At 41.9% G+C, this 113,005-nt stretch overlaps 6 protein-coding genes and 2 non-coding genes across 10 annotated transcripts; 7 read left to right on the top strand and 1 right to left on the bottom strand.

Annotated features, from left to right (window-relative positions):
• Positions 1-25,002: 25,002 nt before the first annotated feature.
• LOC109898376 (tripartite motif-containing protein 66) lies at positions 25,003-37,708 on the bottom strand. Its single transcript, XM_020493335.2, has 10 exons — positions 37,557-37,708; positions 36,939-37,151; positions 36,513-36,678; positions 36,351-36,426; positions 35,676-35,901; positions 34,241-34,821; positions 30,271-30,403; positions 29,959-30,033; positions 25,643-25,795; positions 25,003-25,396 (listed from the first exon to the last, which is right to left on the bottom strand). Exons 2-10 carry the CDS (start codon positions 37,131-37,133, stop codon positions 25,202-25,204), a joined length of 1,800 nt encoding a protein of 599 aa, XP_020348924.2. The 5' UTR covers positions 37,134-37,151; positions 37,557-37,708; the 3' UTR covers positions 25,003-25,201.
• Positions 37,709-43,648: 5,940 nt separating this feature from the next.
• On the top strand, positions 43,649-50,658 carry LOC109897741 (60S ribosomal protein L27a-like). Its single transcript, XM_020492283.2, has 4 exons — positions 43,649-44,304; positions 44,394-44,469; positions 46,929-47,103; positions 50,491-50,658. Exons 1-4 carry the CDS (start codon positions 44,193-44,195, stop codon positions 50,617-50,619), a joined length of 492 nt encoding a protein of 163 aa, XP_020347872.1. The 5' UTR covers positions 43,649-44,192; the 3' UTR covers positions 50,620-50,658.
• On the top strand, positions 44,609-44,739 carry LOC116376045 (small nucleolar RNA SNORA3/SNORA45 family). Its single transcript, XR_004211441.1, has one exon. It is a non-coding gene; the product is annotated as a small nucleolar RNA SNORA3/SNORA45 family (small nucleolar RNA).
• Positions 47,314-47,445, top strand: LOC116376044 (small nucleolar RNA SNORA3/SNORA45 family). Its single transcript, XR_004211440.1, has one exon. It is a non-coding gene; the product is annotated as a small nucleolar RNA SNORA3/SNORA45 family (small nucleolar RNA).
• On the top strand, positions 50,491-54,206 carry LOC109897742 (A-kinase-interacting protein 1-like). Of its 2 annotated transcripts, XM_020492284.2 has the most exons (5): positions 50,774-51,462; positions 51,749-51,886; positions 53,357-53,443; positions 53,524-53,634; positions 53,758-54,206. In XM_020492284.2, the coding sequence occupies exons 2-5, from the start codon at positions 51,749-51,751 to the stop codon at positions 53,899-53,901; spliced, it is 480 nt and encodes a 159-aa protein (XP_020347873.1). In that variant the 5' UTR covers positions 50,774-51,462; the 3' UTR covers positions 53,902-54,206. The 2 variants fall into 2 exon arrangements, with proteins under 2 accessions (XP_031688934.1, XP_020347873.1); XM_031833074.1 differs by having other exon boundaries at positions 50,491-51,886.
• Positions 54,207-61,106: 6,900 nt separating this feature from the next.
• Positions 61,107-76,114, top strand: znf143b (zinc finger protein 143b). Of its 2 annotated transcripts, none has more exons than XM_020492253.2 (16): positions 61,107-61,590; positions 66,275-66,388; positions 66,768-66,851; positions 67,086-67,181; positions 67,422-67,502; positions 67,748-67,941; positions 69,769-69,831; positions 70,101-70,217; positions 70,391-70,466; positions 70,589-70,714; positions 71,064-71,243; positions 71,431-71,658; positions 71,967-72,112; positions 72,381-72,530; positions 72,998-73,144; positions 75,718-76,114. In XM_020492253.2, the coding sequence occupies exons 2-16, from the start codon at positions 66,283-66,285 to the stop codon at positions 75,799-75,801; spliced, it is 1,878 nt and encodes a 625-aa protein (XP_020347842.1). In that variant the 5' UTR covers positions 61,107-61,590; positions 66,275-66,282; the 3' UTR covers positions 75,802-76,114. The 2 variants fall into 2 exon arrangements, with proteins under 2 accessions (XP_020347842.1, XP_020347843.1); XM_020492254.2 differs by lacking the exon at positions 61,107-61,590 and adding an exon at positions 65,756-65,856 and having other exon boundaries at positions 75,718-76,094.
• A 694-nt stretch (positions 76,115-76,808) lies between these two features.
• Positions 76,809-82,752, top strand: wee1 (WEE1 G2 checkpoint kinase). Its single transcript, XM_031833051.1, has 10 exons — positions 76,809-76,912; positions 77,025-78,037; positions 78,583-78,794; positions 79,155-79,218; positions 79,399-79,571; positions 79,935-80,203; positions 80,464-80,651; positions 80,770-80,940; positions 81,341-81,486; positions 81,784-82,752. The coding sequence occupies exons 2-10, from the start codon at positions 77,543-77,545 to the stop codon at positions 81,938-81,940; spliced, it is 1,875 nt and encodes a 624-aa protein (XP_031688911.1). The 5' UTR covers positions 76,809-76,912; positions 77,025-77,542; the 3' UTR covers positions 81,941-82,752.
• A 296-nt stretch (positions 82,753-83,048) lies between these two features.
• LOC109897726 (switch-associated protein 70-like) lies at positions 83,049-109,838 on the top strand. Its single transcript, XM_020492267.2, has 12 exons — positions 83,049-83,240; positions 84,425-84,565; positions 92,764-92,937; positions 94,471-94,698; positions 95,080-95,226; positions 95,844-95,952; positions 96,259-96,440; positions 103,973-104,080; positions 107,130-107,296; positions 107,999-108,197; positions 108,510-108,606; positions 108,816-109,838. The coding sequence occupies exons 1-12, from the start codon at positions 83,145-83,147 to the stop codon at positions 108,932-108,934; spliced, it is 1,767 nt and encodes a 588-aa protein (XP_020347856.1). The 5' UTR covers positions 83,049-83,144; the 3' UTR covers positions 108,935-109,838.
• The last annotated feature ends 3,167 nt before the right edge of the window (positions 109,839-113,005 follow it).

The following is a 113,005-nucleotide window of genomic DNA, read 5'->3' as shown; positions in this document are numbered from 1 at the left end:
TGTATGACATCAAAACTCTGTATCAAAACATCGATCATACTCTGACATCGAACTGAGCTGTTTTGGATGAGATGTCAAACAATCCGTCTCCCCTCAGCTTCCCACCACATAGAATGTGTAGCCATTCCATCATCCTTAAACCTCAATTCCATAGACAGTAGACTAACACCAACCAAGAAATGCAATATTATAGAAATTTCAGACATTTTTTCCCCTGACCTTTTTTCGCTTGTGCAGGGCCTTCGTGCCCCATTCCAATCCGATTTAATTTGATCTAATTGTATCTGTTGACTATAAAGCCACGGACCCTGTGTCTGTGTTCACCTAGGATAACACTGTTTGGGAAAACTGAAACAGCACCGTTGAACTGGCTTAAAGTTAGGTTAAATGCGAGCAATTCTAGAATCTAAAATAATAACATAGCCACGACATGTTGATCCTCAGCAGCCATATTGTGTGGTACTCCATTCACTCCAGACACAAAGGGCTTTTGAAATGTTTACTAAAATATGGATTTGCTCTTCAAATTCAATATCACTTCAAATTGTATCCAGAGGGGCTGACCTCACATGAGGAGACATAAGTGCTACCACATTGCAATGAGTTAGGGATGAAAAGAGGACGGAACTTGTTTCCATTAATATCTGCTTCATTATCTTTAAAGGTGCAATCTGGAATTCAAACGACAACAAAGGAGTCACTGCATTAATTTATTTGGGGCAAAAAGCTGAGGGATAGAGGTAGATAAATGTAACCACACAATAATTCATAGATTGATTTATGGGATGCAAAGGCTGATCATCCATGAGATCAAAATTATTGTTTTAAGCTATACAATGTCTGTTTACAATGACATTGTTTTCGAACAATGGAGTAAAATAAGCTTATAGTTTGGTTTCTGTTGGGGCAAGACAGGATAATCATGAGACAAATACAGTTGAAGTCAGAAGTTTACATACGCCTTAACCAAATACATTTAAACTCAGCTATTCACAATTCCTGACATTTAATCCTAGTAAAAATTAAGATCACCACTTTATTTTAAGAATGTGAAATCTCAGAAAAATAGAGAGAATTATTTATTACAGCTTTTATTTCTTTCATCACATTCCCTGTGGGTCAGAAGTTTACATACACTCAATTAGTATTTGGTAGCAGTGCCTTTAAATTGTTTAACTTGGGTCAAACGTTTGGGGTGGCGTTCCACAAGCTTCTCACAATAAGATGGGTGAATTTTGGCCCATTCCTCCTGACAGAGCTGGTGTAACTGAGTCAGGTTTGTAGGCCTCCTTGCTCACACACACTTTTTCAGTTCTGCCCACACACTTTCTATTGGATTGAGGTCAGGGCTTTGTGATGGCCACTCCAATACCTTGACTTTGTTGTCTTTAAGCTATTTTGCCACAACTTTGGAAGTATGCTTGGGGTCATTGTCCATTTGGAAGACCCATTTGCGGCCAGGCTAATGTCTTGAGATGTCGCTTCAATATATCCACATAATGTTCCTTCCCATGATGCCAACAATTTCTTAAAGTGTACCAGTCCCTCCTGGAGCAAAGCACCCCCACAACATGATGCTGCCACCCCCGTGGTTCGCAGTTGGGATAGTGTTCTTCGGCTTGCAAGTCTTCCCCTTCTTCCTCCAAACATTATGATGGTCATTATGGCCAAACAGTTCTAATTGTTTCATCAGACCAGAGGACATTTCTCTAAAAAGTACAATCTTTGTCTCCATCTGGCCCTTCTTCGAACACTGTGTTAACTAACCTCCAGACGAGCTTCCATGCCATACAACTCTCCTTCGTGGCCTCCAACTGCTCTTAAATGCAAGTAAACTAAATGCATGCTCTTCAACCAATCTCTGCCCACACCTGCCCGCCCGTCCAGCATCACTACTCTGGACGGTTCTGACTTACAATATATGGACAACTACAAATACCTAGGTGTCTGGTTAGATTGTAAAGGCTCCTTCCAGGCTCACATAAAGCATCTCCAATCCAAAATTAAATCTATAATCGGCTTCCAATTTTGCAACAAAGCATCCTTCACTCATGCTGCCAAACATACCCTTGTAAGACTATCCAACCGATCCTTAACTTCAGCGATGTCATTTACAAAATAGTCTCCAGCGCTCTACTCAGCAAATTGGATGCAGTCTATCACAGTGCCATCCGTTTTGTCACCAAAGCCCCATATACTACCCACCACTGCGACCTGTATGCTCTCGTTGACTGGCCCTCGCTTCATATTCGTCGCCAAACCCACTGGCTCCAGGTCATCTATAAGCCTTTGCTAGGTAAAGCCCCACCTTTTCTCAGCTCAATGGTCACCATAGCAGCACCCACCCGCAGCACGCGCTCCAGCAGGTATATCTCTCTGGTCACCCCCAAAGCCAATTCCTCCTTTGGTCACCTTCCTTCCAGTTTTCTGCTGCCAATGACTGGAACGAACTGCAAAATTCACTGAAGCTGGAGACTCATATCTCCCTCACTAACTTTAAGCACCAGCTGTCAGAGAAGACAACTACCTCATCCCCCATACTGTTATTTATTTTGCTCCTTTGCACCCCAGTATTTCTACTTGCACACTCTTCTTTTGCACATCTATCACTCCAGTGTTTGATTGCTACATTGTAATTATTTTGCCACTCTGGCCTATTTATTGTCTTACCTCCCTTATCCTACCTGATTTGCACACACTGAATATAGACTTTTTCTATTGTATTAATAACTGCATGTTTGTTTATTCCATGTGTAACTCTGTGTTGTTGTTTGTGTTGCACTGCTTAGCTTTATCTTGGCCAGGTCGCAGTTGTAAATGAGAACTTGTTCTCAACTAGCCTACCTGGTTAAATTAAAAAATGTAAAAAAATAATTTGCAGTTGCAAACCGTAGTCTGGCTTTTTTAATGGTGGTTTTGGAGCAGTGGCTTCTCCCTTGCTGAGCCGCCTTTCAGGTTATGACGATATAGGACTCATTTTACTGTGGATATAGATACTTTTGTACCTTTTTCCTCCAGCGTCTTCACAGGGTCTTTTGCTGTTGTTCTGGGATTGATTTGCACTTTTCGCACTAAAGTACATTCATCGCTAGGAGACAGAACGCATCTCCTTCCTGAGCGGTATGGCGGCTGCGTGGTCCCATGGTGTATATACTTGCGAACAATTGTTTGTACAGATGAACATGGTACCTTCAGGCATTTGGAAATTGCTCCCAAAGATGAACCAGACTTGTGGAGGTATACCATTTTTTTTCTGAGGTCTTGGCGGATTTATTTTGATTGTCCCATGTGGTAAAGCAAAGAGGCACTAAGTTTCAAGGTAAGCCTTGAAATTCATCCAGAGATACCTCCCATTGACTCAAATTATGTCAATTAGCCTATCAGAAGCTTCTAAAGCCATGACATCATTTTCTGGAATTTCCAAGCTGTTTAAAGGCACAGTCAACTTAGTGTATGTAAACTTCTGACCCATTGGAATTGTGATACAGTGAATTATAAGATAAAGAATATGTCTGTAAACAATTGTTGGAAAAATGACTTGTGTCATGCACGAAGTAGATGTCCTAACCGACTTGCCAAAACTATAGTTTTTTAACAAGAAATTTGTGGAGTGGTTGAAAAACAAGTCTTAATGACTCCAACCTAAGTGTGTGTAAACTTCCGACTTTAACTGTATATTATTAATTTAAAAGTAAAAAGTTGTACAGTTGAAGTTGGAAGTTTACATACAATTAGTTTGTCATTAAAAAGTCATAAAAAAAAATTCAACCACTCCACAAATGTATTTTTGACAAACTAGAGTTTTGGCAAGTCGGTTAGGACATCTACCTGGTGCATGACAATTGTTTACAGACAGACTATTTCAATTATAATTCACTGTATCACAATTCCAGTGCTTCAGAAGTTTACATACACTAAGTTGACTGTGCCTTTAAACAGCTTGGAAAATTCCAGAAAATTAGATTATGGCTTTAGAAGCTTCTGATAGGCTAATTGACAAACATTATGTCGATTGGAGGTGTACCTGTGTAAAAAAAAGAAGGGCAAATTGATCCCAGAACAACAGAAAAGGACTGTGTGAAGATGCTGGAGGAAACAGGTACAAAAGTATCTATATCCACAGTAAAACGAGTCCTATATCGACATAACCTGAAAGGCCGCTCAGCAAGGAAGAAGCCACTCTTCCAAAACTGTCATAAAAAAGACAGACTACGGTTTGCAACTGCACACGGGGACAAAGATTCAACTTTTTGGAGAAATGTCATCTAGTCTGGTGAAAAAAATATATAACTATTTGGCCATAATGACCATCGTTATGTTTGGAGGAAAAAGGGGGAGGCTTGCAAGCCGAAGTACACCATGCCAGCCGTGAAGCACGGGGGTGGCAGCATCATGTTGTGGGGGTGCTTTGCTGCAGGAGGGACTGGTGCACTTCACAAAATAGATGGCTTCATGAGGCAGGGCAATTATGTGGATATATTGAAGAAACATCTCAAGACATCAGTCAGGAAGTTAAAGCTTGGTCGTAAATGGGTCTTCCAAATGGACAATGACCACAAGTATACTTCCAAAGTTGTGGCAAAATGGCTTAAGGACAACAAAGTCAAGGAATTGGAGTGGCCATCACAAATCCCTGACCTCAATCCCATAGAAAATTTGTGGACAGAACTGGAAAGCGTATATGAGCAAGAAGGCCTACAAACCTGACTCAGTTACACCAGCTCTGTCAGGAGGAATGGGCCAAAATTCACCCAACTTATTGTGGTAAGCTTGTGGAAGGCTTACCTAAACGTTTGACCCAAGTTAAACAATTTAAAGGCAATGCTACCAAATACTAATTGAGTATATGTCAACTTCTGGCCCACTGGGAATGTGATGAAAGAAATAAAAGCTGAAATATATAATTCTCTCTGCTATTATTCTGACATTTCATATTCTTAAAAAAAGTGGTGATCCTAACTGACCTAGGACAGAGAATTTTTACTAGGATTAAATGTCAGGAATTGTGAATAACTGAGTTTAAATATATTTGGCCGAGGTGTATGTAAACTTCCAACTTCAACTGTATGTACAAATCCCAGAATGTCCTTTTAATAATTGTCCTTCATGGACAACTGTCTGACCTAATATTCTACAGTCATCCAGAGTAGGACGGAGTTTCTACATTCATCCAGAGGAAGACAGAGTTTCTGTCCACTGTCTGGCCTGATCTTCTACGGTCATCCAGAGGAGGACAGAGTTGCTGTCCACTGTCTGGCCTGATCTTCTACGGTCATCCAGAGGAGGACAGAGTTACCATTCACTGTCTGGCCTGATGATCTACGGTCATCCAGAGGAGGACAGAGTTACCGTCCACTGTCTGGCCTGATATTCTACGGTCATCCAGAGGAGGACAGAGTTTCTGTCCACTGTCTGGCCTGATCTTCTACGGTCATCCAGAGGAGGACAGAGTTTCTGTCCACTGTCTGGCCTGATCTTCGACGGTCATCCAGAAGAGGACAGAGTTTCTGTCCACTGTCTGGCCTGATCGTCTACGGTCATCCAGAGGAGGACAGAGTTTCTGTCCACTGTCTGGCCTGATCTTTTACGGTCATCCAGAGGAGGACAGAGTTTCTGTCCACTGTCTGGCCTGATCTTCTACGGTCATCCAGAGGAGGACAGAGTTTCTGTCCACAGTCTGGCCTGATCGTCTATGGTCATCCAGAGGAGGACAGAGTTACCATTCACTGTCTGGCCTGATGATCTACGGTCATCCAGAGGAGGACAGAGTTACCGTCCACTGTCTGGCCTGATATTCTACGGTCATCCAGAGGAGGACAGAGTTTCTGTCCACTGTCTGGCCTGATCTTCTACGGTCATCCAGAGGAGGACAGAGTTTCTGTCCACTGTCTGGCCTGATCTTCGACGGTCATCCAGAAGAGGACAGAGTTTCTGTCCACTGTCTGGCCTGATCGTCTATGGTCATCCAGAGGAGGACAGAGTTTCTGTCCACTGTCTGGCCTGATCTTTTACGGTCATCCAGAGGAGGACAGAGTTACCGTTCACTGTCTGGCCTGATCGTCTACGGTCATCCAGAGGAGGACAGAGTTTCTGTCTACTGTCTGGCCTGATGATCTACCGTCATCCTGAGGAGGACAGAGTTACCGTCCACTGTCTGGCCTGATCTTCTACGGTCATCCAGAAGAGGACAGAGTTACCATCCACTGTCTGGCCTGATGATGTACGGTCATCCAGAGGAGGACAGAGTTACCATCCACTGTCTGGCCTGATCTTCTACGGTCATCCAGAAGAGGACAGAGTTACCGTCCACTGTCTGGCCTGATCGTCTACGGTCATCCAGAGGAGGACAGAGTTTCTGTCCACTGTCTGGCCTGATCTTTTACGGTCATCCAGAGGAGGACAGAGTTACCGTCCACTGTCTGGCCTGATATTCTATGGTCATCCAGAGGAGGACAGAGTTTCTGTCTACTGTCTGGCCTGATCTTCTACGGTCATCCAGAGGAGGACAGAGTTACCGTCCACTGTCTGGCCTGATCTTCTACAGTCATCCAGAGGAGGACAGAGTTTCTGTCCACTGTCTGGCCTGATCTTCTACAGTCATCCAGAGGAGGACAGGGATCCTGTCAAGAAGTTTAGCCTTTTCAGACTGTTACATCAGGTTCCTCTTTGGCCCAGTTTGCTGTTGAGCACTTTGTGATAAATAGATTTGATAATACACTGTGTTATACATACCGTGTATAATTTCATTGATTTATGGAATGTAATCTAATTGCAATTCTGTGATGAGTCCTCTCCAACATATAACACTGATAAATAGTGTAAGAACACTTCTTCTGAAAGTTACATAATCCCATACACTTAAAATGGCACAGATCTGACCTGTACTTAAAGGCTCCTGATGTGGCCTGCGGTGGTCTAGCGGTCTAAGCCGCTGTCTCTGGAGCACATAAACACCACTTCAGCATGGATTTAAATCCACCCTATTGCCATCTCAGTATATTCTCTTATCTTTCCACTATGTCTCTATCCTATAAACAAAAAAGAGAAGGGCTGCCTCACATCTTCCTTGATTAAAAACAGCCAGTTAGATTGAGGATGGAGAGGTTAAATGTGCAGTTGATAAAAGCAAGTAAACCAGAGAATAAGACTGCATTCTTCTGTCGCCTCTCATCCTCAAATCTCAAAATCTTCTTAATGAAGAGAAATATTCCGCCACTGGTGAAAAATAAAAGACACGCTGCCAGACTCAGCCATTCATAACAGTATAAAACTTTTCATCTGACCAAATCTGGCTGTATATCACTACTGCGCAAGAGTCACTGTCACATACTCAAAAAAAACATCAAACTCACTTAGCTACAGTGTACAGTGTACAGGTCATCATCTCATGCACTCCTTCCCTCCAACTAACTCCCTCTAAGTCGCAGTATAATCCCACTCAATACACATAGAAAGGGCTCTTTCCAGCTCTCAGTATGGTTTAAGGGGTAACGCAGCCCTTCATGGTATTACATAACGTCTGTGTCATAAGAATGTCTCATGGGGCTGAGACAGAACGGTAAAGTGCCACTGTAGGTGGGGGAGAGGTTCATTACTAACATATAGTACTGGTGAGCATTCTGACCCCAAATGGCAAGAGCATGGTGCGTCATTGGGGTGAGTGCTATCAGTTCATTGTGTGTAGATAATGTTTGGAAAGCACTTTACAGATCAACTAAATGCTCATTAGTGTTTTATATCCTCAGAAGAGACAATTTAGCAAATGTAACAATGATACATTTGAATTTTTATTTATTTATTTATTTTACCTTTATTTAACCAGGTAGGCAAGTTGAGAACAAGTTCTCATTTACAATTGCGACCTGGCCAAGATAAAGCAAAGCAGTTCGACAGATAAAACGACACAGAGTTACACGGATTGCACTGTTACACGGATTGCACTGTGATAGACTGCATCCAATTTGTTGAGTAGGGTATTGGAGGCTATTTTGTAAATGACATCGCCAAAGTCGAGGATTGGTAGGATGGTCAGTTTTACAAGGGTATGTTTGGCAGCATGAGTGAAGGATGCTTTGTTGCGAAATAGGAAGCCAATTCTAGATTTAACTTTGGATTGGAGATGTTTGATATGGGTCTGGAAGGAGAGTTTACAATCTAACCAGACACCTAAGTATTTGTAGTTGTCCACGTATTCTAAGTCAGAGCCGTCCAGAGTAGTGATGTTGGACAGGCGGGTAGGTGCAGGTAGCGATCGGTTGAAGAGCATGCATTTAGTTTTACTTGTATTTAAGAGCAATTGGAGGCCACGGAAGGAGAGTTGTATGGCATTGAAGCTTGCCTGGAGGGTTGTTAACACAGTGAATTTTTATTTATTTATTTATTTTACCTTTATTTAACCAGGTAGGCAAGTTGAGAACAAGTTCTCATTTACAATTGCGACCTGGCCAAGATAAAGCAAAGCAGTTCGACAGATAAAACGACACAGAGTTACACGGATTGCACTGTTACACGGATTGCACTGTGATAGACTGCATCCAATTTGTTGAGTAGGGTATTGGAGGCTATTTTGTAAATGACATCGCCAAAGTCGAGGATTGGTAGGATGGTCAGTTTTACAAGGGTATGTTTGGCAGCATGAGTGAAGGATGCTTTGTTGCGAAATAGGAAGCCAATTCTAGATTTAACTTTGGATTGGAGATGTTTGATATGGGTCTGGAAGGAGAGTTTACAATCTAACCAGACACCTAAGTATTTGTAGTTGTCCACGTATTCTAAGTCAGAGCCGTCCAGAGTAGTGATGTTGGACAGGCGGGTAGGTGCAGGTAGCGATCGGTTGAAGAGCATGCATTTAGTTTTACTTGTATTTAAGAGCAATTGGAGGCCACGGAAGGAGAGTTGTATGGCATTGAAGCTTGCCTGGAGGGTTGTTAACACAGTGTCCAAAGAAGGGCCGGAAGTATACAGAATGGTGTCGTCTGCGTAGAGGTGGATCAGGGACTCACCAGCAGCAAGAGCGACCTCATTGATGTATACAGAGAAGAGAGTCGGTCCAAGAATTGAACCCTGTGGCACCCCCATAGAGACTGCCAGAGGTCCGGACAGCAGACCCTCCGATTTGACACACTGAATTCTATCAGAGAAGTAGTTGGTGAACCAGGCGAGGCAATCATTTGAGAAACCAAGGCTGTCGAGTCTGCCGATGAGGATATGGTGATTGACAGAGTCGAAAGCCTTGGCCAGATCAATGAATACGGCTGCACAGTAATGTTTCTTATCGATGGCGGTTAAGATATCGTTTAGGACCTTGAGCGTGGCTGAGGTGCACCCATGACCAGCTCTGAAACCAGATTGCATAGCAGAGAAGGTATGGTGAGATTCGAAATGGTCGGTAATCTGTTTGTTGACTTGGCTTTCGAAGACCTTAGAAAGGCACGGTAGGATAGATATAGGTCTGTAGCAATTGGGTCAAGAGTGTCCCCCCCTTTGAAGAGGGGGATGACCGCAGCTGCTTTCCAATCTTTGGGAATCTCAGACGACACGAAAGAGAGGTTGAACAGGCTAGTAATAGGGGTGGCAACAATTTCGGCAGATAATTTTAGAAAGAAAGGGTCCAGATTGTCTAGCCCGGCTGATTTGTAGGGGTCCAGATTTTGCAGCTCTTTCAGAACATCAGCTGAATGGATTTGGGAGAAGGAGAAATGGGGAAGGCTTGGGCGAGTTGCTGTTGGGGGTGCAGTGCTGTTGTCCGGGGTAGGAGTAGCCAGGTGGAAAGCATGGCCAGCCGTAGAAAAATGCTTATTGAAATTCTCAATTATGGTGGATTTATCAGTGGTGACAGTGTTTCCTATCTTCAGTGCAGTGGGCAGCTGGGAGAAGGTGTTCTTATTCTCCATGGACTTTACAGTGTCCCAGAACTTTTTTGAGTTAGTGTTGCAGGAAGCAAATTTCTGCTTGAAAAAGCTAGCCTTGGCTTTTCTAACTGCCTGTGTATAATGATTTCTAGCTTCCCTGAACAGCTGCATATCACGGGGGCTGTTCGATGCTAATGCAGAACGCCATAGGATGTTTTTGTGTTGGTTAAGGGCAGTCAGGTCTGGGGAGAACCAAGGGCTATATCTGTTCCTGGTTCTAAATTTCTTAAATGGGGCATGTTTATTTAAGATGGTTAGGAAGGCATTTTTAAAAAATATCCAGGCATCCTCTACTGACGGGATGAGATCAATATCCTTCCAGGATACCCCGGCCAGGTCGATTAGAAAGGCCTGCTCGCAGAAGTGTTTCAGGGAGCGTTTTACAGTGATGAGTGGAGGTCGTTTGACCGCTGACCCATTACGGATGCAGGCAATGAGGCAGTGATCGCTGAGATCTTGGTTGAAGACAGCAGAGGTGTATTTAGAGGGGAAGTTGGTTAGGATGATATCTATGAGGGTGCCCGTGTTTAAGGTTTTGGGGAGGTACCTGGTAGGTTCATTGATTATTTGTGTGAGATTGAGGGCATCTAGTTTAGATTGTAGGATGGCTGGGGTGTTAAGCATGTTCCAGTTTAGGTCGCCTAGCAGCACGAACTCTGAAGATAGATGGGGGGCAATCAGTTCACATATGGTGTCCAGAGCACAGCTGGGGGCAGAGGGTGGTCTATAGCAGGCGGCAACGGTGAGAGACTTGTTTTTAGAGAGGTGGATTTTTAAAAGTAGAAGTTCAAATTGTTTGGGTACAGACCTGGATAGTAGGACAGAACTCTGCAGGCTATCTTTGCAGTAGATTGCAACACCGCCCCCTTTGGCAGTTCTATCTTGTCTGAAAATGTTGTAGTTTGGAATTAAAATGTCTGAGTTTTTGGTGGTCTTCCTAAGCCAGGATTCAGACACAGCTAGAACATCCGGGTTGGCAGAGTGTGCTAAAGCAGTGAATAGAACAAACTTAGGGAGGAGGCTTCTAATGTTAACATGCATGAAACCAAGGCTATTACGGTTACAGAAGTCGTCAAAAGAGAGCGCCTGGGGAATAGGAGTGGAGCTAGGCACTGCAGGGCCTGGATTCACCTCTACATCGCCAGAGGAACATAGGAGGAGTAGAATAAGGGTACGGCTAAAAGCTATGAGAATTGGTCGTCTAGAACGTCTGGAACATAGAGTAAAAGGAGGTTTCTGGGGGCGATAAAATAGCATCAAGGTATAATGTACAGACAAATGTATGGTAGGATGTGAATACAGTGGAGGTAAACCTAGGTATTGAGTGATGAAGAGAGAGATATTGTCTCTAGAAACATCGTTGAAACCAGGAGATGTCATTGCATGTGTGGGTGGTGGAACTAATAGGTTGGATAAGGTATAGTGAGCAGGACTAGAGGCTCTACAGTGAAATAAGCCAATAAACACTAACCAGAACAGAAATGGACAAGACATATTGACATTAAGGAGAGGCATGCTTAGTCGAGTGATCAAAAGGGTCCGGTGAGTGGAGAGGTTGGTTGGTGATTTAGACAGCTAGCCAGGGCATCGGTAGCAAGCTAGCATAGGATGGAGGTCTGTTGTTAGCCACCTCCTGCGCTCCGTCAGTAGATTAGTGGGGTTCCGTGTGGTAGAGGGGATCAATCCAAATCACACAACAACAACAAAAATAAAAATAGATATAGTTATAGAGGCCCAAGAAGAAAACATAATAATAATAATAAAAAATTATAAAAAAATAAAATAAAAATAAAAAATAAAAAATAGTCCGATTGTCTATTCAGATAGCAGCCGGTAAGACAGCTAACGGTTAGCAGGCCGCAGATGGGCGTTCAGGTAACGTCGCGACGGAGGAGCCAGCCGAATAACTCCTTCGGGTAGATAACGTCGGCAGTCCAGTTGTGAAGGCCCGGTGGGGCTCCGCGAAGGCAGCAAAACGGGTCCGGATAGGCGACTGCAGCCCAGGTGCGATTGATGGAACTCAGGAGTGATTGACGGAGCCCGCTAGCTCCGGAACAATTGATGTTTGCTCCGGAATCGACGAAGGCCGACAGTCACACGGATAGCAGCTAGCTAGCTGTGAGATCCGGGCATGAATGTCCAGAGAGCAGTCGAAATCCAGGGACATGGAGAGAAAAATTGGTCCGGTATGCTCCGCTCCGAGCCGCGCTGCGCCGCACAGAACCGGCGATAGACTTTCGAGCCAAAGGATAGCCGATGACCACAAACCGTGGCTAGCTGAACACCAACGACTTGCCAGCAAAGGAGCCAACTAGCTTCTGAACTAGCTTCTGCATTAGTTATAATCCTAAATCCACCAAATCTGGATAATCAAAGGTTTATTTTGTAATGTCTTCTTAACCAGCAATATGTTCCACTTACATCCAGCTCAGTTACCTTCTAAAGTTGTAATATGAATAACAAAGGAACAAAAGGTATGAACAGCACAAGGCGAACTAAGTGAAACTGAATACAATAATATATTTCAGACAGGGCATATAGCCTAGATAGCTGAAGCACACTACATGAATGAAGACTGCAGGTCAAATGACATCATGTGACACGCTTCGCTCTTTTTTCTCATGGTGCGATGGATAATGTTCTTTCCTCTTGCCGAGTTAGATTCCCAAATATGGGCATTAGGCAGGCTTTGACATACTTATTCTCTCGAAGTGCAAATACTGGGCATGGAGTGAAATAACAAATGAATGAAATACTAATTGAATTGATATTCCTTTGGCTCCGCCTCATTTGAACTTGAATTGGTCTTTGTTGTGCTGTAATGTTGATCCAAGTCCATGTCTTGGTCAGGGTGTTCTGTAGGATATTATGAGGATAACGATATTTAGTTAAAGATTTCTGTAGCCCAGATATTAGGGAGATGACAGTCCAAGCAGCCCTTGATTAGAAATGACCTCCTTCACAGTATTTTCCCTTGCATATTCATTAATCTGCCGGTTAAATGTTGACCATTTTGTAATGAATGAGACACAAATTCTAAAAAAGCGTTTCTGGCCATTATTATGAGCTGTTCTCCCCTCAACAGCCTCCATTGTTCTCAACATAGTCCAAAACAAACAACGCACCCTGCTATTCCTGTTTATAGACTCAATATTTTACTAATGAATGTTGGATCATTTTATGAGTTGTTTTATTCCAGGCTTCTGAGAGGAAAGCGAGTAAATTCGTTTATTTTTGTCTTAATTAGAAAATGTACTTTATTTTATAAATACATGTACATTGCTTTTTCTTGCTTAGACATTCGTAACAGAGAGAGAGAGAGAGAGAGAGAGAGAGGTACAGAGAGAGACAGGTACAGAGAGAGAGACAGGTACAGAGAGAGAGAGAGAGAGACAGGTACAGAGAGAGACAGGTACAGAGAGAGAGACAGGTACAGAGAGAGAGAGAGAGAGAGAGAGAGAGAGAGAGAGAGAGAGACAGGTACAGAGAGAGAGCGAGAGAGACAGGTACAGAGACAGACAGAGAGAGAGACAGGTACAGAGAGAGAGAGAGAGAGACAGGTACAGAGAGAGAGAGAGAGAGAGAGAGAGAGAGAGAGACAGGTACAGAGACAGACAGAGAGAGAGACAGGTACAGAGAGAGAGAGAGAGAGAGAGAGAGAGAGAGAGACAGGTACAGAGAGAGACAGGTACAGAGAGAGACGGGTACAGAGAGAGAGAGAGGTACAGAGAGAGACAGAGAGAGACAGAGAGAGACAGAGAGAGAGAGAGAGAGAGAGAGACAGGTACAGAGAGAGACAGAGAGAGAGAGACAGGTACAGAGAGAGACAGAGAGAGAGAGACAGGTACAGAGAGAGACAGGTACAGAGAGGGAGAGAGTAGGAGCCAAGACATGATAGGTAACCCAGTCGCAGGCGTGTGTGTGTACTCCGGAGTCAGCCGCGCTACCACTAGGCCAGACGCTAGCAGCCGGAAAACTGTCATGGACATATCTGTAAGCGTTTTTAAACATATTGCATTGCTTCCAAAATGATTAAATCCCTTACAGTGAATGGTAAGCAAGTGTATGGTTCACAATGCACACTTCCAGCTGGCTCTAGTCTATGCGATTGAGTGTAGAGTAAACAATACATGTAGGTCTAGTAGAATATGTCTCCATTACATGAGGCTTGCTGGTTGTACTCCCTTGAGGTGTGTTGGCTCTTCACCCAACAACGGTCAAAAACACATGTGGCTCGGCTTCTTTAGAATTAGAAAAAAGTAAAGAACGTGCATGTGTAGAGAATTATCCTTCCCCTTGATACAATCTCAAAATCTATTTCCCCATTTTACTTAATATCACCTAAAAGGCTGTAGGCTTTTAAAAGGGGATCTTATCTCCTTCCATGTGTCTTCTTTCATTTGTTGTTAATGCCCATGGATACACAAATACATAAAAGACATTCAGATGGTGGGTGCATGGCAACAAGGATTCAGATGGTGGGTGCATGGCAACAAGGATGCAGAATTTAATGCTCACCTGTGGGTTGATATTGATGGGTTGTCGGCACTGTTGGTTTGTTTACAAGCAGGTCCGGAGAATTAACGTGTCAGGTTAGGAGAACTAACTTGGCAGGTTAGGACAACTAATGTGGCAGGTTAGGAGACTGAGGTTAAGGTTAGGAAACGGGATAGGGTTAGCTAAAATGCTACAGTTGTCAACAACTGTTATCCTCAATGCGACAACTAGACGGAGCTGTAATGATAGCCACAAACCATCAGTCTCGAAAACCATCAGCATCATAACACCTACAGGTTAGCACTGGATTTTTTTAAACGCTACTAACGGGAGATTACACGGAGCTCCAGGCTAAAATAATCGTGGTTGCACGAAAATAACTGAGGATCTATACAGACCAGCTGATCTGACGTTGTTACGGTGTCAAGTCGGCTTGATACTAGACAGAGGAAACAGTCATTGGCTTCATTCAATACTCCTGCCTCCAATGAAGTAACATCCTATCAGGAACAATGAGATCAGAATAGTAAAAATATAAATGGAAGAATATGACATATTACAACTAGTGATGGGAAGTTCGGCTTTTTTATTGACTCTCATTTTTTCGACTCAGTCAGTCAAAAGAACAAATCTTTTGACTCATTTTGTTCATTTGAGGCAGCAATGCCCAGAGCACGCAGGACGCCTATTCATAAAGAATATTCAAGAGTCTCGACATAGAACCCATCGGGTATTGGCTTGAGCCTTTTGAGTGCGCGACGTCACTCTGCTTACCGAAACACAAAAAATGGCGGACAATTTCTCTAGGGTCTGAAACCAGTATTAACCACCAAATTCAATGACAGTTAACATAAAATTGAAATACGAATCTGACATTCCTGCTCCCCAATAAAATTGTTGTCAATGAGGGCTTGCTAGCTACAGTATTTGATTCAGAAATGCTAGCTAGATAACATTAGCTAGACTCGGGAGCTCATGGGGACATAGATAGGCTTCAGGAGCCAACTGGTTAGACATGATAACCAACAATAGCTGGCGACTAATTCTTTTTAGACAAATATTTTCAACTCTTCGACTTATTTTATCCACTGACCACTGCATTTAAGAGGATAGCTAATTTCTGAAATGTAGCTAGCTAGATCACTGGCCAGGCAGTAGCCATTAACTTATCGTGGATGAATACATTTGTGTTAACTTGCTCATATCAAGCAATACGTACCAGACCATTTGTGGAAAGGTCAAAATAACAATTAGTGGGCTCGTTTTTTGAATGATCAGACAGTGAAACTAAAATAAACTGCTAGCTAACTGGTGAGGCTTTCATTTATTTCCCAATTAATTTGGTGATCAAGCTGAAGCTGTGTTTCCCAAGTAGTTTGGTCGGTGCTAACTGCCCATGCCGATGGAATCAGCTAGCTAAACAGACGGCTCTGTAGAGCATCTGTGTGACGTCATTAAAATGACTTAAATGTCAATGTAAAATGTTATGCACTCAAGAAGGCTCAACCAATCACCTGACAGCTCATGAATATTCATGAATAGCCCCCTTAGCCTGCCCGGCGAACGATGAACTGACAACTCGAAAGGGTCATGATTCTACAAAAGTTCACCGTAAGGGGGTTTTAAAGGCTCTGCATGGTCAAGCCGACAACTGGCCCGACAATGTCAAGTTAGGATGTGTTAGTTATTCCGTGAGAGATTTTAGGTGCCAAGCTTATGGTCATGTTGCAGCAGTATGTAGGTGGGAGATTCCTTGATGTGAGAAGTGTGCAGGAGGGCATGAGATGAAGGAATGTGTAGTATCAGGTGGAGAAAGTTGTGTGTATGCTGTGGAGGTGCCCATTGGGCTGGAGATCAGAGGTGTCCAGTGAGAGAAAGGCAGATTGAGGTTGCCAGGGTCAGAGTAGTACAGAAAGTGTTGTATGATGAAGAGAGTGGTAGAGGAATATGGATACAAGGTGAGGGATCATGAGAGGACTGACTGGCCTCACACTCCGGTGCCATAGGTGGCGGTGTATGCATCGAAAAGTTGGATGTGATCCACCAACCCAATCTCAAACAAAGAAGAAGAATCATCCAACGTCTGCAGTGACCTTACAGGGTTTACTGCAATGCAGCCTCAGCAGAAGTTAGAGCATTCACACTTCTTGCTCTTTGGGGGATCTGTGATACTCATCCAATAAATTGGTCTGCACCACATCACTCGTAGTGATTCAGGGCTAATCTCTATAGCCATCCAGCTAATTACAAGCAACTGGCTAAACTAAAATACCTGTCGGTTTTTCTGGCGCTTGACATAGGAGCTCACCCAAGATAGCATGAAGTAAAAAGGTTACACAGTTTTCTCACCTGCATCTCCATTCCGAATCTCCCTAATGCCCCCCCCCCCCCCCCAGCAAAATGAGCCTAAATTAGCCTATTGTTTAAATGTGTATTTCACAGTATGTTGAGGAAAAAATCCGATGTTAATGCTTTATGTTCACGTCATCGTCAAATCAAGTGCATTATAGTTAAAAACAACTTTGACTACCACAACCGATTTCAAATATATACAAATCGGATGTTAGTAACCACATTATGGGCCTGTTACAATATATCAGTCATGACGGATTTGACAAATATCCACTTTGTTAGATTTGTTGAATGTGCGCCAATCTAGTGTCCTTCAGTTTGCATTCCATTGACCTCTGTACCACATCTACCCCCATTACCTCCCAGATCTCTTTCCAAGGAGTTCAAACTCCTTTCTGTGTCTTTGAAATCCCTACATGAGGTTTCATAAAGATGTTTTTGATTTCTGAACTTGTTCTGATAGCCTTTCATCAAAGTTCTCCATGTTTGTTGAATATCAGATGCATTTGCATTTTGATTTGCCAGATGTCTAGACTGTATTTTCCGTACTTGACGCACATGTGCTTTGCTTTTCAACTAGCTAAAATCTAGCTAGTCGGAGTCTGTGTGTACGGTAAAGCAATGCAGAAGTTGAAAATATTAAACACCTGCTGCACCGCCTAGATGTAGGCGTAATTTGACTAAGTAATGGTCTGCTATTAAATGTGTTAACAAAGCAGACTATATCAATTAGGCCTATGATTTAGTTAACTACATCGAGGCTACTCTTCTACGAAAATAAAGTCATGAACAACTTAATTAAAATACCACATTGTAAATTTAACTGACATGGATTGCAGCAATATTTTAAATTTAAATATCATTATAACGAAGGCTTCAAATCAAATCAAATGTATTTGTCACAAACACATGGTTAGCAGATGTTAATGCGAGTGTAGCGAAATGCTTGTGCTTCTAGTTCCGACAATGCAGTAATAACCAACGAGTAATCTAACCTAACAATTCCACAACTACTACCTTATACACACAAGTGTAAAGGGATAAAGAATATGTACACAAAGATATATGAATGAGTGATGGTACAGAACGGCATAGGCAAGATGCAGTAGATGGTATCGAGTACAGTATATAAATATGAGATGAGTAATGTAGGGTATGTAAACATAAAAGTGGCATAGTTTAAAGTGGCTAGTGATACATATATTACATAAAGATGGCAAGATGCAGTAGAGGATATAGAGTACAGTATATACATATGAGATGAGTAATGTAGGGTATGTAAACATTATATTAAGTGGCATTGTTTAAAGTGGCTAGTGATATAATTTTTACATCAATTTCCATCAATTTCAATTATTAAAGTGAGCTGGAGTTGAGTCAGTATGTTGGCAGCAGCCACTCAATGTTAGTGGTGGCTGTTTAACAGTCTGATGGCCTTGAGATAGAAGCTGTTTTTCAGTCTCTCGGTCCCTGCTTTGATGCACCTGTACTGACCTCGCCTTCTGGATGATAGCGGGGTGAACAGGCAGTGGCTCGGGTGGTTGTTGTCCTTGATGATCTTTATGGCCCTCCTGTGACATCGGGTGGTGTAGGTGTCCTGGAGGGCAGGTAGTTTGCCCCCGGTGATGCGTTGTGCAGACCTCACTACCCTCTGGAGAGCCTTACGGTTGTGGGGGGAGCAGATGCCGTACCAGGCGGTGATACAGCCCGACAGGATGCTCTCGATTGTGCATCTGTAGAAGTTTGTGAGTGCTTTTGGTGACAAGCCTAGATGGGTTAGGGCAGTGTGCCGTGTGGTTGCGATTGCGTCGTCTGTGGACCTATTGGGGCGGTAAGCAAATTGGAGTGGGTCAAGGGTGTCAGGTAGAGTTGAGGTGATCTGGTCCTTGACTAGTCTCTCAAAGCACTTCGTGATGATGGCTTGTATCTGTTTCTTTGGTTAAGATAACTTCCTAATAATAATAATAATAAACTCTCCCTAACACATTCCAATTCAGACATTGTTTCTTCAATAAAGTATAATATTCCACAACAGGGCTACTGTCTTAATTACTCTAGCCCTGTAAGAAAATATGAACGTGTTATCATGTTGTTCTCTAAATAAATTATCTCTGATATCCACACAACATTGGAAATGTTAGACACACTTTCCACTACCAGCCTAACCATGGAAAGCTCATCACGCACAGACAATCACTCTGTATGCTGTTAGTGGGCTTGTTCGACGGCACAGCCGACAGTGCAGTGCAGTCAGTCACAATTTACCCATAATACATTGCGGTTTTGATCCTATCGAACATGGTCTATGTTTTGTTTTTGAAAGTGATCCAATGAAAACATAATTATATAATTTGTGCAACTTTAAATAACTTTATTAGTATACAATATCATTTGATAAAAAATACAACACAAACACAAATGTCAAATGTCAAATGTGTAGCCTAGAGTTCAGGAATATTTACTTTTCCACTTTTAATAAGACAGGTAAAATCATGAATCGATTTACATAAATTGGAACAAAAAAAAGATTTATCCGATACCATGATTTTTCCATTCATTAAATGTGTAGGGTAGGCTACATTGTCATAGTATATTAAGACAATAGGATTATAATTAAGCAATAAGGCCCGAGCGGGTGTTCTAGGCACGATGCAACGCGGAGTGCCTGGACACAGCCCTTAGCTGTGGTATATTGGCCATATATCACAAATGTCAAATGTCAAATGTGTAGCCTAGAGTTCAGGAATATTTACTTTTCCACTTTTAATAAGACAGGTAAAATCATGAATCGATTTACATAAATTGGAACAAAAAAAAGATTTATCCGATACCATGATTTTTCCATTCATTAAATGTGTAGGGTAGGCTACATTGTCATAGTATATTAAGACAATAGGATTATAATTAAGCAATAAGGCCCGAGCGGGTGTTCTAGGCACGATGCAACGCGGAGTGCCTGGACACAGCCCTTAGCTGTGGTATATTGGCCATATATCACAAACCCCCGAAGTGCCTTATTGCTATTATAAACGCAATTAGAGCAGTAAAAATAAAATGTTTTGTCATTTCCGTGGTATATACCACGGCTGTCAGACAATCAGGATTGAGGGCTTAAACCCAGTTTACAAATATTCTACTCAGTTAATACATAACATAACTGCTTTACTGTCATTCTATTCATTTAGACGTGTTTTAAATCATCCACAGCCACTTTATTACTAGATTTCCCAACCGTGGTCACGTTTTCAATGCTAATCCTGTAGAATCCAGCAACAGCGCTGGTCCCATGAATTTGTTAATTTTCAAAAGCTTCTGCACGGAATTATGTTGTCTTAACCTTTCCATCTTCAACCTGACCAGCTATCTACAGTGAGGGACAAAGTATTTGATTCCCTGCTGATTTTGTACGTTTGTGTTATGGGATTTTTTATGAATAATGACTAAATGATGTACACATTTAACGTAAAATTATATCTAACATAATTCTACCCTGCCTTTGTAGTAGTGTTAAATAATGTTTGTTCATTAGGAAGGGGTTATGTAGCATAGATCTAGGAAGAAAGGAATGTATGTGGGTGTAGAAAGAGAACGAAGAAGAGCATTAACCTATGTTTGAAACGACCTGGTTGTAAATCTGGGGAGATAAGATAGGACAGGGAGAGCCCCTCCAGAGCTCCAGTATCTGGGGGAGAATGGAACTGTCAGCTGAGTGGTTATGGTGAGACTCATGTGGTGAGACTCATGAGAAAATCCCTATGTTGGTGTGTATGTATGTGCATAGGTTAGATAGAATGTTATAAAAGGAACGTATTTGTGTATGCACTTTAGAGCTCTTGCAAATAATCTTGGATCTGATCAATTGTGAGCTGGGAATTCTGTCTGTTTTATTTAAGACCAGAACTTTACAACCTCTGGGTATCAGACAGATGAAGATAATTGGAATTTATGAACATTGATTACAAAATGACTGAACAGTTTGCCCACAGACAAAGAAATTATCAGTCTATAATTTTAATGGTAGGTTTATTTCAACAGAATAACGACGGAATTTGATTTGCATTTTAATGAGGGAAATACGTTTTTGACCCCTCTGCAAAACATGACTTAGTACTTGGTGGCAAAACCCTTGTTGGTAATCACAGAGGTCAGACGTTTCTTGTAGTTGGCCACAAGGTTTGCACACATCTCAGGAGGGATTTTGTCCCACTCCTCTTTGCAGATCTTCTCCAAGTCATTAAGGTTTCGAGGCTGACGTTTGGCAACTCGAACCTTCAGCTCCCTCCACAGATTTTCTATGGGATTAAGGTCTGGAGACTGGCTAGGCCACTCCAGGACCTTAATGTGCTTCTTCTTGAGCCACTCCTTTGTTGCCTTGGCCGTGTGTTTTGGGTCATTGTCATGCTGGAATACCCATCCACGACCTATTTTCAATGCCCTGGCTGAGGGAAGGAGGTTCTCATCCAAGATTTGACGGTACATGGCCCCATCCATCGTCCCTTTGATGCGGTGAACTTGTCCTGTCCCCTTAGCAGAAAAACACCCCCAAAGCATAATGTTTCCACCTCCATGTTTGACGGTGGGGATGGTTCTTGGGGTCATAGGCAGCATTCCTTCTCCTCCAAACACGTCGAGTTGAGTTGATGCCAAAGAGCTCAATTTTCGTCTCATCTGACCACAACACTTTCACCCAGTTGTCCTTTGAATCATTCAGATGTTCATTGGCAAACTTCAGACGGGCATGTATATGTGCTTTCTTGAGCAGGGGGACCTTGCAGGCGCTGCAGGATGTCAGTCCTTCACGGCGTAGTGTGTTACCAATTCTTTTCTTGGTGACTATGGTCCCAGCTGCCTTGAGATCATTGACAAGATCTTCCCGTGTAGTTCTGGGATGATTCCTCACCGTTCTCATGATCATTGCAACTCCACAAGGTGAGATCTTGCATGGAGCCCCAGGCCGAGGGAGATTGACAGTTATTTTGTGTTTTCTTCCATTTGTGAATGATCGCACCAACTGTTGTCACCTTCTCACCAAGCTGCTTGGCGATGGTCTTGTAGCCCATTCCAGCCTTGTGTAGGTCTACAATCTTGTCCCTGACAGAGCTCTTTGGTCTTGGCCATGGTGGAGAGTTTGGAATCTTATTGATTGATTGCTTGCTTCTGTGGGCAGGTGTCTTTTATACAGGTAACAAACTGAGATTAGGAGCACTCCCTTTAAGAGTGTACTCCTAATCTCAGCTCATTACCTGTATAAAAGACACCTGGGAGCCAGAAATCTTTCTGATTGAGAGGGGGTCAAATACTTATTTCCCTCATTAAAATGCAAATACATTTATAAAAAAATGTACATGCATTTTTGTTGATTATTTTTTTTGTTATTCTGTCTCTCACTGTTCAAATAAACCTTTCACTAAAATTATAGACTGATCATTTCTTTGTCAGTGGGCAAATGTACAAAATCAGCAGGGGATCAAATACTTTTTCCCCCTCACTGTATGTCAGCTATGTATGAATAAAAACAAGCCATATTACAACCTCTGTGTTGTGATAATTGTGTTGATTGCCCTATAACCTGTTAAGTGCATATGGCTTGCCACCGTGATATAGCCTAAGGCAAAACAATTCAACCACACCTTTGTTTCAACACAAAAACAGAGAGCAACATCTGTCTAGTGGGGTCCACAAAGCATATTGCATGCAGCCAGTGGAAAAAAAGGTATCCAATTGTCATACATAAGTAAAGATACCTTAATAGAAAATGACTCAAGTTAAAGTTAAAGTCACCCAGTGAAATAATACTAATGTAAAAGTATAAAAGTATTTGGTTTTAAATATACTTAAGTATCAAAAGTAAATGTAATTGCTCAAATAAACTTCAGTATCTAAAGTAAAAGTCATTTAAAATTCTTTATATTAAGCAAACAGTATCATTTTCTTGTTTTTTAAATGTACGGATACAACATTTACAAACAAAGCATTTGTATTTAGTGAGTCCGCCAGAGTCAGTAGGGATGACCAGGAATGTTCTCTTGATAAGTGCGTGTCCTGGACCATTTTCGTTTCCTGCTAAGCATTCAAAATGTAACGAGTTGTCACGTTCGTTTGTAGAAACGGACCAAGGCGCAGCAGATGTTGAGTTCCACATTATTTATTAGAAAGTGAAACTTAGCAAAGACAAAAACAAATAAACAATAAACTAACAACGAACCGTGACTACAGCGATGCTACGTGCAATAACTCAAAACAAGATCTCATAAAACACAGGTGGAAAAAATGCCACTTAAATATGATCCCCAATTAAAGACAACGATAGCCAGCTGCATCTAATGGGGAATCATACCAAACACCAACATAAAAAACAAAACTAGAACCCCACATAGAAAATATAAACTAGACTAACCCCCCAGTCACGCCCTGACCTACTCCACCGTAGAAAATAAAGGCTCTCTATGGTCAGGACGTGACACGAGTACTTTTGGTTGTCAGGGAAAATGTATGGAGTAAAAAGTATATTATTTTCTTTAGGAATGTAGTGAAGTAAAAGTTGTCAAAAATATTAATCGTAAAGTACAGATACCACAAAAATCTACTTAAGTAGTACTTTAAAGTAGTTTTACTTACTGTAAGTTCTTTACACCACTGCATGTAACAGACAGTTACATGACCTACAGCATGGTCAAGCAAGTTAATGTTTCCAACATTTTTGGACTACTAAACAACTTGATTTAGAACACCCGAGAGTTACTGCAAGTTGCAAAGAAAACCGGAACTGCCTCCACTATTCCAACACCATTTCAACATCATCAATTCACCTATACTTAGTCTACTAATACAGTAACAACTAAAAGATTCCAAAAACAATTTAGTCCAAACAACGTTAGCTAACTACAATGTGGCTGTCCATGGTACTGATTCCTGTGTGTGTGTGCATAAGTGGAAAAAACATGTTAACTCACCCTATGGCCAATGCCATCCTCCACTCTTTCATGTTAACAAAATGTTTTATGACTCTGGCATACAGTACACACTTTTAGTTTTTGTTGTCCTAGGCTACCTGGCCAAAATGCTTGCTGGCTAGCCTAACTTCCTTTCATGGACAACAGTTATCCAGCTAGTTAACATTAGCCTACTACTGTTACATCTAGCTACATATTGAACTTCCATTCTCTCAGGCCAGAGGCACAATGTATGAATTTATGGTTGGATCAGAATCGCTATTATAATCATTGGTCAGTACAGATAATTAAGTAAAACCACAAGTCCAAATCCCTCTCTCTGTCCATGGCTAATTTAGGAAAGGAACAATTTTAGCTAGCTAGCTAGCCACCAGAGGTCATCAACTCAATGAGATGCAACAATTCAATTTATTTTCTGATAAATTATGTTTGGCTTGATGTGATTGGTGTGAAGCCAAATTCAAACTGGCTTCCCTTGACACTTAAAAATGTGGTGTGCCAGGACCATTCACAGTTGAGCTTACTCAGTTTAGCTCAACGCTGATTAGATATTATTGTATAAAAAAAATATCAAGGGAGGCTAAATGCGTGCTGGCTTCCCATGCATTCAATGCTACGGGCAGCAAAAATATCATACTATTTTTGACCAGACAGCATCAGATAGATGGGCTACACATACAGAGAGGTGCTGTTTCACTCGATCGGATGCTTCTCTGGTGAGATACATTCAGTCTCTTGCGAATTGAAGGAAAATGATGAAACACAGAGACGAAAGGTCAATTAATTAATGTTTTTTTGTTGTTGTTTTTTGGTCAATTTTTGGGGGGAACCTGGCTTCCCTTGGCAGCCATGAATAGATGCAACTGATCTTATATGCTAACGTTAGCTAGCTGGCTAGATGGTTGTGGTCTTTTTGCTGCCTAGGCAGCGTAGCTACAACTCTTGAGCTGGTCCCATGGTTGATTCAGAGTGGTAGAACCTCCACATTATTGTGACGCCGTTGTCGTAACCTTCCCATCTTCAACCAAGTGGTAAACTAGGAAAATGAAGTTTATTTCAGTTGTACGGAATGATTGTCAAATAGATAAATTGCTATAATAGCAGGATTCCATTTTTCTGATGATAAAACCAGCGGAAGGTGAAATAGTCTTGAAAAATGATGGCAGCAATCAGGACTAAGAGTAAACTCCGACATCCGCGGCCAAAATCGGTGGCCAATAATGGTTGCTATTAAGATCACTGTGTGCATGATGTTATCAGTATTGATGGTTTAACAAAAGATCCATCGATGGATTCAATTGGCATTTAATCACTTCAAATTTGACAAGACTGTAAAACACAAATTATGAATCAAAAGTTCCCATATGTCTACATTCCTTGATTATAAAATAATGTATTTAGATATAGCCAGACTAAGGTTTAATTAATATTAAAAATATACAACTATGTGAGATGTTTTGTCACCATACAACATTACACCCGACCACTTCAGAAGTCAAGGAAGTGACCTCGTTTCTTCTTCCTGTGGTAGTCCCTCCTTTTCCTGCTCAGCCAAGCGAGACTGTTCCTTTTCGCTCTGTCCTGGGTCAGCGTGGGGAAGGCTTGGCTGGGAAACACCTCCCTCAGCTTGGACAGGAAGAACACCTCCAGGTTACGACCTGCGTTGGCGACCTCAGAATCCGGCTACAGGTCAAGAGGTCAGATGTCATGAAGGGAGCTGAGTTCAACTTTCAACACAATGAAGGACAATTTATGTACAAAACAAAAAAAATAAAAAGCTGTGTTCCTGGCTCCTATATGTCTATGGGCAAATCCCTATGGCTTTTTGGCAAGAAAAAAAGATAGGTATAGTTTTAGTCTCTGGAAATTGAATATTATCTTAACATTAAATAACAAAATAATGATTAAATTCATATGGATTTGACCTACATAATTGAAAGTTGCACAGTTCCTGAACATGAGTAGGACGTCGTCCACAAACTGCTGGGCTGTGAAGTAGTGAAGAGTGTTCCTCTGGTCCAGCTTCCTCCTGATCACTGATAGGTCTATCGGCCTCTTAATGATCTGGTAGTAATGACGAGCCTGGAGCCAATTCACAGAGTCAATTTAATTTTATCACAACATAACGATAAGATGGTGCGCGCCGAAGAGGATGGCTGATGTTTTACATGCTCCTGATCAGTTGTGCTCTTTTGTTATTGTTTTTGCATTGTTTGTAACTTATTTGTTTACTTATTTTGTACATAACGTTTCTGCTACCATCTCTTATGACCGAAAATAACTTCTGGACATCAGAACAGTGATTACTCACAATGACCTAAAATAAGCTTTTTCCTTTAACGAGTCTGACGAGAAGGATATACTGCTCTCCCGGGAACAGGCCCAAATCCCCGTAATTTGCGTGAAGAGACGACGGAGAAAGAGGACAGAGGATGGGCTGTCTTCTGAGAATCTGTAGGCGAGCGAGTAAACTCCCACGGCCTTCCGTTCTACTTGCTAACATGTAATCATTGGAAAATAAAATGTAGGACCCACCATTACGATTATCCAACCAACGGGACCTTAAGAACTGTAATATCTTATGTTTCACAGCGTCGTGGCTGAACGACGACACGGACAATACAGAGCTGGCGGGATTTTCCATGCACCGCCAGAACAGAGATGCTACGTCTGGTAAGACGAGGGGTGGGCTTGTGTGTCTTTTTGTCAATAACAGCTGGTGCGCAATGTCTAATATTAAAGAAGTCTCTTTTCTTTCAAAAACAAGGACATTTCTAAGTATCTACCCTCTGTAGTGCCTTGCGGTCGGAGGCCGAGCAGTTGCCATAACAGGCAACTCTTGATGGTGCAGTTGTAGAACCTTTTGAGAATCTGAGGGCCCATGCCAAATCTTTTCAATCTCCTCAGGGGGAATAGGTTTTGTCGTGCCCTCTTCACCACTGTCTTAGTGTGCTTGGACCATGTTAGTTTGTTGGAGATGTGGACACCAAGGAACATGAAGCTCTCATCCTGCTCCACCACAGCCCCGCCGATGAGAATGGGGCGTGCTCGGTCCTCCTTTTACTGTAGTCCACAATCATCTCCTTTGTCTTGATCACGTTGAGGGAGAGGTTTTGTCTTGGCACCACACGGCTAGGTCTCTGACCTCCTTCCTATAGGCTGTCTCGTCATTGTCGGTTGTTTCATCTGCAAATTTAATGATGGCATTGGAGTTGTGCCTGGCCATGCAGTTATAAGTGAACAGTAAGTACAGGAGAAGACCAGGTACACAAACCTGAGGGGCTCCAGTGTTGAGGATCAGCATGGCGGATGTGTTGTTACCTACCCTTACCACCTTGGGGCGGACCGTCATGAAGTCCAGGATCCAGTTGCAGAGGGAGGTGTTTAGACCCAGGGTCCTTAGCTTATTGATGAGCTTTAAGGGAACTATGGTGTTGAACGCTGAGCTGTAGTCAATGAATAGCATTCTCACATAGGTGTTCCTTTTGTCCAGGTGGGAAAGGGCAGTGTGGAGCGCAATAGAGATTGCATTACCTGTAGATCTGTTAGGGCGGTATACAAAACAGAGTGATTCTAGGGTTTCTGGGATAATGGTGTTGATGTGAGTCATGACCAGCCTTTCAAAGCACTTCTTGGCTACAGACGTGAGTGCTATGTCGTCGGTAGTCATTTAGGCAGGTTACCTTAGTGTTCTTAGGTACAGGGACTATGGTGGCCTGCTTGAAACATGTTGGTATTACAGACTCAGTCAGGGACAGTCTGAAAATGTCAGTGAAGACACTTGCCAGTTGGTAAGCACATGCTCACAGTACACGTCCTGGTAATCTGTCTGGACCTGTGGTCTTGTGAATGTTGACCTGTTTAAAGGTCTTACTCACTTCCGCTGTGGAGAGTGTGATCACACAGTCGTCCGGAACAGCTGGTGCTCTCATGCATGTTTCAGTGTTATTTGCCTCGAAGGGAGCATAGAAGTGGTTTAGCTCGTCTGGTAGGCTCGTGTCATTGAGCAGCTCTCGGCTGTCCGAGAGGCCCAGCCACATCCGACGAGCGTTGGAACCGGTGTAGTACGATTCGATCTTAGTCCTGTATTGATGCTTTGCCTGTTTGATGGTTCGTCGGAGGACATAGCAGGATTTCTTATAAGCTTGCGGGTTAGAGTCCCGCTCCTTGAAAGCGGCAGCTTTAGCTTTTAGCTCAGTGCGGATATTGCCTGTAACCCATGGCTTCTGGTTGGGGTATGTAATTACACTCCATGTATAAACCCAGCCATTTAATGGGTAATTACCAATGTTTCGGCATCACTGTGCCTTCCTCAGGGTGAGCAAGAGTGGGGACGACGTCATCAATGCACTTATTGATGAAGCCAATGACTGATGTGGTGTACTCAATGCCATCGGAAGAATCCCGGAACATATTCCAGTCTGTGCTAGCAAAACAGTCCTCTGCTTCATCTGACCACTTTTTTGTGGGGGGGACCACTTTTTTAATTGACCGAGTCACTGGTGCTTCCTGGTTTCATTTGAGCTTGTAAGCAGGAATCAGGAGGATAGAATTATGGTCCGAATTGCCAAATGGAGGGCGAGGGAGAGCTTTGTACGTGTCTCTGTGTGTGGAGTAAAGGTGGTTTCGAGTTTTTTCATCTCTGGTTGCACATTTAACATGCTGATAGAAATTTGGTAAAACCAGATTTCAGTTTCCCTGCATTAAAGTCCCCGGGCCACTAGGAGTGCCACCTCTGGATGAGCGTTTTCCTGTTTGCTTATGGCGGAATACAGCTCATTGAGTGCGGTCTTAGTTACAACATCGGTCTGTGGTGGTATTTATTTATTTCACCTTTATTTAACCAGGTAGGCCAGTAGAGAACAAGTTCTCATTTACAACCTGGTATGTCGACAACTATGAAAAATACAGATGAAAACTCTAGATAGATAGCGTGGTCTACAGCTAGATACTCTACCTCAGGTGAGCAAAACCTTGACTTACTTAGATATCGTGCACCCGCTGTTTACATATATGCATAGTCCGCCACCCCTGGTCTTACCAGACATCGCGGTTCTATCCTGCCGATAGAGCATATAACCAGCCAGCTGTATGTTGATAATGTCGTCATTCAGCCACGACTCTGTGAAGCATAAGGTATTAACATTTTTGATCAAATCAAATCAAATTTATTTATATATATAGCCCTTCGTACATCAGCTGATATCTCAAAGTGCTGTACAGAAACCCAGCCTAAAACCCCAAACAGCAAGCAATGCAGGTGTAGAAGCACGTCCTGTTGGTAGTTTAATCTTCCTCGTAGGTTGTCGATTTTATTTTCCAATGATTGGAAGTTAGCTAGAAGAACAGAAGGCAGGGGGGGGGGGTTTATTCGATCACCTTCGAATCCTCAGAAGGCAGCCCGACCTCTGTCCCTTTTCTCCGTCGTCTCTTCACGCAAATGACGGGGATTTGGGCCTGTTCCCGGGAAAGCAGATTGTCGTTCACGTTGGGCTCGTTAAAGGAAAAAAAGAAGCTTTTGCCGCGATGAGTAATCAATGTTCTAATGTCCATTAGTTATTTTTGGTCATAAGAGACTGTAGCAGCAACATTATGTACAAAATAAGTAAAAAAATAAGTTTAACAACGCAAAAAAAATGAACATTAAAACACAATCTGTTAGGAGCATGTAAAACATCAGCCGTCTTCTCCGGGTGCTGTCTTCTTTTTCTCTAATGTACTTTTTACTCCTTACATTTCCCCTGACACCCAAAATTATTCGTTACATTTTGAATGCTTAGCAGGACAGGAGAATGGTCTAATTCACACACTTATGAAGAGAATATCCCTGGTCATCCCTACTGCCTCTGGCAGACTCACTAAACACAAATAACTTTGTTTGTAAATTATGTCAGACTGTTGAAGAGTGCCCCTGGCTATCCATAAATTATTATTTTTTTAAACAAGAAATCCATAATGTCTGGGTTGCTTACTATAAGGAATTTGATATGATTTATACTTTGACTTTTGACTCTTAAAGTATATTTTAGCAATTACATTTACTTTTGATACTTAAGTATATTTCAAACCAAATACTTTTATACTTTTACTCAAGTAGTATTTTACTGGGTGACTTTTACTTGAGTCATTTTCTATTAAAGGCATCTTTACTTTTACTCAAGTTTGACAATTGGATACTTTTTCCACCACTGAATAGAGGAAGATATGTCAATAGACTTGGAGGAAGATGATTGGTGCCTTATTACCAGTGGGCTGACAGGTTCCTGGAATGGAGCACTGAGGACGTGGCTGGACAACAGAAGAGTCAGCTTCTCACACCTCTGCAAAGAAAGAGATACACGTAACTAAAATCATACTGAACCCCACTATTCCCTTCATTAAACCATAGTAGTTCCCAATCCTAAACAGACACTGTAGCTGGCTCTTATCTACTCTCCTTTAGCATATGTTGGCGATGTGCTGTAAATCTGTCTATGCGAATACTTGTATGCTTGACTGCTGTATGACATGGAAAGAATGTCCTAACGGATACAGTGAAGATCATCATCATAACCCACTCTTTGGTCCAGGCTGGACAGTGTGTATGGTGTGCCTGCCCCCTGGTGGTCTGTCGAGGGATGTATGGTCTCACAGTCATAGCCCACCCCAGGTTCTTGGTCACTCCGGCACAATGTGCACACCCAGTCGCCCCTGTGGGACAGAGAGAGAGGGTCAGATTCATATTTGTTCCATTTCCTCATCTAATCCAGAGGCTTTCAGTATTACATAAACTGTCAGTATGGTTATTGGTTACAGAACACATATTGTTGCCCTGTGAACATTGCCAACAATGCCAACTCAAGACCGGTATAGTTTTGCACGACAGCAGGGCCGGGGTTATGTGCGGGCCTTAGGGGGCCTGGCCCGCCCTACCATACCTCCTGTGCCAGTCCCCAAAAAATATTGATAATGTATTTGACAGAGATGCATGCAGACAGAAAGATGCATCAATCGAGAGTTTCACTAGAGCGGAAGAGGTGAAGCGAGAGGGCTCACTCTTGCCAAAATCTGCCCAGAATAAGCCCAATGAGTTTCTTTGGGAATTATATGCAGACCCAGGGGCGCAACTTTGTTTTTAGAAGTGGGGGGGACCAATTATTATTATTTAATTTTTTCTATTTTTCTGTTGGATAAACACTCCAAACAGCCTTCCCGACTGCTCGGAGGCGTCCGCATTGTCCTAAAGCACACCGTTGCCTCGTTTTGTATCACATTCCAAGGATAAAGCTGGGTGGGGGACAAAAATGCAATTTCCAAATGTTGGGGGGACATGTGGAAGTTGCACCCCTGTGCAGACCTAAGCTTGTCGCCTGCCTTCCCGCCTTTGGGACAACTACTCCCTTTGTTAGGGCGGAGACATGAGCATCTTGTCATTATATACAGATCTCTGGTTTCAGCCTCTTGCAAATTGGAAAGGAAAATTGGCTGGTGCACTGTTAGGATGCTGGCTTCCCCAAAAGTAAATTGATGTTTGGCCAAAATGATAGAATTACTACTCATGTCTAAATAAAAACATAAAAAATACTTCACCAGAGAGCATGACTTAGCCACAGAGGATCTTTAGCTGATTTTTAAAAAAAATGTTGTGGATTGTTTCAAATCATAAATGTGTAGGTCTATACCTATTTGGAAATCCTGCAATTTGGGCGGCGCGTATGGCAATATGTCTAGCTGATTGAGTTGAGGCTGTCAGTGAAAAGCATCTAAAATATGTGTGAAGATAATGTGTCTTGAGTATCATTAAAATGTTGCAACAAGAAGGAGGTGTGTGTTAAAGATATGGCACGTCTCTCTCCAGAATGCGCTCAGCTGTCTCCCACCAATTATTTCTCGTTCATTGTGTGAATAGTTTGCCCTTTGATGGTTTCTTTTTCATAAATTCCCCATTACATGTCACCAGTAGGTCTAGTAAATGTACCCTTAATCCCTCTTCATTTGGTTACACACATTTCTGTTAATGCATGTATTAATTAGTCATTTACCATTCTCAGAGTGTAAATGTTATTTGCAGAGTTCACAACAATTATGAGTTTTGTCAATCTTTTCTTTGGAGTTTTCCATGAGGAATGAGTCTGGTTTCTCTGTCCTGATAACACGAGCACGACTGAGCACGACTGAGCACGACTGAGCACGACTGAGCACGACTGAGCACGACTGAGCACGACTGAGCACGACTGAGCACGACTGAGCACGACTGAGCACGACTGAGCACGACTGAGCACGACTGAGCACGACTGAGCACGCATAGAAGTAACTGCCTTGTTTAGGGGCAGAACGACTGATTTTTAGCTTGTTGGCTTGGGGATTCGATCTTGCAACCTTTCGGTTATTAGTCCAATGCTCTAACCACTCGGCTACCTGTCGCCCCAAATAGGAGAAAGGCCCGTGCTTGTTGCGCACCGCAACATCACCCACCTTGAAGTCTAAACAGGAGGCAGTCAACATTTTAAATCTATTCAACCATAACCGTAATTGTTTAAAACCTGGACTTGTCATTTTATGAGGTATATTTTACCGTGTTCCGACTATAAGAATGTTAAAGGGATTCTTTTATAATCACTTCCTCATATGCCATTGAAACCTGTACTTGTCTCATGTTCTCAACTTTCTTTCATATTAACACCCCATGGGGTGCAGTTGATGTATTTTGGAACATTCCCACATATAGCCTACTGCTGTGTGTGCATTGCTGCGCTTATAATGTGAAGAAATAGCCTAATAGTTGATCAACATTTTAAGCTAAACATTCTGATCTGTTGCATCAGCCTCATTGCTTTAAAAAAAGGGTTTGGATGTCTGGTCTTATCTTACCACCTCCACCATTAATAAGCTGAGATTCTCAGTCATTTTTTCTTCGGAGTCACACAAGTCAACAAATTCTTATATATATATTTTTTTTTACATCCATTACGAACGATAGTTCCTCCGTATTTGAAAAATCTTTCTAACACTCCCGGCCTCGATAATCACCAAGCGTCGGTGTGAAAGAACAAACCACCCCTTCAAATTAGTGGATTCGGCTATTTCAGGAAAACCTGTTGCTGACAGGTGTATAAAATCGAGCACACAGCCATGCAATCTCCATAGACAACTATTGGCAGTAGAATGGCCGATACTGAAGAGCTCAGTGACTGTCAACGTGGCACTGTCATAGGATGCCACCTTTACAACAAGTCAGTTCATCAAATTTCTGCTCTGCTAGAGCTGCTCCGGTCAACTGTTGTTATTGTGAAGTGGAGACGTCTAGGAGCAACAATGGCTCAGCCACAAAGTGGTAGGCCACTCAACCTCACAGAACGGGACAGGCGAGTGCAGAAGTGCGTATCACGTAAAAATAAAAAAACGCCTCTCCTCGGTTGCAACACTCACTACCAACTTCCAAACTGCCTCTGGAAACAATAACTGTTCGTCGGGAGCTTCATGAAATGGGTTTCCATGGCCAAGCAGCCACACACAAGCCTAAGATCAACATGCGCAATGACAATCGTCTTCTGGAGGGGTGTAAAGCTCATACTTCGACATACTTTTGGTCAGGTAGTGTATGATGATCTGATTATCCCAATATTAACAAAATTATTACAATGTTGAACTTCCCTAGCAATAGCTCAAGTCAAGACAGATAGAAAGGGAGGCAGACAGGCAGAAAAGAGAGACGAATGTGATTGAAACATTATAGGCCTACTGCTGCATTGGCCAATAGCCTATCTCTGAGTTTTATGCGCTATTTTCTTTAGCCGCCAATGGATCACAGAGTATCAATGTGTCCATATGGCAGAGGCTAGTGCTCTCGCCATAGTTACATTTGAACTTTTATATTTTTATCATTTTACTTTAGATGTTTATAATTAACTATGTGACAATTATTTTGAGAAACGAAGACATTATTAAAATGAAACTGTTCCACAAAAATGTGCATATAAAATAATAATAACTGGCACACAGATTGGTAGAAAAGGTCAATTGTAAGCTTGCCCAAACTTGAAACTTACCAACTACCTATAGTCTTTACTATTTATTTATTTTTACCTTTATTTAACTAGGCAAGTCAGTTAAGAACAAATTCTTATTTTCAATGACGGCCTAGGAACAGTGGGTTAACTGCCTGTTCAGGGGCAGAACGACAAATTTGTACCCTGTCAGCTTGGGGGTTTGAACTTGCAACCTTCCGGTTACTAGTCCAACGCTCTAACCACTAGGCTACCCTGCTGCCCCATCCATTCAAATATGCATGCACGCATGTGCACATGGGGGGGGGGTCCGGTGAAAAAACAAGCCCACCTATGGAAATCAAAGGCACATCCAAGTGATTCGTGTTGGCGCCGGGTCTGCGTTACAGTATAATACACATTCTCCTGAAATTCTATCTCCACATGTCAAATGTGCAGGATACACAAATATTCAAAGGATGTGAAACTCTATTTGGATTTTTTTTTTTTAAGAAATCATTATAAAATGTTCATAAACACCGACAATGGCATTAATACATACAGTGGGGAGCTTCGGAGGGGTGGTATGTGGCAGGAGAGGTGGTAGACCTTAGGGCAGCCATCGCAGCACAGCAAGTCGCCCCCATTGAAGCACACCGCACAGAAATCCTCACTCTCCATCCCTGCTGCCCCTTTCTCGTTCTCAGGCTGCTCCTGGGACACTATAGACCCATCGATAGGTGCGCACTGCCCCACATGACCCCCCTCACTGTTCTCCCCATCTGCAGGCTCCCAATCAGATTCCAGTTTTGTTTCTGATTCCAACTTTGGATCTAACTCCATTGGCAGATTCAGTTCTGACTTTGGCTTCAGGTCTGATTCTATTTCCAGTGAATCTGAGCCAGATTTCAGATCTGGAACCAATTCAGACTCCGATTCAGACTCCAAGTTGAGTACTAGATCTGATTCTGGTGCTTGTCCTATAGGGGGCGATGGGAGTGCAGGTCTCTCCTGAAGGTGTGGTGGTTCAGTCCAAAGGGGCCCCTGTATTTGTGTTGGCTCCATCCCGGAGGCCCCTGGTTCTGATCCAGATGACTCTTCTCTGTTTGCTGAACTCTGCAGGAAATCCAGACTGGACCCTGTCTTCAAATAGAAGACAGACAGGAATCTAAAGTCACATTTATAGAATTGGCCAATAAACACATTACTCTATGTAGAACAGGGACAGGTCAGCTTGGTTGATGGGCGTGGAGGAAAGCCATTTCAAACGTTGAACCCCAGGCAATTACTGTAACTGTGTAACCTCTCTAACCCTGTGTGATTCGAGGTGGCCGAATCCTAATTTGAGAAATGTCCATTCATGCAACTCTCATTGACATTAAACCCTGATTTAGGAATGAAACGTCTGACTCGTCTAATAGAGTAGGACTTTTTAAAGCACTAACGTATTTGTAACACTGTATCGTAACATGAGAAAATATGTGGGGAACCAGGTGAATCTGTAGAGGTAGATACAGGGCCATTCTTTGCATCTTTACCATAATGACTTTGACAGCATGGACAGCACCGTTGAGGGCAATTTTAAAGTAGACAATTACTTATTTTTCAACTTCTAGGAGTTTGTTGGCAGTCGGTAAACAAACTGAAACGGTGACTCCTGCCATCTGGAGTGTGCTGTCAGAACAGGCATAAAGCCAATGTTGGTGATTTACTTCCACATGCAGTGAATGGAATGTTTGCTCAGGGCTATAATTCATTGGCTGTTCCCTCCTGCTGACTTGTATGTAATTCTATGATCACTTGTTTACCCATAGGAAGTACCACCCAGTTGACTGTTTCAAAATGTTGAAAGTACTCAATGGCACTGCAGGTCTTGTTGCTACGTATGTTGCTAGCAAATGACCAGTCCCTTTCATCAGCACCCATGGTAACATTTCATGGTAAAGCATGCAGGCTTTGTGGCAAGTGTGCCCTCTATCCAACTCTATGGTCTGTACCTGTTGGACATGCTCCTCTGGGGTAATGACTGCCGGCACAGGCGCCGCAGCGTCCTCAGTCAGCAACTCTGAGTGTGGTTGGCGTAACAGTGACACCAAAGACACCAGTGGCGGTACCATTGACAGGGCAACTGACTGTCCGGGGTCAAGTTTGATCCTCAGACGCTCCAGACGCACAGTGGCTACACAGGAACTGCCCAAAATCCTCTGGGACTCTGGATGGATCCTGAGGATATGGAAAATGGCCTTAGTCTACGAGGTCCTGTCTTAAACATAATATGCTACAAAATAACACTGGCCAATTTGCTCTGTGGTTATTTGAATATGTTGATATTACAAGACCAATGTAGTAATTTGATGTCAATGCCAATGTATTAAAAAAGTAAGTTGAAATGTCTGTTAGTTTCGCTTTACGTTTCTGTTTGTCTCAAACAGGTCTCGTTGCTATGTATGTTGCTAGCAAATTACCAGTCCCTTATGTAATATTTCATCTGCATTCACTTCACTGTCTTGAATATCCTGTTTTGGTTTGTACGGTGTCCATATTAGGACAATCACATCGATGGAAGTTGTTGGTTCTGTCCTGAAATGGACACCGTAGGTCTGAGCGAACACACAAGACTGGGCATTACTATCCAAGGGATGTCATTATTTTCTGAAACTGACTTGGCATACCTGATTCTCTCCAGTGAAGCTGCTATGGTTCTGTTATTCCCATCAGCCTCTCTGTTCTTCCCACTATGGACCCATACTGAGGAGATAAGTAGTACATTTATGAGAGCAGCTACTTTGGCATTCCACTGTATTTAATTCCTTTATGATATCTTAGGGTACAACCATGAGAACTCTGTATGTCGGGCTCTGTCTGACAGACTGTCAAAGGAGCGATGGTTGTGTCAGGGTGATTTTGACGCTGCTGAGGGGATGAGGGGGACATCTTGGCTTTGCAGATAAATGTCCAACCTGGCCCCATTTCTATCCCACAGGGCTGAATAGTGCCAGGCTACAGGGAGGCAGACAAAGATGGACCAGTATAATCAGAGTAAGATAAACACTTCAACTTCCTGTCAACCTAATTGGTGTAACACTTTCGTTCAAAGTCCATGCAAAAAAATCACATAAAAAGGCCATCTCTCACTTTCTCTCCAATTCTCTATTTATTTCGATCCCCCTTTGCCCCTTTCTACATCTTCATTGCTCTACTTTCTGATCTCTACCACTTTCTCACTCTCTCTTTTACCCCTCCCCCCTTTCCCGTATTACCTGCTGTGTTGTCTGCCTCGGTGCACCTGCTGTGGTTACCAGGTTTGGGCCAGTAGTCTCAGTCTTCCCAGTGGGCTGTCTCTCCGTTGCTGTCGATGTCACCCGTTTGGCCATGGAGCGCTGGAATCCCCGTGGCAACAAAGTCGCCCGCCTTTGGGGCATGTTGCCATGGCGCCTGCGGGCCGCCGCTGCCATCGCCAGCGAACTGGATCCCTGGGTGGTAGACAGTGAGTTGGTCATGTGTCTACATCTCTACAGCTATAGGCCAGTTAACAATAGTCTTATATCCCTACAGCCATAGGCCAGTTTACAGTAGCAAAACAAATGTCCCAATGGTATGCCATAACGAAAGATGCCCTGAATCTACATAAGCACCGAAAGATGCCCCGGACTATGCACTGAATTTACATAAACACCATAACGAAAGATGCCCTGAACTATGCACTACATCTACATTAACAAAACCACCAGGTGCTGATTGTAGTCGAAAGACAAACGACAATTTATGACATCCAGCGAACATTACCACGACAGAACGCACAGACGTCTACAGTAAAACATATATATATATATATATTTTATAGCGATTCACTATAGTGACAGCAGAATAACACTTACCTCTACAATGTCCCAATAGTGCAACAATAAACTTTTCTAAGCAACGAGTGTGTGACTACAGAAGAACTGTGTTTCTGACCTAAAGAGAAGAGTGGTAGTGCTTTTCCTTTTCTCCGGGACAGTGGAAGATGGGATGATATAGATTGATGTTGATGGATGAAGAGAGGAAAGAAGCAAAGAGATGACAGGGGAGTATCACGGTGGTCCTCCCTGATTGGAGGAACGGTTGACGCAAAAATGGTCCCTTCACGCGTCCTCTCCCCCCCTGGCATCTCATTAGTACCTGGATTGTATTCATTAGGGCACACCTTAGAAAAACATTTCGCAACAGAAAACAAAAACAAGTGTTCCTAATTGGTTCAGGCAGCAGCTCACTATTTTTCTTGCATTTTGTCCCTAATGAACACAACCCTGGTTTTGTACATGTGAGTTAGCAGTGCACCGCAGTGTTCCATATTAATCCACCTACATGTCAGATAGTGGTAGGGGTGTAGATGGAAAAGCATCTCACAAGCTTGGTTGTAGTGTGTTAAAATGTGAAAAGCTGGACAATCAAATCTTCAAGCTGCTGTCACCATTATTGATGATGAAGCACACACGTGCAATCTATACTAACACTCTTTAAAGCTTGCGGGTGGGTACCAACATGTTAACTTGGACACAAACAGCAGTATCTGGTCTTAGACTTGGTCTTGCTGTATCTGTGCTGGAAGTTTAATCAACTGGAACTCCTGATGTTCCTCTGTGTGGCCTGTGCTTGACGTTGTCTGACTCGAAGGGCCTTGTGCACCGTCATGTGCTTCAGCTGGCCAAATCGACCCGACCCCAACCCAGCTCTGTCTGCTGCCTTGAGTACCATCCCATGTCCATCTGCCCCTGGCTGCCTTGTAGCCTCTGGACCAGGGGCTGGTGAGGAGACCACAGCAAATGTTCTGGTGTGATCTGTAGAAGGCCTGGAGAGGAGCCACTACAGGACCATCTTAGGGTGAAGTCTGGTCCACAGGGTACAGGGATGATTCTAGACCTGTTCTTGTGGGTTCTGCTGAGAGTTTGGATCTGGGTGTGACTGATCTGACTGATTCTGGATCTGTGATGTGTCTTCATATCAGGAAAAGCAACCCTGTTGAGGATAGAGCAGGGAACCATAGCTCTGATTCAAGAGGGCAGTGGAAGCCAAAGAGGAGATTGCCTGAGGCTTTGGGAGACACTGCTACAAAAGAGACACTGCTACAAAAGAGACACTGCTACACTCCTCAAAAACATGCCGGTTTTCTCCCTCAGTGACCAGATAACCTCAATGTAGACAAATCAAATTAGCTTTTAACCCAAAATGGCCTGTTGTGATTTAAATACATTACTTTTGGATATACACAGTCTACAAAATATTAAGAACATGGGGCATGGACTCTACAAGGTGTTGAAAGCGTTCCACAGGGATGCTGACCGATGTTGACTCCAATGCTTTACACAGTTGTGTCAAGTTGGCTGGATGTCCTTTGGGTGGTGGACCATTTGTGATCCACATGGGAAACTGTTGAGTGAAAAACCCAGCAGCGGTGCAGTTATTGACACAAACCGGTGAGCCTGGCACCTACTACCATACCCGGTTCAAAGGCACATACATCTTTTGTCTTGCCCATTCACCCTCTGAATGACACACACACACACACACACACACACACATTCCATGTCTCAAGACTTAGAAATCATTCATTAACCTGTCTCCTACCCTTCATTACACTGATTGAAGTGGATTTAACAAGTGACATCAATAAGGGATCATGGAAAGAGCAGATGTTCTATTTGTTTTGTACAATCAGTTAAATAAACTTTTTACAAGACAAATTAAATACCCAAACGGTATCTAATAAGTCTTATTGACCAAAAAAATTTGTTGACTAAATTAATTCATTATTTGATATGGGAAGATTTTCATACCTAGAGTGGCTATCTGCCTTGTTCAAAGGCTAGCGTCCCAGTATAACTGAATTTTGACTGAGGTGCTAGTAGTAAGGACTAAGGATTACCGGAGGTCTTGTACCTGGTGACAAATCTGACAAATAAGGGTTTGAGTTATAGAATCCAGGAGGTCTTGTACATGGTGACAAATCTGACAAACAAGGGTTTGAGTTATAGAATCCAGGAGGTCTTGTACATGGTGACAAATCTGACAAACAAGGGTTTGAGTTTTAGAATCCAGGAGGTCTTGTACATGGTGACAAATCTGACAAACAAGGTTTGAGTTATAGAATCCAGGAGGTCTTGTACATGGTGACAAATCTGACAAACAAGGGTTTGAGTTATAGAATCCAGGAGGTCTTGTACATGGTGACAAATCTGACAAGGTTTGAGTTATAGAATCCAGGAGGTCTTGTACATGGTGACAAATCTGACAAACAAGGGTTTGAGTTATAGAATCCAGGAGGTCTTGTACATGGTGACAAATCTGACAAACAAGGTTTGAGTTATAGAATCCAGGAGGTCTTGTACATGGTGACAAATCTGACAAACAAGGGTTTGAGTTATAGCATCCAGGAGGTCTTGTACATGGTGACAAATCTGACAAGGTTTGAGTTATAGAATCCAGGAGGTCTTGTACATGGTGACAAATCTGACAAACAAGGGTTTGAGTTATGGAATCTCTATACGGACGTATTTTTAATATTCGGTCCAGACTTTATGTGGGTAATAGAAGCAAAATAAAAAAGCACACCTTGTCACCCTATCATTATTCAGCTAATAAAAAAGCCTGGAGTTATTTGCATGACATTAACGGGAACATTTGAGCAAACATTCTTATCGTAATAACCAACAGACGTCCATTTGAAAAGAACAGTAACCTCGTACCCAGTCTCACAATGTGTTACTGTTCTTTCCAAATAGATAGCTTTGCACCAGTGTGTAGTTCCATTATGCTTCCGGCCACACAAAAGAACAGTACAAAATGTATTCTGATTACACACAGGCCTACTTAACAGCAGTGATGGTCCCACATTTATGTGTTGTATAAACAAAAAATATTTGTACAACACTGAAGGAATCACGTGACATCACATTGGGCACAGACATAAGTTCAACGTCTATTTCACGATGGTTCAGTGTATTTTCTTTGAAACAACATGGAAACATTGATTTAACCAGTGGGATGATTTAACCAGTGGGATGGCCTTCTGTTTCTACAACAAATGGCTATAAGGGGCCATTTCAAACATACTCCAAGAACATATATATTTTTTTATTTTTTATTTCACCAGGTAGGCTAGTTGAGAACAAGTTCTCATTTACAACTGCGACCTGGCCAAGACAAAGCATTGCAGTCTGAACAGACAACAACACAGAGTTACACATGGAGTAAACAATTAACAAGTCAATAACACAGTAGAAAAAAAAGAACAAAAAAGAGTATATATACATTGTGTGCAAAAGGCATGAGGAGGTAGGCAAATAATTACAATTTTGCAGATTAAGTAAAACAAGAAAGGGTCCAAGAGCCTTGTTCAAGTGAACAAATATGGTGAAGTGCTCACCAGCTCACTGCAGAACTGTGGTTGGCAGATGAAGGTGATGTTCTGTACATGATCCAGTTGGTGGAAAAGGGCTATCTCCTGTTGCAGTTGCTCATCGAGGTGTTGCCTGTGATTGCTGCAAAGAGTCGGTGATGGACAGAGCAATAACCCAAACAGGTATTGTATTCAGACAAAACAATAAAAACAAGCTACAAATCACTCGAGTCCTGCAGAGATCGAGCGAGTAGAGAGAATAGAGACCAGCAGAGGACAAGTGAGTAGATTAAGTTCAGCTGCCTCATATCGAAATGCTACGTTGTGGTTTGTGTCACCTATACACGAAACTCACTTGATTTATACTTTACATGTCCTATTCTTAAATGTTCCCTTTTATTTCATATTTTTGTTTGGTCTGTAATGTTTAATTCCCTTTAAAAAAAATATGTACTTCAGTAAATCTGAGGGCCTTACCGTGCAATACAGGAATTTATAACTGTTTAGGTTAGAAAGCATCACAATTGTAAAGAGGAAGGCAGAGGACCACATCAAAATGGTGAAGCAAGTCATAGAGGAGCTGGATAAACTTAATAAATTAAAACAAGGAACTGGAGGTACTGTATCCCATTCATGTGAAATTGTCTACTTTACAAAACAGGTATTGTATTCAGACAACAATAAAAACAAGATACAAATCACTAGATTCAACAGCGCAAACAGCATTACTGTCATAAGAGTGTGTATAGGTGGCAAGTAAGTCAGGCGCAGGATAAATATTCTTGGTAAAAAATGAAGTAGTTTAATGACGTAAAAAACATAACTCCAAAACCATGAAAAAAATACACAAAACAAGGTGGGTACGAGGACCCGCCGCGCACCAATACAAACAACACGAAAATAATAACAAACAATCTCTGACAAAGAGATGAGGGGAAACAGAGGGTTAAATACACAACAGGTAATGAATGGGATTGGAACCAGGTGTGTAGGAAGACAAGAAAAATGGATCAATGATAGCTAGAAGACCGGTGACGTTGACCGCCGAGCACCGCCCGAACAAGGAGAGGCATCGACTTCGGTAGATGTCGTGACAATTACAAGAGACAACAACCTAGACCCCACTGACCTTTTAAATTCCAGGCTCAAACTTGGCGCTCTTCACCCCACCTGCCACCGCAGTTAATTAATCCTTACTCTCATTATCTTCTTTCGCTCTTCCAAAAGTTCCGTGCATTCCCCCATTCCATATTTACTTATAATGTGCTGCACTTTTCTCCTTTTTTCCTGTCTGCCATTATACCCCTACCTCATGGCCAGCTAAACGTTTTATCACAACCACAACATTTATTTTAGTCTATTTAAACAGACCCCATTGCAAAGAAAACAAGTACTCATTAAGATCAAGTGTGGCCAACACACTTAACAAGATAGAGGATAGAGAACGTTTTGTTGATGCTGAGAACAGAATGGACATGTTTCTTAAAATAACATTCTTAGAACGTTCTCTGAGCGCTACTAAAATATTCTTGTGGTTTTTAAGGTACGTTTTCTTAATGTTCTCAGAACAAGTTGAGAACATGACTTGAAATAGAACCATGAGGAAACATTATGCTGAAGTACTGAAATTCCCAAAGAAGAACATTGTTACTTAACATTCTCAGAAGAAGTTGAGAACATTACTTTATATAGAACCATGGGGAAACCTGTAGGGAACATTATGCTGAAGTACTGAAATTCTCACAAGAGGGGAACATTGTTTCTTAATGTTCTCTGAACTATTTGAAAACATTCCCAATGTCAAACCAGTTGGAGAAATTAAAAATTAAAATGAAACGTAACCATGTTTTGAACTTTTAGGAAACGTTCTGTTAAAGTAATGAAATACCAAGAAAATAAAGTATTTTTGTGAAGTTCCATAAAGGTGCTGAGAATGTTCCAGAACCAACACACAGGGCATAGACGTCAATTCCAAGTTGTCTCAACGTAATTGAATTAAAATTATGTGGAAGCAATGTTGATTCAACCCGTGTGTGCCCAGTGTGAAGCAGCTATCTTGCAGAATTCCCAAAAATGTGTAGGAAGGTTGCATGCAAAATAACCATAGGACAACTACGCTCTCGCCAAGCGCTAAGAAACATGGTTCTCAGAACGTTATGTGCTAGCTGGGATGTAAATTGTCCAACAAAGATTACTGATACTGGTATGTGAGAAATGTTTGTTATAGCCTAGTAAATCAATAAGCCTACTGCAGCTTCGTGTGGTCATGATTTGGTTGGGGATCAAACTGCGATATCATTCAGTCTAACTCAGGAATGAATAGCATTGTTTCAATTCATATTCATAAACTTCTCACTTTATCAGCTTGTATTCGCACATATATTTTTTTCTGGAGTCCTGTTGGTGTCCGTCCCATAACCCTTACCTAACAATTTAAAAAACCTTCAATGAGGTAGGGACGTCCCGAGAATTCCGTATAGCACGGACCGTCCGTCTGATGTCGCTGTAGGTTTCTTTGAAAGTTGTGTCGCGTTGCAAATCTCGTACAAAACCGTGAGATTTCCAATTCGCGTTCCTCTTTAATTTATCCTCAAAGATGGTAGGTGCTTACATGTATACCCCTGCTGTAGAAATTGGCTTAAATCTATGTCCATCCTGAGTTTTGCGAGTAGAAAAAAACACACATTTGTAAAGTTGTCTTATATGTGACGGACAATGTCCCGCTCCCATTTCACTATTACTGATTATGTGGTGAAGAAACGTATTAATCGGCGAAAACTCACCGATGTTGGATACATGCCGTTCAAAACTAGCTACGTTTACTGGCGAGAGATTACGATGGCGTAAATTAGATACATTATGTCACGGAATACATTATGTCACGGAACTTTGTAAAATGTGTTATATACGTCTTGTAATACTTACAACCATGGCCATTGTGACCAGCGATATGTTGTGCTAGCTTAGCTTTCTAGCTAACTAGTCATTTAGCTGCTAACGTTACCTGGCAGGGGGAGAGCGCATTATTCCTAGGTGTATATTTTTCTATTTGATTATTGACCAGGTTGTGAAGACTTCTGTTTGGTGGTTGACATGACATGCTTGGCTGAAAAGGTCGGCTACTGGTGGGCCAATCATGACTATGTTGTTACCTAGTTTGCTAACCTCAAATAATGTATTGCAGCCCACTAAGAAGACCAAGACCAGAAAGCTCCGAGGGCACGTAAGCCACGGACATGGTCGCATCGGTGAGTTGAGCATAGTCAGCATTGGTGGTACTTGTGTGTTTATAATGTAAGTTATTACAAGATGTGACAACTGTCGTTTCTCTTCGTAGGCAAGCACAGGAAGCATCCTGGAGGTCGTGGTAATGCTGGTGGCATGCATCACCACAGAATTAACTTTGACAAATAGTGAGTAGAGAGAGCACTTTTACCTTGTCTGGTTCAGTGTGACACTATTCAGCATATCTTACAGTAAGCCTACACTGCATTGTTTGGTGGCTTCAGTAGTAAGAAAACATGATCAATGTTTTTTAAGAGTGAGCGATTGTCAGAGACTCAGAGTCTCATCTTGACAAACACTGTTGTTTTGGTGTGCTAGAGTTCTCTCAGAGTGAAGACTGTTCCTATTCACCGACTGGCCTTCTCAAAGGCCAGTCACCCACATGGGCAGTTACAAGTGTCATACATTGTTGCCAACACATCTATATGTCCAACACATAGTAGTTTGCTCACATTACTGAAGGTTGTGGGATGAAATCATCCCTCATCACGTTCATTTTGTGCTTCTGGTAAAGTTACAATTAAATGCTATAAGGCAATAGTCAGGTACTCCTAGCTGATGGATTTGCTGTCCTACCACTTTAGATCTCATCTGTGGATTACATTGTCATCGTGGAAAACTGTTATAAAGTGGCAATATGTAACTTTTTGGGCAGTGTGACCCAAATTTGAATACAAATGTGGGTTATAGATCTATCATTTTGACTTGAAAGCAAGTCTTCAAAAGTGGTAATTTTTATTTTCTCTGTGTGCTATTTCTATGCTTCCCTTAAAGTTTTGTTTTTTGGTGTCTGTCTTTTGGTTTTGTAGAACAGCTTCAATCAGATGAAAGAAACAATTTTTGGTTATGGAAAATATATTTCACAGCAGTTTAAATGGTACACTGATTCTCTACACTAAACGGTCTTATTTTGTCATAATAACTGAAATTAGGTGCACTTTTTTTAAATTAACCAGGAAATGGCGAAGTGATTTGTGTTTAGTGCAACTTTAAGGGTGGATTTTTTTTTTCAACTTTAAGGGTGGATTTGGTGTGAGTACAGCTATTAGCATACCGTAAATACCAAAGTGTGTGTATTATAATATATATATATATATATATATATATATATATATATATATATATATATATATATATATATATATAAGCTGTGTTTCGCTATATTTCACTTGTGATTTCATGAATATGAATATTTTCTAGTAAGATTATTTAACCGTTGCGCTATGCTATTTAGCGTAGTTGATGAAAATGATCCGGGATGGGTGGTTCCAAGATTAATCTCGAAACACAGCTTAGCCTTTTGTTAATCACCCTGTCGTCTCAGATTTTGAAATTATGCTTTACAGCGAAAACAATACAAGCGTTTGTGTAAGTTTATCGATAAAGCAGCAAAACATTATGTACACCTAGCGGCAGGTAACTTGGTCACGAAAAACAGAAAAGCAATCAAATTAATCGTTTACCTTTGATCTTCGGATGTTTTCACTCACGAGACTCCCAGTTAGACAGCTAATGTTCCTTTTGTTCCATAAAGATATTTTTTATATCCAAATACCTCCATTAGTTTGATGCGTTATGCCCAGGAATCCACCAGAAATAGCGGTCACGACAATGCAGACAAAAATTCCAAATTATATCCATAATATCGACAAACATGGCAAACGTTTTTTATAATCAATCCTCAAGGTGTTTTTCAAATATCTATTCGAATGGTATATCAACTGGGACAGTTGGCTTTTCACTAGGACCGGGAGGAAAAATGGCTACCTCTCTGTTTTGTGCAAAAATCACACTGAGCCAACAACTGACCACTTATGCAATGTGGACGTTTACGCTCATTCTTCAAAATAAAGGCCTGAAACTACGTCTAAAGGCTGTAGACACCTTAGGGAAGCCACAGAAAAAGGAATCTGGTTGATTTCCCTTTCAATGGTCAATAGGGATGCATAGGAACACAGAGGTTTCAAAATAAGAGTAAATTCCTGATTGGATTTTTCTCAGGCTTTCGCCTGCAATATCAGTTCTGTTATACTCACAGACAATATTTTTACAGTTTTGGAAACTTTAGAGTGTTTTCTATCCCAAGCTGTCAATTATATGCATATTCTAGCATCTGGTCCTGAGAAATAGGCTGTTTACTTTGGGAACGTTATTTTTCCAAAAATAAAAATAGTGCCCCCTAGCTTCAAGAGGTTTTAACTAATGCAATTTTTCTCAAATGTGTGGAAATTTTAAGCCTTTCATTTTCAATTTGGCTAACAGTGAAAAATGCTGTTTACTGGTACTAAGGTAATTCTTACAGGGACATGTGGTGTGGGAGAGCTGTTGTCTTTATACTATAACACTCAAATGGGGGGTGTATGTGGTGTAGATGTCCCCCATACTACCACCAAAAGAGATCTCTTAGATTTGAATCTAGATCTGTCTCAAACTACACAAGTATCTCTCCTGGACCTAGTTTGCCCGTCAATGTAGTGTAGAGGCCCTAAGACTGAACTTTTTACTTTCAGCTTTATCACCAGTAACAATTGGTGTAACACAATATGCTTGATATATCACCTGTCTGGTCTCCTCTGTGCCTCCACAGCCACCCGGGCTACTTTGGTAAGGTGGGTATGAGACACTACCATCTCAAGAGGAACACGGTGCACTGCCCCACTGTCAACCTCGACAAGCTGTGGACACTGGTGAGCGAGCAGACCAGGCTCAACTACGCCAAGAAGCCCGAGGGCCCCGCTCCCATCATTGATGCTGTGCGCGCTGTAAGTATCTTCCCAACAGGACAGTTTGTTCTGGTCCCAGATTGAAGTTGCTGATTCATACAGTTAATGGAAAACAGTTGTTGTAATGGCTTTTTCTACAGGCCTTTTCTTCAGTCCTGTTCTAACATATCTGATTTAAGGTAATCATGGGCCTGGTTAGTGGCTGACTGCTATGGTGGTGTTCAGTATGCCACACAGTGAGTGATGCAGCCAGAGACTCAAGAGTCTCATCTTGACAAACACCATTGTCTTGGTGTGCTAGAGTTCTCTCAGAGTGAAGACTGTTCCTATTCACCGACTGGTCCTCTCATAGGTCAATCGGCCACATGGACCGTTACAAGTATCATACATTGTTACAAACAAATCAATTGACCATATATGAAGTGAACTGAAAACTAAAATGAGTTTTTCTTGCTGGACATGTTCAAGTAGTCTTCAGGAGGGTTAGCCACCCCTGATAAGGATGTTGATTTTTCCACAATCAGGACAAATTATTTTCCATTAGAGTCAGCACTCAGCAACAGTAAATGGCTTTATGAGCCACAGCACAGGATTTACTGACCTAACCTCAGTCATCGGCTGAAACTAGCCTAGACTGTTCTAGACCCAGGCTTGAGCCGGAGCTCTGGCCTTTACCCTCTATTGGACAGAATATTTATCTTTAAATGTAGGCACGTTGGAAGCTTGCTTGCGTACTAACTGGTTGTTCAAAATGAACTGCTGTAAAAAGTCCATAATAAGAACCCTAAACAGATGACAGCCCCCTGCTGTTGTTGAGAAACATATTGGCTTCCTGACCGTTTGCTCAAGGGTGTCAATATTTTGTTTTTAAAATCTAGTTTGTTGTAGCCATGCTGGCTTTGATGGCGCAGAATCTTCGACTGACATTGGTGTGAAAGGAGCTGTGTTCATGAGATGTTGAATTTGGCTTTACTGCTATTAGCCCATAGAAATGCATTGAATAACGTATTCATGCAGAGCGAAACAGATAGTTAAAAATCATTATTGTAAAGAAGTTTGTTTTGAAGTGTCTGTCCTATATCTTAAGAAATTAAAATGTTGTATTTTTACCCATATTTGACCCTGACACTACAGTGATGTTTCTGCCGCTGATCAAATTTCCGCTGATCGAAGTTGTGGAAATTCAGCAATTTCCGCTGTGTGTTTACTGTGAATACTGAGGCTGTACCTGTTAAGTTATTTTTAACAGTGGTCAAGTAGGGTATTGTGGCTATTTTGATCATAATGCAGGCCTACCAGAGGTAAACAAAATGGAAGTGGCTGTATCGCTCAGCCTACAGTAGCAGCCAATGTGTGGTATTCAATGTAGAGAAATTATATTGTGGTGTTTAATGCAAGAAACCACTTTACAAAATAAAATGCATCATTATTCCCATACCATTTATTACAGAGAATCAGACAAATTATGCTACCTGCCGTCTATTAGCTACTTATCTTATTCAAGCTTGTCTCAAAATACAACTCCGCCCCTTTAAAGAAGGGGGAAAAAGCTATTTTACCTAACTCACTTTTCAAAGAGTGTAGGAAGCAATCACTCCCCCAGTGCTGACTAAGAATTATCTATAACTGGGCTAATAACTCACTAACTAGCAAAGGATATGAACAAACGTGCACACGTTGCTACATGCAGCTCTTGCTTTGATCTCAACAAGCGCATCTACTCACAACCGCTCATGCTGTAAACACAGTCCAGTTCAAAGTCAGTGGCACAGATCCATATATGGCAATGGTCTAAATAGGCCTACTGCAGCTCTGATTGGTTATGGAGCACCAGTCTGTGTAGAGTACGGGCCTGAGTTATCAATGCAATAGGATCCTACACTGATGCATTCTGCCTACAACAAAAGCTACCCTTGCCACTACATAGTTAGTTTTGTTTCGGTATGTTGCATTGAATGGCTAATATTGTGTTCATTTGAAATAAAGGGAAACGTTGATTGTGTTAAATAATGGGGTAAACTCTAGAAAGTAGAGTGAAGTTCAATCTCGTGCTTCTCTGCACAGACTGACATTTCTTCTGCTGGCAGTCCTGGGGAAGCTGGGCAGACGTGCAGCTTCAAATACAATTTTATTTGTCACATACACATGGTTAGCAGATGTTAATGCGAGTGTAGCGAAATGCTTGCGCTTCTAGTTCCGACAATGCAGCAATAACCAACGAGTAATCTAACCTAACAATTTCACAACAACTACATTATACACACAAGTGTAAAGGAATGAAGAATATGTACATAAAGATAAATGAATGCGTGATGGTACAGAGCGGCATAGGCTAGATGCAGTAGATGGTATCGAGTACAGTATATACATATGAGATGTAGGGTATGTAAACATATAAAAGTGGCATTGTTTAAAGTGGCTAGTGATACATGTATTACATAAAGATTGCAAGATGTAGTAGATGGTATAGAGTACAGTATATACATATGAGATGAGTAATGTAGGGTATGTAAACATTATATTAAGTTGCATTGTTTAAAGTGGCTAGTGATACATTTTAGTTGCCGTACCAGGCGGTGATACAACCCGACAGGATGCTCTCGATTGTGCATCTGTAAAAGTTTGAGTGCTTTTGGTGACAAGCCAAATTTTCTTCGGCCTTCTTCACCACTCTGTCTGTGTGGGTGGATCAATTCAGTTTGTCCGTGATGTGTAAGCTGAGGAACTTAAAACTTACTACCCTCTCCTCTCGTGTCTGAGCCGTTGAATTGCGACTCTACTTTGTCTCTATATTGAAAGTTAGCTTGTTTGATTGCCTTGCAGAGGGAATAGCTACACTGTATTCGGTTGTGTTTCCGGTCACCTTGCCCTGATTAAAAGCAGTGGTTCGTGCTTTCAGTTTCGCGCGAATGCTGCCATCATTCCACAGAGGGAACATTGCACTAAAGTACTTCCATAAATGTAACTAGTACCGGGGTGACTTCAAATGAGGCTTGTGGACGTTCTAGAGAATAACAACCGATATGTATGCGTTTGTGAGAGTGTCACCTTTCGATGGTGGGGTCATGTTACTGTGTAGCCCAAACTGTTTGGATGCTACTGACCGAAGTTAGATCAGCAGTACCAACTTCAGATGAGTCCCGTGACTCTTGTGGGGGTTGTAGAGCTAAACAGAGAATGCCATAGTTTTCGTGAGTCATCTTTCCAGAGGGGTCATATTAGTTTATAGGCCAAACTGGTGTTACTGGTAATTTGAGCCATGTATGTCTTCAAGATCTGCTGCCTGTCATTTTGGGGTCACTCGTTTTGCAGATTAAACTTGAGTAACTACATGGCAATGGCATGTAGGACAGACTTTGTGGGAAGGTAGGTCAAAAAAAAGTGTGTAGATGTGTTGGTTAATGTTGGTTCTGTCGCTCCCCACAGGGCTACTTCAAAGTGCTGGGCAAAGGCAAGCTGCCCAAGCAGCCCGTGATCGTCAAGGCAAAGTTCTTCAGCCGACGGGCGGAGGAGAAGATCAAGGCAGTGGGAGGAGCTTGTGTGCTGATGGCATAAGCTCCTGTCATTGTTTTTCAAATAAACTGTATAAATGGATTGACTTGTCTTGTGGTCTGTCGAAGATGTAAATGTTGCCTGAAGTTTAGCTCACACATTGTTGGGTAAAATATGTCAAAGGAACAGAATGGATTGATTTGCTGCATAGAATAATGCCTTTGTTACATTGGTCAACAACCTTGGTCCTTGTAGTTACAGGGTGTGGAGACTAGTTCCAACCAGCATGTACACATCTGATTTGGCTAATTAAGGTGTGTTTGAGACATTGCAATTGGCCTGGACAGAATCGCTGATCTACAAGTTACCTTGAATCCACCAAATAACTGCCAGGATAATAGAATGCATGAGGTGTCAGTGTTTGTCTAGGTCAACCTGTACAAATAATTTTGCAGGACCAGGTTTGTGACCACGGTGAGTCAAATACAGTTTGCAGGTCATGACTGAAGATGTTTTAGTCACCTGAATTTTCTGTTATAATGAAGTAGGTGTACATTCGTAGTTTTGGTATTTGATGTCTCTGTTACATTACCGAAACAACCTAAAAGAGTCACTAATGGAAAAACTATTTTTAATCAAGACATGATTACATCCGGTAGTGTAAGTAACCATTTCACAGCATATTGATTCGGGCCATGAGCAATGTCCATTTTTTCAATAATATATTTGAATTAATTAAATATTTTGACACTTATGCCAGAAAAAAATGATTAATTTGGCGAGAGACGGAGCGGGATCTAGTCAATCCAGATTATAAAGGCGGCGCCCTACACCGGAAATGTGACGACAATCTTTATAGCAAGTTTAGTGCGCGCAAAAGTTATTTAAACAGGCGTACATATTCAGGTAAATAGCTTTCTGTGAATACATTGTTTCTCGTCCACACAAATTATTATAATTGGATGGGAATTCGTGTTCAATATATTCTCGAAATTAGAGATCAACTCGAGCGCTCACTGCCTGTTGCATTGCTGCTCGTGCTCTGTCAAATCTGCGCGCCCAAAGCAAGGGAGATTGTGACGTCAGCGTTATGTTTACGTTATTCTACAATTTTTCTTGTCATAAGAAGGTTGTTTGCTGGTGGGTTGGGTACAGTAGATAGTTGACCCGCGGTGTTGTTTCCGCCTGGCAGATGGAGTTATCCCTGCTCCGCTCCGCCAGACTCGGCCTGGAAGTACTGGAGCGAGCCTCGAGACGGAGTGTAGACTGGTCTAGTGCGAATCCGTATCCCAGTACAACACCAAAGGATGACAACGCCGGGAGTGAGGAGGTAGGCCTATGTGTAATTGAGTACATTTACATGCACACTATTAATTCGATATGACATTTATGGCCGAGTATGGTGTTAGTCATGCAAACACCTATGTTTATCTTAATCGGCGTAAAGTCATAATCGAAGTAAGCATACGCAGATTGCACAGCAAACCTGGTATTTTAATATTTTGAAGTATTAGGACATCTCAACACTTTAGTCGACGCCAGCCGTGAATATTTGATATGCGCATGTGCTAGCACCTTCAGCGCAAACTTCCCATTCTGTGCGAGTAGAGTGAGTTCACTGAAAGTATGCAATTTAAAAATGGATCTCACATGCAAACTTTATTTGTCCGAACTCGGAATGTGGTAGAACGTTTGTTTTGTTGGCGATTTTCTGCATTTATAAAAAGACCCATATCAGTAGCCAGATTTCAGATGTATTGTATACAGATTTATTAGGGACATCGTTATTCATGCAAAGTATGTAAACGTTTTAAACGAACTATTATATTAATCTGACTATCCACAATAATTGTATTATTGCGCTCATGGAGCCGTGCAGTCTATGTCAGCTATCTTGTTTTCTCTGGTTTCTTTAATATGTGAAGCACTGGGGCATTTTGGGAACTTATCTCATTTGTCTCATGCAATTGCTACATCCATTTTTTGACTAATAAATTAAGGATATGTACCCCTTTGATTCTTGAAGAATATAATTTAAAGTTGCAATATGCAGAAATGTATCTGCCTTTTCCTGGTTGCTAAAACTAATTGTTTGCCTAATTTCAGTTTGTGACAAAATAAGCTGATAGAGTGTAGAGAATCATTGTACCATCTAAACCGCTGTGAAATATGTTTCCCATAACCCAAAATATTGTATTTTCATCTGTTTGAAGCTGGTGTACAAAACATTTTAGAACGGGAAGCATAGAAATAGCGCACATAGAACAGATCTACTGCTTCTATGACTTGCTTTCAAGTAAATGTTAGATCTATAACTCACATTTCTATTTTGAATTTGGCCGGGTTGCCCAAAAAGTTACATATTCCCACTTTATTTGAGCTTAGTTCAACTGTCGTACCCTATCAGAACCCAAAATATATTTTTATTTTATTTATTTAACTAGGCAAGTCAGTTAACAACATTCTTATTTACAATGAAGACTTATGAACAGTGGGTTAACTGCCTTGTTCAGGGGCAGAACAACAGATTTTGACCTTGTCAGCTCGAGGATTCGATCTAACAACCTTTTGGTTACTGGCCCAATGCTCTAACCACTGGGCTACCTGCCGCCCCTTATAATATAATATAAGTTTGACTTTGTTTAACTCCAATGTTTGTAAACAATCTAAAACACTGTATAGACTCAACATGGTTAAACTATACATTTGGTAGCATCAGTGGTGAGTCCTTGCATCTATAGCTCTTTGTTATTGTTTCTACTGCTGATTGCCACTTTGATGTCCAACTGTCCATATTCAGGTTCAGGGAGACTCAGCCCACACCAGCCTGGATGATGCTTTTGAGACCATAGCTGAATTCATGGCACAGACAACATATCAATGCAAGGTATGTGCTCCAAACCAATTCTACTGCCCTTACTTTGTGCATGCTTTTGTCAATGCTAGATAAATATGTTTGTATTACAGAACTTTTACATGTCGGAGACAGAGCCTATGGAAAATGAGAGAACCCATGTGTGTAGATACCATTCTCAATCTCACCAACACCCAGGGACCTCACTGCAGACCAGGAAACATGTGAGGCAAAGTTACAGCCTTTCAGTGCAACAAGCTGTCATAAAGCCATATTGTACATTTGAAATGGTGTTTCTTGTCATACTCCTGTGGTTGAGATACTAAGCTATGCCTGTGTTTCTACAGGCGCAGTCATCACCTGAGGATTTCCACATTGAGGTGTCTCCAGGTACCTATAAAATTACTGCAGGAACGCAGGACTCACAGCAACAGACCCGGGTAGTACGCATTAATGCAGGAGAGAGCATGAACCTCACATTTCACCTCTAACCTCTCAACCCTGACCAATCCCCATGACCTTTCTGCTAACAATAACAAACCTGCCCAACCTGAATGTTTACGTACATATTTTCACGTCATACTATCGTCTTCTGTTGAAATGTCGCTTTAGAGCGACAGTGATAATGTTATTAATTTGCTGCTAAATGAGAAGCCATATTTTGATGATGTAATCATGATTTTGTTTTTATATTCAATTTTGTATGTAAAATGTCTATCCAAACACATCACGTAAATAATTTATATTTTTTTTGTCATATCAGTATAATAAAGTATATATTTTATATCAATGATCATTTAGTTTATGGCACAGTTTTTCTTCGTCAACTCTCAATCAAATGTTTAATACATATTCTCCACAAGATTCATATCTGATAGACAATATTCCTCTCACAACCAGGAAGTGTGTGAAACGCTGAGCTGTGATGGTGAGCCACAAGATTCATACCTGATAGACAAAACCTTAATGTATAAACAGTTGTGGCCGTGTTGCCAGCGGTTAACTGAAGTATCGTTTTTGGATGAGGTCTGGAGTCTGTCAAGCGAAACACATCCCTGATGGTCACCCTTCTCTTCTCACAACCAGGAAGTGGGTGAAACGCTGAGCTGTGATTGGGGGAGCCACTGATCTTAATGTCAGGGTAGATAGTTTTTGGTGGACTGGAATTTCCAGGTACTTTCCCTGACAAATCAACAATATGTAATCATATTTATGGTTGAACCATGCATGTTGTACTTAGTTTTGGTTTGTTTAATCATCAGTTATTGCATTTTCAGCATACAGCTCAAATCAAATTGTATTTTTCACATGCTTCATAAACAACCAGTGTAGACAAACTGTAAAAACTGTAAAATACTTACTTCTTTTCCAACAATGCAGAGTAAAATAAAAAGTGACAAGGAATAAATACACAGTGAATAACAATGAGTACAAATATTTCTGGGGGGGAATGGCCCTAGCCCTCACCCTCTGATCCAACAGGCCCCAGACGTGCTCAATGGGATTGAGATCCGGGCTCTTCGCTGGCCATGGCAGAACACTGACAATCCTGTCTTGCAGGAAATCACGCACAGAACGAGCAGTATGGCTGGTGGCATTGTCATGCTGGAGGGTCATGTCAGGATGAGCCTGCAGGAAGGGTAACACATGAGGGAGGAGGATGTCTTCCCTGTAATGCACAGCGTTGAGATTGCCTGCAATGACAACAAGCTCAGTCCGACGATGCTGTGACACACCACCCCAGACCATGACAGACCCTCCGCCTCCAAATCGATCCCGCTCCAGAGTACAGGCCTCGGTGTACCGCTCATTCTTCGACGATAAACGTGAGTCTGGTGAGACAAAACCGCGAGTCCTGTCTGGTCTAGCAACAGTGGGTTTGTGCCCATAGGCGACGTTGTTGCCGGTGATGTCTGGTGAGGACCTGCCTTACAACAGGCCTACAAGCCCTCAGTCCAGCCCCTCTCAGCCAATTCTGGATAGTCTGAGCACTGATTGAGGGATTGTGCATTCCTGGTGTAGCTTGGGCAGTGGTTGTTGCCATCCTGTACCCGTCCCGCAGGTGTGATGTTCGGATGTACCGATCCTGTGCCGGTGTTGTTACACGAGGTCTGCCACGGCGAGGACGATCAGCTGTCCGTCCTGTCTCTCTGTAGCGCTGTCTTAGGTGTCTCGTAGTATGGCCATTGCAACTTATTTCCCTGGCCACATCTGCAGTCTTCATGCCTCCTTGCAGCATGCCTAAGGCAGGTTCACGCAGATGAGCAGGCACCCTGGGAATCTTTCTATTGGCGTTTTTCAGAGTCAGTAGAAAGGCCTCTTTTAGTGTCCTAAGTTTTCATAATTGTGACCTTAATTGCCTACCGTCTGAAGGTGTTAGTGTCTTAACGACCATTCCACAGGTGCATGTTCATTCAATGTTTATGGGTCATTGAACAAGCATGGGAAACAGTGTTTAAACCCTTTACAATGAAGATCTGTGAAGTTATTTGGATTTTTACAAATTATCTTGGAAAGACCGGGTCCTGAAAAAGGGCAGTTTCTTTTTTTGCTGAGTTTAGTGTAGCGAACTCCGAATGCCCAGGATTTTGGAATGAGATGTTCGACGAGCAGGTACACATGAGGTACTGTTTGTGCGTGTGCCTTTTGAATAGATCTCTGCCCTTAATGTATAATTCAGCAGTCACAGTGGAATATCTGGTTCATTACTGCAGTGAACAACAGAGATGGAGGGAACTGCCATTTTGGGCACAGTGTTTTGGTTTGTAATGATCACAAGGTTGTAAGACTGAACTGTCTTGTATTGCTCTGGAAAGTGTCAGTGTCCTAGGGTGGCTGTCCAGTGACTCTAGTCCCATGGAGATGCTATGTAAGAAGGAGAGAGGATGGGAAGAAGAGAAGGGTAGACATTCCTTTCCCCCACTTCTAGTACAGTTCAATAATCAGACATGGGTGCACATTTTTGACCTAGTACTACACAGTTAATTAAAATAATCAACAAATCATCAAGTACGCCTTGGGGTCCTGAGGACCTTGTTTGCTGACCCATGTTAACTCCAATGCTTCCCACAGTTGTGTCAAGTTGGCTGGATTTCCTTTGGGTGGTGGACCATTCTTGATACACATGGGAAATAGTTGAGCGTGAAAAACTCAGCAGTGTTGCAGTCCATGACACAAACCGGTGTGCCCGGCACCTACTACCATACGTCATTTAAAGGCACTTAAATATTTTTCTTACCCATTCACCCTCTGAATAGCGCACATACAATCTATATCTCAACTGTCTCAAGGCTTAGAAATCTTTTATGAGGATCGGACCCTTTAAAAAAAAATGGCCTAAAATGACATACCCAAATCTTACTGCCTGTAGCTCAGGACCTGAGGGAAGGATATGCATATTATTGATACCATTTGTAAGAAAACACATTGAAGTTTGTGGAAATGTGAAATTCATGTAGGAGAATATAACACATTAGATCTGGCAAAATATAATACAAAGAAAAAAATGTGATTTTATATTTTATTTTTTTACATCATCTTTGAAATGCAAGAGAAAGGCCATAATGTATTATTCCAGCTCAGGCACAATTTTGATTTTGGCAGCAGTGTATGTGTAAAGTTTTAGACTGATCCAATGAACCATTGTTCATCTGTCAAATGTATCAAGACTGCCCAAATGTTCCTAATTGGTTTATTAATACATTTTTAAGTTCATAGTTGTGCACTCCTCAAACAATAGCATGGCGTTCTTTCACTGTAAAAGCTACTGTAAATTGGACAGTGCAGTTAGATTAACATGAATTTAAGCTTTCTGCCCCTATCAGATATATCTATGTCCTGGAAAATGTTTTTGTTACTTACAACCTCATGCTTATCACATTAGCACAACCGTCCCGTGTGTGTGTGGGGGGGTGGTCTCTACGATCCCGTAGAGTTTAAACTGTCTCCTCCCCTTCATCTACACTGATTGAAGTGGATTTAACAAGTGACTTCAATAAGGGATCATATATTTCACCTGGTCAATTTATGTCATGGAAAGAGCAGGTGTTCATAATGTTTTGTACATAAATTATGGGTTAGTTATAACAATCTTTGTGTATAAGGTCCTCCTGTGAGTGGAGATAAAGACCAGGTCTCAGCACGACGCCATTGTTAGTAAGTTTCACTCCTCGATTGTTCAGCCTGCCTTGCAACAGGTTGGCTTCCAGCAACCTCCTCTCCATAATGTGGTGCAGCTGCTACAAAAAAAATATATATTTAAATTTTAGCAGACGCTCTCATCCAAAGCGATTTACAGTAGTGAGTGGATACATTTACATACTCTTTTTTCTGTACTTGTCCCCCGTGGGAATTGACCAAAGAGTTAAGTCTGCTTCGTGTTTTCATTATTTTTTTTGAATATATATATTGCGATACTGCTATTGTCACCCCTAATTACTTTACAATGCAGCATAATGTGACTTGCAGGCCTTATGTGGCCTGTAAACTATTGAGTTTTAGGCCACTGTATTAGGGTAAAACTAGGCCCTCAAAATAAGGCCTTATGAAAAATGTATTGTATTGTCTTCCATTTTATTTGAATGACAATATATTCACTTATGATCTCATTTGGTGAAGATCACAGGACTGGAAATGAAAGAATGCAACAACCAACAAACATGGGTGGTTCTGGCAATTCTAAAATTCACTCGAAAAGGAACCCTGGGAAATATTCAAATAAGGCGATTGAATTCCGGTCCTGGAGGGCCGAAATGTTTCTGGTTTTGGATTTTTTTTTAATGGTTCTTCAAATAACCATCCCATTTATGGTTCTTCAGAGACTCTTAAAATGGTTCCCCTATGCTATCGCTCTCAAGAACCTTATTAGGTTCAAACTTAAACCTTTATTTTTAAGAGTGTAGATGCAAGTACAACACATGCATTTGTTCTCTTTCACACACATAGGCCTTCACACTTACTGTAGCCCACGTGTATGCAAATTCAACTGTTACTATACTCAATCAGGAAATGGAGGAATACACAGGAATAGGCAAAAATTACAAAACACTATTACAATTTGTTGTTGTATGATAAAATAATTGTATTTTTTCAATTGTATTTAATTAAAATACATGTATTTGCAAATACAGTGCATTCTAAAAGTATTTAGATCCCTTGACTTTCCCCTCCCAAAAATGTATATTACAGCCTTACTCTAAAATTGGTTTTAAAAAAATAAAATCCTCATCACTCTACACACAGTACACCATAATGACAAAGTGAAAACAGGTTTGTAGAAATGTTAGCAAATGTATAAAAACAGAAATACCTTATTTACAAAAGTATTCAGAACCTTCGCAATGAGACTCAAAATTGAGCTCAGGTGCATATTGTTTACATTGATCATCCTTGAGATGTTTTCTACATCTTGATTGGTGTCCACCTATGGTAAATTGAATTGATTGGACATGATTTGGAAAGGCACACACCTATCTATATAAGGTCCCACAATTGACAGTGCATGTCAGAGCAAAAACCAAGCCATGAGGTCAAAGCAATTATCCGTAAAGCACCGAGACAGGATTGTGTCGGCACAGATCTGGGGAAGGGTCCCAAAAAGTGTATGCAGCATTGAATGTCCCCAAGAACACAGTGGCCTCCATCATTCTTAAATAGAAGAAGTTTGGAACCACCAAGACTCTTCCTAGAGCTGTCTGCCCTGCCAAACTGAGCAATCATGGGAGAAGGGCCTTGGTCAGGGAGGTGACCAAGAACCCAATAGTCATTGACAGAGCTCCAGAGTTCCTCTGTGGAGATGGGAGAACCTTCCAGAAGGATAACTATCTCTGCAGCACTCCACAAATCAGGACTTTATGGTAGAGTGGCCAGACAGAAACCACTCCTCAGCAAAAGGCACATGACAGCCCACTTAAGAGTTTACAAAAAAACACCTAAAGGACTCAGACCATGAGAAACAAGATTCTCTGGTCTGATGAAACCAAGATTGAACTCTTTGGCCTGAATGCCGAGCGTCATGTCTGGAGGAAACCTGGCACCATCTGTACGGTGAAGCATGGTGGCAGCATCATGCTATGCAGGGGTTTGCAATTCCAGTCCTCGAGGGCCAAATTGGTGTCGGTTTTGCCCCAGCTAACACACCAGACTCTAATAATGACCTAATCATGATCTTCAGTTTAGTATGTAATTTGATTAATCAGCTGTTTGCTAGGGATGGAGAAAAAGTGTGATGCCAATCAGGCCCTCGAGGACTGGAGTTACCCACCCCTGTATGGGGATGTTTTTCAGCGGCAGGGACTGGGAGACTAGTCAGGCTCGAGGGAAAGATAAACCGATCAAAGTAGAGAGAGATCATTGATGAAAACCTGCACCAGAGCGCTAAGGACCTCAGAGTGGGGGCGAAGGTTCACCTAAAAGGACAACGACCCTAAGCACACAACCAAGACAACGCAGGAGTGGCTTCGGGACAGGTTTCTGAATGTCCTTGAGTGGCCCAGTCAGAGCCGGGACTTGAACCCAATCTAACATCTCTGGAGAGACCTGAAAATAGCTGGGCAGCGACGTCATACCCAAGAAGACTCAAGGTGCTTCAACAAAGTACTGAAGTGTGTGTAGATTGATGAGGGGGGAAAACAATTTAATCAATTTTAGAATAAGGCTGTAACATAACAAAATATGAAAAAAGTCAAGGGGTCTGTATTCTTTTCAAATGCACTGTTTGTTCGAATAGATGCAGGCTTTTTATTTCAGCTGTTCAGAGACATAGGCTGCATCATCATGGTTCAGAATGATTCAAGCTTTTTAATAATGGAAATTCCCTTAGCCAAAAATGTTCAATGTTAAATTGACAAAACATGGAAATGGATTAAAACTTGACTTAATTTATCTTGTGAATGATCTGATTTCTCTCTAAAGAAACCACAGGTTGGGCTCAAAAAAACCTACCTAAATGGAATTCAAGTAATTGGACCAACGTTGGTCAATTAGTTGTTTAATAACAACAACAAAAAAACATGGGTTAGCTCAGCGTTAGCAAAGATTATAATATACTGACACTTAGCAGCAGCTATGTTAGATAAAACGCATGCACAGAAAATGATCCGGATCATTAGCTTTAAGAAAAAATACAACTTAAAAAATGTATTTTTCGAATTGATTTACAATATATAACATTTTATTTAGCTAGGCAAGTCGGTTAAGAACAAATTCTTATTTACAATGATGGCCTAGGAACAGTGACTTGTTCAGGGGAAGAGTGACAGATTTTGACCTTGTCAGGTCAGGGATTCGATCTAGCAACCTTTCGGTTACTGGCACAACGCTCTAACCACCACCTGCCGCATCAAAGAATTTTCTACAAAATTTGTTAGAATGTAACTTGTCTATAGTGTAATAAGACCCCCCACAAAAAAATAAATTAACTTTATCTGTGATATTTCACACACACACAAATATTTTATTTTCCTTAGGTGGGCGTGGGTGAAAACTCAGTATATGTAGCCATGGCCTAAAAATAGACTATATAAATTACAAATGAGTGTGAGCCCTTATATATCCAACTTATACGTTACCTTTTGTAGGGTAATTCTGTTTCATTAAGTCAGATATACAATAAGCTTGCATAAAGGTCACGTTATCATGTCTGCATCAATACTCAGCCGGCATGAGCTCAGTTCACTGCATTGCCCACATACCCCCATTTTTTTCCCACACAACCTTGTTTTCAACATGGATGCTCGACATTTCCCAGTAAATGTTGTTTACATGGAACATTTACAGACTAATTTGATCTCAGCTGTATGACATAAGACAGAAATTAGAAAGGCTCATAACGATCTAGTTACATGTTACGTAAAATGCAAAGCGTCAACCGTTTTGTAACGTTAAAAAATAACATTTAGTCAAACGCCACAAACAATACACATAATGGCGCCTGCTAGGGGCCTATGAACGTGTATAGTGAAAATATTACCTGAAATTGCGAAGGGTTAGCTGGTATGTGGCCAATGGGAAGACCACCATTGAGGTGTAGACAACCAATAGAATGGTGGTAAATTCAGTTGGGGTTGGGCTTTGTTGCAACGGCTTTTCTTCATACATGTTCCCGGGTGCAAATGCTCTCATAACGTTTCCTGCACTGATGCATGGTGGTCGAACGGAGGGATTGTTGGAAAATTGCGGAGGTTAGTATATAAATTGGGTATTTTTTTTTTTTTACCCAGTGTGCATTATTCCCACAGCCATCTCTGAGAGGAACTACAACAGGGACTGTAAATGAGGGACGGGAGAAACCTGCTTTACAATAAAATTGAATGTCAAAGAACAATCATTCTTAACCTGAATTAGCTAGCCAATAGATTTTCTTGTTGCCTAAGTGCATTATCAGCTACGTGTGCAACACACTATGGTGTTCCTATGAAGCGACGAATTATTGTTAGGCTACACAGCTGGCTGTGTAACAGTCAATGTAGCCTATTGGGAAACTCCAATTCAACAAATTTAGGCTAGGCTATCACTTGATGAATTGCGGTTTGTTTTAACACAGATTATCTTTATGTATCGTTAACTCGTGTGCAGTCTTCTAACTCAGTTGTTCCCAACGTTTCAAGGTTACTGTACCACCAATTTAATTTCTCTGCCCGGAGTATTCCCTCATGTGCATTTTACCAGCAGGCCTATGGACTCATGTCGAAGTACCCGCTGTGGCTAGGGCAAACACCCTCAGTGGGTCTAGTACTCGTAGGGAAAAACCTTCCTAGCTATCCTGCTCTGGCATATGCCAGTTTAGAAGTTGCAACATTTGTAACAACGCGTCTGTCTCGCTTGCAAGTCATTTGACCAAATAAAGTTAGTGTATGTTGCCTAATAAATCAAACTTGTATACCAATACTTAATATACATAGCAATTTAAAGTTGTCTACGTTTTCTCTAAAGACAGAATGCTGAATAAAATAACATGTGCACTTACTCTGTTGCAGGTTGTATGTGTGGTTGGTCTTCGAGACACTTCCACAGTGAAGTATTGCTTACCTGACTTTTTAGATGCGTATTGATTATTATATATTTTTTTACATTGAATCTTTATTTAACTAGGTAAGTCAGTTAAGAGCCAATTCTGATTTGCAATGACAGCCAAACCCGATGACGCTGGGCCAATTGTGCACCGTCCTATGGAACTCCCAGTCACGGCTGGATGTGATACAGCCTAGATTCGACCCAGGGACTGTAGTGACACCTCTTGAATTGAGATACCGCTGCGCCACTCAGGATACTGATCATTTATTGCCATAGAGGGGTTGTTTACGTAACAGGTTGAAATAATTAACTTGGCAGGTTAGGAGAACTAATGCAGTAGGTTAGGTTAATTAAATTAACATAGCGGTTTAGGCTTAGCTACCATGCTACAGTTGTCAACAACAGTTGTCCCTGATAAGACCACTGGATAGAGCGGTAGGCTAACTACAACGGTAGAAACTAAAGTTCCATCTGTGGTGAGAAATCATCAGTATCATAACACCGATACTGTCGTTGAACTTGATATCACCTGGTACATGTGCAGAACCATGTAAACACCTGCAGACTTTGCTTACATGCATGTGTCGGTGCATGTTCTTCCATCTTGTGCACATGCCTTTGGTCACAAGCAAACAAATCTTTATTGCCACATACCGAGACCATCGTTTTGAAGTTGGCTAAATAACACTTTCCTGGGGATATTTTGTCTAAAATGTCAACCAAGTGAAGGACCAACAACATGGATAATTGGTAGAGTAAGTTCAACTGAAGTGTATGCAACATTCTGACTTGTAAAGGGAATGTAACTTAAATGTGTGTGGCATTGCCTACATAATTGAAAGGCATCGTCATATTTTGTGTATGTAGTGTCAATGGCTGTTGCTACATCTTTTTGCCCTAGATATATTTTGTATTTTATTTAACCTTCTTATTTTATCAGGGAGTCATACTGTGACCACGGTCTCTTTTACAGATGAGCCCTGAATAGCAGAAAATACACATCGATGTCAATACAAAGTGCAAGCAGAAAGAAAAACACGGGCACAAAAATTCAAATCGAAGTTTATTTGTCACGTGAGCCGAATACAACGGGTGTAAACCTTACAGTGAAATGCTTACTTACAGGCTCTTAAAAACAAACACATTCACAGTCTAGGACCGTTGACTGAATAATCTGCTTTCTAATATTTAGCTAGAGGCAGGACCTATAGAAGAAGCCCATTTTTATTCTTAGCTTCTTAACTAACTCATCAATATTCTTTTTAAAAGACAGCGTTTCATCTATCCATATGTCCAGATATTTCTAAGCAGGAACACGATCGGATCGATATGGACACCGTACATAAGCTTAAATCATCATAGTTATTTTTATGTGCTCCAGAGAACAACACATACTTAGTTTTACCTGCATTCAGTACCATTTTCAGGTCTATAAAGTTTTTCTGTAATACAATGAGGGCAGACTATAGAGCCTGGTCACCTGTGGGGGCAATGGCATACACAACAGTATCATCGGCATATAAGTGCAGGTTATTATTATTTTTTTTACAGACAAGTCGATATTGTTCATTTAAGCTGTAAAAAGTACAGGACCCAGAATCGACACCAGCGGGACACCTTTGGTAATAACCAGGAAACCTGTTTTAACACCATCGATAGATCCACAATGAGGTCTATCTGTCAAGTCATTTTTAAACCATTTACATGCAGCCTGGTCTAGGCCAATTTTAGGACTGCCTTTTGAATTTGCAGTGTGTGATCAACAGTATCAAAAGCCTTTGTGCTGCCCTCTTCATTGACTTGTCAATGTTGCTTTTTATCCATACAGTTAACCACATTTATAACTAGGGATGCAGACTGATTTACATTTCAAGATAGGAAAGATCTTAGCTGAGAATTAATCAAGGATTCAAATATTTTCGCTCAGCAATAACATTTTAGGAGCAGAGCGATTTAATAATGATTTAGGTCACCACCTTTTGTGACGTGGGAGAACATGGGACGCCTTCCAAAGCTTGGGGATAGTACCAGATATAATCGTCAGGTTGAAAATATGGGTTAATGATTCAGCAATCGGGGTGGTTTTTAATCATCAATCTTAAGCAAGGCATCTAGCACATACTATACTGAACAAATATATAAACGCCACATGTAAAGTGTTGGTCCCATGTTTCAGTAGCTGAAATGTTACATACGCACAAAAAGCTTATCTCTCATTCTGTGCACAAATTTGTTTATATCCCTGTTAGTGAGGATTTCTCCTTTGCCAAAATAATCCATCCACCAGACAGGTGTGGCATATCAAGAAGCTGATTAAACAGCATTGTGCTGGAACAAAAGGCCACTCTCTAAAATGTGTAGTTTTGTCACAACACAATGCCACAGATGTCTGCAGGAATGTCCACCAGAGTTGTTGCCAGAGAATTGAATGTTAGTGTTAATAATAAACTGGTCTTGAACATCTCTACTAAGAGCATTGTTTTTGGTACAAGTTATTCCATAAGTTCTAGAACTTAGCTGAATCTGGTAATGAATGGTGTTGAGGAGACTAAATTACTTGGCGTTACCTTAGTTTACAATCTATCATTGTCAAAACATATCGATTCAATGGTTGTAACGACGGGGAGAGGCTCTGCTTTTTTGACACCACACTCCACAAAGCAAGTCCTGCAGGCTTTATTTGTATCTTAATTATTGTCCAGTCAAGTGGTGCGAAGAAAGACCTAGTTAAGCTGCAGCTGGCCCAGAACAGAGCCACACGTCTTGCTCTTCATTGTAATCAGAGAGCCAATATTTATACTATGCATGCCAGTCTCTCTTGGGTAAGAGTTGAGGAAAGACTGCGTTACTTCTCGTTTTATAAGAAACATTAATGTGCTGGAAATTCCAAATAGTTTGCATAGTCAACTTACACACAGCACTGACATACACCCCACCAGACGTGCCACCAGGGGACTTTTCACAGTCCCCTGGTCCAGAACAAATTCAAGGAAACATACAGTAAGTATTATACAGAGCCATTAGTGCATGAAACTCCCATCTTATATAGTGCAAGGGAACAGCAAACCTTTCAAAAAAACAAATAAAGCAACTCCTCGCGGCACAATGCCTTTCCCCCATGTAATCTACTTGTCTATGTACTGACATGTATGTGTAACTGATAGATGCACACGCACTACACGTTAATGTTTTTCAATGTATGTAAATTGTAAAGTCTTTTTGTCTGTAATGTTTTTTGTTGTTGTTGGACCCAAGTAAGACTGTTGCCATTGGAGTCGGCTAATGGGGATCCTAATGTATAATTTTTATTTTTTTTCATTTCTCTACCATAAGCCGCCTCCAATGTTGTTTTAGAGAATTTGGAAGTACGTCTAACCGGCCTCACAACCGCAGACCACGTGTATGGCGTCATGTGGGCGAGCAGTTTGCTGAAGGTAGTGCTCCATGTTGGGGTTATGGTATGGGCAGGCATTAGCTACGGACAATGAATACAACTCAATTTTTAAATACGGCATTTTGAATGCAAAAAAAATACAGTGATGTGATTGTGAGGCCCTTTTTTTTTATGCACAAATTAAATAATTAAATAATTAAATTAAACTTGTATTTCATAATTTGAAACTGAATTGAGCATTGCATTGTTTTCAAATTCAATTTAATTGAAAATTCAATATTTATATTTTCAGTTTCAACATGGTATATATTTACATTTTTTTCATCTGTGTATCAAGTTTACAAAACTATAATTTCAAATTGACCAAAGTTTCATATATTCAACTTCTCAGTTCTCTAAATTCAGAACTAGAGACATCTTGAATCATGTTTGTTTTTTTGTCCTGTTTGTTTGAGTAGGTTGAGACATGCTCTTGGCCCAGATAAACTGTGACTCCCAGGGGATGGCAGAGTTCCAGGATGCAGACGGCCAGCAGGTGACCCTCTGTCTGGCCGAGGCAGTGACCGTGGCAGGTGAGCTCTGTCGGGGTCCTAACCCAACACAGGGGAGGTCAAAGGGTCAAACCAACTACTAATGGGAAGTGGTCAGAGAATATAATTAGATGTATGTATCATAGTTCAGAGTAAAATACTACAGCAAGCTTGGTACTTTGCTTATATCCCAAGACTGGGTTAGGAAAATAGCTTTCATATTCCCACAGTATAACTACTATCTGTATCAACACTGTCATTCCACTATATCAACATATGTAGATGGGTTTTGGAACTCAACGTGGGACCTAATTAAAGTAACATACTGCCTAATAGAAAAAGTGCACCACCACAACTATTATCGTGTCTCGACCAGCTCTTAGTTGAGTACGTTAATACTGACTATTATGATCCTATATAGACGGCGATCATATGGACACAGTGAGTCTACAGGCGGTAACCCTTGCCGACGGCTCCACAGCATACATACAGCATGACCACAAAGGTAAGCGTGCATCACTCTCTCATGTCATTATCAGTGAGGTGAAAGAAAAGCAAAAATGTCCACATTTGCCTCAGGTCTTCTCTATGTACAAATGCAAGGTCTTATCCTCTATGGTAAAGATAAGGGAAGGGAGTAAGCTAATCCTAGATCTGTGCTTAGCAGGGGCTTCTGAGACAAGTATGTTGTGGCTCAGTGACAGCTCTGATTAGAGTTCAGTCTAATTGAGAGGAGTAGTTTCCTTTTCAGATGGACAGCTAATGGACGGACAGGTCATCCAACTGGAGGATGGGTCTACTGCATACGTCCAGCATATGTCCATGCCGAAATCAGGTGAAGGATATGAACCAGACTCTTACATGTACTTTTACCTGCATTGTTGGGAAGGGCCCGTGAGTAACCATTTCACTGTTAGTCTACACCTGTTGTTTACGATGCATGTGAAAATAAACATTTGATTTTTGACCTGAGCTTCTCTGGCATAACCTGGATAACATCTGTGTTTCGTTGACAGACGTTTGTGTATAATGCATTTCTAGAGACTACCATGTGTATTGCATGTTTATATTGTAGGAGGAGACAGTTTGCAACTTGAAGATGGACAGGCTGTCCAGCTAGAAGATGGAACAACAGCCTACATTCATGCACCCAAAGGTAAATGTTGTTCATCAAGGATGTAGGCCAGATTCTGTCTGGTCTCTTTCTTCTCTTGGATTGAAATTAGGTTTAGGTATAATTATTTATCATTAGCAATAGGATAGAAGTGACACCTTTCTCTTTGTTAGGCCATGTGATATTTTTTGCCTCAAATTCAATCTCGGGTGTACAAGAATACCTAGGGGAGTAGTGACTAGGGGCCACATTGATCACGTTTAACCTTTCTCCTGATACCTCCTCAGAGACATATGAACAGAGTAGCTTGCAGGCGGTGCAGTTGGAGGACGGCAGCACGGCGTACATCCAGCACACGGTGCACATGCCCCAGTCCAACACCATCCTGGCCATTCAGGCCGACGGCACCATCTCCGACCTGCAGACAGACGGGGGCATAGACCCGGAGACCATCAGTGTGCTGGAGCAGTACACAACCAAGGTAGTGTGATATCTAAACCCAGAGCCATAGAGGGAAGTATAGATTTATTCATATAGACATGGATACTAAACATGTCACCTCTGCTTTGCTCTGCAACATGGTCATGAAAAGACTGGGTTGACAAAGTATTTGGTTCCTTCCCTTATTACTGCACACATTAAAGCTGGGTGGGAGTAGAGAATGTTCCATGTTACTATAGGGCAGGGGTACCCAACTCTTACCTACGAGGTCCAGAGTCTAATGGTTTTCTGTTTCTACCTTGCAATTAATTGCACGTACCTGTTGTCCCAGGTCGAAGTCAGTCCCTTTATTAGAGGGGAACAATGAAAGTATGCAGTGGAACTGGCTTTGAGGTCCAGAGTAGAGTTTGAGGACTCAAGGTTATGGGCTGCAGTATTGCTGTGAAGAGAGTCTCATTCAGAAACACTATATCAATTCTTTCGGCCAATTCGGTCAATTCTTGGACCGACTCTCTTCTCTGTATACATCAATGAGGTCGCTCTTGCTGCTGGTGAGTCCCTGATCCACCTCTACGCAGACGACACCATTCTGTATACTTCCGGCCCTTCTTTGGACACTGTGTTAACAACCCTCCAGGCAAGCTTCAATGCCATACAACTCTCCTTCCGTGGCCTCCAATTGCTCTTAAATACAAGTAAAACTAAATGCATGCTCTTCAACCGATCGCTACCTGCACCTACCCGCCTGTCCAACATCACTACTCTGGACGGCTCTGACTTAGAATACGTGGACAACTACAAATACTTAGGTGTCTGGTTAGACTGTAAACTCTCCTTCCAGACCCATATCAAACATCTCCAATCCAAAGTTAAATCTAGAATTGGCTTCCTATTTCGCAACAAAGCATCCTTCACTCATGCTGCCAAACATACCCTTGTAAAACTGACCATCCTACCAATCCTCGACTTTGGCGATGTCATTTACAAAATAGCCTCCAATACCCTACTCAACAAATTGGATGCAGTCTATCACAGTGCAATCCGTTTTATCACCAAAGCCCCATATACTACCCACCATTGCGACCTGTACGCTCTCGTTGGCTGGCCCTCGCTTCATACTCGTCGCCAAACCCACTGGCTCCATGTCATCTACAAGACCCTGCTAGGTAAAGTCCCCCCTTATCTCAGCTCGCTGGTCACCATAGCATCTCCCACCTGTAGCACACGCTCCAGCAGGTATATCTCTCTAGTCACCCCCAAGACCAATTCTTTCTTTGGCCGCCTCTCCTTCCAGTTCTCTGCTGCCAATGACTGGAACGAACTACAAAAATCTCTGAAACTGGAAACACTTATCTCCCTCACTAGCTTTAAGCACCAACTGTCAGAGCAGCTCACAGATTACTGCACCTGTACATAGCCCACCTAAAATTTAGCCCAAACAACTACCTCTTTCCCAACTGCATTTAATTTTTATTTATTTATTTATTTTGCTCCTTTGCACCCCATTATTTTTTTATTTCTACTTTGCACATTCTTCCATTGCAAAACTACCATTCCAGTATTTTACTTGCTATATTGTATTTACTTTGCCATCATGGCCTTTTTTTGCCTTTACCTCCCTTCTCACCTCATTTGCTCACATTGTATATAGACTTGTTTATACTGCATTATTGACTGTATGTTTGTTTTTACTCCATGTGTAACTCTGTGTCGTTTTATCTGTCGAACTGCTTTGCTTTATCTTGGCCAGGTCGCAATTGTAAATGAGAACTTGTTCTCAACTTGCCTACCTGGTTAAATAAAGGTAAAATAAAAAAAAAAAAAAATAAATAAATATAATGATTCATTTAATTTGCTTGTTCGCCAGGTGGAGAATTTAGAGAGTGGGCTGTTTGGCCGAGAGGAGACTGATAATGGCATCCACATGCAGGTACTGTCACTCAGCTGGATAATGTTCATTAGAGCAGGGTTTTTCAACCCTCGCACCCAGATGTTTCACATGTTTTGTTTTAACCCTAAACTGGCACGCAACAAATAACTTTTGAAAACATTTTGCAATGGAAAACAAAAGGGTACGTATCTTACTCCACAAGTCCAGGTAGATCCTCTGTGTTTTAGTAAGGTCTCTTCCTGTTTGGTGGCTAATGAACAAAATAACCTGGTTTGTCATGAGGACCTAATGTCTCCTCTTCTCTTCAGATTGTTCTCCAGGGTCAAGAGGGTAGGACAGGAAGGGTTTCACACGTAGGGGAGAAGTCCTTCCACTGTGACCACGAGGACTGTGGGAAACTCTTTACCACTGCTCACCATCTAAAGGCAAGGCTTTGTGTTTGACTCAATACCATTCTCCTCTCTATGTCAAATATTTTCTCTAATGAGTTTTGTTCTTCTTACTTCTAATAAAAGCTAGAGTATTTTGTGTGTGTGTGTGTGTGTGTAGTTTGTTTTTACTGTTGCTGTAATATAGCTTTGTTTGTGTTTCCCCACAGGTACACGAGAGATGCCACACTGGAGATAAGCCATATATCTGTGACCACATTGGCTGTGGGAAGAAGTTTGCTACAGGTAGCAAGCTACTGTGAGGGCTTTAACTCTTCTCATGGGTTATACAACCTTGCTGATTTCTTCTTTGTGTTTAAATTGTCTCTAGACTAAAGTTGTTTGGCACCTTGTTTTGTCCTCTTCAGGGTATGGGCTGAAGAGTCACTCGCGTACACACACTGGGGAAAAGCCTTACCGCTGCCAGGAGATCAACTGCCAAAAGTCTTTCAAAACATCCGGAGACCTACAGAAGCACACACGGACACACACTGGTACAATACACTCCCGGTAGAAATGCACTGGTACAATACACTCCCGGTAGAAATGCACTGGTACAATACACTCCCGGTAGAAATGCACTGGTACAATACACTCCCGGTAGAAATGCACTGGTACAATACACTCCCGGTAGAAATGCACTGGTACAAGGAAGAGGATGGGTTCCACCTATTGAGTTTTCTTTGTCACCGTGTCCTCTGCCTTGTGTTGGGGTCAGGTTGCTATTTTCAATATAGGCCATTGATAGATCTCAGGTTTCTCACTCTCAAACCCCCATTATGTCTAATGTACATTCTGAGACGTAGTCTTACTCTCGTTTGTCCTGCCTTGTGTTGTTTTCAGGAGAGAAGCCATTCAAATGTCCTGTTGAGGGCTGCGGACGGTCGTTCACCACCTCCAACATCCGCAAGGTTCACATCCGCACGCACACCGGAGAGCGGCCGTACTACTGCGCTGAGCCCAGCTGCGGGCGATCCTTCGCCAGCGCCACCAACTACAAGAACCACATGAGGATTCATACAGGCATGTACCAAAATACTAGGCTTCTTCGTTACATGTTATTTACATGGCCATATAGGAAGGAGCTGTCTGATGGAGACTTTTTGGACCAAAATGCATGTTCTTTTTTTTTAAGCAATCACAATATACCTTGACTGAGTTGTTTTTTTGCCCAATGATAACAATGTGTTGTACCTGTCCATGTGTCCAGGAGAGAAACCTTACGTGTGCACCCTGCCAGGGTGTGATAAGCGATTCACGGAGTACTCCAGCCTGTACAAGCACCATGTGGTCCACACGCCCTGCAAGCCCTACAACTGCAACTACTGTGGGAAGACTTACAAACAGATCTCCACCCTGGCTATGCACAAGCGCACAGCGCACAACGACACGGAGCCCATCGAAGAGGAGCACCAGGCCTACTTTGAGCAACCCACAGGTCAGTGTTTGTGTGTACGCCTGTGCACATAATGAGAGGGAAAAGTAACTGCACTCTGTACTCAGCTGTGACATATAGTAGACAGAATAGCAGTTTACCTCTTTGTAAAGAAATGGCGAATGATGAAATCATTGATTTCTTAAATGATGTTGAATACTGACAAATTGCAATGATTGCTTGGATACGGAGATGACTTTCATTGGCCCTCATTCAATCTCAGACGACCTGTCATCAACACGTTAAACCTGACCCTATTCATTTATTCTGTGGTTTTCTAAGCTTGACCCTGTTTTTCCTGTCTGATTCAGATGCCATTGATGATCCCGAGGTCACCTACACATCTGTCGTGGAGGTGGACGACTCCTTGTTGGAACAGGTGTCTGTGGGGACCCCAGAGGTTCTAGGGCAACAGCACCAAGTGTCTCTAGTCACTCAGGATGGAACAACACAGCAGGTAAGCATCCATGTCACACATCAGTGTTTCCCCTACTATTGGCTCACTTTCTCTCCCTTGCATATGGATGGATTTTATATTATTCTTTGCTTTTCATGTCTTTTCGCTGGACCGAATGATCTTTAAACTTAAATAATGCATTGCTAGGTGTGTAACAGGAACTGTTTTATAGAGGAAATGAAGAAACACCATTCGTACATGTGTGTTGATGAGTGCATGTTGTGACGGTTGGAGTAGTAGGAAACGAGCTGATGTTGTTATACTTCAGGTCAGTATCTCCGAGGCGGATTTGCAAGCGATGGGCGGTACAATTACCATGGTAACACAAGAAGGTACCACCATCACCATCCCAGCCCATGAGCTGATGTCACAAGGGCATTCTGTCACCATGGTGACAGAGGATGGCACAGAGGGACAGGTATCTATCAATTATTAAATAATGTTTAGTTATAATTATTTTTATGTAAAGTTGGGTGTGTTATTTAAAGAAAATTATATTCCGGGTTGCTGCCCATCTGCACTACTGCCAATGTCCATTCTATGTACTAGGAAAAGACAGAAAGACATGTACCTACGATTTTTTTCTGGGTAGATGTTGGTAAACCAAGTATACCTTCAGCAAAAAGAAAATAAAGATTCCACACACTCCCAATACATGTGGGATTTATACAAAAATAACTATATTTTCAAAACATGAGTGACCAACAACAAAACATACTACAGCATAATTACATCTACGATATTAATAAAAATAAACAAACAAAATACAGGATTTATTTTGACTTAAGGGACAAAATGTTTTGAGGCCTTTGTGTCCTTGATTTTTGCGTTCTATATTTTATACTCTGTATTCTCTTTTTCAAATGTTATTTCTGTCCTCTGCAGGTGCAAATTATGACCCCAGATATGACCACGTTCCAGACAGTGGAGGAGGTGGATTTTATCCAGGAACAGGAGCACCAGGTGGTGTCTTCAAGCCCTCACCCGGTCACCCTATTGGCTACTTCCAATGGCACTCACATCGCTGTACAGGTATGCCACAATGAGCAGCCTATGGATGTTAGTTAGGCTGCGTTTACACAGTTACCCCAATTCTAGTGTATTGGCAAATCTGATACCTAGGTCTATCTGATCTTTTCCCCAATGTGTAAATGGAAAAAACAACATAGAATCTGATCTTTAGGCTGCGTTTACACAGGAAGGCCAATTATTGGCAAAAGAGCTTACCTGTTTGGTCAAAAGACCAATTAGTGGAAAAATATCAGAATTGGGCTGCCTGTGTACGTGCATTCGCATGTGAATCTCAATCCTGATACAATTCTGATGCTTCAAATGTGACCTCAGTCTGGATGCATATATATATATATATATATATATTTCACATTACCTGCTGTTACCATGACAACCACCACAAAATTTAAAGGAGCAGTGACAGGAAATTAGTGTTGCATCTTTGCTCAGTTTGAGAGGCTACGTGTGAATACGCAGATCGGATAGAGGTCACATGTAAAACTGAGTGTCAATCAGAATATAACCTGAATTGGGTTCTTCAGATGGCTGTGTAAACACAGCCTTGGTGAACATGTTACCTAGCTACTTGGTTTGGGAGATGGAAGGTAACACCACAGATGTTTCACATGATGTACAAACCTGAAGCATACGGTTGGCATTTCCACTCACTACCAAATATGGTGACGATGGGAAGGCCAGTGGCCGAAGAAGATTGAGCGAGATGGATTTTGTCTGACATTCTGCAAATTTTCTCATCCATTAAACATTTGATATCAATGTGTTCTGTTCCCAAAACTACAAAATATTAGTGGACTTTTTATTTATTTTTATGAGCCTTTACTCTTTGACAAAGTAAAAAAAAAAAATGATGTTGTTTAGTTTGAGTGCAAGGGTGAGTTGAGTAATTGCACTGCGTGGACTTCAGAATAGGTGTTACGTAATGGATATATACATGTACATGCTAGAACTCACCAATAGAATCTCTCTAGCTTGGCTCTGCCCCAAATGATTAATTTGCTACCATTGGAAGACCATAACTACAGGCTATCTTGGGTTAGTTATACAAACATTTGGTTCTCACATTACCTGATGTTGCAGGTATATATGTATATATATATGTGTGTGTGTGTGTGTGTGTGTGTGTGTGTGTGTGTGTGTGTGTGTGTGTGTGTGTGTATATGTATGTGTGTATATATATGTATATATGTATGTGTATATGTGTATATATATGTATATGTGTGTGTATATATATATATGTGTGTGTGTGTGTGTGTGTGTGTATATATATGTATGAATGAGAGAGAATTCCATGTGGAAAAGGGGACAGCTCCTGCTCTATTCATTCAGTATCCGTCTTAAATGATGTGTTCTGTTTGACTGTTCCCCGTAGTTTTGCCGGATGAGAACACATTTAACTGATATTTCTGCCGTTGATGATATTCACATGAGTTTCAGACCAAACAAAGAGTCATCAGCAAAGATTAAACCTGAGCTATTTGCCATTGGCTAATCCCTCCCCACCCAACCTCTGTGTTTTGCTGTTTAAACGCTCAGGTGAACTTGATGGGTAGGTGGGGTTGGATTGGGGTTTAGCAGGAGCTGTGTGCCAAGGGTTGTGGTGACCACTCTCCAGTTCTGGTGTTGACCTAACTGTCTTAATGAAAGAAGGCCTATAGTCACATAATGTGTGGACTGTGGTTTCTATGCAATCGAGGTCCAGTGGACACCTGCCTCTAGCCCTGTGGCCCACTACTGCGTAGGCTGATCCCACAGAGTGGCTTGTTGCTTACCAGTATGTGTCCCAAATGGCACCCTGTTCCCTATATAGTGCACTTCTTTTAGCAGGGCTCTGGTCAAAAGTAGTGCAACAAATGAGGTGTAAAGTGTGCCATTTGGGACATGTATTTCCTGCTACTCCAGGAAACACCTAGAATTTACATGATTTACTACATTCTGACTCTTATCACAAGGTACAGAAGGAAGCCAGTCCCCCTGGCGAAGTGTTTCTTTCCACTTGTACCCTCCAGGCTCCACCCTGTATCTGTTTTGAGTCATTTGGTAATTAAATAAAATGTCAACGTTGATATGTAGTAAACAAAATTAATTGCAACAGTAAACTTTATCACAGAAATGTTTGTTTTTATATAAACACCTGTTATGTTCATAATAATGAAAACATTTGTTGTGAGAAATTAGACTGAAATCATGTAGCCAGTAAGTCAATAACAGTTAATCATTCAGAAGTTCAAAGCTCCCTAGGACTAATATCACTTCAGTGCTACAAGGTGTTAAACAAAGCAAGCCATTGTTCTGCCTGAGGGGGTTCTGTAACAGCCAAAGTGGGCAGATACATGTACTGGCTTGTTAACCCATTGATTGCTTCGATCTGCCCTCTTGTCATGCTAATGAAAATGCAAACACTCTCTAATCCCTCTGTGGTATAACAACCTGTCAAGCTCGTTAATCACACAAAAGAGCAATAATACTGATGAGGAAATTGTAGTGGGTTTGAGTGGTGGGGAGATTTAATGGATTAAATTTGTGCTAAATATGTTAGACTTTAATTTCTAATAACATATGGTGTTTTTTTTTAGCTCAGTGATCAACCATCATTGGAAGAAGCCATCAGAATAGCGTCGCGAATAGAGCAAGGCGAGACCACCGGATTGGACGATTAACTCCACAATTAACTAATAGCAAAGAATAAATTGTGTCTAAACTATTTTCTAGATTCTACAATAATTGTGTATGTGTATATATATATATATATGTATATGTATATGTATGTATATGTATGTATATGTATATGTGTATATATATATATATATATATGTATGTATGTATGTGTGTGTGTGTGTTTTTTGATAACTGAAGTCCTATGTGGATTTAATGTGCTCCTTCAGCCATTGGTGAGGACAGGATTATTTCTATTGTGCAACTGCAATGTACAGCTAACTCATTTTTTTTGTAATAAAAAGATTGATCACACAATATACTGTGTACATAAAGTTTGTTTGGGGAACAGAGAAAGACAGAACATCATGAACCCCTTGGTCCCATTACCTTACAGTTTTATTGAGACATGCATAGAACAACTACCACTATTAGTTACATGTTGTGGACACAATCTTGAGATATATAGATATTTTTATGATCTATTTTTATGATTTATAACATTTTATCTTGCCGATTTATTGAAATTAAGGCTTGAAAGCCGATGGCAACAAGGTGTGTATGAGAATATTTAAAAGAGATATATCTAAACATTCAACTGAAAAATGTCATAGTTAATGCCAAACATGAGTCATATAAAACTTGAAATGTAGATCAGTTCCGATAATGTATATACTACAGTAGTTGCATAGTAATTACGCGGATTCATGCAAATAGCCTATTGCATGCAGATCCATCCAAATACATATATACATATGTATATGGACAATTGTATGTCTACGAAAAGTTAGTTCATATTGGCAAGGTATTAAACTTTTATGTAAATAATTTCCGATTTTTTTAAACATTTTTTTTTACTTCGGCCTTGAAAGTAGCCCCATTAAACGGGTTTTTAATTTGATTGCTTCGCTTGGAACTTGATGAAAGATGATCATTCGCGCCAAATTTACGTTTCATCAAAGAGAATGTAAATGACGTAGCACTTACTGCAACGCCTATCTTTTAAACGCGCATGGTTCGCTCCAATTGGCTGAGGAGTAGATCATCTGACCAACGGTCGCGGGAAGCCCTTCACCATGCGCTTCATAACGATGCTCTGAGTTTCTCTAGATCAATGTATGTAAACATAGCTAGCCAATGATTTGTTGTGAAAATACACTTTTAGAGTTTGTAACGTTTAAAGATAACCAAGTCATTTCATTGCGAGTTTTTGGGATTATTTTTTTAGGTACCCTGACGGATTTGATGTTTTTCTATTCGGGCTGGGTTCTGGACAAGGGGTTGCAGTGCGCCACAGCCATTTTCCGGTACCTATAAGCTAACTTGGCTGTAGCTAGTAGGAGTGACCACGGCAGGGGCGTGTAGCTGGTTAGCTAACTGTACAGCTAGCGACACATCTTCGGAGCAAATTTATCAGATGAACATAAACTTGCTTGAGATGTATGTTACAATTTGCGACCCGTCATCAAGAGAAAGTGTTCGCTGAACGTCAGGGAGATTTCGGTGGAAGTTTGACTTTTTTTTGTGCCATACTTCTCGTTTGCCAGGTAGCAGCGTCAACTTTGCTGCGTGGCTAGCCGAATGCCTTGATATTACAAGCTACATTTAATTTATTTTACGGTGATTATATACATACTACAGTAGTTGCATAGTAATTACGCGGATTAGCTAGCTAACAGTTTGTTAACGTTACACCTTTAGCTATAAACGGACACTTAAAAAAAAAAAGCGATAGCCTGGTTTTAAATGAAAATGCAGAGTTACAGTTGCCGTCGTCGGCATGGAAGTTCATCTCCAAACGCCCGACCAATACGTCAGAAGTTACAGTTTGCACCGAGCGATGAAGAGGATGACCCGATTGAGGACGGCAACAACAGCACAGGAGCAGAATCGGGCTTTACAGAACTGGACTCTCCAATGCATGAGCTACGGGACAGTGTCGATAAACGACTCGAACACAGCAGCCCTCTGAATCGGACTGGGGAACGCGGTGATGTTGAACTATGGGACGAAGAGGGATTCGGTTCTCCGTCTCACCTTCAGTCCCCCAGTAGCGTTATTTTCACGAAGGGGTCCCGGTCACCACGGAAAAGCTCTCGGGTGTACGGCAATTCACCGGAGCGGTCATACATTCAGGACGATGGGGAAGGCTCGAGCTCACCTATTCCAGACTGCCCCGACACACCTCCACACAAAACCTTCAGAAAACTTCGCCTTTTTGATACTCCACACACACCAAAGGTTTGACCACTTGATCCAGAAACCCTCCAAGCTGTACCATACCAAAAAATGGCTAATATTGTATTGACAACATAGTTAATGCATTGTAGCATACTTAGCTAACATTTATGACGTAGTAATGATGCATGGCATTGTTGTAGTACTGTACAAAAGGCTGGCAGCATGACATAGTGACTCATTGAATCTGTACTTTTAAAAATGTTTTTAAAGGTAGCTTTTGTTGAGTAATAGTAACCGCCCACTATTTTCAGTAGTGCTATACAATTATATAACCCAGCAGTCAGCCTTGCAAATTGAGTCATTGATTCGAAGTCTAGACTTTTTCATGGCAGGACATGCCCCCAGTTATCCACTCTGGAATCCTTGTCAACATCAATATTTTGCATTGATGGCCATATTTGTATACACTTTCACCTAATTTTCACCTCAACTTTACCCAAATTAGTTATTTATATATGTGGTATTTCAGTTCATTAAGGGTATTTCACTTTATAATAGTTTGCTCTCTAAGTGTCTCAACATGTCTTGAATATTTTCATTCGCAGAGTTTGCTGAACAAAGCCAGAACTGCCAGCTCAGTGTCCTCAAGTAGGAGAGTGGCTCTCTTCAGGAATGTGGATTCCACAGGAAAATCTGGTCCAGACAGTAGGAGAAGCCAGACCCCTTTGGTCAACATCAACCCCTTCACCCCGGAAGCCCTTCTCATCCAGTCTACCACTCAACAGAAGAATAACAGGAAGAGGGCACACTGGAATGAGTATGTCACTCATTTATCCTGTCTTTATTTTAGCCAAATAAGTTAGTCTAATACTATCTAAACACTTGAACTTAGTCCAATTTCAACAGACAACAATTGATCACTTGTGTTTTTGTCCTTTCATTTGATACCTGGATGTGTCCATATGTCGGTACACACAGATTGTAACCCATTGTTATTGCTAGCTGGAATCGTTAAATCCGTTGACTAAGCATCAGTAAGGCAAAAGTCTGGCAGGAAACCAAGACACTTCATGGTCACTAATGAACTCTGCCATGTGTGTGTGAAAGCCCCAGTGCTGCCATCTGGTGGTTGGAATGTATGCTAACAAACTCTTTGTCTCGTTTTTTTTTTATTCAGCTCCTGTGGTGAGAACATGGAGGCGAGTGACGCTGAAACCGAAGAAATCATTCCTCCGCCAAAGGTAGTTATTTTCTAACCATCCTGATTTCGTTATAGCATTGCGATGAACTTGGTTCACTCGCAGGCATATTATTCAGCAAAGCTCTCAACCTACAAATATCCAGTTAGATGTATAACATAATCCAAATAACATTTAGTTAGACTATTGTGATTTTCTATTAAACCTCCTCTCCATCCTCAGAGAATCACCTTGATGGAGAGTAATATGAAGTCCAGATACGCCTCTGAGTTCCACCAGCTGGAGAAGATAGGCTGCGGGGAGTATGGGGCCGTCTTCAAGTGTGTCAAAAGACTGGACGGCTGCATCTATGCTATCAAGCGTTCAAAGAAGCCCCTGGCAGGCTCTGTGGATGAGTAAGTAGGAGTTTCTATCTGAAACAGGAGCACGCTCTAAATATACTGATCCAGCCAGACATATGTTTTTTGTGCATATGGAACATTTCTGGAATCTTTTATTTCAGCTAATGAAACATGGGACCAACAGGTGTTGAGTTTATATTTTTGTTCAGTATATATTGTGTATGGGTACTCTTGCTGAAGCCAGTCTGACATCCTCCCTTTGTTGCTGTCACTATGTATTCCAACCAGACTTGGGAATAGTATTTCATGTCTATTCTCTAACGGTCCTTGAAATAATAAATAATGTTAGTTATCCTAACCACAGTTAACCAACTTGAAGAAATGCCTAATCTAACTACATCTGCGTTCTACCCATAGGCAGAACGCCCTTCGGGAGGTGTATGCCCATGCTGTGCTGGGCCAGCACCCCCACGTGGTTCGCTACTACTCAGCCTGGGCAGAGGATGACCATATGCTCATCCAGAACGAGTATTGCAACGGCGGCACCCTCTCAGATGTCACGGCCGAGAACTATCGGCGGCTCGGCTTCCTATCGGAGCTGGAGCTGAAGGACCTGCTGCTGCAGGTGACTCGCGGCCTCAAGTACATCCACTCATCCTCGCTGGTCCACATGGACATCAAGCCTAGTAAGTACCACTGAGAGGTTGAAAAGCATGAACTTTAATGTCAGATGGGATTTGTAATAATGAAGTGGATGTTTAGTTAACAGTGGAGACGAGAGAAACCAGCACAGTTTGTTTTTTTAACTTTAAAAAACATTTCAGCTTAGTTTTTAACAGGAGGACATCTTGATTCACATCCCTAATTCAATGCAATTTGTTTGAAGTGTTTGTTCTTACTTAGTCATTGACAACAAAAATGAATTTGTGTATTGTCTCTCTTTCAGGCAATATTTTTATCTCACGCAAGACGGTGTGCAGTGTAGACGCATGTGATGAAGAGGAGGACGAAAAGGATGGACTGGCAACCAGTGTGGTATACAAAATAGGTGACCTTGGCCATGTGACGAGGGTGAACAATCCTCAAGTTGAAGAAGGCGATAGCAGGTTCCTGGCAAATGAAGTCCTCCAAGAGGTGAGTTTTCTCCATTAGAAACTTGCCTTGCCCCAGCTAAAGTATTATTATTTGGAAATCCAGGGTAATTCAAATGATTCTTTACAACGTTCCTAATCACGTCAAACTTTTCCTTCAGGACTACAGTAACTTGACGAAGGCGGACATCTTTGCCCTGGCCCTGACTGTTATCAGTGCCTCGGGGGCAGAGCCTCTGCCCACCAATGGGGATAAGTGGCACGAGATCCGTCAGGGAAAACTGCCACCGATCCCACAAGTGCTCTCTCAGGAATTCCTGAGTCTACTCAAGGTAAGAACTTGATGTTACTATAAGCGTTTCCTTTGAAATGTGACCGGTTAATTTAAGAAGGTTATGAAGGTTTTCTAAAAGCAGTCATTTTCCTCTTGACCCTATACCTTTGCTTATAACACAGCATTGTTGAATACCAGTTTCTATTTGGCTAGAAGGGCATTTGAGAATTGTCATTATAACCAGATAATGGTATAGTTGGAAAATATGATTCTATGCCACTGCTATTCAGTGATGTTCACTGTCCTGTTATTGGACAAACTGATAAAGCTGTGTGATATTGAAAGATATACTGTTCATTTGAATTGTGCGCTCAAAAATCAAGTGGCTGATGTTGGGCTATTTACATTTGCTAGTTTTCAGGAGGTAACTTTATTTTTTATTTTTTTCTCCCCTGCAGCTGATGATCCACCCTGACCCCACCAGGCGGCCGTCCACCTCTGACCTCATCAAGCACCCGGTGCTGTTGACCGCAGCTAGAATGACTGCTGATCAGCTCCGTGTGGAACTCAACGCAGAGAAGTTCAAGAATGCACTGCTCCAGAAGTAAGTACAGAATGGCACTGACACCAAGTGAAACAAGGATCTGATGTAGCCCCCCCCCCCCCCCACTCACTAAAGGCAGTGAGTGGTTAGCTAGTTGTTGCTCATGATTTTACATAGTGAGCCAACCTACCCATAGTGTGACATTAATTGACGGCTAAGTGACATTGGAGATGTAGAACAGGTGGGGCTTGTAAATTTGAGATTCACGGTATGGACTTTCGGTTTCATAATCTGTTTGTCTCATGGTGCAATGTTTCTTTCAGGGTTGATCTAACTGTTCTTCATTGCTTTCCCCAGGGAGCTGAAGTTGGCCCAGATTGCCAAAGCTGCTGCTGAGGATAAGGTTCTGTCCACAGACAGAGTCCTGACCCGTTCCACTGTCCAGCCCAACTCCAAAACCTCCAGACTCATCGGCAAGAAGATGAACCGCTCAATGAGCCTGACCATTTACTGAAATGCAGACACGTCCCTCCCCCAATGAGGTTGGAACATGGACTGGAAAACTGATATCTAGGGAATCTGACTAGCTACGTATTCTGTTGGGTACAAGTGCTGAAAATGGACCCAATTTCCACTGGTCACAGGAGAGACTTCACTGTCAAACTCGGTGCTGTGGGTGGACCTTTCTTGTCGGACTCGGTCAAGACTGAGACTAGGCATTGCCATACTCAATTAGTACCGACTTGTCAAATATTTGACCAGTAATTCTGGTAGTGGACATCTTGACAGAGACCAAGCATTCCTTAAGGTAGTTAATGTACCTTTTTTTTTCCTGTTTTGTTTTTGTCAGCCACAAGTCTAAGTAGATTGCAGAGGCTCTCCACTGTACTCCATGCACTTCCTTAAAAGCCTTGCTCTTTGATGGAGAGGGACACAGAGAAGCCCTCAGTGTGTGAATGTACCAGGCCACAGATGTGTGCACCTTACTGCCTGATTCCAGGCATCCGAGGGTCTGTCAGACAATGCTTTTAAGAGCACTTTGGAAGCAACGGGGAACTTGCCACATAACCTGCTGCTATTCATGTCTTTGTTCTACAGGGTTAATGGATTTTTCATTCTCCCATTAGGGTAGTTTTAAATCATTGCATCCATTATCATATTTGGTGGACTATAATTGTGGACCATAACATTATTATTTTGTTTAAACTATAAATATATTTTTAAATGGATCATGCAATACATGTAAGAAAATGGTGTCTATCAAACCTGGTTTAAAAAAAGTGCTTTCTTTGCCAAAATTAAACATGAGTACAGCCTCCAACTTCCTCCAGCTTCAACCCTGCCTTTGTAGCATTAAATAAATCATTGTTCTGTAGGTTCTCCGTTTAACTCTGTTATAGCCTGTACATTATCTTTTAATAAATTCTTATCAAATTCATGCTGGTCTTCAAATTCATGTAACATATTACATAAGGCCCTACATGACTGTATTACCCCCTTATCGCACACCTGGCACGTTGTAACCAATTCAGTTCAATGTGACTAATATACTAGGTGTATTTTGACTAGCTGCCATGAGGAAATGAAGAACTAAAATGTGCGTTGACATTCGTGGACAAGCGTCTGGCAGCTTGTCACGTGACTGTCTCATTGTACCCTATTATGAGAAAAACGTTCCGCAACACGAGCTACTTTTAGTCAAGCAAGCAGCCATCTCAATGGCACTACGAGACGAACTTTTAAAGCCAATATGGCACGCGTTTACAGCGTTGGACCTGGACAAAAGTGGGAAAGTGTCCAAATCACAGTTAAAGGTATGGAATTATATTTACCTAGATAGTGTGTTTGTCAAACAACCCCGAGGCACGTCGTTCCCTTCATTATTAAAAAATGACACGCATAAACTTTTTGAGCGTCCAAAAAAGGTTGCAATCAAAGTGAAGGCCGTCTGATTTTGGATGGATGAAACTTAATAGTCGAGGATGCATTTGGAATGATGTCATTTTAGCCCAAATCATTGTCTGCCTTCATATTACTACAGCACAGACACGGTGCATGTCATAAGTCAATGTTTTTTTTTAAAACTGCTTGTGTATGGTTAAAGGGAACTTCTTGTTATGGCACACCTGTGGACGTTAACTGATTGTCGGAGTATTTTGTTTATTTTAAAACAGAATAATAAATAGTTGAGATGACGCTTTTGCTGACTAGATCTATAGCCTACCGTGCTTACTTCATAATCCACTTAATGTATGCCTACTATAACAGCCACTTCATCAATGTTAAGTGTTTGTCTAAGCAGCCTTACATTTAAACAGCATATATGCAGAGTTGTGTGTTTAGCTTGTTTATGGTCTAGTTTCGTGAGAAGGGCACTTATCAGTACCATAGTGCTGAAATCATTCAGGGTAAAGTCACATCATTTGATGTGATTAATTCATAGTTGTAATAATAGACTGCACAAGGAGCAATTTCGAAATTGGGTAGTGCATCATCAGTTTTTCTATTGTCATGTCAGTCATTGCGTATTTTAGATCTATTTATAACTAGTTAGAAATGTCCAGAGCAACTAGCCCATGTCAGCTAGCTAACGTTTTTAGCTAGGTTTTTTTTAGCCCATAGATTTTGTAGTAGATGTTCAAGTCACTCAAATATCACAAGAATACAAACGAGACATGGCAAAATGTATAGTATTGCAAGAAAATATGCTTTAAAACTGCAAAATGTACTTTGCACCCCGTGACAAAAGGTGTAGAGGAGGGGGGGGGCGATGACGAAGAGTTATTTTTTCCCGAAAGCTGGAAGGGGGGCCTCCAAGTGAAAAAGTTTCGTAACCGCTGGTGTAGTTGACTAGGAACCTTTCCAGTGACTGATGTGTTCAACTCCTTCATTAAGTAGAAATGTATGCTGTTTGGGCGTTGTTGCTGCATTTAATATAACTATTGGCTCTGTGTAAACTGTGAAGTCCTGATAAGATGTGGTATTTTTGTCTTTGCAGGTGCTCTCGCATAACTTGTGCACTGTGATGAGGATCCCCCATGACCCGGTGGCCCTTGAAGAGCACTTCAAACATGACGACGTAGGCCCTGTCTCTACTCAGGGCTACATGCCCTACTTGAACAAGTTCATTTTGGACAAGGTGAGCCGCACATACAGTAATACTTAGAGTATATATGCCCCTCAGTCAATCATTCTCTCACTCACTGCTGTTTATATGTTTTACTGTTTTGTGATGAAGGGTCACTGAAGTCTAAGTTAAAGATGTCAAGGTTAGAATTCCATTGCCTTAGTTTGAGATCTTCAACCTTGACTTCACTAAATGCTAGTGATTCTATTGTTGGTCAAAATGGGTAATTATATTGAGAGTAAAGGATTCCTTTTCCAATGTCACAACATGGATCCCATGGTGACAGATAGGCATTCCTTTGCCACTGTCATAAATATGAGAATTCTTGTGTAATATATATATTTTTTTAAAGGTACCTTTATTTAATTAGGCAAGTCAGTTAAGAACAATTTTTTTATTTACAATGACGGGCCTACCCCAGCCAAACCCTAACCCTGACAACGCTGGGCCAATTGTGCGCCGCCCTATTGGTCTCCCAATCACGGCTGGTTGTTATACAGCCTGGAATTGAACAAGGGTCTGTAGTAACGCCTCTAGCACTGAGATGCAGTGCCTAGACCGCTGCGCCACTCAGGAGCCCATGGGTCATCAAGGGTTAGCAAATCAAGTTTGGCACTTTCTACTGGTGTCATAAAGGTGTGTAAACTTACCATGTCACATTTGGAAATAGTTTCTGCTGTCATAAAGGCTTACTATGGTGTCTGTGGATTTTTTTCAGTGGTGTCAGAAAGAATTACTACAGCAAGACATCTTTGTTCATTTCACAGAGGGGAGCTTTTGGGACAGTTTTGTAGTTGTTGATTATATTAAAGGTTACCATGATGACAATTTGTAGGCTAATTCTTGTGAAATGTCACAGAGTTATCGTAAATGTTTTGGCATGCTTGTTTTCATACTTGTTGTTTTTCATGACAGAATTATTGTGTGTTCTAAACAATTACTACAGAATTTATTGTCATCAATTGACAGTTTAAAATTAGAATGTTTTTGGTTAACCTTTGAAAATGTTCCTGGTAAGAACCCATTTTGGACTTGGTGTGCATTTCATAGTCTGGGATTTCCATTTGAAGGCAGATATCTACTGTTCAAGCGCTTCCTATGACACACACAAGGAAATAGATGACAAGGGATTTTACAACACACCTTACCCATTCCATTCTCTGACGTGTCAATATATCTTCTCCTGTCACTTCCTCGAGCTCTCGTTCCTCTAATACAACAAAAAGGTTTCAGGAACCTAGATATGACATCATGGACAAACGTCAAGAGTCTCCCCACCCATGTGGATATGACCCTACCAAACAGGTTGGGAGCACCACCCCCACTCCCCAGGGAAACTCCATCCTAACAGTCATGTGTGTGTGTGTGTGTGTGTGTCACCTTCTTCCTCCCTGACTCACTCCACTTGTCAGACAATTACAGTGACTCAGCCGGAGAGGCAATCAAGTCCATCGCTGACTGTTCCACATAATTCCCCATTCTGCCATTTGGGACTCTGCAGTCGCTCACTATGTGGAGCACATCATTCTTCCTAGCCAACTGACCCTGTAGAAACCTGGAATGCATTGTTAATTGGGAGCTTAATTTGTTCCTCTTTTGTTAGAAGGGGAACAAAAGAAAGCAAGGTTACACAAACAACAGAGCACCAAAATAGTTCAAGGCTGTGAACATGTGACCTTCCATTAGTTAACATTTTTAAGGCTGCTGTGGCTGAATTATTTCCTCATTTCATGTCTTGCTAGTTCAACCACTGTCCGTCCTAGTCTCGTCTAGACCTCAACATATTTCGATCCATGTTTCATAATAGAGTAACACACAGGCTCTATCTCATATTGTACCTTGTTTGTAATTTCACAATTACTTTTGAATCACCTGTCCTCTGCCCTCGCGCTACAGTAACAACCGGCATCTCTGTGGTGTGACCGTTTGACGGTAGGAAGTTTCCGTCTCCTGGAGGGCCAAGGACAGTGATAAGACTGTTTGTAAACCTGTTTGGACATTCCACTGCAGAGAATACTAACGAGCATGTGTATCTGCAGTGGAGAGGCAGGACTGGGTGCTGGAGGGGCCTTGACAAGGCCCTCATTATTGAGGTGCAGAGAGTGGGAGAACGGCAGAGAGAGAGACCTCAGTCTGGACCAGCTAGTACAGAGCGAGAACGAGATGACCATGACACAACATTCTGAGGACAAAGAGAGAGCTGCTATTTCATAATAATGCCACTTTCACAACTTCTATTGCTCCTCCCTCCGCATCGTCTTTCTGCTTACCTCGCTGGTGTTACTGTGAAACTCAAGAGAAATTTAGTTATCTTTACTGTGAAATCTTTGACTCACCCAAAACAAACCACAGCTCTATAAATAGTGTCTGCTGATGTTGAAGGCAGACATGCCACACCTGTGTTTCCCCTTAGTTCATTGACCTGATTCTTACCTGGGCCACGTTCAATAGGCAAACTCTGTGGAAGGTTGCGGTGAGAAATGTTATGACTTGACCTGACATTAAGCCCATTCTACATGTCAAAGAGTAATGTTTATTGTACATAATTTTAACTGAACGTTCCACAATGTTCTACCCTGCAGAACTCAGCCCTGTTGTAAAATATTCCCCCACCACCTCGTGAGGGGGAGGGAAATTAGAGACACATCAAACAAATTACTCAATAATAATAATAGCAGTATGCTATTATTTTGTATATATGTCATCTTATTTATTATTGTGGATTTATACAACGGGTGGGTCTAATCCTGAATGCTGATTGGTTAAAACCGCATTCCAGGCGTTGTCTATTCCATAAGTTACCCACTGGCTAAATCTATTACGTTAAAATGCGATTTACTCTGTTTACTCTGACTGCGCCATCCACTGAAAAGACACAGAAGAATTGAACAAGATTCCTGTATGTTCTACCTGGAACTAATACATACGGCAGCAAATACACTGAGAAGATTCTTGTAATGTCTGAATTAAAGAGGTCGTAACATTAGACAGAAATGTTGCATGTATTATATAAAAAACATACAAGAGTCATGTAAGCTAAGCCTTAGAAGGTCTCACATACATGGGACATACACATTTCATGGGACACACAACTGTCTGATGTCATTGACACACTTATTGAAGAAAGAAGCATATCCCTTTGCGAGGAGGAGGCGCAAGAAGAGGAGGATTTATCTGCTGTGAGGAGGAGGAGCAAGAGGAGGATGAAGGGGGAAATCGGAAGGAGCGGGAGGAGGAGAAACAGCGGCAGAGAGGAGGAGGAGGAATGAGTTTGATAGCAGCAGTGAATCTATTTTGAGATCCCTCAACAATCATTCTCACGGTAGTACATTGGTAGTAATCATTGACATGTCAAAGCTAAGCAGGGCTGGGCTTAGTTAAAACTCTGTATGGGAGACCAAAGGCTGGAAGGGTGACTTGTAAATAAATCCACTGTCCAGTAAAATGTGCTGCCCAGCCTTAACCATGGAAACTCATACCTGAAAATGTAAACGTATACTGAACAAAAATGTAAACGCGACATGTAAAGTGTTGGTCCCATGTTTCATGAGTTGAAATAAAAGTTCCCAGAAAATGTCCATACTCACAAGTGCTTATTTCTCTCAAATTTTGTGTACAAATTTGTTTACATCCCTGTTAGTGAGCATTTCTCATTTGTCAGGTGGATGGATTATCAAGAAGCTGATTAAACAGCATGATCATTACACAGGTGCACCGTGTGCTGGGGCCAATGAAAGGCCGGTCTAAAATGTGCAGTTTGGTCACACAACACAATGCCACAGATGTCTCAAGTTTTGAGGGAGTGTTCAATTGGCATGCTGACTGCTTGAATGTCCACCAGAGCTGTTGACAGAGAATTGAATGTTCATTTCTCAACTATAAGCTACCTCCAACGTTCGTTTTAGACAACTTGGCAGTACATCCAACTGGCCTCACAACCGCAGACCACGTGTAGCCACACCAGCCTCCACATCCGGCCTCTTCACTTGAGGGATCATCTGAGACCAGCCACCCAGACAGCTGATGAAACTGTAGGTTTGCACAACCAAAGTATTTCTGCACAAACTGTCAGAAACGGTCTCAGCGAAGCTCATCTGCATGTTCATCGTCGTCGTCTTGGCCATGTCTGCAGTTCGGCGCCATAACCAACAAGAGGAATGAGACAACATTCCACAGGCCACAATCAACAGCCTGATTAACTCAATGCGAAGCAGATGTTGCGCTGCATGAGGCAAATGGTGGTCACATCAGATACTGATGGGTTTTCTGATCCACACCCCTACCTTTTTTTTTTTTTAGGTATCTGTGACCAACAGATGCATATCTGTATTTCCAGTGATGTGAAATCCATAAATTAGAGCCTAAATCATTGATTTCAATTGACTGCTTTCCTTATATGAACTGTAACTCAGTAAAATCTTTGAAATTGGTGCATGTTTCATTTATTTTTGTTCAGTGTAAATACAAATATTGTACTTTTTCATGTTTTTGTATATGCATTCAGAAAGTATTCAGACCCCATCCCCTTTTCCACATTTTGTTACATTACAGCCTTATTCAAAAATGTTCCTACACACAATAATCTACATACCCCATAATGACAAAGTCAAAATAGTTTTTGTTAGCAATGTTAGCACATTTATTGTTAATAAAAAAAACATACCTTTATTTACATCAGTATTCAGATCCTTTGCTATGAGACTCGAACTGGAGCTCAGGTGCATCCTGTTTCTATGGATCATCCTTGAGATGTTTCTACAACTTGATTGGAGTCCACCTGTGGTAAATTCAATTGATTGGACATGATTTGGAAAGGCACTCACCTGTCTATATAAGGTCCCACAGTTGACAGTGCATGTCAGAGCAAAAACCAAGCCATGAGGTTGAAGGAATTGTCTGTAGAGCGCCGAGATGACAGGATTGTGTCGAGGCACAGATCTGGGGAAGGGTAGCAAAAATGTCTGCAACATTGACAGTCCCCAAGAACACGGTGGTCTCTTATCATTCTGTTTTATTTAACTAGGCAAGTCAGTTAAGAATAAATTCTTATTTTACAATGACGGCCTACCCCGGTCAAACCCTCCCCTAACCCGGATGACACCCTATTCTTAAATGGAAGAAGTTTGGAACCACCAAAACTCGTCCTAGAGCTGGCCGCCCGGCCAAACTGAGCAATCGGGGTAGAAGGGCCTTGGTCAGGGAGGTGACCAAGAACCCGATGGTCATTCTAAGTGCTCCAGAGTTTCTCTGTGGAGATGGGAGAACCTTCCAGAAGGACAACCATCTCTGCAGCACCCCACCAATCAGGCCTTTGGTAGAGTGGCCAGACAGAAGCCACTCCTCAGTAAAAGGCACACGATAGCCCGCTTGGAGTTTGCCAAAAGGCACCTAAAGACTCTCACACCATGAGAAACAATATTCTCTGGTCTGATGAAACCAAGATTAAACTCTTTGGCCTGAATGCCAAGTGTCACATCTGGAGGAAGCCTGTCACCATCCCTGTGGTGAAGCATGGTGGTGGCAGCATCATGCTGTGGGCATGTTTTTCATTGGCAGGGACTGGGAGAGTAGTCAGGATCGAGGGATAGATGAATGGAGTGCAGAGAGATCCTTGATGAAAACCTGCTCCAAAGCGCTCAGGACCTCAGACTGGGGCGAAGGTTCACCTTCCAACAGCACAATGACCCTAAGCACACAGCCAAGACAACGCAAGAGTGGCTTCGGGACAAGTCTCTGAATGTCATTGAGTGACCCAGCCAGAGCCCAGAATTGAACCTGTTCGAACATCTCTGGAGAGACCTGAAAATAGCTGTGCAGTGACGCTCCCCATCCAACCCGACAGAGCTTGAGAGGATCTGCGGAGAAGAATAGGAGAAAATCCCCAATTACAGGTACGCCAAGCTTGTAGGGTCATACCCAAGAAGACCTGGCCAAGGCTTTCAACTCTGTCAATCACCACATTCTTATCGGCAGTCTCAACAGCCTTGGTTTCGCAAATGATTGCCTCGCCTGGTTCACCAACTACTTCTCAGATAGAGTTCAGTGTGTCAAATCAGAGGGCCTGTTGTCTGGACCTCTGGCAGTCTCTACGGGGGTGCCACAGGGTTCAATTCTGGGGCCGACTCTCTTCTCTGTATACAGCAATGATGTCGCTCTTGCTGCTGGTGATTCTCTGATCCACCTCTATGCAGACAACACCATTCTGTATATAGACTTTTTCTACTGTGTTATGTATGTTTGTTTATTCCATGTGTAACTCTGTTGTTGTTGTTTGTGTCGAACTGCTTTGCTTTATCTTGGCCAGGTCGCAGTTGTAAATGAGAACTTGTTCTCAACTAGCCTACCTGGTTAAATAAAGGTGAAATAAAATGTTTAAAGACTCAAAGCTGTAATCAATGCCAAAGGTGTTTCAACAAAGTACTGAGTAAAGGGTCTGAGTACTTATGTAAATGTGATATTTCAGTTTTCTATTTTTAATACATTTGCAAAAATGTCTATAAACCTGTTTTGGCTTTGTCATTATGGGGTATTGTGTGTAGATTGAGGGGCAAAAATGATTTAATCCGTTTTAGAATAAGGCTGTAACTTAACAAAATGTGGAAAATGTCTGAATACTTCCCGAATGCTCTGTGTATAAACAATGTGAAACCTATAAGGAAAACATTTATTTTGTAGAGGTTACAATGTCAGAACATACACTTTTCTCATAAAATTCCCAGATGACTCATAGGGTATGACATATTTGAGACAAACTATATCTTTGTAAGCAATTCACCATAATCATGTAGTGACTTGTGTATGGCACATGGCATAAGTTAACACACATACACTACTGACATATAACGTACAAAATCTTACCAGATACTTTTTAGCTTTTAATCTTATTCTGCCCTACAAGATTCCTATTTGCTTTTCATCATTATTTTTCATATGGGAGGAGCATTTTCAGCTTTTTGTTTGTGGTCATTTTTGTCTTTCATCCAGATTAGGGTTAGATGTATGTTTTAAACACTCCTAAAGACGTCTCCTTAATACATACTCCGCTTGCGTTTCAAAAGTCTGTTTCTCTGTTGATGTATCACTTGCTATTTGTAGATTGCTGATAATCATTATCTGGCCGATCTCTCTGTTGTGATTTAGCTGAGTTGAGTCAGGCATCTGTATAAACAGCTAAGTGTCAGTCAATGTCCGTTCAGCAAGCCATGAAACCCACCATCTCAGATGGTGTTCTGTAGAAGATCAAATTAGCATGTCTTCAACATTTTGTGGAAATATAATTTAATCTCTTGAGAAATTAAGCAAATTTTTATATATTCTAATATTCAAATATTCAATGAGTAAGACATGCCAAAGAAATAGTCAAGTCACACCCCATGCCAAATCCAACACCCATGGACTCCCCATGCCAAATCCAACACTCATAGACTCCCCATGCCAAATCCACCCTAACAAGTAAATAGTAGGAGTTCTCTGTTTAACAAGTGGCATGGAGCTGCAGCTTGGACTATTGTTTCCATCATCCCTATCTAATAAATTCTCAGTGAATTTAATGTTTTTTTTTTTCCCTGTTCAGAGTAAATAGTAAATGAAGTTGTTAGGTTTATGTTCCGTCCTGCATCCTGATATTACCTGGTTCTGACCACTACATGATGCTGTTCCTGCTAATAGATGGTGCCGTTGAATCCCCCCCTCTTAAATGTTAAAGGGATCATTCACCCAAATTACAAAATGACATATTGGTTTCCTTACCCTGTAAGCGGTCTATGGAGAAGATACGACAGCTACCCATGCTTTGTTTTTGTTTACCTGGGCACTGTTTCAAATGCTAACATTTGAGTATTTGTGGCACAAATCCAATACAAGTCAATGGTACTATATTAGCTTTTTCGCTCTTCATATCCATATAACATCATTGAGTTTTTGGATACTTTAGCGTGAAAATGCTAATAATAGTGGCCAGGTCAACTGTTGACAAAAAACAAAGTTTCTCCTCTTTCTGTCCTGAATTTGGTTTGATTCATGTGTTAATCAAACCTACACTGAATGTATGGTCTTCCATGCCATGTTTAACCTTAACTGTAGTATAAAGAGAAGAGTGAAGATGTCCTTAGTACAGAGTCAGCTTATTGTGCCTTTTGCTGTCTTTTTCTCATATGAAAAATGCTGGTCTTCAGCCAAGTGACCTGACCTGAGACTGTTCCTAATTGCAGGTCCAGGACAACTTTGACCGGCAGGACTTTAACAGAATGTGCTGGACCCTGTGCGCCCGTAAGAACCTCAACAGAACCCACCTCCTCATCTCTGACGAAGACGCTTTCAAGATCTGGTGCATCTTCAACTTCCTGTCTGAAGAGAAATACCCACTGGCCATCGTCACTGAGGAGGTGAGATTGGACAAGGGTTGTGTTCATTGGGCACCAAACAGAGGAAAACCGACTGAAACAGGCAGGGACTGTCCAATAACAAACGCTCATTTCCATTTTCTGTTGTAAAAGGTTTTTAAACCGTTTGTGTCAAGTGTCCCAATGAACATGACCTGGGCTCTAATGCTGGCACATTTAGCCCCAACACAAACCTGACTTTGTGCGAAGTTTAGTTTGATTATTAACAGATCAGTTGTACAGATAATCAGTCTGAAACTCATGATATAACATTGTTTTCCTCTTCCGTATCAACGATACCTATACCTCTGTCACAATAAAGGAGTAGGTTATAGGTAAAGAAGTATTGTTCAGATCCACTGTTATATTTTATGTACTCCTTTGGGGAAAGACCATCACCATTGCCCAACAGCTCTCACAGAACAGGAAGTTAGCAGCTTGCTGTTAAATTACAACACGGCATGATTTATTATAAGGTCATTAATGGAAACTGTGTGTAGTTTCATATAATTATTGCTGTGAGGATTATTACTCCTTTTTATTATTCCATATAAACACATGTGGCAGGTAGCCTAGTGGTTAGAGTGTAGAGGTGGCAGGTAGCCTAGTGGTTAGAGTGTAGAGGTGGCAGGGTAGCCTAGTGGTTAGAGTGTAGCGGTGGCAGGTAGCCTATTGGTTAGAGTGTAGAGGTGGCAGGTAGCCTAGTGGTTAGAGTGTAGAGGTGGCAGGTAGCCTAGTGGATAGAGTGTAGAGGTGGCAGGTAGCCTATTGGTTAGAGTGTAGAGGTGGCAGGTAGCCTATTGGTTAGAGTGTAGAGGTGGCAGGTAGCCTAGTGGTTAGAGTGTAGAGGTGGCAGGTAGCCTAGTGGATAGAGTGTAGAGGTGGCAGGTAGCCTATTGGTTAGAGTGTAGAGGTGGCAGGTAGCCTATTGGTTAGAGTGTAGAGGTGGCAGGTAGCCTAGTGGTTAGAGTGTAGAGGTGGCAGGTAGCCTAGTGGTTAGAGTGTAGAGGTGGCAGGTAGCCTAGTGGTTAGAGTGTAGAGGTGGCAGGTAGCCTAGTGGTTAGAGTGTAGAGGCGGCAGGTAGCCTAGTGGTTAGAGTGTAGAGGTGGCAGGTAGCCTAGTGGTTAGAGTGTAGAGGTGGCAGGTAGCCTAGTGGTTAGAGTGTAGAGGTGGCAGGTAGCCTAGTGGTTAGAGACTTGGGCCATTAACTGGAAGGTTGCTGGATCGAATCCCCGAGCTGACAAGGTAAAAATCTGTAGTTCTGCCCCAGAACAAGGTAGTTGACCCACTGTTCCCCGGGCGCCGGAGACGTGGCAGCCCCCTGCACCTCTCTGATTCAGAGGGGTTGGGTTAAATGCAGAAGACACATTTCAGTTGAATACATTCAGTTGGACAACTGACTAGGTATCCCCTTTCCCTACTGTAACATACAGATTGTGTCACTTCAAAGGAAGTTTGGGTATTTTCTTTGTTGGTGTGTGGGTATGCTGACCTGTCTCTGTGTACTCACCTGTGTTTCTTCCCCACCTCGGTCAGATCGAGTACTTCCTGCGCAAGTTGACAGAGGCCATGGGTGGCAGTTGGGTGGAGGAGCGCTTTGAGGACTACAAGCTAGAGCTGAGCATCAAGCAGCAGAGTCTGAGTGCCTGGGAGCTCATCACCCTGGTGGGCACGGGCACCTTCAGCAAGGGCGTGGACCGCCAGACCCTCTCCATGGGCATCACTGAGGTCTTCCACGAGCTCATCCTTGATGTATTCAAACAGGTTGGCATCAGACCCATTTATATCTCCATATCTTGGCACGATGTTGACATCAACCACATTATCGTCCTCCATGTGACCATGATTGATGGATAGTGTTGACCTGTGTTATGTACTAGCAATACTGTAGCATGGAGTGAGCTTTTAAACACAGCATACCAAAGCGATGGTCAGTCGAGTGTAGTAGGGAGCCATGTTATAGGGACTACATGAATATTGACAATTAGAAACTCATCGTGTTGGCTGTGCAGTGGTCAACTAAGCAGTTAAACTGACAGGAGCCATCCCATTATCTCAACACAGATATTAACACAAACCGACAGATACATTTAAAAAAGATATATAAAAAAAAGAAGACAAACATACTGTATTCCCTTGATGCAGGGCTACATGATGAAAAAGGGCCACAAGAGGAAAAACTGGACAGAGCGCTGGTTCCTCCTGAGGCCCAACTCCATGTCCTACTACGTGAGCGAGGACCTGGCTGAGAAGAAGGGCGACATCGTGCTGAATGCAAACTGCTGTGTCGAGGCAAGGAACACTAAACAACAACAAACAAGGCTCATACATTAATTTTACACCTTAACCTAATTAGTAATATACACTGAGTGTATAAAACATTAGAAACACCTTCCTAATATTGAGTTGCACCCCCTCAGAACAGCCTCAATTCATCAGGGCATGCATTCTACAAGGTGTCGAAAGCTTTCCACAGGGATGCTGGCCCATGTTGACTCCAATGCTTCCCACAGTTGTCTCAAGTTGGCTGGATGTCCTTTAGGCGGTGGACCATTCTTGACACGGGAAACTGTTGAGCGTGAAAAACCCTGCAGCATTGCAGTTCTTGACACAAACCGGTGTGCCTGCCTGGCACCTACTACCATACCTCGTTCAAAGACACTTGTCTTGTTCAAAGATATTTTGTCTTGCCCATTCAACCTCTGAATTGCACACAATCCATGTTGCAATTGTCTCAATGCTTAAAAGTCTCCTCCCCTTCACCTTCACTGATTGAAGTGGATTAAAAATGTGACATCAATAAGGGATCATAGCGTTCCTTCACGGAAGGAACTGGTGTTCCTAATGTTTTGTATACTCAGTGTACTTTGGTGAAAGAGTGACATTTATTTCAGAATTTGTCTTTGCAGTCGTTACCAGATAAGGAAGGAAAGAAGTGCCTGTTCTATGTCAAATGCTCTGACAAAAGCTATGAGATCAACGCTTCGGATAAGAAGAGGAAACAGGAATGGATTCAGGGTAGGACAATTCTCTCACAGTGTAATTTATCTCCTTTTAGTATTATGGAAAGCATGGATTGGACATTTAGACTTGGTTGATAGGTATATGTACAGGGGGGGTGATCAGCAGAGCACAACATTGTAGAATGTTCAGATATGAATATGTTATGTAGAATAGACATGCCTCTCTGAAATGTAGAATAAGGAATCGCATCAGCTTTACTCATCACATTTCTATCTGCAACGTGCCACAACGTTTGCCTATACTGAATATTTACCAGCCTTGGAACTGACCCCTGTCTGGTATGTCTCCTCTCCATCTCAGCCATCCAGATGTGTCTCAGTCTGATGCAGTTGGGACGGACAGTGCCGCACCGCGAGTCCCTTCAGAAGCGGCGGGATTTGAGGCAGAAACAGCAAGCGGAGCAGGAGGAGCTGGAGCTTAGGATGAGAGAGCTGCAGACGGCCAACGAGAACAAGCAGCACCAACTGGAGGCCTTGAGGAAGGTGAGCCCAGACAGCCCACTCACAACGGTCAAAGTCCTCCCTTTGCTACTATGCCTTTTTCACACTACTGAGCTGAGCTAGACTGTGCTGGCCTAGTTATGCATCAACAATGTGAAGAGAGAACATCCAAGCCAGCACAGTAAGGTGGTGTGAATGGTTCTTAGATTGTTAGTGAAGTTATACTCATGACTTCTAGTTAGTCTGTTTGCTGGAACACCCATAACAGTGGGAAAAAAGTGGGAAGGCAGAGGGAAAGTGTTTCTCTCTACAGATATAAGATCCTACTTTGATTACTCTTTTGTTGCTTAAAAATGTCCAGGACATGCAAAGGAGCTTCATGATTTACATAAATTCACTGAAAACCCGCACTAACACACAGTTATACTAACAGCAGGGGAGAGTGGGGTAAATTGAGCAACCCTTGTTGCTAGGAAACCATACACCAAATGTATAATTTTACCAAATATTTAGGAAGAGGTCTGTGAAGGAAAAAAACATGTGAAAAAGTGGTAAGAAAGTTAGGTCCCCTAAAAATATTTTCACCAAGTCAAATGTATTTATTGTTAGAGGTTTCGTGATGCTTGTAAATAAACCAAAGTAGATGATTTTAAAATTGTTCGATACAGTGCCTTCAGAAAGTATTGATCAAATCAAACTTAATTTGCCACATGCAAATACAACAAGTGTAGAATTTACATTGAAATGCTTACTTACAATCCCTTAACCGACATTGCAGGGGGGGTGGTGTGTGTCAATGTAAATTGTCCAGTGGCGATTTTTCTGAATTGTTCAGCAGTCTAATGGCTTGGGGGTAGAAGCTGTTGAGGAGCCTTTTGGTCCTCGACATGGAGCTCCGGTACCGCTTGCCTTGCGGTAGCAGAGAAAACAGTCTATAACTTGGCTGACTGGAGTCTCTGACAATTTCATGGGCTTTCCTTTGACACCGCCTATTATATACAGTTGAAGTCGGAAGTTTACATACACCTTAGCCAAATACATTTAAACTGTTTTAAACAATTCCTAACATTTTAATCCGAGTAAAAATTCCCTGTCTTAGGTCAGTTAGGATCACCACTTTATTTTAAGAATGTGAAATGTCAGAACAATAGTAGAGAGAAGGATTTATTTAAACTTTTATGTCTTTCATCACATTCCCAGTGGGTCAGATGTTTACATACACTCAATTAGTATTTGGTAGCATTGCCTTTAAATTGTTTAACTTGGGTCAAACGTTTCGGGTAGCCTTCCACAAGCTTCCCACAATAAGTTGGGTGAAATTTGGCCCATTCCTCCTGACAGAGCTGGTGTAACTGAGTCAAGTTGTAGGCCTCCTTGCTTGCACACGCTTTTTCAGTTCTGCCCACAAATTTTCTATAGGATTGCAGTCAGGGCTTTGTGATGGCCACTCTAATACCTTGACTTTGTTGTCCTTAAGCCATTTTGCCACAACTTTGGAAGTATGCTTGGGGACATTATCCATTTGGAAGACCCATTTGCGACCAAGCTTTAACTTCCTGACTGATGTCTTGAGATGTTGCTTCAATATATCCACGTAATTGCCCTGCCCCATGATGCCATGTATTTTGTGAAGTGCACCAGTCCCTCCTGCAGCAAAGCACCCCCACAACATGATGCTGCCACCCCCGTGCTTCACAGTTGGGATGGTGTTCTTCGGCTTGCAAGCATCCCCCTTTTTCCTCCAAACATAACGATGGTCATTATAGCCAAAGAGTTCTATTTTTGTTTCTTCAGAAACAGAGGACATTTCTCCAAACAGTATGACCATTGTCCCTTTGTGCAGTTGCAAACCGTAGTCTGGCTTTTTTATGGCAGTTTTGGAGCAGTGGCTTCTTCCTTACTGAGCAGCCTTTCAGGTTACGTCGATATAGGACTCGTTTTACTGTGGATATAGATACTTTTGTACCTGTTTCCTCCAGCATCTTCACACGGTCCTTTGCTGTTGTTCTGGGATTAATTTGCAATTTTTGCACTAAAGAACGCGTGTCCTTCCTGAGCGGTATGACGGCTGTGTGGTCCCATGGTGTTTATACATGCGTACTATTGTTTGTACAGATGAACGTGGTACCTTCAGGCATTTGGAAATTGCTCCCAAGGATGAACAAGACATGTGGAGGTCTACAATTTCTTTCTGTTGGTCTTGGCTGATTTCTTTTGATTTTCCCATGATGTGAAGCACAGGCACTGAGTTTGAAGGTAGGCCTTGAAATACATCCACAGGTACACCTCCAATTGACTCAAATTATGTCAATTAGCCTATCAGAAGCTTCTTAAGCTATGACATAATTTTCTGGAATTTCCAAGCTGTTTAAAGGCACAGTCAACTTAGTGTATGTAAACTTCTGACCCACTGGAATTGTGATACAGTGAATTATAAGTGAAATAATCTGTCTGTAAACAATTGTTGTAAAAATGACTTGTGTCATGCACAAAGTAGTCCTAACCGACTTGCCAAAACTATAGTTTGTTGGCAAGAAATTTGTGGAGTGGTTGAAAAACGAGTTTTAATGACTCCAACCTAAGTGTATGTAAACTTCCAACTGTAGGTCCAGGATGGCAGGAAGCTTGGCCATGTACTGGGCCATTCGCACCACCCTCTGTAGTGCCTTACGGTCAGATGCCGAGCAGTTGCCCTACCAGGTGGTATTGCAACCGGTCAGAATGCTCTCGATGGTGCAGCTGTAGAACCTTTTGAGGATCTGGGGGCCCATGCCAAATCTTTTCAGTCTCCTGAGGGGGAAAATGTTTTGTTGTGCCCTCTTCACGACTGTCTTTGTGTGTTTGGACCATGATAGTTCATTGGTGATGTGGACACCAAGGAACTTGAAACTCTCGACCCGCTCCACTACAGCCCTGCCGATGTTAATGGGGGCCTGTTCGGCCCGCCTTTTCCTGTAGTCCATGATCAGCTCCTTTGTCTTCTCACATTGAGGGAGAGGTTGTTGTCCTGGCACCACACTGCCAGTTCTTACCTTCTCCCTATAGGCCGCCTCATCCTGGTAATCCGTCTGGCCCAGCAGCTTTGTGAATGTTGACCTGTTTAAAGGTCTTGCTCACATCGGCTACCGAGAGCGTTATCACACAGTCATCCAGAACAGCTGCTGATCTCGTGCTTGCTTCAGTGTTGCTTGCCTCAGTGAGCATAAAAGGTATTTAGCTTGTCTGGTAGGCTCGCGTAACTGGGCAGCTCGCATCTGGGTTTCCCTTTGTGGTCCGTAATCGTTTTCAAGCCCTGCCACATCCGACGAGCGTCAGAGCCGGTATAGTAGGATTCAATATTAATCCTGTATTGACGCTTTGCTTGTTTGATGGTTCGTCTGAGGGCATAGCGGGAGTTCTTATAAGCGTCCGGATTAGTCTCCTGCTCCTTGAAAGCGGAAGCTCTAGACTTTAGCTCGATGCGGATGTTGCCTGTAATCCATGGCTTCTGGTTGGGATATGTACGTACAGTCACTGTGGGGACGATGTCATCAATGCACTTACTGATGAAGACTATGACTGAGGTGGTGTATTCCTCAATGCCATTGGATGAATCCCGGAACATATTCATACCCCTTGACTTATGCCACATTTTGTTGTGTTACAACCTGCATTTAAAATGGATTAAATATATATTTTTCTCATCCATCTACACATAATGACATTGTGAAAACCTGTTTTTGCTCATTTGTTAAAACTGAAATACAGAAATATCTAATTTAAGTATTCACACACCTGAGTCAATACTTTGTAGAAGCAGTGATTATAGCTGTGATTCTTTCTGGATAAATCTCTTAAGAGCTTTCCACACCTGGATTGTGTAACATTTGCCCATTATTAAAAAAAGAATATTCAAGCTCTGTCTAGTTGGTTGTGTATCATTGCTGGACAACCATTTTCAGGTCTTGCCATAGATTTTCAAGTAGGTTTAAGTGAAAACTATAACTTGGCCACTCAGGAACATTCACTGTCTTCTTGGTAAGCAACTCCAGTGTAGATTTGGCCTTGTGTTTTAGGTTATTGTCCTGCTGAAAAGTGAATTCATCGCTCAGTGTCTGGTGCAAAGCAAACTTAACAAAGTTTATCTCTAGGATTTTGCCTGTGCTTAGCGCCATTCCGTTAATTCTTTTCATCCTGAAAAACTCCCCAGTTCTCAACAATAACAAGCATACTCAGAACATGATGCAGCCACCGCTATGCTTCAAAATATGGAGAGTGGTACTCAGTAATGTGTTATTGGATTTGCCCCCAAAATAACACTTTGTATTCAGCACAAAATGTGAATTGCTTTGCCACATTTTCTGCAGTATTAATTTAGTGCCTTGTTGCAAACAGGATGCATGTTTTGGAATATATTTTATGATGTACGGGCTTCCTTCTTTTTACTCTGTCAATTAGTTTAGTATTGTAAAGTAACTACAATGGTTTTGATCCAGCCACAATTTTCTCACAGCCATTCAGTTCTGTAACTGTTTTAAAGTCAACATTGGCCTCATGGTGAAATCCCTGAGCGGTTTCCTTCCTCACCTACAACTGAGTTGGGAAGGATTCCTGTGTCTTTCTAGTGACTGGGTGTGTTGACACACCATCCAAAGTGTAACTAATAACTTCACCATGCTCAAAGGGATATTCAATGTCAGGTAACTTTATGTGTGTGGTACAGAGATGAGGTAGTCATTCATAAACCATGTTGAACACTCTTATTGTACACAGAGTGAGTCCATGTAACTTATTATGTCACTTGTTAAGTACATTTCTACTCCTGAACTTATTTAGGCTTGCCACAACAAAGTGGTTGAATACTTATTGACTCAAAGACATTTCAGCGTTTCGTTTTGAATGAATTTGTAAAATTTTCAAAAACCTGATTCCACTTTGACATAATGGGCTATTGTGTGTTGGCCAGTGACAAAAAAACACACAATTTAATCCATTTAAAATTCAGGCTGTAACAAAACAAAATGTGGAAGAGGTCAAGGAGTGTGAATACTTTCTGATGGTGCTTTACATCAGTTGGTGTCTAGCTTAAATATGAGGTCATAAACCTAGCATGAAAGTGCATCCATTTAGCTGTGTGCTAAAATAGTACAAATGTTTCCCTTGGGGTAATTTGAGCCAATGGCCATGGGGTAAGTTGAGTAAATTGAAGTGTTTGCTTCCCAGGCGTAATGCAAGGCCCTGTTACCTCATATCCCAGCGACTAAAAAGTACAACGTGTTTGTTAGGTGTTAAGCCTGAAAGATGATTAAAATGATTAAAAGACAAGAAAGCAGTTGTGATTAGGTAGACTTGTTTGGGAAATAAAGCTAGACATGGTTTTAAAAGGTAGGGGTCAAATTTAATTCTGTGTAGGCGACTTAACTTACCCTATCCCTCAGCTCAGCTCACCCCTGTCCCTCAGCTCAGCTCACCCCTGACCCTCAGCTCAGCTCACCCCTGTCCCGCAGCTCAGCTCAGCTCACCCCTATCCCTCAGCTCAGCTCACCCCTGTCCCGCAGCTCAGCTCACCCCTATCCCTCAGCTCAGCTCACCCCTGTCCCTCAGCTCAGCTAACCCCTGTCCCGCAGCTCAGCTCACCCCTGTCCCGCAGCTCAGCTCATCCCTGTCCCTCAGCTCAGCTCACCCCTGTCCCTCAGCTCAGCTCACCCCTGTCCCTCAGCTCAGCTCACCCCTGTCCCGCAGCTCAGCTCACCCCTGTCCCGCAGCTCAGCTCACCCCTGTCCCGCAGCTCAGCTCACCCCTGTCCCGCAGCTCAGCTCACCCCTGTCCCTCAGCTCAACTTATCCTGTCCCGCAGCTCAACTTATCCTGTCCCGCAGCCCACCTTATACTGTCCCGCAGCTCACCTTATCCTGTCCCGCAGCTCACCTTATCCTGTCCCGCAGCTCAACTTATCCTGTCCCGCAGCCCACCTTATACTGTCCCGCAGCTCAACTTATCCTGTCTTGCACTCTTACTTCTATTTAACTCGTTTTTTCCAGCTACAGTACCTCTTAATCCTGATTAAGTTCTTTAGTCTGGCCTTCTGATGCAGTTTGACAGTTTAAATCCAATTATCGCTGCTCAGTTGGGTCTCTAATTATGGATGAAATGTCACTTAAATTAGATGTTTCCTCATTTCACTCATCAGCAAACAAACATGGAATACATAGTGACAATATTCTCCTATTGAGCTGATTATACTATCAAGGCAGTTCCAGTTATGAGTGAAATAACATTAATAAATGTTGTCTTATGTGGTCATTGCATTTCACTCTTATAGTTCTAACAAAAAATAAGTTTTATTCACCCTGTAGAGATTGGTAGAGAGATTGTGCTGTACATTTCAATACCAGTGCCTGTCCTCAATACCCATTGTAGCTGAGCTCTTATAGATGAGACCCTTGACAATTCATTTGGACAAACTCACACGAGACTTACAATACAACTTTATTGTCCAATGTAACACATATAGTGTAGCCGTGGACAATCATTGGATTTCCTGAGGAAACAATCTCTCTTTGTTGTTCTTTCATTATGCGTCGAGGAGTAGAGGCACAATGAATGTTTAGACATTCTCCCATTGAGGTGCAACAAGTCCCCGTCTCTCGTACTCTCTGATACACACAGGACTGGAGATTGAGGGTCAACCCTCTTTAAATCTTTTAACCACAATAGCCACTGTGATTGGCTGGTCACTTCACACTAACCTGCCATGGTGAGTGAGTAACGAATGAGAAAGGTCAAATGACAAATCACAGCTGCATGGAAAGAGTCAAATGTTAGAGGAATCACCGATTAACAACCAAGGGGAAATCTGCAGTTCAAACAATAACAAAAATGACCCTGCCACTGTGTTGGCAAACACCTGAGCTATGGGGCTGTAGAAATGTAACCACTCTCAAATTCATAGACAGAGCTATGGATGCAGGGACTGACCATCTGTGAGATCAAAATGATGGTTTTAACAATGTTTTGAGTCTGCACACAATGTCGATTTACATTGACATTGTTTACAAACAATGGAGTAAAACAAACTTAGATTTTGGGGTCTGATGGGGGGGGTATTACAGTTGAACTAAGCTCATTACGCATCTAAGTATATATATTTTTTTTCAATAGTCACTGTGTACATATAATTAATTAAGTCCAAAAATGGATGTACCAACTAAATAATGCCCCTTCTAAACAAAAGTTGAGTAAAAATCTAAAGAAAAAAATCATACAACTCACTAAGATATATTACTTTCTATGCATTGTCAGCACAAGATGACATTGGGAAATCTTTACAATACATTTGTTTGTGCTGTGACGACGCCAAGTCAGACGTCAGTGCTGTGCTTGCTTCCTCTTTAGGAGCTTTTCAGATAGTTTTGTTTACAAAGCCGCATATCCATTAGCTTAAGTTAAGAATTTAGTTAATGCATTGCACTGGGTAGATTTAATTTTCAATTCAGGAAGTGATTTTAAATTCAGAAACGCAGTCAACTTTGACGAAGAGAAGATTGTGTATCTGTCTTCAATTATGTAACGACTGTCCCCTCTGCTATTGGTCAGAAACTAGAGGAGGCGGCGGCCAATGCGGCGGAGGAGGAGAGGAGACTCCTGCAGACCCAGACTGAACAACAGGATCGCTACAGGATGGACCTGGAGAGGGAGAAAATGGTACCTACCTAGCTACTCACAATTTAGCGGTCAAAGGAGAATATGTTTCTACTGTAAACTACACCCACCTCTGACTACTACCCCTTATGTGGCCGGTTATTTAATTGACTTTAACAAAATTGCCCCCTCACACTTTTAGTTGTCAAATTTTTCCTTACACTGGTTACTTCAGAATTACAGATACACACTGCACCATGTGAGACTTCACTGAGTTGGTCGAAGTTGTCCTGCACCCTGTGAGACTTCACTGAGTTGGTCGAAGTTGTCCTGCACCCTGTGAGACTTCAATAAGTAGGTAGAAGTTGTCCTGCACCCTGTGAGACTTCAATGAGTAGGTAGAAGTTGTCCTGCACCGTTGAGACTTCACTGAGTAGGTCGAAGTTGTTCTGCACCCTGTGAGACTTAATTGAGTAGGTAGAAGTTGTCCTGCACCATGAGAGACTTCTTGAGTAGGTAGAAGTTGTCCTGCACCATGTGAGACTTCATTGAGTAGGTAGAAGTTGTCCTGCACCATGTGAGACTTCATTGAGTAGGTAGAAGTTGTCCTGCACCATGTGAGACTTCATTGAGTAGGTAGAAGTTGTCCTGCACCATGTGAGACTTCATTGAGTAGGTAGAAGTTGTCCTGCACCATGTGAGACTTCATTGAGTAGGTAGAAGTTGTCCTGCACCATGTGAGACTTCATTGAGTAGGTAGAAGTTGTCCCTAACCACTGATTCAGCTTGTTCAGTAGGTTTTCTTCATTTATTCAGTAAATTCTTGGGTCCATGAAAATGATTGCAACTATCTAGTTCTTTCATCCTCCCATCTATACCCCTAAGCTCATAACTTTTGACATTTATTCCACACATCCTACTGACACACTTTATGAATGTCATCCTCCGTTCATAGGACTGCCATCAATAAGGTTTCACATTTTATTTCTCTCAGCTTAATAAGGTGTTACATTATTTCATGATCTCAGGCCAATGTCTGCTCTGTTTCAGGAAGTATCCAGAAGGGTTGCTTCCTCTTTTCTTTGTTATATGTATAAAAACAAGAAGGGAACGTTTACAGATTAGCATTAGCGATGGCAAGTGTTTCCAATCATCACATAATTCATTTTCATAGCCTGAAGGGTAGGACTGAATGGTAGGAAGTTAGTGGGCATAGGATACTACATTCAAATGAGTGGTTATAAGATACAATGGGTCTCCAATAAATATGTGAAAGAGAAGACGCAATGGGTTAAGTTAGTTATATTAAAGGGATAGTTCAGCCATATTAGATTCAATAAGTGAGTTAAATAGACTGCTTGGCTGACAATGTGCATCAACGAAAGGTCAAATAGCTGGTAACAAGGACAATAAGCTGCCATGTGGGGAATCGTAGGTGGCTCGTTTCAGCCCGTTTTACACTATATAAACAAAAGTATGTGGACACCCCTTCAAATTAGTGGATTCGGGCTATTTCAGCCACACCTGTTGCTGACAGGAGTATAAAATTGATCACACATCCTCGCAATCTCCATAGACAAACATTGGCAGTAGAATGGCCCATACTGAAGAGCTCAGTGACTTTCAACGTGGCACCATCATAGGATGCCACCTTTACAACAATTTAGTTCATCAAATGTCTGCCCTGCTAGAACTGCTCCGGACAACTGTAAGTGCTCTTATTGTGAAGTGGAAACGTCTAGGATCGACAACGGCTCAGCTTCGAAGTGGTAGGCCACTCTAGCTCACAGAACATCACCGCTGAGTGTTAAAGTGTGTAAAAATCATCTGTCCTCGGTTGCAACACTCCCTACCGAGTTCCAAACTGCCTCTGGAAGCAACGTCAACACAAGAACTGTTCGTCGGGAGCTTCATGAAATGGGTTTCCATGGCCGAGCAGCCGCACACAAACCTAAAATCACCATTCGCAATGCCAGGCGTCGGCTAGAGTGGTGTAAAGCTCGCTGCCATTGGACTCTGGAGCAGTGGAAATGCGTTCTCTTATCAATCACTCTTCACCATCTGGCAGTCTGACAGACAAATATGGATTTGGTGGATGCCAGGAGAACGCTGCCTGCCCCAATGCATAGTGCCAACTGTAAAGTTTGGTGGAGGAGGAATAATGTTCTGGGGCTGTTTTTCATGGTTCGGGCTAGGCTCCTTGGATCCAGTGAAGGGAAATCTTACCGCTACAGCATACAATGACATTCTAGATGATTCTTTGCTTCCACTTTGTGGCAACAATTTGGGGCCCTTTCCTGTTTCAGCATGACAATGTCCCCGTGTACAAAGTGAGGTCCATACAGAAATGGTTTGTTGAGGACGGTGTGGAAGAACTTGACTGGCCTGCACAGAGCCCTGACCTCAACTCTATTGAACACCTTTGGGATGAATTGGAAAGCCGACTGCAAGCCAGGCCTAATTGCCCAACCTCACTAATGCACCTGTGGCTGAATGGAAGCAAGTCTCCACAGCCATGTTCCAACATCTAGTGGAAAGCCTTTCCAGAAGAGTGGAAGCTGTTATAGCAGCAAATGATTTTGAAATGAAATGTTTGACCAGCAGGTGTCCACATACATTATGTGACCAAAAGTATCTCGTTATTGATACCATGTCTTGTTTTGACGGATTCGCTAGCTAGCTAACCAACTGTAACAACATATTTGAGAGACAACAAGTGCTCATTGTGCAAATGTATGTTTTCAAGAAACATTTGGAGACTAAATATACTTTTCCTGTTTATAACAGTCTTAAGCCAACTCCGTCTGTTTTTCTCCATAGTTGTGCACGCTTTGGTTTTGTTGCTAACCAACCAACCCCCTCTATCAGTGCTACAACCTACTAAGCACTGACTCCTCAGGTCCAAGAGCACTAATAGATTTAGTTTAAGTGAACTGTGGTGCTCTTTCTACATTATCTTGTTGCCGGTCTTCAGGTGGACTGTGGTGCTCTTTCTACATTGTCTTGTTGCTGGTCTTCAGGTGAACTGTGGTGCTCTTTCTACATTGTCTTGTTGCCGGTCTTCAGGTGAACTGTGGTGCTCTTTCTACATTGTCTTGTTGCCGGTCTTCAGGTGCGACAGGAGATGGAGGAGCAGGTGGCTCAGAAGTCCAGTGAGCTGGAGCAGTACCTGCAGCGCGTCCATGAGCTGGAGGACATGTACCACCGCCTGGAGGACGCCCTGGAGGACGAGAAACGTGCCAGGCAGGATGAGGAGACGGTCCGCAGACTCCAGGCCCGGTCGGTGCTCAACACACAGACACATAGGCAGGCATAGACTGTACATATGCACACATGCACACTCTTGAGATGAATTGATGGACTTGATTGTCTCTCTGACTAGAGTCACTGTAATTGTCTGACAAGTGGAGTGAGTCAATGTGGAAGAGGGTGATACACGCACACACACACAATTCCATTTCTGTGGATACAATGAGACACAAGGGGGCCACACACACACCAAGGCATCTACATGTTTCCTACATAGACATAGGCAACAGTCCCTCCCGTCCAGAAACCCTTTCTTCCTCTGTGCTGACATTTGTGCTTCTCTGGGATCAGCACTTTTCACATTGTGTTCTCAATGGGAATGTGTATGTGTGTGTGTGTGTGTGTGTGTGCGATGTGTGTATACCCCCAGGATGGATATGTATGCAATATAATTGTTTTAATCAACATATCCCTTTTGTTTGTATATTACACATTCTGAACTAACTGTTCCCTGTACTTAATGTACCTCTCTCCAGGGTACTATAGGAGGAGGCTGTTCCCTGTACTTAATGTACCTCTCTCCAGGGTACTATAGGAGGAGGCTGTTCCCTGTACTTAATGTACCTCTCTCCAGGTTACTAGAGGAGGAGGCTGTTCCCTGTACTTAATGTACCTCTCTCCAGGGTACTATAGGAGGAGGCTGTTCCCTGTACTTAATGTACCTCTCTCCAGGTTACTAGAGGAGGAGGCTGTCAAGCGGGCTGAGCTGGAACAGATCCACCTCCACCAGCAGAGGGCCATCTCTGAGACAGAGGTGGAGAAGCAGGAGCTGCGGAAGGAGGGAACGGCCAAGGAGAATGCCCTGCAGGCTGCCATGCTGCAGCTGGAACAGCTAGAGAAAGAGAGGCAGGGGGCACTGGAGCAATACCAGGTGAGGCATGTTTTAGGGCTGGTTTCACTGCCTATTTTTGGACTAAAATGTACTTAGACCAAAGATTCTCAATTATTTTTAGTTCAGGAGTAGGACTCATTTTGTTCAGCTGGAACAGGGATGCTTGAGTTGTGGTGCTAGAACAATACCTAATTATACATGTAGGGGGTGCTAGAACGGTGGGTTCCTTGTGAAGCAAATAGTACCAGATGACAATTGTAGGTGGCAGTAGAGTTCTACAGATGAGCCATGGATTATCCTGTTTCACTATCAAAAAAACAACTGATATCGTATTTATTTTTTTTGTCACAGGAGGTAGTGCAGAAACTGGAGGATGCAGCGAATAACACCAGGACCTGGAAACATAAAGTGGCCCACCATGAGGGATTAGTCCGCCTCGTTCAACCAGGTAACACAACACTATATTACTGTACACTTTCCTCCTCTCTCTTCATTCTTCCCTCTGTTGTGGTGTTTTTTTGTTCACCCTCTCTGGGTGCATCTCAATAATCTAAAGTGGCTTAATTTCCTCATTTACCTTCCTTTGTCTGCACTGATGTGAGTGAACTTTCTTTTGTCTGCACTGATGTGAGTGAACTTTCTGATTTGTTTTCTCAGGTTCGAAGGGGCCTCAAAAAATCACTAACTGGGGCCCAGCGTCCTTCACTGAGGCAGAACTGAGCTTGCGGGAGAAAGACTGGCAGGAGAGGAAGAACCAAGCCGCCGAGAACCAGTAGAGCCCCCATTCCCACATTCAACAAACTCATGGTTGCTGGAACATTAATGCAATGTTGCCCTCAGTGTGCCAAGTTGCGTCTTCAGCATTCGTTGACCAACTCAAAAGAAAACAGGGAAGGCAGGCTTGTTTTTACACAGACACCAGGGTTATAAAACGGCGAGGGCCTACCTGGACCTGTCCAATACGAAAGTCTCATTTTTGGTTTCTGTTGCAAAGCGGTTTGAAAGGTTTTCTATTGCGTTCCCTAATGAACACAACCTAGTTCAGAGCAGGTGCTGCACAGATCTTGATACTACCTGGATAGCCTTAGAGGGAAATGAACAGCAAGATTAAAATAGCTTTCATATGAAGGAATAAAGGAGCTTCACACGTCACACTAATAATTAAATGTCTGTGGGGAAGGTGGAGTCGTTTTTATCAAAATGTTTTTGAGCGTGTTTTGGCGTATTTCAATTTTTCCTAAGATTTCAACAGTTTGTCTTTTATACATGTTAAAACTACAGCTTGCTTAGTGACTGTTTTTGGTTCCATTGTCAAAGTGATAGAATGTATAGCACTTAAAAAGCCCATGTAAGTATGAACAAAACTCCATGATAACATCATGAAATGACAATTCATGAAAATCAAATGACCGGAGCTTATCTCAATAACTAGCCATCATACTGTACTGCTCCCAGTATTTCATGTCATTTTTGTGTACACATACTGTAAGAAACAGGGCATTTTGCAACATTACACTTGAAGCATTGTTGCTAGCAAATTACAGGGCTTTGTACCCCGGTACCAGATCCATGATCATAGGGAATATGGAGTTGTTGTTGAACTTTTTGTTTTTTTTTCTATTTTTTAATGTGTGTAAATCGCTTAAGAACCCTGTAATAAAACATTACATCAATCTTAAACAGTAGGTTTGTGCAATTGTTGCAAGTAGTTACACATTTGTTCTCTATCAACTGATTATTGATGTATAATTTAACAATGTTCATAACAGAACACAATAGACATCACAAGAGGTTGGTGGCACCTTAATTGGGGAGGACGGGCTCGTGATAATGGTTGGAGTGGAATGGTATCAAACTCATGGTTTCCATTTCCATTCGCTCCGTTCCAGCCATTATTTTGAGCCTTCCTCCCCTCAGCAGCCTCCACTGATAGACATAAGAACCCAGTCTCTGCAGTTGATATGACGCTGCAAGCGATACAACGGGACTAGTATGGTTGTTTGAGATGATGTCCTCCAGGGGGCACTACAGTTTCAGAAAAGGCAAGGCTACACTTCGTTGGTCGTCATTTCCTACAAAAGGGTACCCCAGCTGGTGGCCCGCAGGCTTTTATTTGGCCTCCCAAGTTTTGAGCCCAAAAATGATTATAATACATTTTTTTATGGTTGGACATAAAAGACTGTAAAAACAATAATCAGCTCCAAGTGATCGTAATTTAAGGAAATCTGTTCCCAAGTATTCCCATACATAATAGAGACATGATAGTATACAAATGTAAGCAAGTTTTGAAATGCTGTTTTAGTCAAATATTAGGTATGTTTGGGCTTCTTGCGGTCAATTTACAGTCTACAATTGATCTGTAATTATGTTCCGGCCACCCGACCATCCGCTAAATATTTTTTTTAACCGCAACTGAATCTAGTTGATGATCCCTACAACATGAATTAAAGTAAACTATGTCATGAATTCAACCTGTTATTATCAACTGTATGTGTGTGCATGCGTGTCTTCAGTGATGTTTCGGGGGCCCTATTTCCATTACTACACTGCACAAACCCGCCACTTTCCAAAATAAAATAGATTCTTGTCTTCTCCTTACGCCTATGTTTACACAGGCATCCCAGTTCTGATCTTTTGCCCAATTATTGTAGAAAGAGCTAAACTGATTGGTCAAAAGATCAGAATTGGACTGCCTGTGTAAACCAATATTGTCTGCATTGTTTAGTAATTATCTGCTGAAAAACTTGAACATTCTTTCATATTTTAAATAAATATTGTTTTCATAGCTTTTCTGGCCAAAATCTCTGGACTAGAAGATCCCGAAGGGCCTCTTTTTTTCTAGTAAGTGGCGACGCAATTTATTCTTTGGCTGCAAAGAGGCAGCAGGTCAAGTGAAAATACAAAGAGATGGAGGGAAGAATAAACTCTAAACAGGTGTAAACTCTAAACATCCCAAACTCTCAAAAGCCAATCAATCAAGCTAATCTGTTCTCCACAATAATGAACTATTTAATTCACCCTGTCTTCCTTGCATATCGTGCAATCGTTGTTCATTTGCTTGAGTGAAAAGAGCGAGAGGGCAGTCAGGAAAAAACCTAAAGATGTGCTCCAGATGCGCTTCACATACACACACACCACAGCTGTACTAACACTGCTTTAAGCAACAGGGCAGCTTGTCATTAACGCCAAGCACCACTCCGGAAGCGCTCTGTCAAACCCCCTCCACCCCCAGCGGAGTCTGCATCCCATCATGCCTCCTTAAACTTCCTCAAATTCATCAGCTCGGGGTTATGAGGCCTGTAGCCTGAGTACCACATTCCAGGGACGTGATGCGAAACAGAGAATGCAATAAATTCCCCCTCTGATCTGGAATCTATCGTGTGTGTGTGTGTGTGTGTGAGAGAGAGAGAGTGTCTCCGTGTATCCACAAAGATGGAATCCATTGGGGGTCTGTGTGTGAACTCGTGTCTCAGTGTATCCGCAGAGCAAGATACGCAGGGGTGGAAAAAGCCTGCAAATACAGACAATTTGGAAAGACCAAGGAATTTCAGGTATTTGCTTTGAAGGGGTACTCCAAGTTAAGGAGCCTCGAGTCTCTCTGGACCTGCTCTGGCTGTTTGGAGCGTAGGATATGCAAATAGATGGTTATACACTGTCTTACTCCATCAAATCAAATCAAATCAAATGTTATTTGTCACATGCGCCGAGTACAACAAGTGTAATGCTTACTTACAAGCCCTTAAAACAATGCAGTTCAATAAATAGAGTTAAGAAAATATTGACTAAATAAACTAAAGTAAAAAATGTAATAAAAAGTAACACAGTAAAATAACAATACGGAGGCTATATACAGGGAATACCGGTACTGAGTCAATGTGGAGGCTATATACAGGGAATACCGGTACTGAGTCAATGTGGAGGCTATATACAGGGAATACCGGTACTGAGTCAATGTGGAGGCTATATACAGGGAATACCGGTACTGAGTCAATGTGGAGGCTATATACAGGGAATACCGGTACTGAGTCAATGTGGAGGCTATATACAGGGAATACCGGTACTGAGTCAATGTGGAGGCTATATACAGGGAATACCGGTACTGAGTCAATGTGGAGGCTATATACAGGGAATACCGGTACTGAGTCAATGTGGAGGCTATATACAGGGGATACCGGTACTGAGTCAATGTGGAGGCTATATACAGGGAATACCGGTACTGAGTCAATGTGGAGGCTATATACAGGGGATACCGGTACTGAGTCAATGTGGAGGCTATATACAGGGGATACCGGTACTGAGTCAATGTGGAGGCTATATACAGGGGATACCGGTACTGAGTCAATGTGGAGGCTATATACAGGGGATACCGGTACTGAGTCAATGTGGAGGCTATATACAGGGGATACCGGTACTGAGTCAATGTGGAGGCTATATACAGGGGATACCGGTACTGAGTCAATGTGGAGGCTATATACAGGGAATACCGGTACTGAGTCAATGTGAGGGGGTACAGGTTAGTAGTGAGGCTATATACAGGGAATACCGGTACTGAGTCAATGTGGAGGCTATATACAGGGGATACCGGTACTGAGTCAATGTGGAGGCTATATACAGGGGATACCGGTACTGAGTCAATGTGGAGGCTATATACAGGGAATACCGGTACTGAGTCAATGTGGAGGCTATATACAGGGGATACCGGTACTGAGTCAATGTGGAGGCTATATACAGGGGATACCGGTACTGAGTCAATGTGAGGGGGTACAGGTTAGTAGTGAGGCTATATACAGGGGATACCGGTACTGAGTCAATGTGAGGGGGTACAGGTTAGTAGTGAGGCTATATAC

The sequence above is a fragment of the Oncorhynchus kisutch genome, linkage group LG10 (genome assembly GCF_002021735.2).
Source record: "Oncorhynchus kisutch isolate 150728-3 linkage group LG10, Okis_V2, whole genome shotgun sequence".
NCBI classification, from domain to species: domain Eukaryota; kingdom Metazoa; phylum Chordata; class Actinopteri; order Salmoniformes; family Salmonidae; genus Oncorhynchus; species Oncorhynchus kisutch.
The sequence above is the reverse complement of the archived record's forward strand: the minus strand, read 5'-3'. Positions and strand labels throughout refer to the sequence as shown.

Excerpts from the sequence above, each read along its gene's own strand:
- wee1 (XM_031833051.1), top strand. The coding sequence starts at position 77,543 with ATGAAAATGCAGAGTTACAGTTGCCGTCGTCGGCATGGAAGTTCATCT. Across the intron at positions 78,038-78,582 it reads ATACTCCACACACACCAAAG|AGTTTGCTGAACAAAGCCAG; the intron begins GTTTGACCACTT and ends TTTCATTCGCAG. Across the intron at positions 79,219-79,398 it reads AAATCATTCCTCCGCCAAAG|AGAATCACCTTGATGGAGAG; the intron begins GTAGTTATTTTC and ends CTCCATCCTCAG.
- LOC109897741 (XM_020492283.2), top strand. The coding sequence starts at position 44,193 with ATGACTATGTTGTTACCTAGTTTGCTAACCTCAAATAATGTATTGCAG. Across the intron at positions 44,305-44,393 it reads CCACGGACATGGTCGCATCG|GCAAGCACAGGAAGCATCCT; the intron begins GTGAGTTGAGCA and ends TTCTCTTCGTAG. Across the intron at positions 47,104-50,490 it reads TCATTGATGCTGTGCGCGCT|GGCTACTTCAAAGTGCTGGG; the intron begins GTAAGTATCTTC and ends CGCTCCCCACAG.
- LOC109897742 (XM_031833074.1), top strand. The coding sequence starts at position 51,749 with ATGGAGTTATCCCTGCTCCGCTCCGCCAGACTCGGCCTGGAAGTACTG. Across the intron at positions 51,887-53,356 it reads ACAACGCCGGGAGTGAGGAG|GTTCAGGGAGACTCAGCCCA; the intron begins GTAGGCCTATGT and ends GTCCATATTCAG. Across the intron at positions 53,635-53,757 it reads CACTGCAGACCAGGAAACAT|GCGCAGTCATCACCTGAGGA; the intron begins GTGAGGCAAAGT and ends GTGTTTCTACAG.
- LOC109897726 (XM_020492267.2), top strand. The coding sequence starts at position 83,145 with ATGGCACTACGAGACGAACTTTTAAAGCCAATATGGCACGCGTTTACA. Across the intron at positions 95,953-96,258 it reads GAAACAGGAATGGATTCAGG|CCATCCAGATGTGTCTCAGT; the intron begins GTAGGACAATTC and ends TCTCCATCTCAG. Across the intron at positions 108,607-108,815 it reads AGTCCGCCTCGTTCAACCAG|GTTCGAAGGGGCCTCAAAAA; the intron begins GTAACACAACAC and ends TTGTTTTCTCAG.
- LOC109898376 (XM_020493335.2), bottom strand. The coding sequence starts at position 37,133 with ATGGCAGCGGCGGCCCGCAGGCGCCATGGCAACATGCCCCAAAGGCGG. Across the intron at positions 36,679-36,938 it reads CGAGGCAGACAACACAGCAG|CCTGGCACTATTCAGCCCTG; the intron begins GTAATACGGGAA and ends GCCTCCCTGTAG. Across the intron at positions 25,397-25,642 it reads ACTGTGCAACTTTCAATTAT|CCGGATTCTGAGGTCGCCAA; the intron begins GTAGGTCAAATC and ends CTTGACCTGTAG.
- znf143b (XM_020492253.2), top strand. The coding sequence starts at position 66,283 with ATGCTCTTGGCCCAGATAAACTGTGACTCCCAGGGGATGGCAGAGTTC. Across the intron at positions 66,389-66,767 it reads CGAGGCAGTGACCGTGGCAG|ACGGCGATCATATGGACACA; the intron begins GTGAGCTCTGTC and ends GATCCTATATAG. Across the intron at positions 67,182-67,421 it reads TATGTCCATGCCGAAATCAG|GAGGAGACAGTTTGCAACTT; the intron begins GTGAAGGATATG and ends TTTATATTGTAG.